This window comes from Lissotriton helveticus, chromosome 7 (assembly GCF_964261635.1).
Source record: "Lissotriton helveticus chromosome 7, aLisHel1.1, whole genome shotgun sequence".
In the NCBI taxonomy this organism is placed as follows: Eukaryota; Metazoa; Chordata; class Amphibia; order Caudata; family Salamandridae; genus Lissotriton; species Lissotriton helveticus.
In genome coordinates, this window is record NC_136068.1 from 287,569,065 (window position 1) to 287,713,243 (window position 144,179).

At 43.1% G+C, this 144,179-nt stretch overlaps 1 protein-coding gene across 1 annotated transcript; it reads left to right on the top strand.

The window, feature by feature from the left end:
• The first annotated feature begins 1,323 nt into the window (after window positions 1-1,323).
• Window positions 1,324-119,201, top strand: LOC144768431 (BPI fold-containing family B member 2-like). The gene is made up of 16 exons (XM_078652077.1): window positions 1,324-1,430; window positions 1,548-1,677; window positions 2,927-3,101; window positions 6,361-6,465; window positions 14,940-15,089; window positions 34,139-34,199; window positions 35,189-35,249; window positions 36,800-36,891; window positions 62,974-63,162; window positions 65,835-65,894; window positions 71,305-71,475; window positions 72,021-72,088; window positions 99,013-99,058; window positions 108,952-109,015; window positions 110,920-110,996; window positions 118,838-119,201. Exons 2-16 carry the CDS (start codon window positions 1,563-1,565, stop codon window positions 118,877-118,879), a joined length of 1,476 nt encoding a protein of 491 aa, XP_078508203.1. The 5' UTR covers window positions 1,324-1,430; window positions 1,548-1,562; the 3' UTR covers window positions 118,880-119,201.
• The last annotated feature ends 24,978 nt before the right edge of the window (window positions 119,202-144,179 follow it).

Consider the following 144,179-nt stretch of genomic DNA (forward strand, 5'->3'; position numbering starts at 1 on the left):
TCTACTAAAACAAATACTTACTTGTGCAGAGACTCCCGTCATCAGGGAGGTATCGGGACATATAAAGACAGGAGAGGTGGAGCAGAACCTCTGCAGGTGTGTTGGTGAGTAGCATTTTGTAGAACTTTAGTCAGGGTTTTAAGTGACATGAAAAAACTGGGGTCTCTGAAAGGGGCGAGGCCGATATAGTCATGGGTGTGGCTTAAAACGCCTAAGCTAAAAATATGCTCTTAGCATAGTGGCATTTTGCTGCTTCTGTGGTTGAATCCATATATATATATAATACAATAAGTAAGATTACTTACAGCTAAGCCTAGACTATTGGTTGTCAATGGTTGTTAATTACATAAGATAAATTAGCAACAACTATGGCTTTGTTGCATATAATATTGACAAAACGTCTGTTCTGAAATGATGAGACTATAAAAAACCTATAAGGAGTCTCTTTGAAGTTACCTCAAAGGCAGTGAGGGGTGGAACTACTGCAGAGTTAAGATTTATTTTTTCACCACAAGGGTGAGGGCAAGAATGGAGAGCCCGACAGAGACCCGTTTTAGCACCTATTTTTTAGAACTGCTGGTGCTGAGCACTGGCAAGACCCGGCCCACTTAAAGTCCTGACTTTAGTTGGGATGTTGTAGTACTACAAAACGTATTACAAAAGGCAGTTTGTGATTAGGCCCGAATATTCTATTTAAGTGCACTGGTGCATGTGTATCTGTTTGCGCGACTAGACTGGCCATATAGAAACCTCTGCATTTTCCCAGTGTGCTGCAAGCTTGGAGGCTGCTTTCAGAGGCGGGTGGACTTCTATAGGAAAACCAGTCGACACCCATGACCCTTTCTAGTTTCAGCCTCCTGCAGTGTGGGTCTGATTTTAACATTCTTGGCCACCGTTTCAAATCTGTGTTTGTTGATCTGTGTAAACTGGTGTCTGTAGACATGTTTTATGTGTGCACTTATGTCTGGGTGTATGTCCGTATTTCTGTGCTTCTGTGTGGACGGACCCGCAAGTAACAAAAAAGACTTTTAAAACAGCATCTTTTTTAGGGTTCAAAACAGCGATCCCCAGATTTATAGCCACGTCTGCCCCATGCCTCATGGCAAGGGGAGTGTACCGGTTTGACTAGCCGCACTGCACAAGACTGAGTGGAATTTGGCATTAAGTTTCTTGAAAAAATGTCCTGACGTGCAAGAATGTTATTTTGTCATGTGCCATTATTTACAAATGAAAGACTAAAACCACAGGTGAATTGGTCACCGCCCTGGGGATTATCTCTTCATCCTTTATCGACTCTGTTTGCTCTTCTCAGTCCAGGTAAACCCCAGTGATGGATATATAAAGCGCCCACCTCTGTTATTCGTTGCAGGTGGTTTCAAGGAGGAAGACACTGCCTAGCTAACCCTACCACTCACTCCAAGCAGACCCAGGTATGTACACATGGAATAACTCCCTAAAGGAGTCAGGTGCTAGCGGCTAAGACTGAACATACCCAGTGGAAGATGCGATTATAACATCTCCAGCCTAAAGAGGTCTTTTCTTTGCAGGGTGCTTCCGCAAAGATGGCAAAGCAGTGGTGCCTGGCCCTTTTCGTGGCTCTCGTCGTTGCCACAGAAGCTAAAGCCCCGTGCACGTGCGGGAGCGTGCTGCGCATCAAAAAGCATGCCATGGAATACGGTAAGTGGAGTGCTCACAGATAGTAGGAGTAAGTTATATTACACCTACCACACAAACTTTGAGCATCACATCATATTTCACGATCGCCTGGTGGCTTGGTTTTGAAAACAAAACCACAATGTGGTGCATGGTGTTATCTTTTGAGAGTATTCATTCAATCACTCAGAATACCGAGCTATTAACTGTGAAGTCTGAGGTAGCTTGGCCACCAGTATCAAGATGGTGGCTACCATAAGGCAAAATGATCACTTGAATGAAAGAGTTCGAGAAACCCTTCTGGGAAGCATTCTGCAGTATAGCATCACCATATTCAGGGTTGGGAGCTACTTCGAATGTGTACTCCTGTGGGCAAACTTAGGTGCATATTAACAGTGGCAGTGACAATTATCGCTGGCCGCGCTTAGCGAGAAAATAGTTATTGCAGAAAATTATCGCCATGCTAGCGCTGTATTAACAATGCATAGCGCAATGGCGATAATTTCCCAGCGATAGCGGTGTTTTCCATGGAACATCGCTGGTTTTCCAGTGATGTTCCGTGGAAAACGGCGATAACCTTGCTGATATGACTCTGATAAGTATAGTTAAGTCTGCATTTTAGCACACAAATATTTTTTGGCGAAAACAGCGGTTTTCTCCAAAAACTAACGCCTGATAAAATGCGTGGGCAGCCTTGTAAATATCGCGATGTGCACATCAGCAATATTTACAAGGTTGTACTGCCCAGTGACGCCCACTTTGCAACTCATTAGAGATGCAAGGGAGGCGTTGAGTAAAAGGGTGCTAACATGCGCTAATGCATGTTACTACCCTCTTGTAAATAGGGCGATATTTTTATCTCTACCAAGAAAGCGGAGATATGACCCTTGTAAATATGCCCCTAATTACTATCAAACCACTTACCTCTGGCCCCTCAATGTAATTTCCATTGAAGTCAATGGAAACTCCATGACGAGTTACCCTTGTCATTAGCACTGAAGGGGTTAAGGGCAATGTTGTCTATGATCGTTGGCAGGTCTTGTTGATGTGTATGCAGTAGGGATGCAGTTCCAGGCAGAGGCATCGAAGCCAGTTTGCTTAAAAAGAGGTAGAGATGTGCTTGCGGCTTCTGCCTCTGCCCTTCACAGTTTCTCTGATATGCAGTGCTTTAAATGGTCCGGTACTGAGTACCGGCACTTTTTTTATTTTGAGAGGGAGAGTACCTGAACTTCTCAAGAGTGAGGTCTGCTGATATTGCCTTATTTTCTACCAGCGGCCCAGACTCAGAGGCGCCCCCTTCAGGAGTCGCTGCAGCTGCTGAGCATCCCAGGCTTCAAACGAGAAACTCAAAGCGGAGGAGGTTTTCTCTCCGGACTAAAGCCATGGAACCCTCTGGGAATCATTGGTGGTGTGGAGAACATTGGGAACACGATCCTGAAAATCTTAGGGTAAGTAACTAATATGGCAGGAGGAGAAGAGGGATCATAAAATAAAGTAAAGACTTGTTAGTAGCCAGCGTGACTGCATCTTAGTACAGGAGTCTCACTATTTAGTTATTCTTCTCTCATCACATGGACAGACACAACAGTTTGGGGCTAGGAGAACGAGAGAGAAAAAAGAGTGGGAGAGAGAGAAAGCAAGAGAGCGAAAGAGTGAGGATGAAAAGAGAGGATGAGAGAAATAGAGAGGGAGGGAGAGATAGGCAAAACAAGGGAGAGAGTGAAAAAGAAAGGAAGAGAAAGAGGCAAAGCACAGGAGAACAAGAACAAAGAGTTCGAGAAAAGGAAAAGGGAAAAGAGAGAAAGAGAGAAACAGGAAATGAGAGAGAAAGAAAAGGGCAAGAGAGAAGAAGAGAGCGAGAGAAGGCAACTCGTGATACAGAGAGAGGGGGGCAAGAGAAAGACAGAGGGAGAGGGAGAGGAGAGAGAAACATGAAGAATTGGCTAGAAACTGAACATTACGAAAATAACAGGACATGTTATGAAAGGCTTTCAAGAGAGATGTAGAGGACAAAAGCTTGTGTTTACGTGCGAGAAGAGTTGGAGTGAGACAAACAGAAAAGGGCGATAAAGAGGCATAAAAGCAGAAACAGGCTAAATAGAAAGAATAATTGAAAGCGAAAGTTAGGGAGCCGGAGGTAGAATATGAGAAGTGGAAACATACATGGAATGACAGACACAAGACATATTTAAAAAGGAATAAAAAGAGCGAATACAATCTTGCAAAAGTCACAATTGGACTGGAAACAAAGTAGGGTAAGAAAAGGAGACATACCACAGAAAGGCAGAAAGGTGTGTATTTGTGAATAATAATTTCTTAAATGGACGAAGTATAATGGCAAACTCTTGGAATTGCTCCATTGCCTAATTTGCAAACTAGGCATCCGTTTGTATGGTGTGTCGAAGACTCTCTAAATACCGCACTTAGGGCCAGATGTAGGTAGCCAAATACCGGTCGGTAACGGCCGAATTCGGCCGTTACCAACCGGTATTTGGCTACCGAGATGTAGGAGGACAGAAACGGGGCAAATCGGTAATTTTACCGATTCTGTAAATATACTGGTCGGTAAATTTACCGACCGGTATTTTTACAGAATCGGTAAAATTGATATGTAGGTGAGACTCTTATGAGTCCCACAAGGCCTAAGAAATCGGTATTTTACCATCAAATTCAATTTGATGGTGAAATACCGATTGAGGTGTGCATGCACATGTGTGCATGCACACCTGTGCCATATGACAGGCAGACCTGCCCTTAGGGCAGGTATGCCTGCCACATGGCCCCCGTACCTTTTTTGGGGGTGCTAGAGGGTGTCAAAGTGACACCCCCTGCACCCTTGTCAAAATCGGTATTTACCGATTCGGTAAATACCGACCGGTAATGCCCCATTCATTCCTATGGGCTTCAAAGCCCATAGGAATGAATGGAGCATTACCGGTCGGTATTTACCGATTCGGTAAATACCGACTTTTAAAGATTCGGTAAATCCACATCTGGATTTACCTACATCTCGGTACTTCTATTTTACCGATTCATAAATACCGAATCAGTAAAATTCGGTATTTATGAGTCGGTAAAATAGAATTACCTACATCTGGCCCCTAAACTTCAGTTTGCACAATGGTGAAAAGAATATGTGGCAAAAAGGACCCTATTGTGATCATTTTCTCAGAGTAAACATAGTGCATAATACACCAGACCACAAAGTAAATGTTTGAGTGTTAAGAAGTTGTAAGAAGTATTTTTTCTCGGAACCTTCATGTGTTTCTTGGACAACCCATAAAAGTACAGGAGGGTAACAAACTTCCAGACTTGTTCGACTTTGGTACACAAATCAGCTCTTTTTGTCAATTTGGTGTTCAAGTATAAGTTGACGCACCTTCTCCTCTTGAGAAGTCAATCACCTGCAAGGAAAAGCTGAGCAAGTATACACGAGTGCAAATTGCTTTTCAGTTGCCAACACAATTCGGTTTCAAAGTGCTCACGTGAAACAGCAAGGCATGTGGTTGTGCACATATGTATCGCAAACTAATTGTGATAGTAAAATGATGCGTAGGCATTGCTGAAAGTCAATTTGGAAATTCCGCAAACTACATGAAATTCTATAATCAGGAACTAGGTGAAAATTAAACTTGCACAATAAGCAATTTTCACATCACAGTTAAACATTGCTCATCAAATAAAGTCCACCAGAGGCAAATCCTTAGGCTCACTAAATCTCTGGCGTGTTCAACCTGCTGGCACTCTTATAAGAAAGGAGAGAGGAGGAGACATTAGTAACTATGGGGCAAATTCACATAAGCTTTCATGAATACGTAAAAGCGTTATACAGTAGAGTAGTACACTTTTATATACTCTTACATTCCTTTTTGAATCAGTCCCTTGTAACATCCAACGTCATATTAGTATAAGTACACAAAGCGCACCATCATTTCTATTTTTATTACTTGTATATGAATAGTCCCATTTTTAGATTTTTCAGGAACAATTTTCATACTCACATAAAAGTAAGTAAAAGAGCTCTACAGGTGTATTCTTTTATGCTTTTGTGAATATGACTCTATAGTTAGCTGTAAGCAGGCCCTGATAATGCGCTGTAGATGCGTTTTGCAAATATTAACCCCAAGGAGATAATCAATACTCTAAGGGATTTCAGGAGACTGAAGAGAAAAAGTGATGAACAGCACATACACCTTACAGTATAAGAATAAGGAGCAGCATTGAAGAAATGGACACTTCAATATGTACAGAGTCCCATAGATAAAACATAACGAATATAAAAAGGTAGGAGGTTGGATGAGTTCAAACAGTGCAAAGTTCACCAGGGCGAGGGATTACTGTGTCAGGGTCAAAATATCTACCTACATAAATTAAACAGCATCCACTAAATTGACTACACTATATCGTCAAGGTTAGAACATGTGAAGTTATGAATAATAAATTGAGAATAGTAAATCGCAGATTACTTATATGTGGGTAGCATGTCTATATAGTGGTAATCGATATAATGGATGCGATTTAGTAACAAACGACAAGTCGCCAGGAGTTCAAAGGGATGGAGTCCTTCAGTTTCTCATTTCCACTTCTAACTGTGATGACTTATATTTTAGATGCCAGTAATGGTGAGATGATCTGCATGATTTGGATTGTTCTAAGCAGAGAGATACTTATTAACAAAAATTAACTTCCCTTTTCTCATTCATTCAGGATTGACATTAAAAAGGTCCAGCTACCCGAGATGAAAGTCACTCTCCGTCCTGGCGTTGGGGTTAAAGTGGACATCAACACCGCCATTGACGTCAAATTGAGAGCGTAAGTAAAGTGTACATTGCAAATTTTATAACAGTTTTTTGGGGACATAGAACTTTAACATGACCCCCTTTGGCATTTTACTACTTCAGAATGGCCTGATCCAAATTTGGCAAAAAGGAACACAATTGAATTTACTCGTATTGGGCAGCTCCTTTATTGGGAGTACATTATTATTTTTTAAGTGTTTTACAAATCAAGGATTCCAAGGGCTTGGATTAATGATGTGCTCATCATTTAAGCATGTAGAATTTGTACCAGTTGAACAGTGGACCACAATATGCAGTTGCATGTCAGATTTCTTTCTGCACTGGCAGTATGATTATCCTGGGGAGATATCACTGTTTCTAGATCCTCAGAGAATATGGAAACAGATGGCTCACCTTATTATCCACCCAGGACTGACATTATCTCCTGCCCTGATATTCTGTGCTATATGCACACAAATTTACATGTTTGAAGGTGGGTGCAATGTTTTTGCAGTGTCATAATTCCCTAAAAAATAGAGGCTCTGTAACCCACAATAGATTTGCAAATGTGGGAAATCCAGAATACTGAGAGAGTTTCTAAATCCACACTAGTACTGTGAGCTGTTAAAGAATTGTGCCTCTGTCCAGTAAATGCCAATGAGTTGCCTATTATACATAGTCCTGGACTAGGACACTACCTTTCATATCAGACCATTGTGTAGTCACAAATGCCGACATGTGTTTTGATTTCCCCAAAATGAATAACTTTTGAAAAATATTTAGACCAAACTTATGAAAAAAAACTCCTTTTAATTGGCACACACATAGGATCTGATAAATGGGTTGGATATCCCATCCATCGTATTACACCAACAATAACGTATCACCTGCAGTACATTATAAGAATATTGCAAGGCACAGAGAAGATCGATAATCGTATAGAAGAACTAGGCTGATGGTCGAGTTCCTTTATAAGGCTATGGACCTCCGAGGTGAATTGCAATATCCTTAGCATGTATGCCAGGGAAGTACTATATCTATATAAGACATGATCACACCATGACCTTTCCAACAAAATACTTAAAACCCTGATGTGTAGCTCTTTCATATGAAAGCACAAACATGTTTGCAAACATGAACAATAAGAATAAAGCCTCTAGTACAAAAACAAACATAAAAAATCTGTTACATATGTGTTGCAAACCAAGATTAGAAACAGTGCAACACAAGTCAGTTAAAAAAAAACTGCAGTAACTTGGAACATGCAGAAGCATTCTTGGGTTTCTCTAACTAAGGAGTGGTTGTCATCGTAAACTATTAAAATAGAGAAAAAAAAGAAAACATTTCATTTGTTGCTTTAAAAAGTTGTTTTACTTATGCTACGTGACCTGACCTGCCTTTAACCTTCACTTCTGGCAGCAGGCATTTTGATGTCAGAACTTGACTGCGATATCCTTTTAATAGTCAAGTTCTGACATCTTTTTCTTCATAATCAGCGACTTGGTGCTTCACCGATTATAAAGAATGTACGGCCAGATTCATCAAAGTAAAATCGTCTCGCAAAGGGCCAGATTCTGAGAATCTGGCCCTTTGCGAGCGCTATTTTTGCATTTGGGATTCATCATCCCAAATGCAAAAATCACATTTACAGAACTCTCTAAATTGCGAAGAATCGCATTTAAGGAATCTCAATTAGAGATTCCTTAAATGCTATTCATGAACCTTTTAAAAATTGCGAATTCGCAATATGGGGCCGCTATTTACCGTGAAGTGTAACTTCGTGGTAAATAGCGAAAACTTAGAAAAATGCATTGTAGTGCATTTTTCTGAGTTGTATGTTACACACACAGATGTCATTTGGACATGTGTGTGTGCAATGACTCCCCATTTATTCCTAAGGGCCTTGAGGCCCATAGGAATGAATGGGAAAGCCATTCCTTATTTGCGAATAGCAATTAGCTAATCGCAAATAAGGAAGCAGTAGAAATCGCAAAATTAATTGCGATTTCTACATGCATCCCGTTTTGCGAGTCTTTAATAGCGATTCCTTAATAATCGCTATTAGCGACTCGCAAAAGAGGACAATGATGAATCTGGGGGATAGTGACTGCCGTGTATACAGGGATTGCAGAATTCCCTATATTGTGGTTACATTATATCATATAACAGTTGAAAGAAGATGGACGGGATATCCGTCATGTTTGCGTCAAAGTTACTGTCTGTCATACTCTAATCAAGGCATCAATTTGGAACGAAGGGCTGATATACTCATTTTCCATTCACAAAAAGTAAATGCTAATTGCGTACCGACTCTTTGTGAATGGAAAGGAATTTTACAAACCGACCGATGTACTAATAGGTTGGTTCACAAAATTCAGAACTGCAGTTGGTCGCATTTAAACATACCTCATTAATAGGCATGAGGCAGGTCTCAAATTGCGCTGCACCCGATTGGCCACCAAGTTCTGTGATTGCTTTTAAATAAAGCAATTACATTTTATTTTTAAATTCAGCTCCGTTTGCTGAAAGGAAAATGGGACACATTAAAAATATAAGGAAAAGTTTAACAAACCATTTTGAGGGGTACGCAGTCTTCCAATGTATCACTGTGTACTCCTAAAGGTCCTTTTTGTCAGCACTCTCAAAGGGAAAGTGGTCCACTGACTACTCATTCCCATTTGCGAATGGCTTACCACCAATTTGGATTTGATGGTAAAAAAAAAATGCTTTGCGACCAGATTTTAGTTGCAAAACTTTATATAAATCTCTTAAGTAACGGTATGTGGAACGGATGCCATTAACATGAACCTTCCATTTAGTGATTCCTTAATATTCTCTTACCGATTTAAAGATTTGGAAAACCTTTTCTAAATGATTAAATGGGATTGGTAAATTTCAAAAATTGATTTAGCAGTCACAAACTCTCAGATTTACCGAATCTCAGGGTTTACGGCGGTGAAACCATTTTGTAAATCAGGCCCTTAGATCATTTTTTCCAATTTTTTAAAGTATAAGAAATCATATCCAATATTTGGAAAGACTGTAATATTATCCTTACAGGGGAATAGTGGATTACTTCATTCACTGTATGTCATTTGGAAAGTAAATCTATAGATTCTCTAAATACATTTCAAAATTTGAAAAAAAATGCTCTTACCCTCTTCCTAACTATTTGTTTAAAGTTGCTCAACATAATTAAGTACGAAAATCTCTTTCAATATACTTAACTTTGCCTAGGTGAAAAGTACTTCCTCATGCGTATTATTAGCTGACTATTCATTTTTGTGTTTTCTCTCAACCTCTATAAGTTCAGCGGTAGTACATTTGCCTCAGTGTATCTATTATGCAATATTTTCCTTATATTTATGATGTGAAGTCCTATCTGATTTTAGAAAGAATTGAATCTTGATAATAGGTAATGTATAATTGGCCAATTTAGACCATTCAGGGAAAAAAAACATAAAATGTGTTTCAAAAAGTTGGGAAGTATCTTTAATGGGGTATATTTTTTGATTGACAGATATGTCCAGTTGTATAGATTCAGGTTCTGCCTATTTAGACATTATTTCTAGAACATTAAAGTGACCAGGTGGTATGTCAGTGTTGGTAAGTGCGTTATTTGTAGTGATAAATATGCATATAACCCTGGCAATAAGGCACACTAGAGACCAGAATAGGTCCTAGAAAATTATTCCTATGCTCAAACCTTGATAGCTTGACTGCGAGCAGGCAGGCCTAACTTCAAAGACACGTGTAAAGCATTTAAAAACACAAATTCAGTGATTAATAAAGACACAATAAAAATCGAACACCAATGTATAACAATAGGAAATATTTTTATCTTTACAACGACACCAAAACAAATAAAATCCAATGTAGGGAACCGGATATATGAATATTTAATTATTTAGTAATATATGGTCGCGCTAGACTGGGACAAAGTAAAAGTTTCAGGCCAATTGCGATGGAGCTGTGCGCGGCTATCCCTCGCGGTAGGTCGCGAACAAAGTTTTTGCCCTCTGACTTGGAAACTTTTCTGGAGCTTTTCTTCCCTGAGTCCCTTGAAGTTCTCAGCCAGTCCGGATTCGTTGAGGGTTCGCCGGCTTGCCTTGCGATGAGCTCATGGTCAAACTTGTAGAAGTCAGACCTCTGGAACTTTCCAGTGGGACAATCTAGGGATCCAGGATTGTGGTTAAAGGTAGGCAACTTGACCTTTGCTGTTGGTCCTGTTCACCTCTCTTTCGTTCAGACTTACAAACTTTTACAGAGCTTTTCTACAGGGGTCCCTCACTGCTCTTCACCAGCCAATCTTCAGTGAGGGTTCCCTGCCTTGGGTTCCTAGTGAACTCCCAGTCAAACCCTGGAAGTCGGACCTCTGTAGATTTTCAGCAGGACGAACCTGGATGGCAGACCAGCTCACTGTTGAGGGTCACCAGCTTGGCTGGTCGTGTCGAGTCAGTCCACTCATGAAGCTTTTTTTCAGAGTTGCTCTAAAGTTCTCCACATTTCTGGAACTTCTTCCTGAAATTCCTTTGAGATTCCCAAAGCGTCCAAAAAATACTCCAATGGTCTGGAAGCTTTAAGACGGTCCTTGAAAGTTTGGGACTTCAGTTCCCACTATAAACTTGGACAAAACCCTTACAAATCCACTCTAGGATGGGGTGTCTTGGTGGTGATAGTTCAGTGAGCTCTGTTAAGCGGTAGAATGCAGGGAGCCCACTATTTAGTCATTTTGGAGCAAGTTAGGTCCTCAGGGCTATAGTTCCATATTGTGCAGCAGGCACAGTCTTCCCAGTGCAAGGCCTGGTTGATGCAGGTCAAACATCTCAGCATGGGCCCTTCTTTTTCCTTCTGTTTCAAGCAGCAGATCTGAGAGGCTCTACCCCTCTCAGATAATTATTCAAAGTTCTCTGGGTCAATCAGGAGGACATTCCTGTCAAATGAGTTGCAGGAAACACCCCAGAGTGTGACCATTTCCACCAAAGTGTGGCACTATAAACTCCCCAAAAACATATTGTCTCCAAAATTAAACATGTCTGATTTTCCAGCAGAGAGACAAGAGCTGGCTAAGCAGACCATCAGAATGGTTCATCCCCATATTGTCCTCCCCCTTACATCTGCTCATTCCATCCTTAATCCTGCCATCTGGCTGGGTTCAAAGAGTAGGGGTGCAAATGAAATTGGTCTCTCCGGCCTGTATACTCCTTCTAACGAAGGTTATTGTTTACAACCCATCACCCTACCCTGGCATTCATATGTAGCAGAACCCTACCTTCCCAGAATGGCTCTCTAACCCCAAGGACAATTTATCACCTCATCAAAACAAACCTGGGTAATCCACTTAACTCTTACCAATCAAGACTGATCACTGGGAGATAAAATGTTGATTTACCAACAAGAAAGTCTTATCATTTCTTGTTTGTACATTTTAGGATACATTCAACAATAGCATATTGTTGGAATTATCAATACCATTCTAAGAAGTCCTTGAATTATATTTTTATAACATCCTTAATGTTAGTTATTATTTAATAACGTATAGTCATGTTAGCCTATGCAGCTGGGAATTTGCAATGGGAACATTACTTGGCAATTTTTCCAACATCAGGGCATATAAAACATCTTTTATATAATGACCCTGCTTATGTTTACAGGACCACACAACCCTGGGATACCTAGGGAAGACTTTAGGGGTTGCAGATCCTCACTCCACAGTACTCCTAGCACAAATGTCGATTTTGGGAAGCACTTTGCTGCAATATGGGGGGTGAAATGTGCAATGTTACTAACCCCAGGGCATATAAGAACCATTTTATAAGGACCCTCCTTATAAATACCTGACCCCCCACCCCTGTGACACCTAGGAGATACACTGGGGGAAGTTTCAAATCGCCATTCTTGATTTTTTTGTGTGCAGGAAGGGACAGCTTCCTGCACATCAACAATCACTACCTCAACATAGGCACCCTTTTACTATGGTGCAAGGGTATCTGTGTTGGCGCTAGGCAGCTAATTTCAACACCAGCTCAGGGAGAAACGCAAGGGTGCACTGTATTGTTTTAAATGCAGTGCTTCCCTGTGTTTCTAAAGTGACGCAACATGGCGTTAGCTATTTTGAAGGTAACTCGTGTTCTGCCGCTTCATTGTAAATATGCCCCTAAGTTTCTTTGATTCCAAGTCGGACGGGGACCATTGACAAAAGCAGGTTCAGGCTATTTTGAAAAGATTGGCTAAGTACAAAAAAACTTTACTACCTCTGGTTATTGCTAACACCAAGACGGCTGCAAAGCGGTCGCACACAAGATGTGTGCATTTTTACTGTTTAGTTTCGACTGAACACATTTTTCTCTTTGCCCTGATGATGACCTCCTAAAAGACTTGAACATACCCCTACACTTCATGAGGTTGAAACTTGTTGACATTTTTTCATGGGAATTTGTTGGAAGTACCACATCAAGCATTCAATTATTGTTTAGGATTCCAACAAGAAGCTAGCTTCTCTAAAAAGCAGCATTACTTTTATTTGGACACTTCTGAGTGTGGTAGCACAGCACAGGCTATACAACCCCATGCTATACACAAGGGGTAAGATAATCATTGGAGTGAGTTACTTTGGATTTCTTGGCAACAACTCTGGTTTGTTCAGCAGATAATTTGTTTTTTAATCATTTTTATGTTCTGTACTATATTGTGTTGTGATTTGTCTTGATTATTGTCAATGTAGTTTGTTTAAATTAGTGTTTTGATTGCACCAGATGAATATGATTATCATAAAAATAACAAATACTAAAGTCCCTGGGCCTGGTTAAGCAGAGCCCAGGGACTGTCAGTAACACGATCAGTTAACACCAGTACCAGTCAGCATAATAAAATGGGGGTGTCAGGGCCCAAGGATGAATTTGCACCAGTCTTGTCGGGAAACATCCTTTACAACGCAACTTTTACCATGCAGTGCCTTTACGACGCAACTATTACAACGCATGTCATTACAACGCATAGCGCTGGGGGGCGCTCTAGGATAGGGAATAGATTTAATTTACTATCCAACACCTTCCCTACTATCCACGGGGACTGGAGTTGGAATAGTAAATTAAACTATTCACTATCCAGCACCCCTAAGCGCTATGTGTTTGAAAGGCATGCGCTGTAAAAACTGCGTTGTAAAGGCATGCGTGGTAAAAGCATGCGTTGTAATGTCATACATCCGTCTTGTCAGATGGAGTAAGGTAACTGACACAACTTCACATTATGAATCAGTATTTGCTTTCCATTAGATTAATTTAAACAACATTAGCTGTAGACCAATCGAGTTGCTACTTTTCACTGAAAACACATCCTGTGTCAAAATTAGATGCCACTAATGCTGTGTTACTGGTTCTGACTTTAACATTGTTATAACATTCATCTTTCTCATTTTAAAACAATACAATAAGACCTTTTTGATAGCCATATTCTGACGGTATTATTAACAGGTAAAGTTTCCCTCCTTATATAAAATAGTCTACCGTTGGACTTGAGTATTTAACAAATATTTAGTTTGCCACAGTACTGGAGCATTTCCATTTTATTTCCATAGGTCAACATAGCACATGGAAATTGCACGTCGCAATATTCATAAATGAAGAAGCAAAGCAATTGGTGTTCTATGACTATTTACAAAAGAATATTTATGCATGTCATTTTACGCATTTTATCATTAAAAGACTGGTGCAAGAGTGTTTGCCTCTTTATACAACTTTATTGAACAACCAAGCGCCATATGTCAAAATGCAACTCAATAAAAACATATATTAAAACATAAATAAGTGAATAATTAATCATAAGGAAAGTAATTTTGAATAAATAAATAGTATAAAAATAGGAGACTTATTTTCTTTATATGCATTTCTTCACCTTCCTGACAGTTTTGCCAAATCCGAATACATTAGTGATTTGACTGTGCCTTTGCATTGGATCTTTAGAGGGTGCAATGCCTTTCAGGTTTGTTCACTCTACGTAAATCCCACAAACCTTACATACTTTTTAAACTCATCTCTAAACGTCTGGCCTTCCTTGGCCGAATCAATGTAGCTTCTGAAAGAGGAGCAATCCTAGTTCGAATCGGTCTCAGTGCTTTACAGTGACCAAACTCCATGAACAAATACAGTTTTTATTTGACCTCTCAATCTCTCTAAAAGCATATCATCATCTCAGGCTTTTAGTACACATAACTTGTAGACCTTGCCCACTTTACATTCTTTTATCAAATATCCAGTTGGTATTTATGAATTGGTGCTGAGTGTGATATGGCTACCCCTAGATCCCCTCTTAATTTCCTGTTGTTCTCAATGTTCTTTGATTAGGGAATGAGTTCTTGAGAAGTCAGTTGTTTTTGGTTTTAATTGACAAATGAATGAACTAGAGGTTGAGTGGCTCATTATGCTTGTTGTGATATTGCATTGTTGTACTGTTGTAGATGGCCAACATATTTACCGATCCTCACTGTGTTTATCAATCTATCATTTCTAGCATCTTGATTGGTGGTGTTGAGATAAGAGTTGGAACTGGTGCTACTGCAGATCTTGTGATAACCAAGACTTCCAAGGGACATCCTATTCTGACCATCAAAGCCTGCAAATCGATAGAGGGTGATTTTAATGTGATTGTTGGAAAAACTGAGTAAGTGCCTTATCCATAACCATTTATATACTACATTATTCTTATTTAATTGCTTTTAAAAGTTGCAAGAATAATATTTGGCTGAAAAACTCAAGCTGTCAAACAAAGTGTAGGGCAGATAGGAACAAAATAGAAAAGATTAGGAAAGTACATTAAAATAGCCAGGATTTTTTATTTTGCGAAAAGTGGCCTATTCTTCTCCATCTTGCAAAATGGAGGAGACGACACTGGAAATCTTAAAACCGCACCTAAAGTTGCTTTTTTAGCTGGGAGTCCCTGCATAGTGGTGTTGGTGTTAGGAGACATCAACGGCCTCTTTACGATGTTGGTCAGAATTGCCTCCGACTGACATTGTTGCTGAATGGAAACCGACCGACCTCAGGTCAGGATGCGACCGCACATGATGTGTTCAGAAACATCCATTTTTCAATGGGAGATTGTGAGGCGGACAGAAACCGCCTGCAGTAAAAGCTCCCATTGAAAAATGGAAGCTTCTAAACATCCATGCACCATGTAGCAGGCACAGTGAGATACCCTCATTGGCGGTTCTACCGTGAGGTACTCTCTCTCTCCTCTCACATTTTTCATTGTATGGAAGGTGGGGAGTCTGGATGGTAGCAGTCATTGTTGTTTTTAGTGAGACACTGTGACAAACAAGAGTAGTTGGATTGTATACACTCGAGGGAATTGAGAAAAATATTGAAAACCCTGGATTTGTTTTTTATGGGAATAAGTGTCTTTTAGGTGAGGCCCTATGTTGCTTTTAATGTTGTGAGTGGGGGGCGGCCTTTCCTTTTTCCTTCCCCCTGGGCTCCGAGTAAATTGAACTGTGAGATACCTGCCAAACAGTGCAGGGATGTTGAGGGGGGCAAATGTGGAGGCCGCAGAGGGACAATGCCACTTTCTGACAGCTTTTCCATTTTGGAAAGGCCAACATTAAATGGCTTTCAGAAACTGATATCATAATCCCAACGGCGGAACGCTTTGGATTCTCCGGCCGATTTAAACTCTGACCGCTGTCATCCTAATACAGCGGTCAGACTTCAAACCTACCATGTCAGTCGAAAAGCCTCTGACCAGCAGTAGGAGGCTTTTTGACCGACATCGTAATGAGGCCCCAAGTCAGGTAAGCATTAAGAAAACATTTTATGCAGAGCTTTGTAAAAAAAAAAACAATATGTACTTTAGACTGTTACCTCTCTGTGATAGGTAGCTATTGAAAGATTCAACTAGCAGTGTTGGGGAAGTTGGAAAACATTCTTTCAGCTAATGTTTGAAGGGTGTGGGTACCTCAATAAGGGTATAACTGTGTTATTCAGTTTAGGCCTTACAACAATCTAGCTTGCACAAGAGCAAGCTTGATTGTAACCATGTTTTTGCTGATTTCAGTGTTTCAGCAATTGTGTATACTGGCCTGACCAATCTTCTCGCAAATCCTGACATATTTAGGCATTTTCTGCCTGTATGTGTGATAAAAGCTCATAAACTGGTAAGATGTAGAAGGAGCTTTATTGATACAACCATCAACAAGTAACTGCTATAGCAAACTGAATTCTCTGTAATTGGAATGTCATTATTCTATTAATGACGTAATCTACCAGGAGTTTCTTAAAGATACAGTAAACATAACACATCCCCTGTACTTAGTAAAAGAAAAAATAAGCTTTGAAAAGCAGTGTAGAGTACTAATTAAGGAAAAACGCAAGCAATAAAATAAATTAACACATTATATAATCATTGAACCTCCTAGGAAGCTGTAAAGACCTTCTGGGAGTAACTCTCTGGTAATTAGTAGAAGAATTAGCACTAGTAGAAGGAGCAGCATTGAGATTACTGGGGAATTTGGAACTACTATTGAAGTGGTGCTTGGTATCATTGCACTTGGTTAATTTGGACATATTCCAAGTGCAACCATTATCTAAAGTAACAACATTCTTCCTAATGGAAACAATGGTGAAAGGACCAGTGAAGTTCGAAACTCCTTTGTGACCAAATTTCGGTTTCTTCACTAGAACACTGTCACCTACATTCCATTTCTTAGATTTGACAAGCATCTTAGTATCATAACGTTGTTTATATTTCTGTTGATAATTTGTCAAAGCTTTTCTCCTTTCTACTATTTTCTCCCTACTGTCATTACAAACTTTCTCCGGAAGCCAAGTTGCATTGAGCTTGGAGCAAGCTAACCTCCCCCTTAAAGATTCAAAGGGAGATCTCTGCATGACAGCATTAGGAGTCGTGCGATGTGCCCACCATTTTTCTCTCAAGACACTGGTGAAAGAGACTTTGGACTCCAAAGCTCTCTGTGCACAACTCTTCACTACCCTATTCATCCTTTCTGTGAGACCATTCGCTTGAGGAGAGTAGAGAGCTGTTTTCTGATGAATGATCCCCAAACTACTCAAAAAACAACTCATTTCATTGGAGGTGAATTGTACTCCATTGTCAGTGAGCAAAACTTTAGGTACACCTTCAGACACAAACACTTCTTTCAAAAATTCAATCACAGTCCTGGAATTAACAACACTCATGCATTTGGAAACTACCCATTTAGAAGTGTAATCCACCAACAACACAACAAATCTCTCGTGAGAAGGCATAAGTTCAAACGGACCTGCAATATCCAACCCCAACTTGGTCCAGACAGGAGTAGGAACCTCAACGGGTGAAAGTGGAGCTTGACTAGTGGTGTGTGATTTGTCATTGACAGCACATAAATGGCAATCTTTGACCACGGATTCTACCATTCGATCCATAGCAGGCCACTAGAATCTTTCTCTTATGCTAGCTTTCGTGAGATTTCTACCCAAATGCCCTTCATGAGCAAGATTAACAACTCTTTCTCTTAGATCACTTGGAGGCACGATTCTGTCACCTCTCATTAAGTTATCCTCGAAAAAAGACAAATCATCTTTCACTGTCCAACAGGGCTTCAAATCACATTTAAGAGTATCATAATTTGACCACCCACTCTTGATGATATTCTTTAACAAATGAAAATTGACGTCATTTTCAACACATTGTAACCATTCCTCCTTGGATATACTAGGTTCTAATATCCAATTTATACATGCAGTGACATCATCAGCAACACAATTTCTTTGAATGGGAAGACGTGATAAACAATCAGCAGGCTTATTATTTTGTCCTGGAATATACTGCACCCTGAAGTTATACTCTTGCAAACCTTCACTCCATCTTTTTAATCTAGGTGTCATGTGATCACTCTGGTGACACGAGAAAATTTGAACCAAAGGACGATGATCTGATCTAACAGTGAACGGTATCCTCCACAAGTAAAATTTAAAGTGAAGTACAGACCAAAATACCGCTAACGCTTCTCTTTCAATATACGAATAGTTAGACTCAGCTTCTCTTAAGGCTCTTGAAGCGAAGGCCACAACAACTTCTTCTCCATTCACAACTTGGGAAAGTCCAGCACCCAGACCTTTAAGACTGGCATCAGTTGTCAAAATAGTCTTGAGTTTGGTGTCAAAATGACCCAGAGTAGGCATTTTACCAATTTCTCTTTTTACCAATTCGAAAGTTTTCTCACAATCAACAGACCACAAAAAATGTACACCTTTCTTTAAAAGAGATCTTATGGGCTCAACTAGACTAGCAAAACCCTTAACAAACTTGGAATAAAACTCCACCATTCCTAAGAATGATTTGACTTGATCTTTATCCATGGGTGTTGGTGCATTCACAATGCTCTCTGCCAATTCTAATTTGGGCTGAATCCCGCTCCCTGAAATAACATGTCCCAAATACGTGACTGACTCTAAGCCAATACAACATTTTTCTCTCTTGACTGTAAGTCCACTAACATTTAACTTATTTAAAACCGATCTCAATACTTTGTCATGCTCACACTCATCTACTCCATGAACCAAGATATCGTCTTGAAAAAACATCACGTTGGAAAGACTGCTAAGAACTATTTTCATTACTCTTTGAAAACACGCAGCAGCCGAAGCTAGACCAAATGGCATTCTAAGAAATTGATAAGCACCTAAAGGTGTGACAAAAGATGTCAGATGTCTAGAATCTTTATGTAACACGATTTGGTGGTAGGTTGAGGATAGATCAAGTACACTGAATATCTTTGCCCCTTTCAAAATACTGATGCTCTCCGCTATGTTGGGTAAAGGTTGTCGATCTACCCAGATCCACTCGTTCAAACCACACAAATCCACACACATTCTGATCGATTTCCCACCATCCTTGGGTGCTAAAACTACTGGACTTAACCATTCAGAGGACTCAATCTCTTCAATTACTTTCAGATTCAATAATTTTTCAATTTCATGCTTCAATGGCTCGAGCATCATATTAGGCACTTTCCTGACTTTGTGTACACATGGCTTGGCAGACTTCTTAAGAATAATCCTGTGTTCAAATCCCTTCAAGCACCCCAAGTTGTCAGAAAAAACTTTAGGATAATCATCAAAATATTTATCCAACCCACTTACAAAATTTAATTGGGAGGGAAGAAAACTAGAAAGAAAATCTTCCATCAGCATGATTTGGTTTTTGGGATCCTTAGCCCCAGAGTAAGAATAATACCTAAGTCATGCTGATGTCGCCAACCAAGAAGATTGTCACCTCTGACAGCAACATAAACCTTGCCATTGATACTCTTACCTCTGAAAGAGATGTTCGCTACAGTGTATCCCAAAATTTCTATTTTGGACTTGTTATAACTTAACGGAGAAATGTCCGAAGGTAAGAGTTGAACATTTTCTAAACCTACAACTTCATCCCAAATCTTATTACCAATTAAGGTAAAAGGAGACCCTGAATCTGACATGAGTTTAAATTCAAACTTGTCAATTCTTATCTCGCAGAATGGCATAAAAATATGTTCTGTGTCAATCAATTCATCTTTAACATTAGAAACTACCACTGTACGTACAATGTCAGAACTAGACTCAATGGTGTCTCTCTTCTTGCTAGACCTACACACACGTGCATAATGTCCTTTGATCCCACAGTTATTACAGATACTGTCTTTTGCAAAACAATTGGGAAAATTAGAGGTGTGGGAAAAGCTTCCACACCTAAAACAACGTATTTTCTGGCTGTTAAAAGGACGCTGTTGACGAAAATCACGTTCCTTAGACATAACAGACTCTTTAGAAGAAGAAGAACGATTATCATAGGAATTTTTTTGAGGTACGGAAGTCTTTTGAGACGGTTTGTTTTTGGAACTAACATTGATTTTGGCAATTTCTTCATGACATTCACCAGTGAATTCTTCTTCTTCTAACATGTGTACAGAGTCAGAAACTTTCTTTTTATTATCACTAACAGTATGACTCTCATCTTCCTTATTTTTTCTTATTTCTTTATCCCATGTAGAGGTGTTCTCCATACCCTCTACAATGTCCATAGCTTCCTTCAAAGTGGGATTCTTAGACAATAACTTCTCTTGCACTCTAGAATTGTTCGTGCATCGAACAAGTTGATTTCTGACAAGAGATTCAGCTAAGTCTCCAAAATCACAGGTACGAGAAAGTGTCTTCAAGGCATCAACATATGTTCCTATACGTTCACGAGAACCTTGGACACGAGTAAAGAATCTATGTCGTTCTAATACGACATTAATTCTTGGACCAAAATATTGTTCTAACATAGTCATTGACATTTCAAAAACATCTGCAGGTTCACCATCAGCTCCACCAACAGGTATACTGTCCATACTATCATAGGTGTGTCTGCCTTCAACTCCCAAATTGTGTAGCAAGATGGCTTGTTTTCTAAAAGCTGAAAACTTCTCTCCTCCATTTGCAACTAAATAAGAGTCAAACAAGTTTCTCCATCTCTTCCAAGGAAGTATGGGTTCACCTTCCTCTGAAAGAAAAGGTGGGGGTTGTGACATGCTAGATGTAGTGGCCATAATGAAACAAGGAGTAAGTAAACAGCGAAACAATATAGCAAAGATAATAGGTAAAATAATAAGTTGTATTAAATATTTAAAAATTTCTCAATTTTGTAAACTAAAGCGAGTATAATACATCAAATACGGATCACTGACATAATATAGAATGACAAAATATAGACTTACCAAAATATAGTCACCAAAATATAGAATGCCAAAATATCGAATTCCTATCTACAAACAGGTAAGTACAAAAATATCGAATCCAAAATATAGTCTGTAAAAAATATAGTCAGTCAAAATATCGAATTTTTTTAAATGTCTTAAAAGTAATTTACAATTAATGAAATAATAAATATAATTAACTAAAACATACTTAAAAATACTCAAATAACCTTAAAATTAAGATATAATTAATTTAAGTTATTATTAAAAAATGTACAATATTTTACCGTAGGATAGCAGGAGGGTAACATTTAATATTACCACTCCAATGAATGCACAGTAGGGAAAGCGTTGGATAGCGTAGGGGTAAAAAATACTATTCCCACTCCAGTGAGTGCAACAGTAGGGAAAGCGTTGGATAGCGTAGGGGTAAAAAATACTATTCCCACTCCAGAGAGTGCAACAGTAGGGAAAGCTTTGGATGGCGTAGGGGTAAAAACTACTATTCCCACTCCAGAGAGTGCAACAGTAGGGAAAGCGTTGGATTTCGTAGGGGTAAAAAATACTGTTCCCACTCCAGTGAGTGCAACAGTAGGGAAAGCATTGGATAGCGTAAGGGTAAAAATGACTATTCCCACTCCTGAAAGTGCAACAGTAGGGAAAGCGTTGGATAGCGGGAGGGTAAAAAATACTATTTCCACTCCAGTGAGTGCAACAGTAGGGAAAGCGCTGGATAACGTAGGGGTAAAAAATACTATTCCCACTCCAGAGAGTGCAACAGTAGGGAAAGCGTTGGTTAGCGTAGGGGTAAAAATTACTATTCCCACTCCAGAGAGGGGAACAGTAGGGAAAGTGTTGGATAGCGTAGGGGTAAAAAATACTATTCCCACTCCAGTGAGTGCAACAGTAGGGAAAGCATTGGATAGTGGGAGGGTAAAAATTACTATTCCAACTCCAGAGCGTGCAACAGTAGGGAAAGCGTTGGATAGCGTAGGGGTAAAAATTACTATTCCCACTCCAGAGAGTGCAACAGTAGGGAAAGCGTTGGATATTGGAAGGGTAAAAATGACTATTTCCACTCCAGAGAGTACAACAGTAGGGAAAGCATTGGATAGCGTAGGGGTAAAAATTACTATTCCCACTCCAGAGAGTGCAACAGTAGGGAAAGCGTTGGATAGCGTAGGGGTAAAAATATTTATTTATTTATTTATTTATTCAAAGTTTTATATAGCGCGAACAGGATCCTTACAGATATCAGAGCGCTTCACAAAGACAGGGAAGGGGCAATAGGAGTAAACAGAGATAATGGGAACAGTATAATAGTCAGTGACATGGTAATAACATGGATGATAAAAACAAACATAAAACCACTCCATATATGATCAGGTAAGTAACATGGTAACATGGTAATAACAAGGTAATAACTTGGTAATAACATGGTAAGTAACATGGTAATAACATGGATGAAAAAAAAAAAAAAACATAAAACCAATCCATATATGATCAGGTAAGGGAGTAGTATAGAGCAGCACAGGTCATTGATCCAACTACAATGGCGAACAGGTGGATCAGTAAACCAACGTGTATCATATCTTGGTCGGTAGTAATAGAGTAGCGTAATAGTGCCCCCAACAAGTCGAGTATAGTGTCAGGGGATAGGCAGAGCAGCGGTACAAGCAATGCAGAGTCTCTGACCCAACATCTGTAGCGATCAGGAGATCTTGGCCAGAAGCATTGTTTTCACCTCTTTCTTGAAAAGTGCAGTGGAGGTGATTAGCCTTGTTTCAGGAGGGAGCGCATTCCAGATCCTGGGTGCCATTCCTGAGAAGGAGCGTTTGTAAGTTTTCGCTTTCCGAAATCTACGAGGTTTCAGGAGTAGATTTTTAGTACTCCTATTGGATCTCGAACCTCCTGATATAGACAGCTTTTGAGCGAGGTAGTTGGGTGCCTTGTGGTGCACGGCCGCGTGTGTCATAGTTGCAATTTTTAGCTGTATTCTGGCTTCAAAAGGCAGCCATTTTAGAGACTTTAGGTCTGGGGATATGTGCGAGTGCTTTCTAGAGCCAGTAATGAGTCTCGCGGCAGCGTTCAGGGAGGCTCTTAAGGGTGCTGTTGTGGATAGCGGGAGACCGCTGAGGGTCGCAATTCCGTAGTCTATTCGAGGGATGACTAGAGCTTGTACAGCAGTTTGGAAGTCTTTGGCCGGGAGGAAGGGTTTAATTTTCCTCAGCGTGTTAATTTGGAAATTAGCTGCTTTTGTGGCTTTGCTGACGTGCTGCTGCATGTCGAGCTTGGCGTCGAGTGTGATGCCTAGGGATTTCGCCGAGTCCACGATGGTAGGTTGGACATTGAGTGCTGTTAGGTTGTTGAGCCAGGTTTGGGTGGTGGAGATTTTCGCCGGAGGTGAGATGAGTAGGAACTCAGTTTTTAGAGCATTTAGTTTGAGGTGATTGTCGGCCAGCCAGGATTGGGTGTTAATAAGCGTGGAATTCAGCTGTTTGATATCTTCCGGGGACTGTAACTTTAGGTAGAGTTGTGTGTCATCAGCGTACATATGGAATTGAACATTGGATGCTTGAAGCAAGGTGGCGAGGGGTTCCATAACGAGGTTGAACAGTGTAGGAGAGAGGGTGGATCCTTGTGGAACCCCAAGATCTGCAGGCACCGGTGTAGATAGTACATTGTCGATCTTGAACCTCTGAGACCGGTTGTGAAGGAAAGACGAAAACCATTTGAGAACAGTTCCCGATAGCCCCATCCTAGTACTTAGCAGCTCCAACAAGTTCTCATGTTTGACCGTGTCAAATGCTGACGAGAGATCAAGAAGGATGAGGAGGCAGGACTCATTACGATCCAGAATTTGGAGGGCGTCATCAATTATGTGTGTCATAGCTGTTTCCGTGCTATGTTTCGCTCTGAAACCTGATTGATGAGGGTTGAGGAGGTCAAATTTATCAATGTGTTTTGTTAGTTGGAGTTGGACACATTTCTCCAACAGTTTGGCCAGGGTGGGGATATTGGTGATGGGCCGATAATTGTTTAGGTCAGACGGATCAGCTGTAGGTTTCTTGAGTATAGGCGTGACTTGCCCCACCTTAAGGGAGTCTGGAATGTGTCCTTGTTGCAAAGAGCTGTTAATGATCTTGGTCCAGAGAGGGAGGAGCAAGGGGATAAAGTCTTTTACCGCATTAGCAGGTAGAGGGTCTGTGAGGTGATTAGAGGGCTTCAAAGTGCAGAGCAGTTTGTGTATAGCTTCTTCCGAGTAGGTGTCGAAGTACTGCCAGGATGCCTTGTTTTTAGGTTGAGTGTCAGCCATTCTGGTGAAGTTGGAGTATCGATTTACATCCATTATGAGGTCATTTCTTATGTTGTCAGTCTTATGTTTAAAGAAAGCAGAGAAGGCTTCACAGTGTGGAGTGTCATTTGTTGTGCTATTTGATTGTGTGGGTTGTGCCTTTGTTTGGGTCTTGATTAGCTCGAACAGTTTTCTTGGCCTATTCTTCGCTTGGTCCAACTGGCGGCTGAAGAAGTCCGACTTTGTGCGCTTTATTTTCCTAAAGTAGGCATTTCTCTTGTTCTTGAGCTTTTTGAGATGCAGTGCTGAAGGGTCCGATCTCCAGGTGCGCTCTGCCATTCGCATATTACGCCTTTCGTCATTGAGACTGTCATCATACCAGGGGTTAGAAATTTTGGTGGAGACTCTCTTCAGTTGCAGAGGGGCGACTTCATTGACTATTGTATTCATAGAGTCAAGGTAGTGGTCAGTCAGTGATTGAACATCTGAGGCACTTGAAGGGGGAAGGAGGAGGTTGCCGATGTGGGGAGGTAGGGTGGAGGGGTTAAGATTCTTCAAATCCCTTTTCCATGTTTTGGATTTGATTGGTTGAGTAGGGTTAGGTTTAACTTTTTCGTTGATAAAGAAGGTGATAATGTGGTGATCTGACCAATCGCAGGGTAGAATCGCTTCCAGTTGAATAGCGTTCTCTTTGGCAATGATGAGATCGAGTATCGCGCCTTTGTCATGTGTTGGTTTATCGCATAATTGGGTGAGGTCAAGCGCATTGAGGAAAGTTTTTAGACTATTCACTGCAGTGTCTTTCTGATCGTTCCAGTGGAGATTGAAGTCACCCAGGTAGACTTGAGTGGTCTGCCGACCGGCGTTGGAAGTGATCAGGTCCATGACTTGTTGGGTGAATATGAGATTGTCACCAGGCGGGTGATAAATGAGATGTAAAGTACATACTTGTTTGCCCTCACTGATGATGTCTAGGCAGAGGAGTTCACAGGAGGAAAGGGAGGGGGAGGTGACTTGAGTAACGGAGAGGTTGCTCTTAACAATGCATGCAATTCCCCCGCCCGTCTTGCCAGGAGACCTGTCCAGCCTAATGATGTGATAATTGGGGGGGACTAGTATGTCCATAATCGGGGTGGAGGCTTCAGTGAGCCACGTTTCCGTTAGAAAGGCTAGGTCTAGCTCCCTATTTGAGACAAGATCCGCGATGTCGGAGGAATGTCTCTGGGGCGATCTGCAGTTTAGTAGGATGCATTTGAGTTTGGGAGAGAGAAGGGTGGTCGAGCTTTCTAGTGTGAGGGGAACTTTCCTGAGGTTGTTAGGGACGGAGCCTCTGTTGTTGAGTGTTGGGAGCCTCAGAGCGTTTGTGGGAATTGTGGGTATGGGGATGTGCGAATTGGAAAAACCTTTTACCGGACCTGGGCCATAAGAGCGTAGGAGAGAGCAAAGGTCGAGGTCCGACAAGGGGCTGAGAACACGACGGGGGCGGTGGGAGTTATTGCGAACGGGGATAGTGGACCATTGCTGGAGTCGTCGGGGGCGAGTGTATGTAGGAAGGGTGCGTCGTTTGTAGGGTAATGGGATGGTGGGAGGTAGACTGGGCTGTGAGGAGAGAAGGTCTTTGATTGCGTGGATGTCTTTTTTGATTTGTAAAATTTCCTCCTTGACTTGTTGGAGTGTGGATAAGGTCAAGTCAGGAGGGTTGCTGAGGTGTTCCGCGGTGCTAATGGGTGGGATGGTATTCAAGGTGTGGACGTGTTTGTGGGCAAGGGGTGTGAGTGGTGAAGGTGAGGTAGGCGGTGGGTGGGAAGCATAGATAGTGACTTCAGTGGGAGACGGTACAGGTGAGTAGAAGAGTGAGTGAAGGTTGAAGACAGTGGGGGAGACAGGAGGGTAGTGAGGGCTAAGAATAGGAGGTGGGAGAGAGGGGGGTGCTCGGGTAAGGGAGGGGGTATGTTCTGTATCTTGTGTTGGGAGGGGGATGACGTTATGAGTGGGAGTGGGGAGGGAGCGGGGAAGGGAGAGGTGTCTGCCGTGGGGGGGATGGGGTGGTTGGGTGGATAAACTCCGAGTGATGGTGTGCGCAGATGTAGGAGTGTTGTGGGTGGGAGTTGTTGTGTCGGGTGTGAGAGACACGTGGGTGGGAGTGGAGAGAGAGATGGGGAGGGAGAGGTGTCTGTCGAGGGGGGGATGGGAGGGGGTGGATTAACTTTGGGCGGTGGCTTGTTCAAATGGTGGAGTGTTGTGGGTGGGGGATGATCTGTCCGAGGGGAGAGGGATGGAGGGGGTGTGGGTGGGGATAAGAAGTGTCATGTTGGAGGGGCTACTAGTATGTGCGGTGGGGATATTCGTGACTGTCCTTGGGGAGTGGCGTGCGTTAACAGCAGGTGGGCCATTTACTGGGGTGCTGGGGGTAGAGGTGTAGTAGGTGGTGGCTGCGAGGTCAGGGGGGATAGTGCTGGCGGACTTCTGGGTTCGGGTCCGCAGCTTGGAGAGGTGCTCTTTGAACTTGGGGAACAGGTTGTCTAGTAGTTCCAGGTTCTTGTCCGTGGCTTGGATCAGGACAATCCCGGTATTATAGATTGTAATGGTAGACCTGCCAGGGAAGAGGTGGGAAGGTGTGATGGTGAGAGTTGAGCCATGGGTTGTTTTCTTGGTGATGGAGACTGTGAGTAGAGATAGGAAAGTTTTTCTCCATTGGGCTCTGCGTGAGGTGTGGAAGATGAAATCAGTATTCAGGGCTCCATTGCCCGATGAGAAGTAGGTGTCAGCAAAGGGTGTTTCCGGGTGCGCCCTCAAGAAGTTGTGTTTGAAACGTTTAGTGGCATTTTTGGAGAGAGGGGTGGAGGGGTAGTTAATTCTAAAAGTGTGCTTGCCGTTGAGCTCCATTTTAGAGAGGCTGTGGTGTTAGGTGTCTGAACTAGGGCGATAGTACACGCTGTCAGCCGCTAGTTACAGGGCCAAGGAAGACACTAGTGAGTGAGCACAGATATAGGGGGTGGAAGTCAGTGTGATCCCCGAACAGCCGGTGCGTGGGAGCATCTTATCAGATGTATCCTATATACAAGGTAGCAGTCAGCTTACACCGTGTGACCAGCTATGCGAGGTAAGGCCTATTAGGTGGAGGCTTAGTTACATATCAGAATGTACAAGGTAGCAGCAATGTAGTCTAGGCTTAGAAAGTGGCTGGGCGCAGTTTGCCTGCCAGAGAGAGTTGGATGAGGTAGTAATAATCAGTGCAATATCGTGACGTAGCTTACAATGAAAACCCAATAAGAAAATAAATAAATGCGGAAGCGGACAGTGAATGATGGGGATAAAGGTGAGATATGTGCAGCTTGCCGCATATAAAATACAGGCTAGAATAGAGCTAAACTACTAATGAGTTACTAAATCCCATAAATGTGCATACATATTGCAGTAATAACAATATAGCACTACAATAAAAATACAATAAAATACAGGCTAGAATAGGGCTAAACTACTAATGAGTTACCAAGTCCCATAAATGTGCATATATATTGCAGCAATAACAATATAACACTAGAATATACGATGGCAGTGTGAAAGCAATGCATACAGTGTAGTAATCCAGTAATAAGACAATAAGATAAAATAATTAAAATAAAATTAGAGCCTGCGGTAAAAGGCAATGACTAGCCCGTGATGGCCGCTGAGTAGAGAGAGAGGTCAGTCTTAAATGGCCGCCATGTAGGGGGACTGGAGACGCTAGTCCTTTATTTGTTGTTATTGCTTGTGAGCAGAGTGGAGAGGTTCCAGGTTCCGTTTGAAGCAAGCCCAGTTCCAAGCTGGGTGTGAGGTAGCGTTCGTTGTGTCACAGGTGAAGGAAAGGAAGTTACGGGGACAGTGCCAAATACGATTAGAAATAGCCTGAGGAGACCAGATCTTAGTACATAAGGTGCAAAAGAATGATTAGCCACGATGGTGGTCCGAGGGGGGAGACTGTGTCAAAATGGCCACCACATATGGGGAGAAGAGACATTAGTCCACTATTTATTTCCATGCTTTGTGAGCAGTGAGATCAGACATTTAGTCCTCTTTTTATTTCCATGCTTGTGAGCAGTGAGATCAGTTTTGTTTCTCCCTCTGTGGGGGAGACTCATCCCGATGGACTCTCGTGGGCACAGTAGGTGATTTATGGCCTTAGGTTCTTGTTTTTCCGACCCCCGCCATTTTGTACAAGTACAACAAAGTTCAGAACCAAAGAAAATGTACATAAATACCTTCTCTTGTAGTTAAGGACTGTGTCTGCTGCGCGCTAATGTGCTCACCAGTGACTGCAAACTATTTCCATGCCGGCGTCCGCTGCTCCTCTCAGCCCTCCAGTCCGTTGGTGTTCCTTTACTGCGGGGCGGGTGGGAGAGATCCTTTACTGCGGGGAGGGGGGTGCTGTCCTCATCCCGGTGTGCAATCGGTGGCTTCTGGGTGGGTGGGAGGGGGGGGTCCGTTGCTTCGGCGGCTACGGCGGCTTCTGGGTGGGGGGGGGGTCCGTTGCAATCGGCGGCTTCTAGGTGGAGGGGGGGTCCGTAGTTTCAGCTCGTGCGTGGAGGCGGGGTCCAGTGTTCGTCCCGCGGTGCTCCCCTGCTGCGCCTGTTGTCCGTTGTACCCCTGTAGCGGCCAGCATCTGCCAATTTAGAGAAGGGGGGGGGATGGGTCCGGTGCTCGGTCCACCTTGGTCCCGGTGCAGCTGGGCTGGTCTCCGCTATTCCGCGAGGAGAGTGTGGTGTTTCTGGATTCCTCTGTTGTGGCGGTGCTGGCTCGGGACCCTCCGCCGAGCCGACTCAGCGGTTCCCCGGGGCTTCAGCTGCGCCGCGATGTGGTGTTTCTGAAGGCACGGGTCTGGTGGCCGGTTGCGATAGCTCCGCAGTCCGAGTGCCGGCTCAGCAGGTCTTGCCTCCTTCAGTGGGTGTTGTCCGTTGTTGGGGCGAGGGCTTGAATCCCAGCCCGTTCACGCAGTTTCAGGGCAATCCGGTTACTTCCCAATCCAGTTACGTGCTCCAGTTACTTTTCTGCTACAAGATCCGACGAGCTGGTATGTGCTAAGCAGGGATAAAGCCCAAGGGAATCCCCAGCACCAGGAGCTCTTCACGGGAGCTCCTGCCAAAAATGAGACAATATTAGAAAACATTACCCCCCCACCCTGAGAACGCCGGGTATGCGGTAGGGAGGGAAACGGCGTCAGGGTGAGGGGACAGCAGACATTATTCCCACTCCAGAGAGTGCAACAGTAGGGAAAGCGTTGGATAGCGGGAGTGTGAAAATTACTATTCCCACTCCAGATAGTGCAACAGTAGGGAAAGCTTTGGATAGCGTAGGGGTAAAAATGACTATTCCCACTCCAGAGAGTGCAACAGTAGGGAAAGCGTTGGATAGCGTAGGGGTAAAAAATACTATTCCCACTCCAGAGAGTGCAACAGTAGGGAAAGTAATGATGTAATATATTATTAAAAATAAATTAAATATCAATACCAATAAAACATTAATTGAAATTAATAACCAATTTAATATTATGTAATAATTAATTAGAAATACAACTACATATTAGTTGTTAAAAATTAATAACCTATTCATAATTATTTAACAACTAATTCATTTTTAATAACAAAAACTAATTAATAATAAAAATTAATACCAATTAAAAATTAACAGTAAATTTATTATCAAGACACAAAAAGTATTTTTAATATGTAATTAATTACAATTACATTACTTCCCACCCTATTCTCCTATAAACCCACATCCCACTACAGAAAATACATTAATACAATTATCATAATTATCAAATATTTAATTAATAAAAAATAATTACCATTTAATAAAAATTAATTGCCAATTAATAGAAATTAATTACCAATTAAAAATTAATTAACAATAAATTTAAAATCAATACCAATAAATGAAAACAATTATTTACTTAATTACAATTAAATTACTTCCCACCCTATTCCCCTATAAACCCACAACCCGCTACAGAACTAGAAAGCAAAATTTAATTAAAAATTAATAATTGCTAAAAATTTATATTTAATTTAATATAATTAAATTACTTCCCACCCTATTCCCCTATAAACCCACAACCCGCTACAGAATTAAATTACGCAAAAATTAAATAACATAAAATTCATTACATAAAATACATTAAACATACATTACAATAATTAATATACACTTTTCACACATATACTAACATACAAAACACTTTTAAAAAATTTATATTATTAAAAAATCGATATATTTAATGCCTATATTGTATACTTCGATATTTTGACTTCTGTATTTTGAAAATCGATATTACTTACCTTAAATTCGATATTTTTAACCACTATATTGTGTCCATTCGATATTTTGTCCATTCTATATTTTTACTTCAATATATTTTCAATTCTATATTTTGGAATCGATATTATGCCTGTTTACCATCAAATACTAATGTAGAATTAAGCAATGTGTAGTTGTGCACATCAGCGTATAATAAATAGTCCAAACCTTAAATTAACTTGATGTGCAGCTGTGTAAACAAAGATCTACTGATGTACAGCTGTATGTATTGGTATCTCAACGTGCTGTCGTGCACATCGACGTTGTAGAAATAATACACAGCTGTGTGTATCAGCGTTGATAATTCCGATTATTTTCCGTTGTAGTGCATAGTGATTTCGAAAGATACACTGCTGTGTGTGTCAGCGTTTAAGAGTTTAGTAAAATTCGCTGCCGTGCGCATCGGAGTAACTATGGTAACAAAGATGGCCACTGTTATGACGTAGAATGCGTGGCAACGTATTGACGTTGTATGCGAGGTCAAGGTTCCCGGACACTGTAGAGGAGCGAGGAGGAGAACGAACACTCAGGCGCTGCAACACTCGCGCATGATACGAGTGAAGGATCAATGCATGCGTGATGGTACACGCGATGCCTCTCCAGGGTTTCTAAACAAAACAAGGTGTAACGGTAAGCGCCGAGAAGGCGAAATTGATACCTGGTTTTGACAATTTTGTTCGTTCTTTTGTCGAGTGCGATGTCCAAAGGAGGCTTAGTGATACTTTCCTCTTGGGAACACAGATAGCACGTTTTCCAATGTAGTCCAAAATGACGATAGAGAGGAACAGTCAGCTAAAATTATATACACAGTGTTAGAAGACCAGCAAACCACAAATTCAATTCATTCCAAGGCAAAATAAAGACAAATCCAAGAGAATATCTGAAGAATGGCAATCCAAATTGAATGATACCAAGATTAAACTGATGGAGTGAAGGTTTGCAAGGGCGAACCCCCATGCCAGTCTGTCAAGGGAGGAGACTTCCATCCCCACTTCCTCCTTTGTCCACTGTCTGGAAGCAATACACATCTCACCAGAGGGGAGTGATAAAAGCTCATAAACTGGTAAGATGTAGAAGGAACTTTATTGATACAACCATCAACAAGTAACTGCTATAGCAAACGGAATTCTCTGTAATTGGAATGTCATCATTCTATTAATGATGTAATCTACCAGGAGTTTATTAAAGATACAGTAAACATAACAATGTGATTCCCCACTTCTACACCTGAAGGCCCCAGCATATTTACTTGCAGCTATTTGGACACATCCACTTTTGCTTCAGAGAATGTATCTTAGTCAAGCACAAATATTAAAACAAATAGGAGGGTCCACAATGGGTGCTTCCTTAGCTTGCATTACCCTTTTTCATGGATAGGTCATAGAACATCTGAATGCTTGTTCTGGCATATTAGCCACTGACTGACCATGGTGTAGGAGAATACATTTATCAAATTTGCCTGATGTTGCAAAAAAATGTATAAGTACCAGTTGAGGAAAAACCAACGGATGACAATGCTTCTAAAAAGTCTTTGCTAGATGAGAGGGCGAATCCCTGACTGTCGGTGCTTCAGAATGCAGTCTGTATCCAAAAAAGATTACAACGAATATGTTACCAAATCACTTCATTCTTTGCATGGCTGGTGTTTCTAGTGAGAAACAAGGAAAGGACAGAGTATGACCAATCACAATAATTCTCACTCTGATATGTTTCTGGCTGGTAAATGATCATTAAATGACAAAGACAATGTTCCACCATACAGTATTAAGCCCTGCTTATTCAAGTCACCAGCCATCCATGTCATGATACCACAATTCTTGATTCTGTACCATATGGAAACGTCTTGTATTCCCAGGGTTAATATACTCCTTCATGAAGACAAATATTTTCTCTAAGTAGTCTGACCTTGAAAGAACGCAGGGGATGCAAGGTCATTCCTTAGAAACTCAGGGGGAATTTTACTAAGATGTTGTGCTGTGTTTGCATCACAAAAGCAACACAAATCGGTGCAAAATCTTTTTTTCCTAATTTACTTTCCGCATTAAATTTGTTTAGAGCTGGAAATAACATAAAAGTAATGGGAATCAGTGCATAGTACTGCTTTGCATTACTTTGTGCCATGGGGGCATACCAAGGGTGGTGCATGGGAAAGCCCATGCACCACCCAAGGTTTCTTCTGATGAACCCAATTTACTAAATAAACTATATCCGTTTAGCATGAGAAAACTCAGCCTTTTAAAGTAGGTGCAAGGAAGGAGAATGATTTCATTTCTCCTTCCTTTTCTGACTGTGCCTGTGTGCCTCAATTTACAGCAAGCATACAAAGTGGGAAAATGAATAAAGTGAGCCTGTAAGTAGTATTTTGCACTGGAAGGGTTCCTTCTAGTACAAAACCCATGCTGACACTGATGCACTGTGGCACAAAGGTGTCTCGGTGGAGCACGGCAGCTGATTTCAGTGCCGGCGCTAGTGAGAGGGGAGGAGAGTGCCTCATTTTAGTAAATAGGCCACTCTCCTCCTCTCTCCCCCATGTGAAAAATAGTAAACCTGCATATAAAAGTATTACAGTGTAGGAGTGGCCAATCCAAAGATATTCATATGGAAAAAAGTATCTAATAAGCCCTGTTTTTTACTCGTGCCCACTGAAACTGAATTCAAAGGAGGGTTTCACATAGGGCGCTTCATGCAGCTTGTTAACAACATCTGGACATTGCTATAAAAATATCAGATTCTTGTTTATGCTACTGTTGTGACTTGTCAGCCTGAGACCCATGTCTAATTTTTTGGGCACATTCCATGCACGAAGACAACGGAACACAAGCTGAATTTTCAACATTTTAAATATGACACTTGAGTTTTTGGAGCTGACTTTAACTCCTTATCAATGAAATCTGTGGTGTATAATTTGTACCATTTTTAAACCCTGGATGGCTATCTATAAAAATATTTGATTTTCTTACTTAGGCTTTCAATTTGAGGGGGCTGAGAATAAAGCATTGGAATTGTGGCTACTGCAACAACAAATTCTGCGAGTAGCAGTAATTCTGGCATGCAAGAATACTGCAAAATTCTGAGAGGGGCACTGAATTGCTTCTTAGAAATGGAACTGGTGATATCGCACACTTTACATGTTTCAGTACCTCTTTTTGGCTATTTTGCCCAACGATTGTTATTCCCAGGTGTGCAACACTGACTCAGAGATATTGCTGCATGTCATGTACAAATTAGAACCTTACTGCAATACTACAGATGCGTCAACAAATGTGTGAGACAATAAAATGCTGATTTACATCATTGCATAAGTAAAATGAGACCATCATTTTAAAGTTACACAAATAGGAAGCTGTCTCTTTTTTTTTCTCTGGTCAGGTTGATCCCTGATGTTTTGAAGCTGATCCGGAACCACATTCATGCCTTTCTTGCTGAAAAGGTAGGTATGTATTGTTTGTGTGCTGTCTGAGGGAAAATGAAGAAACCCCGATGGCTGCCTCTGCGATATAGGCAAGCACACAGACTTTATAAGGCACACAATCATAGCATCACTTAGTTATTCCTTGTGTTTCCTGTGGGAATAGACACCGGAAATCTTACTTGTTTAATGCATGTGACCCAGTTGATTCCCAGAACTCACTTCACCTATCAGTAAACCATGTACAGCAGATCACTATAAACAAAAACTGCCTAAGACCGTCATTACAGTGTTGGGTGGAATCACTTCCTGCCAATACAGCATCGGTCATGGGGCAAACGGACACCCACTCGGCAGTCCCCAACGCTTCATTAGGATGCGACCGAACACTGTTCGTCGCATTCCTACATTTTAGTATAGGAGCATGCATTCCGGCAATAAAACGCCCGTAAGGCATGCTCCCACAGTAAAATGTGAGGTGCGGTTCATCCCTGAACCCCCCGTGGCAGGCTGCCACAAGGTGCAAGGATCAACAGGGGGGCACCATAGGTGCCCCCTCTGCCTACAACTGGAGGCCATGCATCAAATGGGGCCCTGTCGGGGTCCCCCAAAGACGCTTTGCCTCATGGTTTTCATGCCATACAGACCAGCATGGAAACCATGTCGGAAACCTTCATCGTAATCTCAAAGACGGAAAGACCCGCCCCTGAGATTACTTGCCACATTCCGACTGGCAGACGGGCTGAGCCGGAAGGACCGGTCGGATTCCTTTCCGACCACCTCCATCAAAATGAGGCAGTCGGAAAGGAATCCCACCAGCCCTTTACGATGCAGCTTGGAAGGCTCCGACCATTGGTCAGAGCCTACTGAGCTGCATCGTAATCGCCCCCTTATTTGTGATTGAGAGCAAGTCTGACAATAAATATGTGTTTGTGTATTTCTTTATTAGGCAACCTTCTAAAGCTAGGACTATTTCAGCACAATGATGTTTTTTTCTTTTTCTAATACAGATGTGCCTGATAGTGTCCAGCACATTCCTTAAGCTAAATGTACGCCTTGAAACATTTGGTGGTGAGTAGACTCAGTGGATGGCTTTCGATACAGCTGCTAATTCCATCTCACACCCAGAGGATTGTGATCGTTGTATTAGATTGTCCTTAATAGATGTATCAAGGAAGACTTTCTTTAACCTTTCCAGTCATTGTTTTCTTTTTTCAGTTTCACACTGAACTTCATTGATACACACCTGCTCACTGCTTGTATATAGCACCTGCTTCTCCCTGGTGCTCTCATGTATTCACCCCCGCTGCTCACATTCCTATTTCAAACATGATATCTACTCTCAACACTGTGGTATCCATTACCTGTGCCCAACTCTTTAAGACTTTCAGTTCATTTGCCTGTACTATTCATGTTATTATTATATAGACCCATTCATGTAGTGTAGTCATGTTCTTCTCTCCTTTCATTACTGTCTTCATTATATTGTCATTCCATATGTGTCACTATTCTCTCAATTTATGTTTTTTAAACACAAACTTGCACTGTGTCATTATGTTTATAGTATCAGTGACTGAATTTTCGGTGGTCCAATCATAATTGCCCCATTTTCTCAGTCCATACATTTGTTGCTACCGCTTTTATAACAGGTATCTCATTACCTCTGTTTACTTTCTTCTTACTTAATTTCTTTCTTGACCTTAGTTAAAAACAAATTGCCATGTTAATCTCAACTCTTACATCACAAAGCAATTTTTCCTTGTAAATTATTTCAAGATTTCATGATCTCTGCTCATACCTTTATTGACTCCATGTCCTCTATCCATTTGCTCGTCCTCAACAACACGTGATTATATCCACCCTCTCTCCAAAACTCTGTCTATTTTCTCCATGTTTTAAACCCACATCCTTTATTGCTTCCATTTTCGATGTTCAAGCTAGCATTGGAATTAGCAGTTCCATCAATGTCGCCATTGCGTCCATATCTCATCTACATATTAAATAGCCTCACCTACCTCTTCTCCTCCAGGTATTGTTGCCAATAATGTGGGCTATATCTTTGCTGCTGCCATTATCCCATTTCATACAGTCTGCCATTTGCCTATGGCAGCATTGCCTTCATAGCTCAAACCTCACTCGACTGCATGTGCTACATAGCATGACAACATTTTTATACATCGCTAATAATAGCTACATCAACTTAAACGCTACAATAAATAGTACGCATAGATAAAGTAGAATTAAGAATAGTAAACAAACGGTTAACATACCAATGTATTGGTAGATAATGTAGTGGATGTAATATATTTGTAGGTCAAATTATTGCCCTAATGACAGTGACATACAACCTCTTCATACTTTCCTTGGCTGTGCGGCTGTTTGATTGTCTGAGATCAAGGGTTAAAACCAGCATTATCCAATGAGACACAATAATGATGTTGTCTTCCCATTCTTTAAATTTCCATGCACGATGTGGGGTGTAAGCTCATTTTAATGTCCATGCAGAATACATGAGCACCTATAATCAGTCTTGAATGTTTAAAATGGTTCGAAAAGTCATCACCTTGATACCAGAATCAGCTAACATTTTTCTTCATTGTAGGATACTTTTTGTCTTACAGATTCGGTCCATACAGATGAGCAAGTTGGTCTCCAGTACACTATGCCAAGCCCGCCTGTGGTAACTGAGCAGTACATGGACATGGGTATGAGTGTAAGTATTCTCAACTTTCACAGATAGAGGTCATTGGGTGTCATATAATGCCATTAAGCTATCAAACCTAAGCAATCACTTTCTATAGTCTTGATCTCTTCTACCAGAAATTCTTAGATAGCCTTTGAGTGTGACTTTTTTTTAACTTTCACATAGAATATTGCTTTATAATGTGGTCCTTGGTCCATGTGTGTGAATAGACTGATAATAAACTTGTAGTCGGTTATCTGTTGATCCTTTGACTCTGTGGGCTAAAATAGCACTAGACAGTCTGTACTTATTTATTGTATCTAATGGGTTTGAATATGCTATACTAGTAATAGCCCCTTAGATGGGCCACACAGGCTGCAAAGTAGAATTGGGTGAAATTGTGTAATTTAGTAAAAGTTCATAGAAATATGGGGAAATAAAATGAAATCACTTTTTTAGAGCAAAGTGTGGTTTTTCAGTCTGTCACATGCCTTGTAAGCCTTTTTGTGCATAACATAGTCCCATGCAGGAGAAAAGTAGGCAGAAATGGAAAGGGGAAATTTTTAGCAATTTAATATGTTTTACGTAATCCTAGCCTTGGGAATTTCTGAATTTGCCCAGTGTCATTTATATTTTGCCTATGTCTACAAAAAAGATGGCAGTGGAATAAGATAATTGTATGGCTGCAATCCTTGATGTGAAGGGTCATGCTAGAAACATAGCTTATGTAGAGAGCCATGGTCATCTTCTGAAGAATCACTTGAAGGAACCATGAATTTACTACAGGATGAACACCTTGAATAGTTTTAATCGATGAGTGACATAGGGGAGGCGGCTCGGTGTGTTTTTACCTAAATTGATAGCAAGGATAGCATCTCATTAATGGCCATATTTAAGTGTGAATGTATACTAAATTGATTAAAGTTTGAGAGAGAAAGCTACAGTGAATAGTTTTTTTCTAAAAAACATATATGATATTGGTAAAGGACTCAAGATGTCTGTTTGCCTGATAACATTTTCATTTCAATACCATTCCTATGTGGTGCTGTGCACATGCACCAAACTTTTACAATATAGTGCATGATATTGACATTAATGTTTATTTAACTGTTTTTGTAACGCAGATAAGCATACACATCTGCTTTAATACTCAATTCTTCATTAAAGTAACACATTAGATACTTATAAGTTCAACCTGGGTATAAGGAAATAAACTGAAGCAACTTGCTGAAATTAAAGTCAGCACCTTCACTCAGAAACTCAAATCAATTACTTCACATGTACCATGACTTCATATATCTTTATTAATTTAAAAAAGACATATAAATAGTTAAATACAATAGAAAAGTGATACACTGACCAAAAATAATACAAAAACACAGATGTAAATTTGTTATGCATAGTTCCTACGAACAATGTAAAAAGTATGTTGCAAAAGAAAAACAATATCACAGAGGAACCATAGTAAAAAATCAGATGTATCACTTTGATAAGAATTAATCGAAAGAAAAATAAGAAAGGAAAGAAAGAAAGAACGAGGGAGAAAGAGAGAAAGAGGGAAAAGAAAAGAAGAAACCAAAAGAGAAGAAAGAAGAGTAAAAGTAAGAATAAGACTGGGGGCGGGAGGGGGTGGGGGGGTCTCCTGCAGCATGACAAAAAGAAAGTAAGAATGAAATTAAAGAGACGACGCAAAGGGATATTGTTCCACCAACCCCTCCGAGGCCAAATCCACATATTCATCCAAAAGCTCTCCATACCCCACTAGAAATAGAAGGGGAGAGATGAGCCTCTTCTACAGAGGTATGAGCCCCTCATAAAAAAGATACCCAAGCCCACCATGTATGATAAGATATGGAACCAAATGATTTCCATTCTGTAAGGACAATCTTCACCGCAATCGTCAACAACAGATCTAATAACTGCATGTCTAAAGAATCCAATGGTAATGGGAGAGGTGACGCCCATGGACCCAGCAAAATTATTGGAAAGGAGAGCTGAAATTGGATCTTAAATATTAACATGAGGTGTTTATTAACCAAATCCCAAAAAGGCTGGAGCAGGGACATTCAAAAAACATATGTGGATATGTACCCGCGGCTAAGCCACAACTCCAACAAAGATCATTGTCTTTAAGATTGAGAGAATGTAGGCATACCGGAGTCCAATGCAGTAAATTGAGAGACATGTTTTTAGACTGAATTAGAGAGGGGGCAATCTTATGACGAAGAGAGAGTCTACCAATCATCTGCCAAGTGTCTGAGGAGATATGTTTAAGAAGATCATGATCAAAATGATGTAACCATTTCTGTTGTGTAACGGTAGTCAACACTGGTGGATTGGAAGAGAAAATGTATATATCTTAGAAGCCACATGCCCCGACTTGAGCCACATCAACAGAAGAGAAATTGTGTGAGAGACTGGATCAAGACGAACCTTAGCAAGAGCAACTTTGATTTTCAAGAAGGTATAAAAATCCAAATTAGTAAGAGAAAACTGCTGAGCTAAGGAGGAAAAAGGTAATTTATCATGATTCGAATCATAAAGATGATGAACTAACGTAATCCCCTTACTAGCCCAATAGGCCATCAAGGTCGAATCAATATCAATTTTAATTTGGGAGTTGCGCCACAGAGAAGACCACCTAGACTTATGTATTGATTTAGTCACTATCTTATCAATAGCTTTTACCGCCGCAATGGTGTCTAAAATTATAGCCCGAGAAAAAGGAATAGACAATGTGGACATAGTTCAAAAAGAGGAGGAAAAGAAAGTTCTTGCCCAATCAACACCCATGACGGCGTATGACGAGGATCTGAAGAGAACCAAAGAGGCCCTTGTGAAGCTAGGAAAGCTACTTGATACTTATCCCAATCAGGGAAGTTACAACCCCCATATCATAGGGCTTCCTCAAAGATTTATAGGCCATTCTGGCTCTCTTATCTCTCCATAGGAACTTAGAGGTAAGGGAGTCAATGTCATGGAAAAAAGACGAAGATAACCTAATGGGAAGCATAGAGGACACAAAATTAATAATGGGCGTTATCATAACTTTGAACGTTTGAAGACATCCCCTCCATGAGATACACTTAGGAGACCACGTATCTAGAAGTTGACGAATCTTGAGTAAAGTTTGAGCTTCGTTAAACGCCACTGTGTCATATAGAGTACTGCGAAACCAAATTCCCAAGTACTTAATCTGTTTTGATTGCCATTTATAGCCAGCATTCCCCATATGTGCTCGTAAACAATATACATTGAGGTGAAACATCTCCATTTTATCTTTATTAAAAGTATAACAAGAAACACTAGAAAAGAGATTAACGGTATCAGAAATGGCAGGAATTGCTGTAGCTATATCATCAGAGAAAATGAGTACATTATCTGCATAAGCAGCTGTTTTGATACAATGTGAGACACATTGAAAACCCTTAATATCTTGATGAAGATTGAGTAACCGGGTCAATATATAATAAGAACAGAATAGGTGATAATGGACACCCTTGTCTAGTACCTTGACAAAGATTAAAAAAAGAAGAAAAAGCACCATTGACTCTAATATTTGCCCTAGTATGTGCATATAAAGACATAACCATCTTGACAAAGGAATCCCCAAAATTGTGCGCACGAAGCACTGCATGTAAAAAAGGTGAAGAAACCTTATCAAAAACCTTTTCGGCATCGAGGGCAATAGCAGCCGCCGGAAGGTTAGATAACTTTGTTTTTCCTATGATATGGCAAAAAGTTTGAATATTATCCCTAGCCATTCTACCGTTAACAAAACCAGTCTGTGATGGATGAATAAATAATGGAATATAGGATTCCAAACTTTTGGGCAAAATTTTGGCGAAAATTTTCGCTTCCATATTAAGGAGGGATATAGGGTGAAAGTTCTTAGGATCCAAATGATCTTTACCCTCCTTCGGGATTACTACAATAGTAGCTTCCGAAGCTGAACCAGAAACCGAACCCAATGAGCTAAAACTATCGAAGACATCTTTAAGGCGAGATACAACAGATGGAAGAAAGGTCTTATAAAACAGAATGGGAAAACCATCTGGACCCGAAGCCTTCCCAGAGCGAGTGGCTTTAATAGCATGAATAATCTCCTCTGATGTAATCGGACTACCCAATTTTACACCATCATCATCTAAAACAGTCTGAATAGGAATCGTCTTTAAAAATTGCTGGCAATGATCAAGCAAAGATTGATTATGAGGAGTGTACAATTTACTATAATACTCACGAAAGACCTCAAGAATTTCCTTACTTTGAAATTTCTAGTACCAGAGGTATCATTAATACAAGATATCTGAGATGATTTATTATTAGACTCTTGAAACTTTAACGTCGCCGCCAGGACCTTGCCCACCCGATTCTTTAGAAGTAGCCGTTTAGACTTCTGAGCTTGAACACCAATGTGAGCTCTCTTAGTGACAATAGAATTGTAAGAATATTTTAGATTCTTGATAATTTGTAATAACTTCTTTTCTATAGAATTTCTATAGAGAGTTTCTTGCTTCTTAATGTTATCTGCTGGATCAGTAAGTTCTTTCCTAATATCAGCCTTCCTTTTTACCATTTGTTTAATAATTTGTCCTCTAATCGTGCTTTTAAAAGCATCCCATAATACCACCAGGGAGCTAACTGAGGCCTCATTATCAGAGAAAAAATTATCAATATCCTCATTGAGTAACGCAACTTGACTTTGATCATACAGGATCTCCGAATTTAACCTCCAAGTGTGAGGTTCTCTTCTTTCAGCAATATTGAGGAGAGTAAAGGACACAGCAGCATGATCAGAGACAAGAATCGGATGAATAAGGGGGGACGACGAGTACTTTAAAAGAGCTGAGTGGACTAAAAGATAATCAATACGAGAAAAGATAGAATGGGGAGAAGAGAAAAAGTGAAGTCACTACCAGTGGGATTATGTAATCGCCACATATCAGTAAGATTAACAGAGGAACACATATTAGTCATCTGTTTATGAGCCCTAGGGGGACGGAGTTTAAAAGCAAAGTGTCTATCCAAAATAGGATCCATTGGAATAGTTCAGTTCTTTATTTGTTTCGAAGGTTAAAAACCATCATAAAAATACATATTAATACATATCCATATAAAAGCATACTGAACATAAAAAAATTTAAAAAAGGAAAATAACGATTTAAGAAGAATTTTTATAGTTAATATGTGCAAAAAGTGAGCAGCAAATTTCATTTCATTTCCTCCCCTTACGTCCACCATCAGCCCCTTGTCATTTCCTCCCCATTCTTCGACCATCAGCCCCTTGTATTTCTTAATTTAATCACAGTTTTTAGAAAAGTCATAATAGCACACAAGGTCCGCATTTCAGTTGCTCTTTGCAGAAATAATAAAGCAGATTTGGCATGGACAATTTTTGAGTCCTTTAAAATGTCCACCAGGAATCTCTGGCGTGGGATTTTATAATAGGGACAAAGTAATACAAAATAAAGGGTGTCCTGCGGAGACCTATTGTCGCAGCCACAGGCACCCTTCTGCTCAATTGTTTGCGTAAAACCAGGCGGATCAGCTAAAAGATTGTGCAACAAATTGAGCCTAAAACGAGTCATTAAAAACCTCTCATGTTGACTATACATTAAAAAGAGATAAGGTTCCATGCCCATTTCATTACACACAGGCGAATGAGCAACTACCGAGGATTTAATAGAGTCAAGTTCCATCCTCCTACAATCAAATTTTTCCAGTAGTTGCTTTTGTACAAAGTGTCTGCAATGGCTATCCACATTTGAGGGGTCCAAAAATAACCTTTGCTGGTCAATAGCCCCTAGTGTTTCTTTAATATATTTCAACCAGGGAATTTGGAGCCATCTATCTCTCCGTAAGCAATCCTGTATGATCTGTCTGGATAATTCCGCATTAGGGTTTAACCAAATTTTGAGCCAGGTCAGTATTGGTCTCAATATAATCAAGTCAGATATGTATGGGGTACCCAGCTCTTTGTGTGTTATTGCTGCTGGGTTGCCCGGGGGAAGCTTTAAGAGTTTTTTTAAGAATTTGTCTTCCTCACTTTGTATCTGTTGTGCATCCCTAAAACCCCACACCTCTGCTCCATAGATAGCCTTCGAAGTGCTGACCGATCTATACAATGTCATCACCTGCTCAGGGGACCAACGTCCCATTTGCCGGGCAAAGTTTAGTATGGCCCCATTTGCTGTGAGTAGTTTCCTGGACCTCTCCTCAATCAATGGGGCAAACTTAATCTTTTCATCAAATAGGAGACCCAAATACGGGAAAGTGGTCACAGTGTCCAGGACATGTTCCCCTAGTTTGAACACAAATCTCTTATGCGATTTCTTTCCTACTACCATGATGAAAGATTTTGTCAAATTGACGGAAAGGTCCAGATTCTTCATAAAATCAGCAAAACCTCTAATTAGGAGCTGGAGACTGACTGGAGTTCGCGCGAGGAGGACCGCGTCATCCGCGTACAAAAGTACCGGGATGTGAGGCGGACCTACCTTTGGGCAGTCAGTCCCCAGTGCTAGTAGGGCACTCTCCAGGCCGTTTATATAGAGAGAAAACAAAAAAGGTGCCAGGATACACCCCTGCCTCACCCCGCCAGAGCACGGGAAGGGATCGGTACTCACCCCCCCCCCGCGCTATAGCGGACCTTGGCAGTGGTGTTCGAGTGCAGTTCCCTAAGAACGTTAATAAGATCTGGGTCAATTCCCAAATTGTACATAAGTGACCATAGTTTGGCTCTATTAACGTTATCAAATGCCGCTGCTAAGTCCATAAATCCCGTGTACATCCATTGGAATAGTAAAGTCCCCACCCACTATCAAATTGCCATTATGAGGAACATCTGAACGTTTTTTAGAAATAGTTCGCCAAAAAGATGGATCATCACTAGTGGGTGCATAAATATTCTTAACATAGAGATCAAGAGAACCATTAGATAACAGAGTCAGCAACCACCTGCCTTCTGAATCATGCTCCACAGTAACCACAGTCAACACCGAATTTCTAGAAATCAACATCACCACCCCATTCTTCTTACGAAAGGCATCAGAGCACACAACATCAAGGACCCACTCCTTCCTCAATAGAAGGGTTTCCTTGTACAATATTTTTGTTTCTTGCAATATTACTAAATCGGTAGAAAGATTTTTACAATAATCCACAATTTTTGCCCTCTTCACCGGGTAATTCAAACCATGCACATTAAGTGATAAAACGTTCAAGCTTGGCATAAAAGCAGAAAGACAAAATACTCGCTATTACCTGATAACAGAAAAAATACTTCAAAAACATTATCCTCAATACAACAAAGACACAGCAAATCCGATGACACCACAAATACTGAACGCCAGCAGGAGACCCAAGAAAAGAAAAGGAAAGGAAGGAGTGGAAAAAGAAAAAAAGAAGAAAGAAAACAGGAGAAAAGAGACAGGAAAAAAAGGAAAAAGGATCCCACCAGGGAACGTCTATAATAGACAAAATTCATACGAGGGGGGAACATGGAGAGGCAAGCAAAGAGGCCAACAAGGGAAAGAGAAAAACCCATTACCCCATAGGCAAAAAATAATAAAGATTAAGAACTAGAGGTAATAGAGAGAGAAGGTATTCAGAATAAATATATAAATACAATATACTAGATATACTAATGAAAATAATTCGGTCAATTCAGGAACCATCAAACATTATAAAGATACTTAAGAATGGATGCATGAAAACATACATAAGCTGCCTCGCAAGGCAGAACATTAAAAATACTACTATAAGTTTTATATAGCGAATAAACATCAGTAAATAGAAATTCATCAGAACATCCTAAAACCATATATATATTAATTCATATCTCACAGATCTAAAATGCAATTACAAAGAGCAAATAATTCATATCACCATTAGACTAAACCAGAACAGCAAAAAAAGAACGATAATACATAGAACCAAATCTAAGAGTAGTGAAGGAGACATAATCAAAGTAAAAACATGAACTAATAGCTTGAATGAACTGTACAAAAATTAAGAAAGGGATCATATACTATATTCACATAGAGACAGACATATAAAGAATCTATTAATGTATAAGACACCAGAAACAAATACACCATCAAACAGGAACAATAGGACAAGAAAATTACTCAAAGAAACGAAGAAGACTTCAAGATACCATATAGAAATAAATTAGACATATATGAAAGAGAAAGAGAAATGGAGGTCTACATAGTGAACACCCAAAAATATCACGGAAACACCAACACAATATAGCAATACGGTCACAGCAACACCAAACACTAATAGGAAGAAAACATTACTAAAAAGGAATAGAAAAGGAAATGAAAAACAAGAAATAGGAAACACACTAACAAGACGGAAGAAAGAGTAAAGAGAGCCATCAACCATAAGAGTAAACAATACACATTCTTAAAGAAAGAGCAGAACCTGCAAGGAAAAAAGATTAGAACATGTCAAACATTGGAAACATCACATAACAGTTGTGTAACTATAAAGATAAAGACCGTAGCATTAGCATACACATGTAGCTATACAAGCCACGAGGGTTACAAAAAGCACTCAGATAACACTCAAGAACCAGAAGGGCCAGGAGAAAGTGAATATTCCATCTGAGACTCCATCTGATTATTCAGAAAGGTCGAAAGCTCCGAAGGCTCATAAAAAATCTGAGTGCGACCTCTAAAAGTTATGCGAAATTTCGAAGGACCAGCAAAAGAGAACGGAATGTTCATGTCAAGTAATCTTCGTAGATTGAGAAAACCTTTCTGTCTGATAACAGTGTCCCTAGCAAAATCTTGGGAAATGGCAATTCTGTGGCCCCTCCCAAACAATTGCCTTGATTTTCCTCATCTGGACTAAGATTTGTTTAGAATGCTGATGTCGCAAAGGTTTAAAGATCACCGGTCTAGGATGAGGTGAAGGCTTAGGCCGGAATGTAGGAACCCGATGAGCACGTTCTATTTCAAAGTCTTTCTGAAAAGAAATCTACAAAACAGAAGGAATGCAGTGAAACAAGAACTCTATCATTGATGACGCTGATTTCTCTGCATCTTTGGGCAGACCGAAGATACGCAGATTACTCCTGCGATTTCTATCTTCCTGCTCCGTAATATCTCTCCGCAAGGCAGACATGGAGCGTTCCAATTGTTGCATTGATTTAGAGTGTTGTTGTGCAGTATCTTCCACACCACTTATCCGTGCTTCAGCAGTAGAAACACAAAGTGATGAGGTCTCAAAGTCATTTCTGATTGCCGCAACCTCAACTTGAAGTAAGTCAGTATTAGTGATAGTCGATTGCGCAATATCATGGACAGCGTTTAAGCGAGATAAATAGTATCCAACGTAGTGCCAGCATCTTTCGGAACTAGTTCTGGAGTAGGAGAAGCTTGCTTAGATCTTTTAAGATTGCCTTTAGAATCCTTGTTTTTGGGAGAAAGGCCCATGTTATCAGCCATGAGAATATGCAAGAGAAATAATTCAAAAGCTCACAACGTGTATGAACTCCGCTTGAGAAACTCCAGACACCTCACTGTTCGAAATCAGCACCCTGGAAAACAGCAGCGTGCGTGGTGCAGGGCCAAACTCTCAGTGATTACACAGAAGAACTCAACATAGCATAGCCTCTTAGTAATATCAAAAAGAAACCAGCAGGCACCATTGTCAAAAAGCACCAACGACATTCCAGTCAAATTATATACGCCGCCATTTTGAGGGACAGGTCTGAGGAGACAGTCACCCAAAAAGAAAACTGTGCATAAAAAACGGCTCAGCGTTACATTCATAGGCAAATCATCAGCTTCGGACATCACTTTCAATGACCAGGCCACTAGTAAGTGAATATACAATAGAAATGCCGCAAAAAAGATACAAATTGCACCAAGGAGAGCTGAAAATGCACAGACTCACATTACAGAAATGTTGACTTCACTGTAACTCCAGTAGTTGTCAGGGAAAAAAGAAAATCTCCTTTAAATAAACATTGGCACCACAGTCATGAGTCAGAGTCAGAGTCAGAGTCAAAATCACTTTATTCGATTATTTTAAAATCATAAAAGTATGCTATACCTATACATGATGACTTTCAGAATTATATAGTATATAAAAACGATTTGATAAAAACAATACAGTACATGGAAATAAAAACGGCGGCCTATATACATGGTTCTAGGAATTTTTTTTAACAAAAGTATTCATTATCTAATAACAAATATTTTCTGAATTTGTAGCGTTATTAATTCATTATATACATGGGAGTTCATTTATGATAGCTGTGGCAATTAAACATTTTTCGGTTCCAATGATGTAATATCCCTTAGTCTATTCCGTCTAGCACGGATAGATGCTATCAAAAAGTTCGCAACCCCAAACATCACTACTGGGGACTCCATAAGTTGTAAATATAGTAGTGCAGGTTTTAACTGTATAAACCCCTTATCCCTTAGCAATGGTACAATATACTTTTTCCGTCCTTCCACAAAAAAAGGGCAAAAAAACAAAAAATGTATTAGATCTTGCTCAGAGAAACTATCGCATTTACATGGTTCATTCTCCATTGGTCTACACCACTTCACGTAATAGCCCAGCAAAAAATTTGCCTGATTAAAACGACATTTTGTTAAAAGCCACCGGTGGTAGGGTCTTGTGACAATGGTCAAGTAAGGTTGTATAGACATTGTCGTAATCAGGGAATAATGTACCCTTACTGCTGGCTTAACAATTTCTCGGGCTTCACGCTCTATTTCTCTGTTACCAACAAAGTGTTTCTTTACCCATAAATATCATCCTTGCTTAGGTTTTCAGGGTTAAGGTATAATTCAGGCCGACCCAGTTGCATTGCTGTGGCTTTGATAAATGACAGCCACTGGATATCCTTTGCTCTATCCCGTCCCATACAGTCCTTAATGATCTTGTGGTTTAGTGTAAGGTTTGGGTTCAACCATGTTTTGATCCAAAACAAGAGTGGTGCCATGTTAAGGGTATCCTCAATGTAACCCAGCCCCAGTTCCATATGTGCTGCAAAAGATGACGTGGAGTGGGGCAGCCCTAAGAGTGAACGCAGGAATTTATTTTCCTCTCTCTGTATTTGGGCAGAGTCTTTATAGCCCATTATCGCTGCTCCATACCTTGCTATGGCTATATTTTTAGCTCTATATATAGCCAGTATGGCCTCTGCTGGTTTCCCACCCAGTCTTTTTGCGAAGCCTAATATAGCAGCCGACGATCTTGTCACGGCAGCTACTTTATTAGAGACTTGGGGTGCCCAGGAGCCCATGTCATCAAACACCACTCCAAGGTAGGTGAAGACTTTAACTTTTGATAATACAACGCCATTACAGGAGAGTGTTTTAGTATTATTCTTCCCTTTCCCCAGGGACATAAGATGGGATTTCTCCATATTTACCACAAGGTCTATTTTGTGCATAAAAGCCCCAAAGGAGTTTAGAAGATGTTGTAAGCCGATGGAGGTCCTTGATATCAGGACCGTATCATCAGCATACAATAAAACAGGCAATGCCCCCCCCCCATGTATGGGACATCAACGGTAGCTGTAGCCAAGGTATTTCCTAGTGAGTTGATATAAATAGAAAATAACATTGGAGCCAAAATGCACCCCTGGCGCACACCTCTACCCGACTTAATGCCAGCAGTACACTTCCCCTCATGTGTCATGCGTATTGACACTTTCAGGTCTCTGTGGAGTTCTGCCAGGAAGTTCACAAGGGCCCGATCCAAACCCAGATCCAAGAGCATTGTCCACAGCTTTGACCTATTAACTAGGTCAAAAGCTGTGGACAAGTCCATGAAGGCAAGGTGAACTGACCCCTTAGACGCAACAGTATATTTATTGATTATAAGATTCAAATTTAGACACTGATCTTCTGTGCCTCTCCCAGTTCTGAACCCATACTGCGCATTACACAAGACATCGTTGTTATTAGCCCATGTGGAAGTTTTTGCCAGAATAACTTTCCCTAATATTTTTAAGGATCAATCAATTAAGGATATCGGCCTATAACACCTTGAATCCCCCCTTTGGCCCTTCTTAAAGACAGGGATTATAATGGACCGGGACCAAGCTGTAGGCAATCTAGTGTTATCTGTGCAGGCTACATTAAAGACATTTGTAAGGACGAGGGACCAAATATAGGGATTGGCTTTATACATATCTGTCGGCACCCCATCTGGGCCCGGCGCCTTATGTCCCGCCGTGTCATCTATAGCCTTCTGCACTTCCTTAACTGAAAAACTCAGAGGGGGCTCTGAGCGCTCAGGTATTTTGGGTGTATAAGGCTCTACAGCGATATTACTATCATAGATTTTCTCGAAGTGGTCCGACCATTGAAGTTCTGTGATATTAAGCTCTAAAATGTCATTTTCTTTACCATTAAAAAGAGGCGTATTAACAATCGACCAAACTTTAGCACTATCCCTCAAGGTTGATCTTTCAAAAAGGGACTCCCATGCATTAGTCTTTATTTCATTCTTACGGGTCTCTACCGTAGTTTTATATTTTTTCCTTAACATAGCCACTTCCTGGGTATCTCGAGGTACCCTTTTTAGTGCCTCCATTAGGTCTTTATGGGCTTTGGAACACTCCGTGTTAAACCACCCATGCGCTTTTTGTGCCTTATGGTTCGGCTTACACAATAGATCCAGAGCCACTTGTTGGCAAATTATTTCAAAGGCAATAGTGACATTCCCTCCATACTTTAACGGGTCTCGACAGGTATTTAATTCTTTACCCACTTTTTCAGAAAGTTCATCAAAAAGGTCATCTGGGATAATTTTGCTCCACTTTACCCGTCTTCCCTGGTCATGTACCCCTACCTTTAAGGGGTAATCTCTATTAACTTCTTCATTTAATAGGATTGGGTTATTGTTGATCAGTTCCATGATCACCGGGTTGTGGTCGCTGAATGTTGCATGTATGGCATTATAAAAAATAACATTACGTAACAAGCCTGGAGATACAAAAATGAAGTCTATTATAGTATTACTGCCCCTAGCACTATATGATGCCACTCTATGATTAATGTCAATAAACTCTGGCTCTGACAAATCTATGTCTGTTAATATTTCTTCCAGGGCAACCCCTTTTGCCGAGTGTTCAAAATGAGAGTGGGGCAGATAATCGGCATCTACATAGGCTCCATATTGAAAGTGCAAATTACATAGATGTGTATTAAATCTCCAAGAAGGATGAGATGAACAAAAGTGGTTTGACCCTCTTTATAATCAGTTAAAAATTTAGCAAGTAAGTCAATATTCTCATTACCATAGGTGCCGTGTGGGGCATTATAGAAGTTGACATACACAATGTTATGCTTGTTAGGCATAGTTACTTCCAAAGCCATATAGTTAGGGGAGGTGGTGTTTAATACCTTAATGACTCCCATATGTCTAACAGAAATTAGAAACATGAGCCCTCCTCTATCTCTCCCTGCGGTTGAAGCTTGGGCTGCTAGGAAGTAAGATACATAGCCATCTATCCAGAAATTACATTCAGTGTCCCAAGTCTCCTGTAAAGGTACAACATCACAGCCCTTGATCTTCTCGAGCCATATTCTATCTTCCCTTTTTGAACGAAGACCAGCAATGTTCCAGCTCATAAGTTTCACAACTTTCCTTCTTACCTCTATGTTAGTGGGGCTACTTTGTATCTGATTGTCCGAGCACGCAGAGCAGGTCAGTCAATCGTTTTCATCTAATTGTGATAAGGCTGTGAATCTGTTTGATAACTCCAAGTCAGGTCTAATTAGTGGTGCGATGTCTTTAATGGGTTTTGGAGTAAAATCTGGTGTTTGTGTCGCCCAAGATGATAGACAAGTGTTGTGTCTCGAGGTAGTATGATGTCCATTCCAGACATGAGGAAAATTATGATGCTTGGGCGATGGGTAGAAGAAACCCAAGGGCACAGCTCGGATTTCTCCTTTCTTTACCTCAGTGGCATCCCAGAATAATCGAGTACACACATGGGGTCTGTTGAAGTTTACTATAAGGCAATCCTCAGGTAAGTTTTTTTCCGTATGCCCCAACCAGTCAACTCTTCTCCCTGTACTTATGTTCGAGGATATGTTCCTTGGGCCTGTACAGTTTATATCGCACCAAGACTTAATGTTTTCCAGTAAAGTACCCTAGGATTCTACCTCCCCTGGTTTCAGAGTGGGAACATTTACCAGGACGGCAACAAAGGAGGTAGCCTCCGGAGGTAAGTTGACCCGGAGCTTTGTACGCTGTCTTTTTCCCCCATGTAGATCTCCTTCATTATGCCCGTTAGCCTTTGTGGAGGGGATACTGGGGTTGGATATACTCTGTCCAGGTATCTTTGGGCCCGTAGTGTTCAGAGCTGGCGTGGTTATTTAAGGCGGCTTTAGCATTGGGGCGGGGCAGGGAGGAGATGGGAAGCTATTGATGATACATTTCTTATCACCTCCATAGGTTGCGCCTGAAAATCCAGGGTCCCGGGTATCTGAGAGGGCAAGTGTTCAGGCATTTTTGTTGATAACAATGTATTAATCCTATCACATTTGCTCAATATCTCAGACACACATTCTTTTAGGGTGTCAATAATGTCTTTTGAGATCTGAACAAGGGTGGTTTCTATTTTATCCGTAAGCACCCTTTCAACCATGTCTCTTATCGAGCCTTCAAGATTACTTGGGATATAACGTAATTTTTTATGGTGTTGCAAAGTTTGCGTTTTCAGCCTTTTTCTCAACCTTGTAGCTCTTTTAGTGACCGGACTTGCCACCTCCCGTGGGCGGTCTTGCTCATTAGGTTTGTTAATTGGATTAGGCTTTTCAGGGCCAGATGTCCCTTGGGCTTGGGGTATAATATCCTTAGCTGTGATAATATGAATCTTAGGTTCCAAGGGGACATCTTGTCGTTTTTGTGGGAGGGACTCCAAAGTAGCTGGTGGTGTAGTTTCAAGCCCCGGTCCCGTTCTTTGTCAGCAATCTCTTGGTTTAATTTTCCCACAGCTGTAGTGAGGTATGTCATAATATTGGCAGATGTTGTAGGTTTACGTGGGATTTGTATTTTCCCAGTACCCCCAGTAATAGATGTTTGTAACTTTCGCTTACCCATGCTTGAGTATGAGGCCTAGGGGAGTGGCCAGTCCCGTCCCTCGCCGTCCCTAGACGGCCTCAGACGGCCTGCCCTCTGCCCGGGCTCAGCCCGGCGATGCCCGCGCGCGGTCCCGCGACGCGGAGGTGCAGGCTCACTTTTGAGCGCCGGCGGGCGCGGAAGCTCCGTGTGCGGCGTCCGGCCGCAGGGCGTTCTGGGTAGTGTAGTTTTCGCCGTCCGCCACCTTCCTGCAGGGTTATCTCCACACTTTCGGCCTGTCCACTTTTGTTTTCTGAACATATTTTTGGGGGATTTAAGGGCCCTGTCCTCTTTACCACTACTAAACTACTAAAGCGCCTGTACTCTCTCTTTTAAGTTTCTAGTAATGTGGTACTGCCTGCACCCAGGGCCTGTAAATGAAATGCTGCTAGTGAGCCTGCATCACTCATTGTACAACCAACTTAAGTAGCCTGTTAAACATGTCAAGGCCTTCCATTGCAGCCTGTGTGCAGTGTTAAACTGCCATTTCAACTTGGCAAGATAAGCCTTCAGCCAGGCCTAACCTTCCTTTTTAATACATATATATTTAGGGCCTATATAGCCCTTAGGGAAGAGTGCAGCATATTTAAAAAGTTGGAATTGTATTTTTAACTTTTACATGTCCATAGGATAACATTTGAATGCTTTATTACATTTAATAAGTGCTAAGGTTTGATTGTGAACATGTAAACATTTCATGCTTGCAGTCTGAGAAATTTTAATTAAAAATCCTTTCTAATGGTAAAGTCAGATTTTAAACTGCAATTTTGAAAGTCCCACTTTTTAGAAAGTTGGCATTTATCTGCCCTATTTGATGCCTGCAGCCTGTTTCTGGATGACATGACTTGGTGATGCTGGAATTTGGGCTTTGTTTATTCCTCCCAGACAGCCACAGAATATCGAAATTATGATGTTCCTGGATGGGCCATCAACTGCCAGGATGGAGGGGTGCTGGGAGCAGCCCCACTTACAACTAAATAGGCTGTGTCCTGACTTCACAAAGGACTTTTCAACACTGCATTGTTCATACAGTCAGGTAGGAGCCAGAGCAGGGTAGGGAGGAAACTTCAATACATTGAAAGGGATTTCTCTGGAAAGTCCTCCTACTTCAAAGAAGTCACCAGTACCCTCGGATGACCCTCTTTTGAGTACACTGCTGGAGCTGTGGATACTACAGAAGAATAACTGTTGTGCTGCTTTGCTGCCAGAAGGTCCGCCAATCTACTGCCATTATACTCTGCTGCTCTTTTGCTTGCTGCCCTGCTTGCTGAGAAGTAAGCTTGAGCAAGTATCTTTTTTCCCAGGTTGATGTGACACCATTGGTCAGCAGCCTAACCTCCTGTTTTGAGCTGCAGAGACATATTAAGCTCAAGAGGCTCCCTGGAACTGCTCACCTGACCTGCTCCCTGGACTTGCATCTGGGCCTGCAAATTGACTTGTCTGAGCCCTGCTGGCCTCTACTGGAGTGACTTCCTTTCTCCCAAGAGGTACCTGCTCAGGTCCTTGACTATTGGTGTGCCATGAGTTGAGTTCCTCTCCAAAAAAAAGGATAAGTCCTAATGTGTTGGGCTCTTCACAAATGCAAACGGGCTCTTTCATGCAAAGATCTTGTTACCTGCAGCTCCTGCAATTGCGTACTTCTGGCAAATACTAGTCTTCTCACCACAATGACTGCCATCAATGCCAGGCAGATTGAGATCTGTACTTTGTGTCACAGTATCCACAGCTCGTGTTGACCGAATCTCCAGCGATGATAGTCCTCAACACTCTACAGGACCTTTGTGCTACCTTCCTTGATGCCTGGCCTGCTCTTCGAGTTACATCGATGGCCATCTATGACGCTTTCCCAGCTCCTTTTGACACCATCCACAGTGAACGGAACTCTTTGCACTGGATTTTGTAGGTAACTCTTTCAGTGGGACTAACCTGGTCTCTGTATTCAGTCCACTCTCCATCGTGCTGAGGCTAAACTTGTGAATTTCACTTGGTTACGCACGACCAGATAATATGAGTGGCACTGTGCTATTAGGCGCTTTACTTACCTGAAATCATTAAAATTGCATATCTTCAGTTCTACTGATTGGATTTTTGACATTTTGGTGTCAAATAATTTATTAAATTTTCCAATGTTTTTCTGAATTGGTGTGGGATTTTTCTTGCCTTGTGTTTTCACTTTATTACTGTTTGAAATGCTATATAAATACTTTACACATTTCCTCTTGACTGCTTTTGTGCCAAGCTATCAGAGGGTCAAGCATAGGTTAATTTGGAGTTTGCTTGTGTTACACTCTGACAGAGATTGTGAGTGCTGCTTGAGTACTGTTTCACCCCCCCCCTCAACCAGTAACCCAATACCCAACAAGTAACATAACTACTGTGAGTTTTTCAGAGGCATACTAAGACTATAGGACCTCGGAAACTTTGTTGGTGTCGGTTAAATAAAAAGTCCAGGTAAAGACTGAGTTCATGAAATTTAGGTCTATGAAAAAATATATTTACAACATGTGACCCACCCACTATAGCGTCAGAGGAAGTGGGGGAGGGTTTTCCCCTTAGGGCGAGGGACCATCGTTCGTGCTCATCCTTCCAATACCGTATTCACCAGAGAAAGGAACAGGCCCTTCTGTTACTAAACCCACTTGTTGGGGCTTTTTTTTACTTTACAGTATAGGTGCTCCTTCGAGGAGGGATGGCTCTAGCTACTCAAAAGTTTTTGATCATCCCTCCACCGCCAAACAATAAAGTTTAAAATAGGAGACAGGTAGGCGGTAGGGATTTTTACTGAACCCCCCCTTTTTCTTTTCTTTTTTTCAACTCAGTTATTAATACTGGAACTACAGCCCTAACAAGGGCTTATTCGCTAGTAGAGGATTCTTTGGTGAATGTGGGATGGCCAATGATGAAGCCTGACACCTCTCATTTTTTTCGCACAATTGAGCTGGTCCATAATATTGGAACTTTGGAGTATCTAGAGTCATCCCTCCTCGAAGGAGCACCTGTATTGTATCAACAGGTGAGGTTAATAACAGAAGGAACAATTTGTTTCTTTGAAAAAATATAGACAGCTGATGTTTGACTTCGAATTTCCCTCTGACACATAAGGAACAGACTGCCCACACAAATGAACGAGATCCCAATATCAAGTGTGTTTTAGTGGCAAGACCTTTATGGTTAAGGCTGAAGGCCCTCACCCGCCCAGTGGGTGGCATGCTTCAGTATTGCGCCTCTCCTGTAATCTCTCCTAAGGAGTAGATGTAGGCTACCACACTTTAAGATATAGGGGAGCTGTAGGAGATAGTATGTAGTAAATGAGCAATACCAGTCCTCAAGTCAGGGTTGGTTTAATGGTGTGCAGTAGGGAGTGTCCTGTTTGTTGGTAAACATTCTGGTATCTGTCTCAGCAGTGTTCCTGCCCAAATGTATTTCATCTTTAAGCAGGAGGTAGTATAGCTCCGACCTGCTGTTTATCAAAAAAGTCCAGAAAATCTGTTCTATAGGTCTTCTATCATCACCATACTGATAAATTAGCATTACGGTCACGCACCAGATAGTGTTCTTAATGTATAAAGAATTTTTATCGACGGAATCAGTAGAGCCTCACACACTAATAAAAGCTATCCTAGCTGGGGTAAACAAACTATGATGGTCCCCGACATTAACAAAGAACAACGTCTGTTAATCCTATCCTTACATGGATGAACAGAACAAGTTCACACAAATGAAGCATTCAAAATCCCAATGCAAACACTGGCTTAAGACCCACAGTTTAATAATTCACACACTCTTGTCTTGGCAAAGGCGACCTCGTTTCTCCTAACCATCGAGAGAAAATGCGAGTCACCTGCTATAGACTATTAAAAATATGCCAGCTGCCTAGTAGGATGACATTAGCTGTATCTACGGGCAGATGGGAAATGAAGGGGCATATTAGCAAGGGCTGGCGATATAATTATCATCGCTTTAGCGTCCCTTCTTGGGCGAAAAGCGGCAATAATTGTATCGCAATATCATCAAGGACACACTAGCGCGTGTTTCCTTGATGTATAGCCCGTTTTATCACAGACTCGCCTTGCATCGCTAATGAGATGCAAAGAAGGCATGGCTGTGAAAATAACATGTTAATATCGTGAAGGCAGCGCCTGCTTTACATGCCCCAGGGCACTTTGGTATTACAGAAGGGGCCGCTGACCCTTGTGTGGCACCCTATGTAACACCAATAGCGCTGGTGGACCTAATGTGCCAGCGCTTTCTTCAAGGGGGCGTTCCCTCTTTAGCATGGTTGCGTGCCCCATGCAAATGAGGGAATCCCTTTGCCTCTGCGCCCGCGCTGTATTACCGACTTGGGCACAGAGGCAAAGAAGCTGTCTGGGGCACACTGGCAGTGCAGGGCAATCTCTATTGCCCTTTAAAAGTGCAGGCCGGTAGCCATCTGCACAGTGAAACACAGAGCGGCTGTAAAGCACCTGCCCCGTATTTCACATGAACTCGCTTCCCCAGGGCATGAGTTTTCAACTGTCCTGGGTGCTGTGTATTCCTCGTGATGTGGCACATTTTCCTTTCCTTCCGTTAAAAGGTGTGCCCGGCGCAATGAAGGAAAATGCGCACTATGTGTAATGTGGCCCTTGGTGTCTTCCATCTGAAACATTTGCAATACTTTTATAATGTTTTAAATACATGCTTTTCAGTTTTTCTGTGGCTCTGTGTAAGAAAATGACTTTTTTTTGGCATAGTCAACCCCATTTTTTGATTGATTATACTGTTGTTTTGATCTGTACATTGGGACCCTGCTAACCAGGCCCTAGGTCATGTGCCCTTAAAACAGGATGAATTTGGCTATACTCCAAACTGGCATATTTAACTTCCAGATATGTCCCTAGTATTTAATACCTTAAGTACCTAGGGCTATTAAATTACATGTCTTCAGTGAACTACAACACATATAGTGCCACCACTAAAGTGACAATACAGAACATGACTGCAGGCCTACCACCAGTAGCCTGTCTGTGCAGACTTAAACTGCAAACTTGACCTGTCAAAATAACTTTGTATGATAGAATTAAACATTCCCTTTAAATATTAATGTCTACCCTAAGTTATCCTTATGTGATCATTAGGTAGGGTCCATGGTCTGAGAGTAGGACATGTAAGCATTTAAATCAAAACATGTCCTCACATTGACAAAGCTATTTTCTCAGTGGCATGGGAAAGCATTCAGAGTTAATGTGAAAATGAAATATTGTTATGTCTACCTAGCAAATAGATAAAAAATTACTTCATGCTTTTTAAAATACTTTTTACAAGTGTAATTCATTGGTAAAGTTGGATTTGTAACACATATTTTACAAAAAGTGCATTTAAAAGTTTACCATTAGCCTGCTTAAAACATCTAAAATTAAATTTTCCCAAGCTTCCAACTTTCACCCAGGAGCTCAATGGCTCCGTGATTAGGTGTGAAGAGGTTCACAGGGCTGCAAAAAAAGACTTGGGGTTAAAGAATAGAATGAATATCTGGCCAGTGTTCAGGAACTTAATTTTCCCCAAAAGGGATGTCCTGTCTCAGGCAAATGTAGCTGACACTTGGGACTACCTTCTCCATTGTGCTTCTATCCAGCCATGTACCAAGTGGGCTAGTGCCAGACTGTGAGCAGGTCCCTAATGGCCAGACCAGATCCCACTTGCACCCAGAACAAAGAGATAAACTCAAAGGGTCAAAGAGGGGCCTCCTGTTAAGGTGACATTTGTAGGAGTGAGGCCTGCCCCCCACAAGCTGTTCTTTAGGGACTGGACCCCTTGGTTCATGGTGGAGTGTATTGCCCCTGCCCAAACTGCACAAGCTGGGATTTAGAAACTTTATGAAAACTTTCTGTCTGGAGAATTGACAGAGACCAGTGTTGCAATTGATGCCGTTCCATCAACGTTAAATCAGCAGTTGACCTCAACTTACAGGTTTGCCCATTAAGGAAATCCGACTTTTAGAGATGTTTTAAGTACAAATGTAGAGGGCTTTCTTTGTACTGATGAGAGCACCATCCAATGGATGTTGAGGATTTCTAGGCAGAAGCTTTAGATTTTATCTGCCCTGAGCTTTTTCGCTGGCAACTCGTCTACGACAATTGTTCTCCAAAGAAATTGCAAAGGAAGAAGGTAACTCTTGGACTGTGCTCTACATGGTCCTCATATCCAACCCACGCTCCATTGTAACTGGCCTTAAACCTTACCTTTTTTCTTGGTGTAGAGCAATCAGTTGCCACGGTTGGATGAGGGCTGAAAGCCCGAAACTGGTCCTAGGATGCTTGTTTCCAGTCCAGGGAGGACCTTGCTTGGCAGTTCGGGCTCAGCTGTTCCCATGGGCACAGGGTCAAGACTGATTTGCATATGGCTGGGTTCACACTGGAATGGCGAGCAAAAAAACTATGGAGTTAGGCCCAGATCTCTGTACTGGGGTGAATGTATGACGTTCTGCATTCTGTCCATCAACTGTTGTTTATGCATTTGTCACCCCGAGTGGTATGGGTATGCTCAGACGTGATTCCCGTCCAGTCCAGGGAGAACCTGGCTTTGGCAATTCGGGCTGGACTGTTCCCATGCGGCACTGGGTCAAGACTGATTTGCATATGGCTGGGTTCAAACTGGAATGCATGATGATCAACAAAACTAGGGATTTAAGCCCAAATCTCTGTACTGGGGTGAATGTATGACATTGTTCTGCATTCTGTCCATCAACCATTGATTTTGCATTTGTCACCCCGAGTCGGATGGGTATGCTCAGATGTGTGACCTGTGCTCTCCATGCCACTCGAATCAAGCAATCCTGGCTGATGATGGCTTGGTGCAGCGTGGCTCCAAAAATTCTTTGTAAAAACATCACCTTAACCCAGGGAACTACTTACTATTTTCTCACAACTGGGCCCGTCATTCCTATCTGCATTCATACACACATTTACTCTGCTCCAAGGATTCAGTAAGGATCCAAAAGAGGAATTGCGGTGCTATAGCGGAGTGCCTGAACTAAATTTTATACATTATTTACAACTGCAGTTTTATTTCTAATACCATGGTTTTCTGAAAGAAAGAATTTTAGATACACCCCACTATTCATTTATTCTTCAGATCTGCTAGTATAAGTTAACTAAAGGACAACAAGACCTGCATAATTCTCCATTTATTTAATGTTGGTTTAGAGATTTAATCTCCTAGCATGAGTTATATATTTGCTAAAATTAAAATATTCAGTTATGCAATAAATCCTGAAAGAAAAGTAAAATTTCAAAAACATTAATTTATTAGCATGATAGCTTGAAAAAATAAGTCAGAGTTATATTACCCAGATATAGAGGCGAAGACATCAGCAAAGAATGTAATAGTTCCAAACTAAAACCTCTCAGTCTCTCTCTCTCTCCCTCTCCATAGACTTTGCACCCATTCAAAAGTAAAGTCTAGGAAAATTTCAAAGTCTCTGCGCCATAGGAAAAATTGCGCAGACCGACAGCATTTCAGGGTGCAAAGATTAGGTCGAAAAGCGAGCTACCTTTCAATGTCCTCTTATATACCCTTTTTCACTAACTTATCTATCTAAATTCGAAACTCTTAAGTCCTAGAACGTCCGTGATTGGTCAATTTAGGATCGGATGATCATCACCTCATCATTTTACATTTCGATTTTGTGCAGAGTCATCCTCGTCTCACAGCAAACTGGGGTGTCATTGTCTTAATTTTGCTTCCTTCGAAGTGTCCTCCAAATTGTTATTTGCTGAACTTTTCCCACAAACCAAATGTGCTGACTTCACCAGTCTTGGCTTAGGCCCCATAAAATGGCCAGGCTGTCCTTGAGCCATACTGCTCAGTCACAAGCAGCTCGCATCTCCGATCTGGCGCCTGCGCACTTCTATCACCATCTCCGAATTTCAGTCAGCGTCCATCTTTATTGGTTCACATAGGCCTCAATTTAGGAACCATTACAGAAAGAAACACAAATAAATGTAAATGTACGAAGTAAAGCCCTTTCTGTTTACCTCCCCCTTTCTAATGATATCCGGTTAGTATTTACCTAGCTTTAAGCAACATATATGCGTGGTTTACCAATCTTCATGATTTATGCCACAAATAAACAGACAAAAGCACTTTCATGCAATCCTCAATTAGATTATAACAAATGCGTACTCTTTATGACACAATATACAACAAATTAGTAAATTATGCTTTGCAAATCCAGGCAAATTAGTGCCCCACATGTATTTGTGTGTGTGCATTCTATTCTATGTTGATTAATTTCAAAACCACACATTTAGTACTTATTACTGTTATGGAAAGTTAATCTCACAAGGGGTATACAAAAGATTTTTGTTTCCACCATGCACCATCAGGCTAAAAACCTGAAACAGGTCCTAGGATGCTTGTTTTCAGTCCAGGGAGGACCTGGCTTGGCAGTTCGGGCTGGACTGTTCCCATGGGGCACAGGGTCAAGACTGATTTGCATATGGCTAGTTTCAAACTGGAATGGCATGGTGAGCAAAAAACGATGGATTTAGGCCAAGATCTCTGTACTGGGGTAAATGTATGACATTGTTCTCCCATCAACTGTTTTTAAACAACGGTTGGTCTTTGCAGCACTATTTTTATTTATAATTGTAAAAATCATATCTACATTTCTCTTTATTGGTTTTTTGTCAATCTGAAGTTATTTTGTTCATTAAAACGTTTTCTATTGTTATAAATTGTAATGGTATTTGTGTTTTTACTTGCTTTTAAATGCTTTTGGTACTTCTAAATGCTTTACACATTTCTGAATGTTGAGCCTGTCAGCTATGTGTCATAGCTGCCAATCGTTGAGTTCAAGGTTCGATTTTGAAACCTTTACTGGACCTAACAAGAAAAGTGCCATTATTATATGTGGTGAACTGCCATCCACCCCAATTTATAATATACTTAATCTCACACTGGATTAATTCAGAATGTTGTAAGAGAACTTTACAGAATCAGTAAACATTAAGGGCCAGATGTAGGTAGCCAAATACCGGTCGGTAACGGCCGATTTCGGCCGTTACCGACCGGTATTTGGCTTTTGACATGTAGGTGGCTCGGATTTTACAGAATCGGTATATTTACCGATTCGGTAAATTTACCACTTCGGTATTTTTCCAAATCGGTAAATATACCAATTCTGTTAATCAATATGTAGGTGGCACAGTTTGCAGTGCCACAGGTCCTTAGGATTTCTTATTTTACCACCCAATCCTATTGGGTGGTAAAATACCGAATTCCAGTGTACATGCACATCTGTGCATGTACACCTATGCCATGTGACACACAGACATGCCCTTAGGGCATGTATGTGTGCCATATGGCACACAAACCTGCATTTGGGGTGCTACAGGGTGTCAAAGTGACACCCGTTCCCCCTGCCAGAATTCGGTATTTACCGATTCGGTAAATACCGAATCAGTATTTCCCATTGATTCCTATGGGCTTCAAGGCCCATAGGAATCAATGGGAAATACCGATTCGGTATTTACCGAATCGGTAAATACCCCGGTAATTGCAAAATAAAAATTACCTACATCTGCCTACTTCATATTTACCCAGGCCCCGATGTAGGTAAAATAGATTTACCGATTTTAAATTACCGAATCATACCGATTCGGTAATTAAAAATCGGTAAATCTAAGGGGTTGAGATGTAGGAACATCCAGATGTTCCTGCTACCGAATCGGTAAAAATCGGTATTTACCGATTCTGTAAATACCGACCGGTAATGTCCCATTCATTCCTATGGGCTTTGAAGCCCATAGGAATGAATGGGGCATTACCGGTCGGTATTTACAGAATCGGTAAATACCGATTTTGACAAGGGTGCAGGGGGTGTCACTTTGACACCCTCTAGCACCCCCAAAAAAGATTCGGGGGCCATGTGGCAGGCATACCTGCCCTAAGGGCAGGTCTGCCTGTCATATGGCACAGGTGTGCATGCACACATGTGCATGCACACCGGAATCGGTTTTTTACCATGAAGTTGGATTTCATGGTAAAATACCGAATCTGTAAGGCTTGTGGGACTCAGAAGAGTCCCACCTACATCTCATTGTTACCGAATCGGTAAAAAATACCGATTCGGTATTTTACAGATTCGGTAAATTTACCGATCGGTAAATTTTCCGAATCTGTAAAATACATGGACCTACATACCATTTTGTGAATCTCGGTCGGTAACGGCCGAAAATACCGATTTTCGGCCGTTACCGACCGACCTACATCCGGCCCCCAGTCTTAAATACCGATTCGGTATGATTCGGTATTTAAGAGTAGGTAAATCGGAATTACCTACATCTGGCCCTAGGTCACTTGAGTGGTACAACAATCACAAATGTTGAAGCTAGATCTTGGTGCAATTTTAATTATATCAGCAAAACTGCTTACACAAAAAATGTCTTCAATACAGTCTTCTTAATTTGTCTCATGCAGCATTATTTAATGGAAATTCCTTTCATTTGACTTTTATGACATTTTTCAAAATAAAGTGTGCAAAGTGATGAACTATTTTAGAGTTGGATGTGATCATGCGATTACATGATGCAATATTTGCTTTCAAAGCAGTTTGATGTTGACTATGTATCTGCGTCATCACACCAAAAAACATGAACCATTGACACCTTAAAGTCCAAGAACTGCAGAAGACACACATATTCTTCCCATAATGTGTAGTTACTGAAGGCTGTCAAATTTTCATCTGGTTTGGAATGAAAAAATAATCAATGTCATTTTTATATGTGTTCCTTAAGTAGTTATTTACTACTTGTAAGTCTATGTGATAATATTTTCCAGTTATTAGTATCAATTTCCCAGAAGATAAAGGACAGCTGGTCTATGAGACTGTCCAAACGTGTATAGAGGAGGAAACAAAATAGTTTAAGTGCAAGTATTTTTTGGAGAGTTTAATTTACATGTTTTGGACAAAATTGTTGATGCATCCAATTGTACTTTTCAACAATAACATTTATTTTTCAGGTGGGTTATCAAGTGAAAGAGGAGAATTATGAACACTTGACTATGATTTCAAAGACACTTGAATTGCCACCAGATGCAGGCTCCAGTGAAGCCATGGTCAACATGGGATTTTCCGTTGATTATTTCAGCAATTTCTTTGGGGCGCTGTATAGCACTGGGATGTTCAGCATGGAAGTTTCGAGTCAAACGGTGAGGCGCAGGTTAATAGTGGTTACATGCTGCAAGGATGTAATTTATTTGAAGGGCATCATTTAATTTAAATGTCCATGTTCTGAATGATCTAGGCAGAAATGTTGTTAACTAAAAGATAATCAGAGTCATTTAGACCTTGGCAAGTGGCTCTCCAGCCTGTCAGGTTAACATAGATCCTGGGCTCCCCTGCCCTGGTGGAGATCCTCTCACTGTATGTAGACATAGGTGCCTGCTCTGCCGGCCTCATTCTGATTTAAATACATCTTCTGGGAGAGCTAAATGGCATCTACTGGCAGTCTCAACCTGCAAAACCAGTGGCAGTTGCTCCACCCTTTACAGTGAGTGTCATGTGGCAGACAGATTTCAGCATCAAGGGTTTCTGCTGCTGGGAGAGGATTTATTTGTGTGAACCCAGTAGCTTCCTCAAATCAAAAGGATACAGAGGAAAAGAAAAGAGGTTGGCAGATATGTTAGTCAACCACATCTATCTATCTATCTATCTATCTATCTATCTATCTATCTATCTATCTATCTATCTATCTATCTATCTATCTATCTATCTATCTATCTATCTATCTATCTATCTATCTATCTATCTATCTATCTATCTATCTATCTATCTATCTATCTATCTATCTATCTATCTATCTATCTATCTATCTGTCCATTTATCTGTCTGTCTGTCTGTCTGTCTGTCTGTCTGTCTGTCTGTCTGTTTGTCTGTCTGTCTGTCTATCTATCTAGTGTATAGCTATAGAAAATTCATTTTTGATTTGTAGACCTACTGTCCCCGGGGGCATACTTGCATGAGGTATAGAAGATCGCTATCAAAGTCCACTAATCTCCAGCATGTGGTCAAAATATTAATATCCTCAGCTCAAGTTGCTTGTAAATATCAGTGGCAAAACTGCCTGGGGGACGTACCATTGCCGTACCTTGAAGTTTCCCCCTGCAATATTCACCTGTCACTTTGGAGTACTGCAAGTGGGTGTAAGGGATAGCCTGCAGTTTCACTTTTATTGTATGGGATTGTGGGGCATATTCACAAGCCCCTATCGCCACTGCAACGCCACTTTCACTTTGATGTTGTGATGGCGATACGGGCCTCGCCTTATTCACAAGGTAGTGTTAAGCCTCTTAACGTTGCTTAACGCTGTCTTGTGAATAGAGCACCCTTTCACGCTGTATTTAGCTTGAATGGTGCGTGCAGTGGGTGTTGCGGTGGGTGTTCCACCTCAACATCCATTGATTTTGACGCTGCCCCCTATTCACAAGGGCAGGGTAAATAGGAGGCAGTGCCAAAATTAAGGAAAATCCTGGTCTTAAACAGGCAAAACAAAGAGAAATGCTTTATTTCTCCTAGTTTTTGCTTTTTCCATGTGTGCTGCCAGTGAAATCGTGCATGGAAGATTTACTAAATTGTAGCGCAACAAAGCATGACTATCACAATTGCTGTGTTGCGCAAGGGGTAGAAAGCATTGTAGATCCTTATTTACGAAAGAAAGCCTGCGGCTTCTCTCTTCCACTGCCTGTTGCCATGGACACACCTTTGCACCATCGTACAATTTTGTGTATTTATGTTTTGCATAGAATTTGTACAAAAGTATACTTTTGCAGCAGGGACATCTTAAAGATTCTGGGTGCCCTGGGCCAAACGTATTTTGGGGGTCCCTGTTTGGAACAGCTTTGAGTTCATGATCTAATTTCAGCATTTTCATGTTGTCAGGTCACTGACAGTTCACAGGCACACTATCCCAAATTCTAAATGTCTTTCCATCTAATATTCAGGGATAGTGATGTGCGTTTTTAATATTTTAATATAGTGGCAGCGTGCTAATATTGTTGCAAATAATCTCTGTGAGCCACTGCCATTTCTGTGAGGTACTGTTTCGAACTTCAAAGAATTTGTTTTATGGATGAGGCATGGTGTTGAAAAACATAAAGACATTTCTCTAAATAATGTCTGTAAACGACTCCCACACATCACCTCTATTAAAATAAACTAAAAGAAGGTGGTATTTAAACAATCTATGTGTTAGAATCATTTAGGGTCATCAGGGCAAAACTGTGTAGCAAGGGGCCCACTTAAAAATTGGGGCCCTGGGTCTGAGCCCACTTTGCCCATGCCTCAAAACGTCTCTGCTTTGCAGTATAAAGGCTTAGGGCATTTTAAAAATATTCCACACATTGGAAGTGTGTTCTACACTGCAGCAAACAATTAATGTGTACAATGTTTGGAGGAATAAAAACATTTGTCCAACTTAATGTTTGCCACAGGGGGCGTTATTTTTTACACAATCCCAGTACTAAAAGTTTGGCAGATTAGTCTATGTGTCACAATCTTGGATGATTGTGCTGTAAAGTGCAAGTACGTTCGATGTAACACACCCTTGATGCACAGTGGCAAAAAGGACCATAAAGAGCTACACCCGGCAGGAAAATACACCTTTCTAACGAAAACTACTTTTTTTTGCTGGATAGTAAGTCCTCTTCACATATTTAGTGAGGCTTCGAACCATTTTCCATGACTGCAAAGTTTTAGTAAATCTGCCCTCTGCCGGCTAGTGCAAAGTTTCTATCAAATTCGGAAATGAAAATTTGACACAAACTATTATCAGGTGTTCAGTGTATAACAATTATCACACTCTATAAATACTTCTCACACACAGGTTTCTACTGCAGATGCTCGCTTTCTCTCCACAGACAACTTGGGGTTCATGATTCCTCAGGTAGGTCAGTGTGAACACTTGTTCCTTGTTTTCCCTAGACATTACAAATGTACCTTGTACTGTAGTTCACAACTAATAAACGTATAAAAATATTCAAGTCTTTGCATACAGTAAATCATTCCTAATCCCATATTGTTTAGTATTGATAAAAACGCCACATTTTTGCTTTTGTGTTCAAACTTGCAGGCCCAATCAGTGAAATACTCCCAATTTTGCACAATATTTTTATACTAAGAAAATGAATGTATGTGTAACAAAAAAGGTCTAACTAAGTTAAATAAAATCATAATTGAAAGTGGTCTGATTGACGACAGAAGCTAGAGGTTTTCTTTTTTTTACACAAACAAATCTGTTGGTGGCAAGAAAGGCATGCCTCTGTGAATAAAATACACTATGTTCAACTAGAAAATAAGAATCAGGTGGTAGAAAACCTCCCTACTAACAAACAACATGATTCAGTTTATCTTTTTTCTGAATGTACTTAGATGTGGCCCTGGTGAATAGACTGTTTCAATGAAAATAATAAAAATGATCCAGGCACTCTGCCTAGTAATGTTCCAACATTTTCTTGACAGGCTATTAAAAGTTGATTGCAAAATCTTTCGTGTATACATATTAACTGTTATCCATGAACCATATGTAATGTATTTATGATGTTTAATGCCGTTCATTTTATAAAGTAAATAAAAGATTTTCTTAAACGTGTCTGTAATGCGACTATGAGAGGTGGCCTAACAGCCAGAGCTGTCACCTTTGGAAGTGAGAGCCTTAATTCTAACCCTGGGCGTAGTTCACGTAGTAGCGCTATGCGTAGCTATGCAAAGTGCACTTGGCACTACGCGAGCTACACGTAGCTACGCGAACTGCGTAGTGCACTGTGCAAAATGCTGTTCGCACTGATTGCACAGTCCAAGCGGTCGTTTTCTGCTGCTCCAGTAGATTTCTACTCGAGCGGCAGCTTTCTCAATGCAGACTGGTAGCTTCTCATCGCGAGCGGTCGCGAGCATACGCGACCTCTTGCAATGAGAAACCTGACCTCCCCGCGTTGAGAATCTCACCAGGAGGTTTATTTTCCACGCTAGTGGGCGGCAACTTGATGTTGCTGATCGCGAACGAGGAAAAAGCAGCCGTGGCCGGCAGTGGGAGTAAATGCAGGGCGGTGACGTGGGGATTGGGAGGGGCAGGGTGGGGTAGTAATGTGTGGATTACGAAGTTTTACAGGTAAGTAAACATTAAAATAAATAAAACGAATTTCGTTGAGTACACTGCATCCCAAAATGTGATGCAGTGTGCTCAACAAAATTCATTTTATTTATTTAAATGTTTACTTACCTCTAAAAGTCCGTAATCCATACATTATTACCCCCCACCCAGCCCCTACCAATCCCCACGTCACCGCCCTGCATTTACTCCCACTACCGGCTGCGGCTGGGAAAAAGTCTCGCTGGGATGTCATTTTGCTCGCATAGGATTGAATGGGAAACTATTTTTTAATTGTGAATTGGAATTTGCAATTACTTTTTAAGCTTGGGTGGGGGCGCACAAATATAAAGTCCAAAACGAACAGAGTGTTTTTTCGAAACAGTCCTTTCTTTATTAGTACAAACATTATTAGGTGCAAAAGTTCATTGATTTCTTTCACAAAGAAATCAATGAACTTTTGCACCTAATAATGTTTGTACTAATAAAGAAAGGACTGTTTCTAAAAAACACTCTGTTCGTTTTGGACTTTATATTTGTGCGCCCCCACCCAAGTTTAAAAAGTACTGTTTGATCTGGATTCACAGTGACGCCACTCAGCAGCTGACGTCAGGGGTAGCGGCACATACACTGATACACTTGGAACTGGGATTAAGGCGCGGCAATCCTTTGGTCCGCTGCTGCTTTTCTCATTGCAATTTGCAGTTAGGTAATATCCAAGAATCACAATTTTTTAAAGCGATTCCTACATGCATAAGGACTTGCGATTCCTAAACACATTGCTATTAAGGAATCGCAATTCCTTATGTTTATGCATGTGCTCCATTGTTCTTAAGGACTGGAGGACTGATTCTGCCCAGAAGTTGTCCACGCTGAGGTTGCCTTTTCAGGAATCTTTGTTGTTTGGAGCGGAATTGGAGGAAAAGTTGCATAAGGTATTCTAGGAGTAGAAATATTCCTCCTCCCTCAAAGCGCAGCTAGTGAGAGACTGCCCTTTATGCCTAAATGTCCCTTTCTCTCCACTTCCAGGAAGCAGTTCCCCAGGTCTTAAGGCCAGTTCACTGCAGGATGGGGTTGGGTTCGGAAGGCAAAATCCCTCTGCCTATGCCTTGTTCCTGACTTTATAATGTAGCAGGAATTTGTGTTAGGCAGTCGCCTCCGGCACTTCCTCCAGGCTTTGGAGCAATCAACGTTTGACCCTTGGGTGTTTGACATTGTGAGGCACAGATACAGGATGAAGCTTTGGGGGTCCCTTCGGTATCTTGTATCCGTCTGACTCTTTGACCTTTCAGGAAGATGAAGCAAGTGGCCATGGTGCAGGGGATTCATTATCTGCTGCAGAAGGGAACCATTCAGGTGGTCCCCTTCTTGGAGGTGGGGGAGATTTATTTGATTATCTTTCTGGTGGTGAAGGCTACGGGGGTCTTCCAGCTGGTTTGGTATTTAAAGGATCTGAACCAGTTTGTGTTGCATCTCCTTTTCAAGATGACCCTGCAGTGGATTATCCCATTGTTGCTGAAGGACCATCTGATGTGCACCTTGCACTTGCAGGATTTTCATGTACCCATTTATCCCTCTTTCAAAGGTTTCTAAGGTTTCTGAGGTTCTGCATCGGGGAGAGGCATTGTGAGTTTCTGGTCCTTCCAATTGGGCTGTAATCAGCCCCCGGGTGTTTACCAAGGTGGTGGCTCCTCTTGTTGCATCACTTCATCTCCAGGGCATCCTCTTGTTTACTTATCAGGACAATTGGCTCCTCCATTGGCCCCTCGGAGGAGCTGATCCTGGGGCATCTGGTGATAGTGTTTGCCTCAATCAAGGCGCATGGGTTTCTCCTGGTGCTCTCTCAGGATATGGTGCATTTGGTTTGGGTGCAACTCTGGGGGACAGGTCCTTGCAGGCCTGCTGGTCTCTGAGAGAGGGGCAGAGGTCCTTTAATTATAGGGAGCTGATGGCTGTTTCCTGGGCTGTTGGGGGGTTTCAGGACTTGCTGGAGGGGTGCAACCTGGTGGTGTGTTCCGACAACCAGGTCACTGTGGCCTATTTGGACAACAATCGGGGGGTTTCGGTCCGAGGCCCTCAATGCAAAGGCTCAACCATTTTCCTCTGGGTGGAACAGCACATTCTGTCCCTGCTAGCTGTGTATGTTTGGGTGTTGGACAATGGGATGGGAAATGTCCTCATCCAGTTCTTCACTTCCTCTCATGAGCTGTGTCTTACCAGGGAGGTTTTTGGAAGGTGTGCAGGAGGTTTGGTGCACCCTTACTGGATCATTTTGCTACCCGGCACAATGCTCAGGTATCTAGGTTTTGTTGTTGGGCTCTTCAGGTGGGGGCTGGATAATCTGATGCTACCTTGGCCCTATCGCCTGTTGTAAGCCTTCCCACTGATTGGTCTGGTTCTCAAGTTTCTGGAGAGTCCTTGGTGATGTTTGTGGTGGTGTCTTTTTGTCCCTGTAGGTCATGGTTCCCCAGTCCCGGGCTGCATGCTGTTCAGTGTCCATGGATGGTGCCATGCTTTCTTCTCCTCTGGGGGCTGTCCCATCTCTGGCTCTTCTGCTGATCTGTCTTCCAGTCTGGAAGTTGAGGGGTGGGGTTGCAGCACCAGGGATTGCCTCGACAACTAGAGCTGGCTATTCAGCAGTCCTTTTGTCCTTCCACTCTGAAGTTCTTTGAGGGGCACTGTGGGACTTTTGGCCACTTGTGTGGTTCCCTCTATCTGTCTCCATTGTAGTGCTCCCTAATGGATGTATTACAATTTTTGGTGGAGGGCTTTGAGAGCCACTTGTGGTGTCTACCTTTCGAGCCTGGTGGTCTGCCATTAAGGCTCTTCGGGCTCCATGGGGTAATCTGGATAATGTGGATGATCTTGTTGTCAGGTTGCTTTGCAACCTTTTACTTGCCCATCCTTTGTTGAAGCAGCTTTTTCCCTTGTGGCATTTGCTCTTGGTGTTGAAGGCTCTGGTATTGTCTCCCTTCGAACTGTTGCAGTTGATCGATATTAAGTTTGTCACTTTCAAGGTGATTTCCTTAGTAGTGATCACTTCTGCTCGGTGGATTAGGGAACTGGGTTATCTCATGGCCAGGGAACGCTACTCGTCTTTTTCTGATGACGATGTGGTTTTGAGGTTGGTTGCCTCTTTTGTACCTAAGGTGGCGTCTCAATCCCATAAGTCCCAGGAGCTGCTTCTGCCAGCTTTGGTGGAGTTGTCTGTCTCTTCTGGGGACTTGGATTGGTCTCTGTTGGACGTGAAGCAGGTTTTCTTGATGTATCTGGATTGCACTTCGTATTTTCAGAAATCTGAGGCCTGGTTTGTTTCTTTCCGATTGGCTTCAAAGGAAGAGAAGGCCTCCTCACTATCCATCAGCCGGCAGTTGAAGTAGGTGATTGAGCTGGCTTATTCCCTGGTGAGTGCTCCTCCATGAAGAGAGTGGTGGCCTTGTGGGCTGAAGTGCTAGGGGTGTCCATTCCTGAGGTTTGTCAGGTGGCTACATGGGCTTCGTCCAATACTTTTCTTTACCATTATCATCTCCAGAATGTTTCAGGAGAGGATGTAAATTTTGGGGTAGGTGTGTTGCAGACAGTGTGCCCCTCACATTCTTTTTCTTTTTTGTACCTTGTTTGAATAAATTCACTTGGGTGCTGCTTTAAGTGTGGTGTCCTTGGTTTGTTTTGTTTGGGTACGGTTAACCGGGTGTCTGGTTTTGGTATTCTACATAAGTAATAAATAGGACAAGAACCTAGGGACCTTGGGATAATGTCCGAATAAGTACCGGTAATCTTCATTAATCTTGGTCCCATTGTCTTCGTCCCATTCATTACGCATCTCCCTCGCTCCCAAACAGCTGGCATTTCGTCGGAGGGCACCAAAATGAATGCTGCGAAAGTACGGTTTATGTACTTCCAGTGAGAGGGAGTGAGGAAGGGTGAACCAGCCTTCCTTGTGTTCTTTTTTCTGCTAATGGGATGATAGATCTTCATAAGTAATGAATGGGAAGAGGATCCACGGAACTGAGGATTACCGGTAAACAAAAGAAACTTAATTCTGCACTGGATGTAGTAGTGACCAACATTTTCCAGATTTTAAGCTGAAAGATTGCTAAGGTCTAATGTGTAATGGTTTTCTTTTATGTAAAGCAAGATTCTTTTTATACTGTTTATAAGTAATATATTTTTAGTCACTGAACTACATACATTTTGCTCCTATACACAGATCAAAAATATGTTTCCCAAGAACGAACCAATAAAAATGCTCATCACATTAAGCAGGGCTCCGGTGCTCTCACTTGAGCCTGGCAAGATTATTTTGCGTCTCACTCCTGCCATGGAAATCCTCACTGCAATTCCAGGCACTCAACCGAAGTCACTCCTTGTACTGAATTTGGTAAGTATAGCTGTGCATGATTTGATTTTCATGTTATCCAGCATTGTTCTACATAACAACACGATGTATGTCACAATGAGGTGTATTAATTTGGCACCAAATGATTGTGTTGGACCGATGACTGACGGTCATTACAATATCCTTTCATTAGTTTTCCTATAATCAGTGGACTGTGAAGAAAGCAAATAGTATCTATGAGAATGTGGAAGGTATAGATTCAGCATACAATGGAATGTTGGTGATGTGCTGCCAAATTACGTGTGGTTCCAGAAGATTTGTTGCTACCATGAGTTGCATTGTGGGATGGGGAGCACAATCCAATTGCGAACTAGCAGTCATGTTTATCTAATTGATTATATGAGGTGTCCAGTCAGTAAGCATTTACCTACCAGAAGGTCAGAGCTAAAAATTGAACTTCTATACAAAAGATGAGGTAGAGGTGTTTCGTTATGTGTGATCCAATCTCATCCAAATGTTCTGGACTGTGTGACATGGAATTGCAGGTATTGGTATCATCTCTGACAATGTTGTTACCTTAATTGCAGGACCTCCTTCTATCAGCCTCAATGGATATATCAGGAGGAAAACTAATGCTGTCTCTGGCAATGGAAAAGTAAGACATGTCTTATAGCACCTGCAGATTACTACTGGAGCTGCTTTTTATTTCTTTATTTTTATATTTCTGTGGGTAGAACATTTCAGAAATTCTGTATATAGTGACAGGTCTTGTGATACACACCTTAGTCATGAAGAGTTGGATGGATAATGCAAACAGCTTGGTGTTCTGAGTGGGGTAGTGAGCAGCAAAGCAAGGCCATGCAAGTATTACAGAAAATACAAACATAAATATAACTGATGAAATGCATAATATTTACCTTGGGACAGGGTTGACATAAGGAAAAACCTTAAAGGACTTGCCAAGTGAAAAAAAGTTTAAGAAGGTGTGATGAAGGATTAGTTTATCTATTGTTGTTCAACTCTGTACGTTTTAAAAACTATCATAAAAGTTGAGAGAGAGTAGATGAAGTGTAGGTCAAGTGCTGTACAGAAATGTGATACAAGCAGGTGAAATGACTGAAACTTTGAGATCATAAATGAAGTTCAGGTGAAGTTAGAAGATTTTGGTTTGCAGAACAACAATTGTCTGCAGTCCTGTGGATGGATGTCTATGTGACATTTAACAAGGAAGCAGAAAAAGCTTCCAATATATTTGTGCTCCGCAATCAATTGCGCTTCCAACAAGTCCCCCCTTTTCAAAACCACAATGGACTCCTGAAGGAGTAATTTCACTTAAACTTCAATAATAAGTAGTGGTAGGTATCAAACGAATCCAACCACTTGAAGTAAACAATTTAGGACAGTGAGAAATGTTACATATAAGGTGTATCAAGGTCAACTCTTTTTGAGATCACATTCATATAGAAAAACATTTATTCAGAAAAAAAAAATTTCAATACACTAAATCATGTATCTAATCATAGGGTCACAACAAAAACACACATGGTGGCATGTAATGTTATTTTCTTTACATATACAATCGTCATTTCTGTAGTGCCTTGCTTGTTTTTATGATTGAACCCTCTTGGCTCCTAATGGACTCCCTAGAGCTGCAACATAAATATTTGCGCGTAATGCAATGAAAGCCTGGTTTAAAATGTTGAGTTCACAGTTACATGCAGACAAATAAATACGTGTAGTACTAAGCTCATTGAGTGGTGTAGTCATTGTCAGGTACCCAGGCTGGGGAAGATGCTACAGCTGGCAACGAGACAGGATAATTAACCTAAAGATCAACAGTGCTCTCTGAGCGAAATTGCCAATGACCAAGCAAACAGCTCGTGCATGCCACGTGTGTTGTTGTGAAAGTATGGAATCGATTCTTAATGCACATGGAGTCAAAGCACAGCTCCAGCCACTGTGAAGAAGTTGAAGACAAAAAAAGCATTGCAAAGAATTTGCAAGTCTTTGGCAGAGAAACTACTGTTCAGGTCCTACAGCAAGGATCTACTCTGCCACGCAAGATTAAGTTACATGTTACACAGAGCAATAACCCTGAAGGCAGATACGAGCAGGTTTACAAAGCTCAATCATTGATAATCATAACTTGCAAAATAATGCTGTGAACAGAAGTAATGCAAGGCAGAAATCAACCAGTTGCCAGAAAGTGCAAACTGACATTTAGAAAAGAAGAGATAAATGGCTTACTGATTCCATTGAAGAGCCGTCCATACCTGAAACAGTTCGCTAACAAAGTTGCTGAGTGAGGCTCACAGCAACCTCATAGGTCTTCTTTAAAAAATAAAGGGCTGAAAGCGACATTTGAAATAGGGAAACTTTTCAGATGACTTCTGAGAAGGAAGCCACAGTTTCAAGTAATGTTAAAGACGACCATGAGGCCAACACTCCAAAAGGCCTCAGAGAAGATTTGCATAAACATGATCACCAAACGGCATCAGAAGTACACTACCTTCAATTCCAGTAAATGCCACACTGGTCTACGATGCTGCCGCATTCCTGAAACCACTTACCCATTTTCAACATCGCAAAAAACTAAATTCTGGAGATTGATGGACTGCTTGGATAAAGACATTTTCTTTAACTCAAAAATATTGCTGGTGATGGTGTGAAAGAAGTCATAAAGACAGTACCATAAACTGTCGAAGATGTCACACACTGTCAGAATAAAGAAACGTTGAATCTCAAATGTTATCCAGTAACAAATGTTGATTTTGAAAGATATATTTTAAGGCAAGAAAATCCCAGAAGTTGGTGAAACCATTGATGAATTTGTGGAGAAATTCAATACACTCATCAAACACTGTAAGTTCAATCAGTTTATTGATGAAGCAGTTATGCCTCTTAGAGTTATTGATGGAATCTTGTCAGATTAATTCAGATGACAAATGCTGAGAGGAACTCTTAGTCTGGAGCAAGTGTTAGTGGCTGCTAGAGCTGAAGACCATGTTGAAAGGCAAGCTGCTGACATGGGGCCGGAAGTGCCCAGAGTTAATCAGTTATAATGTTAAAAGTAAGCCAAAGCACAAGAATAATGGACACAAAGTGATGCCTTCACTTAAAAAGAAGTTGTATTTTAGATGTGGATTTTCATTTCCACACAAGGGAAGATGCCCCACATTGGACAGATATGCAAAGGCTGAGAGAAAGGGAACAATTTTCTAATGAATTGTGAAGCGATGGAAAAAGTAAATGCCTAGCGGAGTTAAGTCAAAATGTCAATCAGAGCATTTCAGAAGCAATGTTCAACGCAAGCCCACAAGCCCAAGTAGCGACATCAGTTGAGCAAATCGACACTGAACTAAGTCAGTTCAGTTCAAATAACTTTATTCGATTCTTGTGAATCATAAAAAATTGCATATATACCGAATATATAAAAAGTACAACTAAAAAATATTTATGAAGAATGAACATATTCCCCTCCGTAATTATTAATATACCATTACATTCAATCAATTTTAAAATTATCCCAACCTTCATCAGCACCATTTATGCATTTAATTGATTCTTAAAAACATCTTCTAAGTCAATCAGCATCAAACAGTTTACACGCCTCAATATTAACTGAAAGTGAGGAAGATGGTTGTGCCATGTCAGTGTTTACCTCAGAGAAACGTGTACATGTTGGACTGGCTGCATGTGCATAAAAATGTCAGTCAAAGAAAAGTCTACATCTCAAAGCACCAAAATCATACAAACTTTTTCCAAAGATTACAGTGAAAATAAATGGTTGTTCAATACCTTTCATTATTCACAGTAGTGCATAATGTCTGAAGAGAAATACAATGAACTATCTCTGTTACTGTGGCTTATGCCAAAGTGCACACATGGGCTGCATCAATGCCAATAAAAAGTTTAGGTTCATCTGTAGCAACAATGAAACACAAGAAAACAAAGGTGCCTTCGCTAGCATTGATTTAAATAATGGATATAATCAGCTAGAACTCAAAGAAAATTGCAGGTACATTACAAACTTTTCGGCACATGTTGGTCTGTTTTGATACAAAAAGACTCAGTTTTGGAGTGTCATTGGCTGCAGAACTTTCCCAAGACATCATTTGACATATCATACAGCCTGTCAAGAATACGTTCAATTATAGTGATGAAATATTAGTTTTTGAAGCTACACAAAAGGAGCACAATAAAGCTATCACACAAGTATGTTGTTTACTTACTGATGCATTTTTGACTTTCTTAATGCACACAAGTGAGAACTCCACAAAACAAAGCTCAAACTCTTTGACCATATTGTTTCTGATAGGGGTATGACACCTAATCCTGCTAACGTACATGCGCTGTCAAATGCGATCCCCCACAAGATGTTTCCAAGGTACATTAATTTCTTGGCAAGGCCAGGAACTGGTCGAGCAACGTCTAAGACGTTGCCATTGTAAGTGCTCCATTACGAGAATTGATGAAGAACAACAGTTCATTTCATTGGTCAAAAGAATGTGAAAATAGTTTTAAAGGATCAAACAAGCCAGTGAGAATGCTGCAGAAATGGTATATTTCAATCCAATAGCTTTGCACAGAGGTTGTTGTTGACAATAGCCCAGTCTGGTTAGGCACTCTCATTTATACCACTGTGCATCATCTAGGGAAGGATCAAAACCCTCCGGACTACCTTTCCAGAGTGCCTATACAAGGCCAAAGATGATTGAAGTCTACATTAACTTCAATGTGTGAGTCCCCAGACCTCGGTTTAAGGCGCGCACTCTCCCCTGCAGCTCCTCAATGCTCTGCTTAGCTTTGCAGCCAGTCCCTCTCTGTTGCATGGTTCGAGGCTACCCTGGTGTAGCTTTCCCCCAACAAGCGCATGGTGATTGTTTTTGGCTGTGATTTCGTATATACTGGTATACTTTTGATCTTATCATGCTAGTGTTACTTTTGTTGTAATTCTAGTGTTACTGTCTGGTAATTTGCATTTCTGTTCCCCTTACAGCCCTTGCTCTGGGCTACTGCTCCCCCTGCTCCCCTTCGTCTCCCTGCCGTTTTTGCCACTGCTGCTGACCCCTCCCCCTACCGCCCCACTCCCGCCTCCCAGCTCCTCATTCCTCCCCCCTCCCCTACAATATGACGGCAGCTGCGTGGTCGTGCAGCAGAGGCATGCAGCGGGTGCGTCGCTGGCACACCGATGGCACACCTAAGGCAAGCGTGTCTGCGCACATCTGTGCCAGTCCGCGCCCATCCGTGCCTTGCCCGCGCCCAACTCCAGACCCCTGGCCCCCACAAACACTGCTACGATGCCAACAGACTTCACGAACTCAACACCGGCTGTTCATCCACCTGCTTCAAGGCCATCCCGAAACTCACCCACAGACCTTTCTCCTGCTGAAACTGCTGCTTCACCATGCAGCAAACACCCGAGCGTCCCGCCCCCTCCCACCCAGGCAGGTCACAACCATCTCAGATCTATAATTTTCAACACCCGCTCCTTCCACAGGCATGCCATCGAACTCTGAAAACCAACTCGATTCATCCCTCCTCGGCGCCTGACATCGCCATAACCATCCCGGACGGCTACAAGATCACCCGCAGGGACCGCACCTATGGACCAGGAGGAGAAATCGCCATTGTACACAAGAACACCCTCAAAATCTCAACCTGCACTGAAGACAACCTCAGCGCAGCCAAACACCTGAACTTCCAGATCCACACTGATGCCAAAACCACCATCAGAGGAACCCTTGTCTACAGACCCTCCGGGCCCGAGACGCTGTTCAATGACGCCATCACTGATATCAGCACGCATGCCCTTGCATCCACAGACTACATCCCCCTCAGGGACCTGAACTTTCACCTCGAGAACACCAACTATAGCAACTCCGCCACCCTGCTCGACAACCTCACCAACCTCAGACTCAAACAGCTTATCATGACACCCATCCACTCTGCTGGGCACACACTCAACCCCATTTTTGCCGCCAGCATCCATGTCACCTTCAGCCACACCACCGAACTCCACTGGACCGACCACCACTGCATCCACTTCTCCTTCGAGAAACGCACCGCACACAAACACACGCTATGAATTCCTCACCGCAGCTCAAACAAGGTCACCGAAGATCAGCTGATCACCACCCTTGCCTGAGAGCCACCAACCGACCCTACCGACACCGCCACTGCCGCCCACGACTTCAAACTCTGGATCGACGACTGCGCCTTCACTCTTTCCCCGATCAAGAAACCCTCAAACAGACGACCCGACAAGCTGGCCATCTGGTTTACCACCGACCTCCAAGCATCCAAGCAGACCTGATGAAGACTCGAGAAGAATTGGCACCACTAACAGACATCAGACAACCACGCAGCCCTCAAGAACGCCAACTGCAAGCACTACCAACTCATTCGGACTGCCAAAAGGACCTCCTTTAAGGAAAGCATCAACAAAAACACGCACAACAGAAAAGAGCTCTTTAACATCTTGAAGGAAATTGTCAACCCCAGCTCCAGCTCCAACGACATCCCTCTGTCACAAGACCTCTGCGACTCCCTAACCACCCTCTTCCACCACAACATCGCAGACATCCATGACAGCTTCAACACCCAGATGCCCCTGACAGACACACTAACCGTCCCCAGCCACGTCTGCCTTCTGCTCTCCTGGAACCAAGTCAACGACGACAATACCTTAATAATCATGAAAACCATCCACTCTGGCTCACCATCCGACCCCTGCTCTCACCACATCTTCAATAAAGCGAGCTCGATCATCGCACCCCAACTCCAGAAGATCATCAACAGCTCCTTCGAAACCGCCACCTTCCCGGAGAGCTGGAACCACGCCGAGATCAACGCCCCACTCAAGAAACCCAAGGCGGATCCAAAAGACCTCAAGAACTTCCAACCCATCTCCCTGCTCCCGTTGCCGGCGAAAGTCATCGTGAAGATTGTCAACAGGCAAATGACCCGTTTCCTCGAAGACAACAGCACCCTGGATTCATCCCAATCTGGATTCCACAGCAACCACAGCACCGAAACTGCCCTCATCAACGCCACTGACGACATCAGACCCTACTGAACAATGGCGAAACCTTGGCCCTCATCTTCCTAGACCTCTTGGCCTCCTGCGACACCATCTACCACCGCACCCTACGCACACACCTACACGACGCAGGGGTCCACAGCAAAGCCCTGCATTGGATCACCTCCTTCCTCTCCAGCAGAACCAAGAGAGTCTGCCTCCCACCATTCCATTCCGAAGCCACCAAGATCACCTGCAGCGTTTCCCAAGGACCATCCCTCAGCCCGACCCTTTTTAACATCTACATGGCACAGCTCGCCAACATCGTCCGATCAAACGACCTCAACATCATCTCTTACGCCGACGACACCCAGTTGATCCTCTTCCTCATCAAAAACCCCACCACCGCCAAAAGCAACCTCCATGAAGGAATGAAGGCCGTCGCCGAATGGATGAAGAACAGTTGCCTGAAGCTGAACTCCGACAAGTCAGAGGTTCTCATCCTTGGCTCCACCCCCTCCACCTGGGACAACTCCTGGTGGCTTGCCACACTGGGAGATGCACCCACTTCCACCAACTACGCACGCAACCTAGGGTTCGTCCTGGACTCATCGCTGTCTATGACCCAGCAAGTCAACGCCATCTACTCCTCCAGCTTCAACACCCTCCACATGCTTCGCAAGATCTACAGATGGATCCCCACCGGAACCAGAATGATGGTCACCCATGCCCTCGTGAGCAGAAGGCTGGACTACGGCAATGCCCTCTACGCTGGAATCATGGCCAACCTCCTGAAAACACTCCAACTTATACAGAACGCCTCAGAGCGCCTCATCCTCGACATCCCCTGCCACAGCCACATAGCTGCTCACCTGAGAGACCTGCAATGGCTCCCCGTCAACAAGAGGGTCACCTACAAGCTCCTTACCCATGCTCACAAAGCACTCCACAAAGCCGGACCAACATACCTTAACAAACGACTCACCTTCTACACCCCAAACCACCTGTTTCGCTCCGTTGACCTCACCCTCGCCACCATTCCACTCATCCACCGAACGACCTCCGGTGGCAGATCATTCTCCCACCTCACAGCCAAGACATGGAACACGCTCCCCATCCACGTCTGACAGACCCAGGACCTGCTGACCTTCAGGAGACTTCTCAAGACCTGGCTGTTCGAGCAGTAGCAGCACCCTCCTCCTCAGCATCTTGAGACCCTCACGGGTGAGTAGTGAGCTTTACAAATTTTTTGATTGAATGTAAAGCCACATATAACAGCTGCCATTTCGGTTACCCAGATTCTCACTGCCACGAGCCATGACAGTGACATACTGAAGTTCAAAGACATAATTACCGATCAGTCATAGACCCGACACATTTAACCTCTCACCCATGATGGCGAATGTGAAAAATACAAAAATGGCAAAGATGAGCTGTCCATAACTCAGGAAAGACTGAGGGTCGAGAATCTTCACTCTGGAGAGTCTGTGACAGAAAGTAATTTAATTGGCTCATTGTGGTATTGTCGCCACAAAAAGAGCTCTCAGACACAGAGTCTGACTTCCATATTTAGATCACAGGGTTGAAAAAGAATGAAAGGCCTATCATCTATGCAACTGCCTTTCTATGAAAGTTACTAAACTTACTCTCTACATGTCAGAACTCTTTAAGCTATCCTGGGAGAAAATAGCCATCAACTTTTTCAGTCCACTCAATTATGGACATCGACAAACGGTGATTGTGGATGAGTATGATTGTTTTCCATTAGTTAAAGATCTATCACCCACAACTCTTCAGTGAGTCTCTAAAAGAGTAGATACCATCTTTGCAAAATGGAGCAGTCCAGCCATTTTAAATTCTGATAATGGCCTGCCTTTTAACAGTAAAGAATTCAAATAGTTCCAAAACATCTGAATATAAAGCATCAGAAGAGTACACCTTTGCCGCAGCATAATGGACTCAGTGAGCATTTTATGAGTATGCTAAAGAAAGCAGTCCAGTGTGTTACTCTTGAGAAACTCAATTTTAAAACTGTATTTAATTTATCACTACAAGCTTTTTGTTCTACACCTCACTCGACCACAGGTGAAAGTCCTGCAACATAGATGTTCAGGAGAAAAATGACAACTGTGTTCCCTCAGTGGGCCAACAAAAGAGAGAGAAAAGCGAGAATACAACTTATGTAAAGAACTTGGTTAACAAACAGAAAATGAAGGCCTATGCAGGCAAGAGGAGACTTGTAAAGAATATTACCTCTAAGAGAGGAGATCTAGTAATCATTTGACAGATAGGATGAAGAAAATCAGATGGCCCATACAATGCTGAAACTTTCCAAGTGTTTTCTACCAAGGGACACATGGTCACTGCCCAGCACCTTACGGCATTTAAGGCATCGGATCTCAAGTCTGGATGGTGAAGGAAAGACTGAACCAGAGACCTCAGTGACTGCTGTCATCTCTTTGTTGTCTTCTAAAAAAGAATTGATATTGGAGATGACAGCTCCCAGCTTCCAGTAACCAGATCAGGTTGAATAATTAAAACTCAAAGAAATTTTATTGAGCGGATGTAGTTGTACATGATTTTATTTATATCATCTACTGGCGGACACTAGTAGGTAGTTATAGGTAAAATTAGGACCAAAGTTTTCATAGTAATTTTTTTTTTTTTTAGCAAATGTCTTTAGCAGCGCTTGCCTAACCTTCAATATTTTCTTTTTAAAAACTTCCCCTTATTGGTGCAGCTGCTGCGTTGAAAGGTTTGGGGTAATTTGTCAAGCAAGGGCTGAGAAAAATGGGGGGTCCCAAACACGTTTTCCCCATGTTATGTCTATGGGGATTTTTCATTTTTTTAACACAAGTACAGCTTGAACTGCTGAATGGAATTACGCTAAATTTGCAGATGTTGGTTCAGAAAGCATGCCTTTTTGTGATTTGGTGTAAATCTATTCAGTAGTTTTAAAGATATTTAAGTTCAACAAATATCGATACAAATATCGATATATGGGAGCCGAACAGCCTACTGAGTATCTACTGAAATTTGCTTGGCTGCCAACACTTCATCCAGGAAGTGTTGGCAGCCATCTTGTGACTCAGCGTGAAGCTGAGTCTCACAAAAAAAGTAAAAAAGAAAAGTAAAGGGGGCATGGTAGGAATACCCTGACCCCCCAGATATGGTGGTGGGTCACTAGAGGGACCCCAACATGGGATAAAATAAAACATTTTTAAATTGCTGCGATCGCAGGTTGGTATGTGGATTCATGGCTACCGCTCATCTTTTGAAAGATGCCCCAGGGTGGGCCAAATCCTGGGAGCATGTTCATAACAATATGTGGAGGTGCTCATGCAGTGCCCCCTAGGGCCTCTCACCTCCTTGGGTCTATGTCATAAATCAGTGCGGGAGAGGCCCATATGGCCTCCCCCACAGCCCCATGGAGCACCACCTCCCCTGGGTTTTATGTATTATTGAATGCGGGGGCTGCACGGACCCCCCGCTGCCGGAAGGACCACCACCTCCCAGGACATTCATTACAACATATGTTGTTTGGCACCGCCCCAGTGCTAAATGCAAAATGAATGGGAAAATAAGAAATTAATGTAGGGGGTATAGGGCCCCGTGGCTCCAGGGACCACCACCTTGCTGGGGCAATCAGTAATAGAAATGCGGGGGGACCCGCTAGGCCCCCCGCATTCCAGGGACTGCCGCCTCCAGAGGCTCAAACAATATGTATGCAGGGGTCCGTTGGGGACCCCCAGCCTCTGGATCACTGACTCCCTGGGCAAATTTGCACTAGATGGCCATGGGGTCCGCCACCCCCCATTTCCGGCTCTAGCAATGTTATGGGATGCCTACCCCTGGAACAATGCAGTTTGCTATGGCTTCGCAGGAGCACCGCTCCCACCAAGCCATAGCAAACTCTGCTCCTCTTCATGCAAGCAGGAGCAGAAAATGCTCTTGCTTGCATGAAGCGGAGCAAAATTGCTTTTGGACAGAGGGAGTTGCATGTTCGCAGCTCCCTCTGTCCAAAAGCAATGCCGCCTCCCACAGGATGCAGGGAGCCGGCAGGGACCGTGGGGGCCTTCAGTTTTTAAGTGGCTGTGTGATTGTTTGAGTGGATATGTCAGTGGCTGTCAGAGCTGGACTGGCCAAAGTAGGCAAAGGACATTTCCCCAGTGGGCCGGAAGGGTGGGGGCTGGTTTTGTGGCTGGAAGGGCTACTTTTCTTACAGAGGCCGGGTTTGGAGCAGTGCTGCAATGTCGGCCTCCTGTAAGAAAAGTGGGAGCAATGCTTCATGTCTAACCCCGCATATCCCCCCCCCCTCTGCTCACAGGGCCTGTCGAACAGCATCTTCCCAGTCCGTCCCTGGTAGCTGTATTAGGCAGTGAGTAGGTGTATGAGTGGCTGTATGGGTGAGTGAGTGGATATGTGTCTAGATCCATGAATCAGTGAATGGGTGTGCTAGTCCTGGTATGGGTCTGTAAATGGGTTTGTGAATGGTTGTGTGGGAGTGGGTTCTGGCATGATTGGTTACTTCATCCAGCTTCATTAAGGGTTATGTTTTCTGACTTTTGCAAAATGTGGGTTAAGTTGTCAACGTCACCCACCCCTATTCCAAGGGTCGTGGACCTTGTATGTTTTGGAAAATACGACATTTATAAATTCACAAATATGAATAATTTGTGTGGAGATCGGCAGTGGGCGGAGCCCACATGATCCGCAGCTGATCGCGCTTCGAGGGGTCTCCTCCTGTTAGGCCAGGATTCCTTCACTTGGCTTGCATTCATGCAGGGAATGCTGAGGATGCAAGAACATCATGAATGCTGCAGATTTCACAGACGTTGTATCCGATGTATACAATGACGGAGATTCAAAGGCAATCCATGTGTTAATTTTGTAATGCTTCCGTGAGGCACTGCCAGGTGTTTCATAATATTTTGGCTGGCAATTGAGAACTGGCACTCTCTCAACATTTGGAATCGAGCTGATGGCGTCTCTCCTGCTGCTCCTAGTTCACTGCGCACAACTTGAGGCAGGAGTAATTTACACCCCTGCTTCTACTCCGGATGCTAAGGACTGCTACCCGACAGGCGACAACTGAGAAAAAGACCTACCAGGTTTTCCACTGCAGTGCGTGCAGGGCTCTGCAGCTGGGGGCCGTTGTGAAACCTGATTTATTACCCGGTTCAGGGTTGCTAGAAGGGTTCCTATTAACTCCTTCAAATTATATATGCGCTTTACAGCCAAAAGGATGAACCTGCAACCCTGCATTCGTGTTACACTTTTTATAGCTGATTATGCGGCAGTTACACGATTTAGGGGACATTATTAAAACTACTGGAGTAACACCTCTGTCCCTTAAGTCCAATCATCATGCTAGCTCATCACGTCTCACGGGGCCAGGCAAGGAGAAAGTCTCAGCCTTCCGTGGCCATGTCCTGGGGCCCAGCCTGCTTAAATCTGTGCCTCCAGCCCCAGTGAGATCCTTAAAACAGATGGAAGGGTCTAGCGAGGAATCTCGAAACTCTACCCCGGAGTTGGAATCTAGTCACAAAGGGACCTTGCTACTTTACCAGGGTGATATCATGTTAGCACCATGGCCACTACATTTAATACCAGTTCAATGGGCGAGGCAGCCAGTGCAGGTGAGGGAAATTTATCTCTTCCTATCCTTTTTTTAATGAATTTCTTTATTGTATTGAACTCAGTGCATATTTCAGCATACAGAATTGACAGCATAAATCATTGCAACATTACAGTCACGCAACCAGGCAACAGTGCATGAGGTGACTAGATAGGCACCAAAAGGGACTGCGGGCATGTTCTCGCCTAAAATCACCCTGTGTGAACCAGCAAATAACATGGCAAAAGTGACACATGTGACCACCCGGGGTCTTGTCTGTTAAGGGGTCGCACCAGGGGGGCTCCTATATGCGTTGGGGTCGTCTGGACAATGGAGAAATGCCACTAGGTGTGCTCAGATGTCATGCAGCTGACTAGCAAGGGGCATGAGGTTCCAGTATTCAGTCAAGTGTGTTTGGCAGTGTGCTGCATCAATAAGCCACACCTTAACTGAAGGTGCTGGTTTCCGGCCCTAGTGTATTGCCAATCGTCTCCTAGCCAATACCAGTAGCATCGCCACGAATCGGCGAATGGCATCTGGGATTGCCTTGACATGCCTGAGCAAACATGTGAGTGGGTCGGGAGTGGCGCGGTCTAGGGTAGTGACCTCACAAACCGCTCTCCAGAAGTCAGACAATTTTGGGCAAGTCCAGGCCAGATGTATGAATGTGGCGCCAGGCTCAGTGCACCTCACGCAGTTTGCATCAGCAGTCAAACCCATTTTGTGTAGGCCAGGGGAGTGCAGTATAGTCTATGTCAAAAATTGAGGTATACCTGTCTCAGTCTATAGTTAGGGGAGGGTCTTTCGGTCTGCCTGCAGCAATATTGCCACTGGTCCTCAGTCAAACCAGTGGGCAAGTCTGCCACCCAAGCATCCCCGGCAAATTCTGTGTTAAGTGGCGAGGCTGACAATGTGAGTGAGTAAAGCCTAGTATTGAGTTGGCGAGGTGCCATGGTCACATGAATGGACTCAGGAGCCTTGTGGACTGGAGGGGCATAAGTGAAGTCTTTGTTAGTGTTCCTGCAGGTTTCCTGCATTTGATAGTAAAGCAAGGTGTCCAGTGGGGATGGCGTAGTTTCAGCCGAGCGTGCAGGAGGGGGGAGAAACTGGCCATCCGGGTAGAGGTCTGAGTTGGAGCGGATTCCCAGTGATGCTGTGCAGTGAGCCATCCCTTTGTTGTGCAATGGAGGTAAGGAGGGGTTTTCTGATAGTTTCATTGATGGCACATATAGTGTGTCAGTGCCAGTCTGTTTTACAGCGACCCTCCCATGCCTAGCGGATGCACTCTACAGTATTAGTTTCGGATAGGGGTACCTTATATCCTTGAATAATGCTGTGTGAAGCGGCGGCCATGGGGGGGGGGGGGGCGGTATTGGTCGGTTTCTGTCGCCCAAGTGCGGGTGGAAGGGAGGAGGATCTAGCCAAAAATGTAAAAAGCTGGCCTGGGCACAGTAAGCATAGAGTTTAAGATCAGGAGCCCCCAGTCCGGTGCGTGCACAAGGAAGCATCAGAGTTTCATAGGCAACCCAAGGCTGCCCGCCAGCCCACACCAGCATAAGTATGTTAGACCACAGCCACTTAAAGAATAGCAACATGAGAGGGAGCGGGATGTTCAGAAACGATATAAAAATGTCGGTAATAACACCATTTTAACTATTGCGATGCGACCTGCCAAGGAGAGGGGGGATATTCCATGTTGGGATTTAAGCCTTGAGCCACTCCATCGCCCGGCCATTGTTTGCTTTTCGGAGTTCATTGGGTTCTCTGCCCAGCCACACCCCAAGGTACCTGGTCGGTTCTGTGGCCCACGTGTGCACAGAAATTCAGTTGGTGAGGTAGTGTTGCGTCAGTGAGGGGAAACAGAATAGATTTGCTCCAGTTTATTTGCACCCTCAGTGCCCGCCAAATCAAATCACTTCCGTTGTCATGGGGGCAAGATTTTTGAGTGGGTCACGAATATATAATGTGATGTCATACGTGTACATAGAGGTAACTAGACTCCGGGTGGAGAACCCAATACCATGTTCTGTGTGGTTTTGGTGTAGGCGAGCAGCCAGGGTCTCCATCGCGATCGCCAATAGGATCAGGGAAAGTGGGCCTCCCTGCCGTATGCCCCTAGTGATCGCGACGGAGTCGGTTATCTGTCCGTTAACTTTAATGCATGACGAGGGTAGCATATATAATAAGCATATTTTCTGGATGAAATGAGAACTAAATCCCAGGCGGCTAAGGAGTGAAAAGAGAAATGGCCATTCCAGAGTGACAAATGCCTTGGCGGTGTCTAAAAGAGCCGCCTCCAAGGCAGTGGGGGAATACTAAGGTGAAAGACAGAGAAGATCGTGCACAAGTTATGTGATGTTGCACGTCCCAGATTGAAGGCAGATTGATCGGGACATATGATTAGGGGCATGAGTGGCAGAAGACGACTCGCTAATAACTTAGCAAATATTTTCGTGTCAGTGTTAATTAAGGAGAGAGTGGAATCGCAGCGCTCAGGCAGTTTGTCTGGTTTTAGTATGAGTGTGATCAGTGCCTCCAGGAGAGTGGGAGAGGGGCAACCTATCATGACCGATTCTCTATGCATTTCAGCAAGGTAGGGAATCAGAATAGATACATAGGGGCAGATTTATGAAGGCCTTGCGCCGCAGGTGCGTCATTTTTACCATGGGAAAAAGTGACGCACCTGCGGCGCAAGGCCTTCGTAAATCTGCCCCATACTCTTTATAAAACGCAGGAGTCAGTCCGACTGATCCTGGCGCCTTGTCACCCGGCAAGGCAGCAATGACATGAGCAATTTCCTCCGCCGTAAAGGGGGCATCCAGGTATTCTATATGTCCCAGGGTGAGATGGAGCAGTTCAATGGAATCGAAATATTGCAGTAAAATATCCTGAGGGCAAGTTGTACTGGCTGTGTATAGTTGAGAGTAGAAAGAGGTGATAGTATCTGCTATGGTGGCCACTATTGTCAAGCAACTCAGTCACATATGTGGCGGCTTGGGGAGCTCGCAACAGGTTTGCCAGTGTTTAACAAGGGCAATCGCCTACCCCTTATTGTTGGGCATGTGCCGCCCTTCCAAGGTGTTTCACCTCACGCTCTGCCTCAGTTTGATATTCAGATAGCTTTACTCTGATATTAGCCAGTGTGGCAGGGGAGGGTTAGCGTTGTACAATTGGTCCACTATCTTCATTTCCAGTTCTAGCTTTTCCAAAGAGCCACGATGGCCCGCAGTACCCCAGACTGCTTGACGATGCAAACATTGCGAATAACTACTTTAAACGACTCCAAGAGAGTGGATGGGAAATCAGCCGACCCCTTGTTTAAGTAGAAAAAACTTCAACATGGAGCTGCTCAGTTCATCTTTAAAAATGGTGTCTTTCAGGGCTAAGGGATGTAACCTCCATGAGAGCATGGGCAGCAGAGTTTACAGGAGCTTGAGGGATAGGCGGACGGGAGAATGATCTGATAGCGTGCGCACCATATGATCAGCAGAAGAGATCCAGTCAGCAACGTCCCCAGTCACCAACCATGGGTCTATATGGGACCACCAGTTGTGCGTGGTAGATATGCAGGTGCCCTCCTGTCTGCTGGGATGTATATGATGCCAGGCATCTGTAAGCATATTGTCTAGCATCAGTGAGTGAAGTGCAGCAGTAGCTTGGGGTTGTTGCAGGCTAGTGCCTGAGCGATTCATAGTGTTCTGTGGGTCGATATTCAAGTCCCCACCCCACACAACGGGGCACAGCCCATGTGAAGAGATTATCTGCCAGAGATGGAGGAAGAAGTGTGGGTCATCCAGGTTAGGTCCATATATGGCTGCCATACCTAATGGTTGTGAGTATAACATGCCTGCCAAGATGACATATCTCCTGTAGTGTCCACATGTGAGTGTGTGGTATGTCATGGGAGGCCCTTTTGAAGTAGACTGGCAATGCCCCTCATGTAGTTGGAATATACTGGCGAGTGAGAGGGGCTCCACGAGCGGGCCCGTAATCATGCTGTGTTGGATGTGGAGAGGTGTGTCTCCTTCAAAAAGAATATGTACACACTGTGTCGGGCGAGATAGTCTAGATTTCCGATGGTCATTAATGCCCCTTATATTCCATGTTAGTAACATCACGTCAATCAGTAGTTAGGTCTAGTTGGCATTCACCGTCTTGAGCCCTCGTGGTGTCGTTTAGGGGAAGAGAACTCGTAGCTTCGCATGCAGTAGTTGGATCACATAACATAAAAGGTAACTGGTACAAACTATTAAGGAAACAGAGAAGTGTCAATACTGACAATAACAGTCCTGGCACCCGGTACCCCAAACAGCCTACCCAAGCCCACCCCCCTCCCACTACAATCCCCAAATCAGGTTGAGATGCAGTTCCCTCCCTACCCAGAAACCCCCAACTTGGAGAATGGAGAAAGTACATGGGACTCAACCCGTTGAAGCACGTGGACTCCGCTGGAATGTCCCCGGCCAGAGGCAGGAGGGCCAAGCCGAGAGGTACATCGGAGGAGTTGCTTAAAAAGTTAGTGAGCTTTCCTGGAGGGAAAATTAATGTGGCTCCACCAAGGAGCCGAGCCCATGGATGCGGCCACAGGGTGTACCATTCAAACAAGCAGGACACTGTGGGGTACACTAGTCATTGTCGCTGGTGGATCCGCCAGCATCAGGCACTGGAGATCTTCGTGCATGAGTTTTTTGCAGCTGTTTAAAAGAGGTAATGGCTGCCTTGGGACCAGTGAAGTGGCGTGGTTTGTCGTCAGTGTCAATGTCCAATTTGGCAGGATACATGAGAGCGTATTTGATGTTCAATTGTTTAAGCTGTCGCTTGATGGGTAGAAAGTCTTGTCTGGCAGCCTGCACAGCTAGGGTGAAGTTGGGGTAAAAAGAAAGGGTGTTACCCTGATGCCTAACCTCACCCCTCTTACTGGCCCATCGCAAAATTACATTGTGATCATGGCAGTTCAAAATGCGAGCAATTATTGGTTGCGAGGGCCCCAGGGGGGTCTTTGGCACAGGGAACTATGCGCCTATTCAACTATAAAAACATTGGATAGGACTGCACCGAACTGTTCTCTTGACAGTGATTCTACATAGTCCTCCATTTTGATAATGGAAGTGGACTCAGGGACTCCATTGATCCGAAGGTTATTTCAGCGGGAGCGGGATTCAAGATCTTCATTTTGGGCCCTGATGATCTCGAGAATTTTGTCCATTTTGAGCAGGCACTGGAGGTTTTTAGTACTAGTATCGTCAGCGTCCGATACTCTAGTTTCCAATTGGGTGATCCGGCTGTCATGGGAATCCACACGATGATTAAATTGGTCTAGGCGAACAATCTTAGAGTCTACAGTCATTAAGCTGGATTTGACCTCAAGTGTGGCAACCTTCAAATGTTATCTTGTGCTGTTTAGCATCAGGTTTCCCGATTGCCACTGCAGCTGTACGTAGGGAGTAAGAATGGCGATCGCCAACCGCAACTTGGATAAGCTGTGGGTCCCTGGAGACCCCATCAGGGCCTACCACGGACCCCCAATGCAAGCTCGAGGCGCAAGCAGCGGGGGCACAAGTACGAGACAGGCAAGTCTAACCATGCACAGTCAGGCCCAATCAGGCGAGCATCGCAGACCACACATCCGGCGGAGGCAGCAGGGATTCCCCAACCAGCTGCCCCCCGGGACCCGCAGCAACAAAGGCCCTCGAAGGTGAGTCCAGATGGGTGTGGCGCCTCCAGGATTCTGTCGGATTTAGTGCTCGGCTGGCAGAGCATACTCAAAGAGCAGTCATCTTGGTGCCGGTGAAACCACGCCCCCCATCTCTTCCTATCCTTGATGTGGATACTGTATCAAAAATTCATAAGGGGCTAAAAGAATACCCGCTGTTTTCAAGGCACATGAAAGTTGGAGGAGAATTTCCAACGACCACTAAGACTTTTCCAGGGGTGCCAAACGGGGCAATAAGACATCTTGGAGATGAAAGTAGTGACACCCAAGATCATTTGCTGATCTTTTCTACGATCCAAAATCCTTTAAGTTGCCCCAATCCTCTGTTAGATTAGCCTCAGAAAGCATTTTTGATCAACGCGCAAAGCAGCAACGTATTACCAGGAGCATCAGCAGAAGTGTAGGGGCAGAATCCGATACAGCTTAATGCAAATACATCTCCCCAAAATTTGGTCCTGAAAAGCCTGCTCCGTCAATTCAGCCATTTCTAGTGAAACCTATTTTAAGGACTATGTTGCCAGAAATTCGAGAGCTTAAGCTTGCTTGCTCAAGCTCAGGAAGTAACCCCGTTTCCCTAGGGGTTGAGTAAAATCGAGGAGATAATACTGCAAATACCTGCACAACTGTAAGAATGGAGCCGAGACCATTCCCTGATTTGGGATGAAGATATAAACCCAATTCAAAAAAAGATGGCTGATAGAAAAAATAAAATTAATGAAATTGAAAATTTTGCAAGGAGATCTAATCTACACTTTATTGGAATACCTGAAGGCACTGAGAGGTCGGGGGTTATCAGACCACTACTCAGTTCATGGAATCCCTGATTAAATCCCATATTCATATGGATGCCCTATCCAATCTTTCCATTATGCGGGCCCACCGGATTAATGCTCCGTGCCCACCAAACTTTAAATATCCCTGTACCATTATTATCAATTTTGCAGACTATTGTTTAAAAGAATGTATCTTGTCATTGGCTATTCAAAGGATTTATGTTGGCATATCCCCATCTTTTCAGATATTTCTGAGACAGCTGCACTCAGGTGGATAGATTTTGTAGGACCTCTGGGTCAATTTAAAGCTTCAGGGATGCAGACTTCAATAGTACAGCAGTGGAAACATAAGGTTCTGCTCAAAAGATTTTTTCACATCTTTACATATTTAAAGGAAGTGCAAGGCCTTCTGAAAGATGTTGAAAATTCGGCAATTTGAAGGGATACCCATTTTTGTGTTTCCGAGTACTTTAGGGTCTTTCTTCTTTGTTTTGTTGAGGGGTGAGCTAGTGTAGGTCCCATTCCTTTGAGTGTAGACATGTGCAAACAGTCAAAGAGGCGTAAGCTCTGCAGAAGGACTCACAAAATACCCAAAGTTGAGTGGATACCCCCTTTTTGTGTTTGTTACATGGCCTTTTTCGTTTTTGGGATTGGGGATCCATCTGAATGTCTTTCGAAACAGGTGAAGCCTGTTGAAGTAAGATGAGGATACTGCGTTGATCTGGCAGGTCATAGTGAGTGAGGATTCCAGTATGATGCCGAGGTTACGTGAATGCTCCATGAGTTTAGGGGGATCCCACTGCAGCGGGTCACCAGGAGTCAGTTCAGTAAGCGCTACAGGGGATTGGGGTTATGACAGATTGCACCTATCTTAAGTCCTATATCTATACAAAGATTTCTTGGTGCTACGGACCAGAGATTCAAAATCCCCTAAATCTCCAAAGACATGAAAATGTCCTTACATATAAGCACAACAAGAAATGATCCAGCACACTTAAGCAAAACAGTGACAAAACTGCATGTACATAGGTTAATCATTCAAAAGGCTGAATCAGTGATCTTGTGGAAGTTCCTTCTTTGTGAAGTTTATTATCAACATGAAAGCAGGCCAATACCAAAACATTTGTGACAAGACAACGCCAAGGAGGATATAAAATACTTGTTGAGACGTATGCTTTAAGATTGTTCCTCAAAAAAAGAAAAACACTGGAATTGATGCAAAATGACTTCTATATAACAAGATTTATTCCACCCTGAAGAAGTCCGTGAACGACGAAACGCGTTGGCAATGGCTACAGCATTTTTAATGAAGAATCAATAAAGAATGAACTTCCACAAGATAACTGATTCAGCCTTTTGAATGATTAACCTATGTACATGCAGTTTTATCACTATCTTGCTTAAGTGTGCTGGACCATTTCTTGTTGGGCCACCAGGAGTCATCCCAGGCTGAGGGGGTGGGACCCAGGATGAGTACTTTGGTCTTGTTCTACTTGAGCTTGAGGCAACTATCTTTTATCCAGGAGGCAAAGGTCTTCCTCTAGCTGTGGAGGTTGATTCTGACAGCTGTGGGTTTGTTGGTGAGGGAGAGGATCAGCTGGGTGTCATCAGCATAGGGCTCATGACAATGGAGGCGAGGGGACCATGTGGATGTTGAACAGGGCAGGGCTCAGGGAGGAGCCCTGGCGCACTCCGCAGCTGATCTTTGTAGGTTCTGAGAGGAATGGAATGGAGGCGGTCAGTACAGGGCCTTGTCACAGATGCCGGCATCGTAGAGTCTTGTGATTAGGGCGCTGTAGGAGACAGTATTGAAGGTAGCCAGGAGGTCCAGTAGGATGAGGAAAGTGGATTTGCCTTAGTCAAGGAAGGAGCGGATGTCATCAGTGGCGGCGCTGTGGTTGCTTTGGAAGCTTGATTAGGAGATGTCCAGAAAGTGGTTCCCTCTGATGAAGTCGGAAAGTTGGGGGTTGATAGCCTCAATGACTTTAGCTCGGAAGGGGAGCAGGTAGATGGGTCTGATGTTCTTGAATTTTGTCGGGTTGGCAGATGGCTTCTTTAGCAGGGGGCTGATCTTGGCATGTTTCCAGTCATTGGGGAAGGTGGCGGTCTTGATGGAGTAGTTGATGGTGTGGTGAAGCTCGGGGTGATGGCGGTGTCTGCTCTATGGTAGAAGTGATACTGGCATCCAGAGTGGATGCTCCTCATGGTCTTCAGTGTGTCGTCTTTGGTGAGCAGGATCCTGTTAAGGAGTATCTGTTGGGGTGCAGCGTGGTTGCGTTCGGTGGTGTTGGGCATAGTGGGATGGCCTTGGGTGTCAAAGCTGTCATAGAACTGGTGATTTTGTGGTGGAATAAGGTTCTGAGTTTGTTTCAGAGGTCTTGAGAGGGTGGGGCGTCTGTGGTATCGTTGTTGGGCCTAGTGAACTCCTTGACAATGTCGGATAGTCGATCAATCCTGAAATGATCGTTTTGCAAGAGACACACCCTAAGAATATTAACCCTAAGATTCTGATTCCAAAGCAATAATCTCAAGTATATTTTGCCTCTGCCGGATGTGATATGCGTGGAGTCGCAATATATCTGGCTAGATCCAAAGATTGGGCAATCAGGAGTTATTAGGGATAAGCAGGGGAGATGGAGCTGGCTAACAGGCGGGTTCAAGGTGTTCCGTTCAATTTAGCTAACTTTAATGGTCCAATTTCCAATGAAACTTGTACTTGAAAAAATCTTTATAATCTAGCTATGTGGCTGAAGAGCCTCTGATTGTTGGAGATGATTTTAACTTTATTTAAGATCTAAGATTTTGATACTTCCAACAAGGCCAAAAAGCAACCCAGCCTTAAACTGCCTCGGTCTTTGCCACAATTAGGCAGAATTATAATTTGTTCAAACCGGGGCATGTTGACCACCCACACGAGATGCAATATACATCGTTTTACCTCCAATTCAATTCTGCATCTCAGCACATTGTTTCCTAGCAAGGCAGTACGGAGAATCTCCGTACTGGTTTCTAGGAAAGTTTGTTTGGCTACAGGACTTTGAAGCTTTAGGCTTAGATACTTTCGAGCTCTTGAGGTTAATAATAGCCAAATCCTTCTCAGCTCGCTCTATTGTATGCATCCATTTTGAGTCAGCAGCATTTAATCCCATCAGGCTAAAATGGCAATTCGATAGAACTCTTTTATCCAATCAGGCCTGGCTGTCTGAGACCCAGATGTTTATAACAAAATTAATTTAATTAAATCCCCAATCATCTTCAGTGTTTGTGGTGTGGTGAGCCCTTTAAGGCTATGCTTCAAAGCTGTTTAATTATGTATAAGTATCAAAAGGAGCGCAAAGTCCACATATGGGAAGTACAGCATGCTGTTGAAACAGCACAATCCGCCTTAGACAAGGCAAGTCCAAAGGAAAGGGATAGGATAAAAAACAAATCATGTTGGCCAAACGAAATATGAGGCACTTTTTTACACTGGAGGACCTTTCAGCAGAAATAATATGAGGAAAGTCAGATGTCGGCATATTTTTCTCTTGGTATACACAAGTTAAACAAGACTAACGACGTATCCCTATGATCTTAAAACCTGTTTAAAATTTAGGCCTGTCTGAGGATAGAGATAGTGAGGAAATATTTTAATAGCAGCAGACACTCACATTCTGATTCAGACTATTGATTTTTTTCTCATCTTCAAGGTACTGCGGCTATTATAATGTTCAACACTGAAAAAGGTTCGATTTAGGGAACTGGGACACCTTGTTTTTCACCTTGGGCAGATTCGGGTTTCCAGACAGCGTGGCCAACATGATCTGTAACCTGTATCAGGTCGCGGGCACATGAGTCATAATTAACATCAAGGATGTTGGGGTAATTCAGGTGAAAGAAGGCACCTACCAGGGGTGCCCTATGTCACCTATATATTTTGCTCTTTTTATTGAACCTTTGGCAGCAAGAATCCATAGCGCTGCCTCCATTAAATCTCCAATCAAAGAGTTGTTCAAGATCAAGCTTTTTGCTGACGATATGGTTCTTTATTTAAAAGTAGACATGGTCAATACTGAGTGTGCAATTGAGTGAATACTGATATATAAAAAAGGAGATACAAGATCAACCCTGGAAAAATAGAGGGCCACATGTACGTAGCATTTTCTCAATCGCAAACCGCCTGATTCCCAGAAAAGGGTCATTAGCAACTGGTAAAAAGCTGTTTTATATGTATCAAACCCTATTTTGTGATTTGGTAACCTATTACAGAATCGTAAAATAAAATAGAGATTAAATATTATGAAGGGGCAGGTGTCCCTTTGCAATAGCAACTTGCAGTGGTGTCTATGAATGTTTTGCAACTCAAAAGTGGTCGCAAAACATTCCCTTTTTTACCACCAAATTCAATTTGTTGGTAACCTATCCGCAAACGGGAAGGGGACTCCAAGGGACTTCTTCCCTGTTGTAAATGTATGCAAACATATTTTTTAAGAGCTTGCAGTGGTACCACTGACCACTGCCTACTCTTGAAAAATTAAAAGAAAACTTTGCATTTTTTTAAACGCATGGTCGTCTGCTTTCCCCATCAGGCCACAGTTCCTGTGTTTTTAACGAATCCCAAGGGGTTGCAAATGGCGATCTATCTCATGAATTTTAATGAGGTAGGTCAATTGTGACCCACTTGGAATCGAAACAGAGTAAAGCACACTGTTGTGCATACCTATTTGTTTTTTCCTAATAGCGAATCACAAAAATTCACTAATAGGAAATTGCCAACAGAAATGTTTGTACATGTGGCCCAGAGTCTCTTTTATTTAACACCTCATTAATAGTGTTGCGTTTGAATCTACAGGAACAATTTAATAGATATCACCCGGTCCTCTATTTTGGGGTTCATGTGTGAAACCAGCAATCAAATCTGTTTCTTCTCAACTATAAAGCCATGTCAGACAGAGTTGAAACCCTGCTGTCAAGATGGGTGATTCTCCCTCTGATATAAATTTGGAGAGTGTCATTAATTTACCATATCTATTTTACTTCGATTTCTCTTCCTTTTCTCAAATATCCCTATAAAAATTAATCTAAGTTTTTTAAGGGGTTATATTCCCTTATTATTGGATTTGTGTGGAATAGCAGGCCCTCACGAGTAACATATTCCATCTTGGAATTAGATAATGGCCAGGTAGGACAGGGCCTTCCGGACCTTTAGGTCTCGTATAGGCAGTGCTTGCGCTGTCTCTTCTAAACTGCTGTATTCAGGCAAGGAATTGACACTATACCTACTTTACGCCCTTCCTTTTAATTGGCTCCTGTCACTGTCCTTTGTAAACTGTGGCTTATCATTGGTCAATAGGCTTAGTAGTCTCTCCTTAATACCGCCTTGTCTCATCATGTAACCACATAGGAGTATAACCCTGTTACATGTGTTGTTACTCAGTAGGCTTTAATTACAGCCTCCAAGCACTATTTGATTAGGTTAAATGGTTTTCTTCTGCCTGCTGTTGGAGAAAGGACTGGCTCTCTCGCAACACTTTCTTTTTTTGTTTTTTTTAGCACAGCACGCCGCCAGAGATATAATGGTTCCAGTGACTTTGGTTTGTTGTTTGCGGCGCCGAATGCGGTTGCATGTTTTTTTCTACCTACATGTTAAATTTTTGGTCTTAAAGGGCCCCATTCCACACTTTCCTTTTAATGGCAGCTGTGCCCCTTTCTTTAGACACGGCTTGTCTAAATACATGTGCATGGCCCGATTAAAGCAAAAGCGAAGAATGGGGCGCATTTGTAAAAAAAGCATTTCTGTTTGTCAACTTGAGAAACAAATGCTTTTTTTTTGTAAAAGCGACGCATGCCGCGCTTTCACTTTGATGGCGGCTGCACACCTTTCTTTTGACGCGGCTCATCCAATGAAAGGGGCGCGGCTGCCATTAAGTGAAAACGTGGCATGGGGTGCTTTTACAAACACGCATTTGCAAAGCCATCGGACTCTCATTTGCAAGAGTTTAAGCAATTGACATTGTAAATGACAATGCCTTTAATTTATCTGTTTTGAAAATCAACACATAAAGAAAAGCCATTGTCATTTTCAATGGCAATAGCTCAAACTCACGCAAATGCAAGACCTATTCCATTGCAAATGCTTGTTACTCCTACTATCAGGCGGCGTAGTTAGATGCTATAATTAGTAGAAAGGAGGTCTACCGTGGGCTAGATAATTTTCTACTATTTAGGATGGCCCAAGATTCAGAAACGGATCTTCCTCTATTCCTTAAAATGGCTAGGTTGCCGAAACGGACAAGCTATAAGATGTTATTTGACACGAATGCTATATTGAAATGGTTTTTTTCGAGAAAGAAAAGTGCCGCCTTGTCATAAGTTTGTTCGGCTACGGGATTGTGAAGCTTTAGGCTTAGATACTTTCGAGTTCTTGTGGTTATGTGGCATTAAAATCAAAGGTGGAATGGACACTTGTAACCGCGTTGTATCTTTTTCTCTGCCCCACACTCGAGTGTGGGGCGTAGAAAAAGATACACTGCTTTATACGACTCTTTCACCGCGTTCATGAGGGTTTTTTAAGGAACCAAGGTAACGTGGTTACAAGTGTCCATTCCACCTTTGATTTTGTTCAACTAACCAGGAGAACTGAATGGACAGTTATTCCTCCTCCCTATCTTCTGATTAACCTAGTTATGTAGCATTAGGCAACTTTCTTATCAGAAACCAGCTCTTCATCTGGACAGAAATGCAGCAACGTCTGGAAGAAGAATGCAATAGTTTTTGGAATAGCTTCATGCAGACCTTGGAATTCCCCACTAGTAATTGCCAAGAGATGAATGAATCCACTCAGGGCCTTTTTCAGTTGCTAGTTCGAACTGAATTGCTGGAGATTGGTAATTGGTACAGGTTTCTAAGGAAAACCTCTGATTCACCCTTGATAAGAGATAATCTAAATAAACTCACAGAGGTAGCTGGGTAGCAAGTGTCTAATGGTGAATGGGAGCATATTTGTATAGTTGGGTATAAATACTTTACAGCTGCAAATTTCAAAAGCATGGGATTCACCTCAAGATGGATGGTCTATTACATCCCACCTTCCAAAAAATGTATCCAAATATCTCGAACCAGCGTTTTTTAGATGTTTGCAGCAGGATAAAGGGGATAGGCTCCACACTTTTATTTCTGTGTTCCAAACTGGGCTGGTTCTGGCAGGATGTGTTTCTAAGTCTTAGTGACTGGTTTTGACAGTGTTATTTGGTGTATCTCCTGCTACCCGGAAACATATTATGTATGCTAAATATTTCCTATTTGCCGCTCTATCTGCCGCGTGATCCCTGATAGTCAAGTACTGGCGGTCCCAGCCATGGCCCGTGGAGGGAGTTTCGGTGGGGCGGAGTAGCGGGGCGGGGGAGGGGCAGGGTGGGGGGTGCTAAAAACTGGAGTATGGATAATTGAAGGTAAGTACACAATTTAATTAATAAAACGAATTTCGTAGCGCGCCCTGCATCGCATTTTGAGATTCAGGGATGCGCTCCCACCAACCACATCATAATGCGGTGATAAGCGCTATCCTGGCTGTCGGGCAAACCATCAGTGGCGATCCAACTCACATCCTAATCAGGCACTTACTCTCAGCTTAAATCTCAGGTTAATATATTTCTTGTATAGAAATGAAATATATATATATATATGTAATGTCACTTTTGCAATGAGAAAAATCTGTGTTGGTATATTAGGACTGTCTTTGATTATTTTGATGTCACTGCCCAGTGAATGAATACACTTCTTTTTTTTTTTTTAAAGAGATAGGACACAGACTTTCACATGTTCTTTGAATTTCGGGTATCAAATTTTGTAACTTCAGGAAGCATATCCATATTTGCAATCGCCACTTAGTTAACAACGTTCAAGTGGTGATACATTCAGTTGGTTTTGCTGGTGACAAAACTTCCAAAATCCTAACTCAAAAAACTTTCTGCAGGAGGTGTTTGAGAAGCTTTGCAATTTAAGCAGCCACGGTCGGTAGTGGGAGTATCTGCCGGACGGGGACGTTGGGAGGGGGAGGGGCAGGGTGGGGGATAGTAAACTATGGATTACAGAGGTTTACAGGTAAGTAAACATATAAATAAATAAAAGGAATTTCGTTGCTCGCACCGCATCGCATTTGGGGATGCAGTACATGCAACGAAATTCATTTTATTTATGATATTTTAACTTAGCTGTAAACCTCCGTAATCCATAGTTTAATACCCCTCACTCTTCCCCTCCCCCTCCCCACGTCACCGCCCGGCAGGTACTCCCACTGCCGACCGCGGCTGAATTTAAGTTGTGCTACCTACATATTTTTTGCTGAGAGAGGTATCCTCTAGTTTCATTATACAAGTTATGTCACAATGTTGTACTTTATGCGTATTCAAAACTCAAGAGATTACACAGTGATGAAAGATGCCTTTTTCTAACTCGTGACTAATTCTTTCTTCAGGGACATCCAACTAACGGTGGCCACTAGCAATGTTGGACCATGTCAGGTATGATTCCCCTTACTGTGTTTTGCAAATGTTCCCATTTGTCAACAATGAAAGTGAAGAACTGCACATACAACTATGGGAAAGTAATCACGTTTAGGTACTAATCTGCATCAGAGATGTACGAATGACATGGGGCAATAATTTCTGTAAGGCTAATCCCAGGAAACACAGGAACTTCGAAAAGAAGGGAGTAGTGGGTCTTTTTTCAAGTGGAAAAAGATGTGACTCTTGCCAACTGGTTTGAAAATGCTGTGAAATATCACCTGCTTGGTGTCTTCCAGTGACTCTTCACTGTTTACCACACCAGTCTCTCTGGGGCATATTACCAACGTTCAGCGATATTTATCGCTAACGATGCTTAGCAACGAATTTTTTAACGCTAAGCATCGTCAGAAATTATCGCAGATAAACCTTGCTATTATCAAGGTTTATCGCAAAAGCGATAAAAATCGGCCGCAATGCATGAATATCTCTGAAAAGTCCGCGATATTCATGCATTACCGAGCTAATGCTCCTAGCCATGTTATCCACCTACCATTGGATAACATGGCTAAGAACTGCTCAGGGGCAGGTGTTAGCTTTTGGAGATATTCGCGCTTAGCGCGAATATGTCCAAAAGTTGGTAATAGGAGATAGCGATGTTAGCGACTGTTTTCAGTCGCTAACATCTTGGCACGCCCACTTTCCATGTCATTAGTGATAAATTTCACTGACATGCAAAGTGGGGCCCAAGATGGTCACTATCTCCTACTAGCTGTCGCTAACTGGTGTTAGCGACAGCTAGGTAATAGGGAGATAATTTTATCTCAGCTTTCTTGGCTTTTGAAGCCAAAAAAGCGGAGATAAACCTCCTTGATAATATGCCCCTCTGTTCGGTTAAATAGCAGAGCCTCACTCTTTTGATCAGCATTTCCTGAATGAAGTTTAATGTCTCATTTAGACATGCAACAAATACAAATTAAATAGGCATTGGCAAACCCAATAGGCCTTGCTTTTTGTAGTTGAATGGTTTCTTTTTGTGATGGCTGGTAGTTGGGTGTGTGGAAAAACACATCACACACCGGGACAGCAGTTGATGCAATAACTGAGGTAACTCAGATTGGACAGTAGACTATCTCCGCGGCACACAGACCAACATGCATACGCTGCCCCTCATGTGATAATCTAAAATGATTGTTGTCTGAGACCTCAGAAAACCAAAAAATATTTAGTTTGTACAGATCTAGTGCCAGTCAACTGTAACATAGCATAGTTACTTTACAGGCTTTTTAAACCTTACAAGTTAAGGCTGCACACACCACAGCCAACCACCAAGCATGATAGAAAGCACCGGCTCAACCTCAGGTAAATGGTGATTGTTTTGCCTGTGGGTGGCTGACATGCTGTGGGAGTTAAAATGATGTGGATCGTGGCTGATTTGGTGAATTTGTAGCTTTGCAAGTGCGGCGATCTATTGAGGTTTGACATTGGTGTTGACAGTGGGGGTATACACAAGGCTGATGATGAGTGAATAGTGTGAGCAGCTATTTTTATTATCAGTTAGTTATGATGTGGGGATATGGGTGGGTAGCACTACTGAATAGTGTATACAGATATGGAAAGTGCAGCCCATAGTGATCGATCAGTGGTACATACTGAGTTCATACATATGCAGGATCACTGATGCAATATCGATTTAAACAGTATTGTTTGACACAAATATATCAAAAACATTGTTTACCAAAATATCGTGTCCCCATACTTATAATGGTAAGTACAAAAATATCGGGAAAAAACAAAAGATTAACACTAATACCATACACTAAAATACAAGAATGTCGATTTTTTAAAATGCAAATAGAGTTTAAAGTAGTAAAGGTCAAATATTTGATATATTCATTTACTATAATGGAAATTAAATGTATTCCACTAATATTTAATACTATCTATAAATATATAATTATACAAAAACACAAACACATATGTATCCACATATATGTGTTTGTGTTTATAGCAATACATAAATATATATATATATATATATATATATATATATATATATATATATATATATATATATATATATATATATATATATATATATATATGTGCATGTGTGTGTGTGTGTGTGTGTGTATGTATATATAGGGTAACATATTTATTAAAATCACGTGTTTAACATTTGATATATTGATGTCTGTGGAAATAAAACACACACACACATTTATATATACAATTCAATAATGAAGGCATTTTAATTAATTTAGACACTAAATCAAATAATAAAAATTGAAAACTCCATAAAACACATTCACTAAAAATACTATCAAAAGTAGGGAAATAATTGGATGTTGGAGGGATTACATTTTTTATTCCCATTCCCATCTGTGGAAAAGTAGGGAAAATATTTACTTTAAACAGATAACATATTGGAATAAACCTAATCATTTATAAAACAATATACACCTCTTACACAACTCTTAGTTTACATACACATATATATAAACATTATACAATTTACATAAATAATAGACAATTTTATAAATAATAATCAATTAGAAAAGAATACTTATTAATTAATTAACTGCAGACCCTATACCCTACAAGCCAGCACCTAAGACATAACTAAAACAAAAAAGTATAACATAAATTCCATAATTAATAATCAATTAAATAATTAATTCAACATTTACTGTTAACTATTGATTACTTAATAAACGTTCCACCATATACCCCTACACCCAAATAATTATTACCTTTTTTACATAATTATTAATCAATAAACATATTAATAAAAACTTATGAGAAAGTCATCCTTGTTGCCCTGTTCACCTCCATTTTTGAATGATACTGGTGGTAACTGGCTCTGACTGTGCCCAGTGAGAAAAACTGCCAGTTTCATTTGTGCCCACTGCAGATTATTAGCTCCATAGTATAACACACTGAAATATTTTATTTAAGTATAAATATTACTAGGAAGGACTAAAAAATGTCACTCAAGACTTAATATTTGTAATGATAGATCCAACAACTTACCACAGTTGACTTTATCATACCTAGTACAGGAAAGAAGTTATAGGACTTTCTTTTCTGTGAGCTAAAATCTCTCCTGAGTGGCCAGCCTTAACAGGCTTAGCCAAGCTGCTTGGATGAGGTGATAAGTAGCCTAAATAGAGCAGAAGTTATCTGGTGGCTGGAGGCTCTGCAGCTGCAGAGAGCAGGCCAGCATGGGGGCTGGGTAAATCAAACTGGGTTTCAAAGAGAGCAGGGCAGAAAGAAATTCCACCCAGACCTACCCGCTCTTCCTGTACCGCCAAGCATGATGCCAGCCTCAGGAATGAAATTTGCAGGGGATCTGGAAGGGGAGTGGAAATGGAAATGAGCCACACCTGTAGCCTGGTCTTACTTCAAAGAAGAAGAAGACTCCATCTTGAATTTTACAGTATAGTGCTTTGTGGAACAAGAAAATGACACACTTTGGAGGAAGCTGGTATGCTTTTGAGTGCCACCCTGCGCCTCATTGAACAGGGGTGCCCTCATGCTTGTCGCCCCAGATTATTGAATACATATGATACAGCTGAAAACAACTCAGATCTGCTTCTCGAAACTACAAGAAGAAGGACTGCCCAGCTGGAACCCTAGTTAGCAGCCCAAAGGTTTGCAATGTGAAGGACTGCTTCTGCTGCACACTGGAAACTACAACACTGAGGACTTTGCCTTGGATAAAAAATGATTAAAGAGAGGACTTCCTGAAAGCAACAGGTTAACGGAGCTCACCTGCACCATCTTTCCAAATAAGTCCGCAGACTGGAGTACGTCCAGAGGACTTTTTAGGATTTGGCCAAGTGCATTGCAGGAATTGTGGTTCCAAACTTCAAGGGACCTTCTCAGATGTTCTTAACCCTAGGATATGTGTTTTGGACACTTTGAACCCTCAAGAGGAACTTCAGGAAGAAGTTTCAGAAGTTTAGAGAAGTTTGGAGCAACTTTTGGAAAAAGCTCCATAAGACCTGCCCATCGACGAGAGTCAGGCCGCCAACATCATACCACGACTCCACATGAGTTTCAGATATGTCTCGCTGAAAGCTCTGGAGGTCAAGACTTACAGGATTTCACTGAGGCCTCACACTGAGCCAAGCCGCTGTCGTTGACTCAAAACCCAGCCTAAGAGGAGCCTCCAGAAAGTTTCTAAGAATGAGGGCAAAACATTTTCCCCAAACTTGGACTTTTCCCCGGTTAAGTGCGACCAGATGTCCCAAGTTGGTGTTAAATGTTTTATGCACTGGCAAGTGTTTATTCTTTAAAAATTCATATCTCTGGTTCCCTAGATTGCATTTTAGTTGTTTTACAGCCATTTTCAAAATTAAAATATGTCCTATTTTTATGAATTCGTGTGAGATTTGTATTGTGTGTTTTGTCTTACTTATTCAATGTACTGGTGTTTTTGAATTCTTTACACACCTGTCTCCTAAGTTAAGACTGCCTACTCACAGCTAGCTACCAAGGGTTGAGACAGGGGCTAATGTGTTGAGACCTTGACTGACCTTTATATTGCATTGGTGGCCTTATTGCTAGTGGTAGGTGCATAGTAACCCTTACCAATAATCAGTATAAAGTTCAAAAGTAATATTAATCGCATACTTACTTATAAATTATTAATTAATGAATAATTAAATATTACTTAACTCACTTCCCACCCTATCACTCTACAAACCTAGCAACCCACTGTAACACTATAAATTGCTATTAGTAATTAAATAAAAAATTCTAAATCACTCGAAATTGCAAGCTATATTTAAAAACATTAAAAACTATTATACAAACAATAATGTCATAAAATAAAATATGCACTAAAATACATTAAAATATTAAAACAATTAGATTTTAAATAACTATATTATTGATATCGATAGTAAAAACAACAATATTCCTAACAATGATATTACTTACCTATTTCTGCATCACTCTAAATTTGTATTACTATATTTTCCCCGTATATTTCTATCTCCCGATATTAAAAACTCAAACTGTTGTCCAAATACCCATAAGCTACAAACACAAAATAGAAAAGGATACTTTTCAGATTTGTATTTCTGTCTTGGTTCTTGAAAAGGTACAGCTGCTTTTGCTTGCATAACTTTCTGCTCAATTCTCACCCAACCCTTGGTTCGCACCTTAGTAACGGCCTATCTTGGGACTTTTTAAGCTTAATTTACATCAGAATAAGTCTGTTTTAGTAATTTAATGGGCAATTCTCACGTTGATGTAGACTCACAATTCCCTATGTAAATTGCACACTGGGGACACTGACCATTCACACTATATCAGGGACTTAGGAGATGCACCAATGCTGTACTGACTTTATCAAGACAACTTCCACATGAGTATTGTTTGTTAAAGTACTACAACTGAATCATGCTGGATTATGCCAATTTGAATTTAGAGCATCATAACGAATGGAACGCTCACTCTTTGACTAAACTTTATGGAACTGGTGCTATAGAAAGACCTAAAGCGGAAGATCATAGAAAAAACAGAGGCATGCCTACCGACACCAAGGCCAGGCTCAGACTGAATCCAAACTTAATTAATGTGAATCTGCTCTTGCAATGGGCCCATGGGCTGGCAAGTACCCCCTGGTCAGCAAGATTTTTCTTGCATGGGCCGTCCTAAAGTGCGGCAGGGAGCATGCTGATGGTCAGCTTTCAGAACATAAATGGGCCCCTGTGGGGAGGAGATCTTTGCCTAGGAAGCCGATGTGGCTGGAGTGCATGGACTGTGGCAGGGTGGAGTTGGGTTAGTGCAGGCTCAGGTAGATGACTAGATGCTCCAGGAAACTGAAGAACATCTAGGTAGCTGAGGGATCTGTTGCTCAGAGGAGTTAATCTGTGTCATCCTCATTTATAGTTGAAAAACCTCCGGCAAACATCAGCAAAACAATCTCTTACACACTGTTCTCACCGCCTTAGAACTTCTACACACGTCTCACAAATTCGGTTTTCCTTTTGCGCAGGGGGTTAGATGGTGTCTCTGGCAGTGAATCGCTCCCAAATGTACTACACATCTAACGAATACTGACTCCCTCCATACAGAGCTGACTCCTGAAAGTGCAGGACCGGCGGCCCTGAGGGAAAAGAGAGAGGAGTTATTGAGGGTGCCCAACAGAATCCCCCACTGCCCCCAAAGTCAATGGTAAATCAATGACTGAGGATGCCCTGGTTGCTATGTTAACATAACGTTTGTACACTTGTCAAGCCCCCCAGACAGAGCATAGAAGGATACAAGATTTTTACCAATTGCAGTTTTGGGATCTTACATTGTCCTTCTGATGCTCTCTGAATTCAGGAGGGGTCAGCCATGTCTCTCACCCTGCATACTGAGAGGGAACAGAGGATCAGCATGCTTTACCCATCCACACATCATACCAAGCAAATGCAGCATTACTAATAAATAACTATTATGTGGACCATAATGACCCAGATCCAAAATAAAAATTGTAAAGGCCATTTTCATAAAAATAATATCAAAATGCCATTCATTGCAGTTCATGGGTGCTTCAATCTCCATCCATTGTAAAATAATCCTTATGCGGACTGTTTCCACAACAGACAGCAACCAATGCAGAGGGGAGCTGGTCATTAATACCTTTCGTGTTTTTGTATGTAGATAGATTACCTCTAGGAAAGAGAGAGCGAGATAGCTGAAGCTCTCTGTAGGATTTGCAGATATTAAGTGAAAACTCATGTTTACCGCACCATTTAAAATACAGGTAGCCAGACAAATCTTAATAATAAACGTGCATTCACTAATTTACATATTCCTAATTATCCCAATAGCATGGTCTATCTAACTCGAGTAATCCCAACTTTGAATGGCATTACACAGATGTAACCTGGTGCCCTCACTGTATTTAAATGCTATGGTAAAACTCCATGGCTTATACTATTAATGCAAAATGTAATATGCTGTGCTAATCATGGGCCACTCACCACACTCAAAGGTAGTCTAAAATATATCGCACTTTAAGCTTCTGTATATAAACTATATATTGATATTCCTATTTAGTCTGTAATGCAGAAAATCTAATTTAATCAGGCAGTGAAAGAGGGACAGTTGCACTTCTAATCCATCGGTTTCCTTTACTAAGAGGAGCATGGGCTACACTTGAAATATAACGGATTTGCATGGAAGAAGTGCAAAGAAGATACATTTTAATATTATAGAAGACTGCTGTTGTACAACATTTTATATAGTGAATTCCATGATAGATAGGCAAGGCAGGTGTACTCTAACTAATGACGAGCCTCTTCGGACTATAAGGTCATTTAAGTAAAGCTATAAATGAAGCAGAGATCATAGAGAGTAGTGAAACAGACATGATGTAAATCGGGAGTAAGAGGTATTGTACCAGGTAAATGAAGTTCTAGCTGTAGTAATATGGCACCTACTTGTGTGACCTCAGTACAGGAACAATTAGGGCTGACTAATGACTCTACTTATGTCCATGCCATTTCTGCCTGCTTGCAATAAATAATAAATAAGGGGCTTTCCCTTCATAATAGAGAGCCCAAAGCCATGTATGAATGGTTTGCGACCGCTATTGCGGTTGCAAAACACTCGCAAATTGCCACCCTCTTCAAGAGGGTGGTAATGCACTCTCAAAAGTGAGGGGGTCCCCAGGGGATCCCTTCCCATTTGCAAATGCAGGGAAAAAATATTTTTAAGAGTCAGGCAGTGGACCACTGCCTGCCCTTAAAAAATGAAACGAAAATGTTTCATAAAAAAAAAAAGAAAACAATGCATCCCATTTTCCTTTAAGGAAAACAGGCTGCATTAAAAAAAAAAAAAACTTGCTTTATTGAAAAGCAATCCCAGACATGGTGGTCTGCTGAGTCCAGCAGGCCACCATCCCTGGGAGGGCCAACCATTCCTACTGGGGTCGCAAATTGCGAGCGGCTCTTTAATATTCGTGAGCCTTGCATTTTGCTACCCCGACCTCTCCTTATCCATGAAAGACCAGGTGGCGGTCGTTTCAGGCACATGCTTTTTCATGCTGAAGCTCCTTCGTAGAGTGTTCTATCTTCTACCTTTATCTGTCCGTAAGATCCTGCTCCAAGATTTAGTAGTCAGTCGTCTGGACTACTGTAATGCACTCTTGGGTGCAGCAAATGAGATGCTGCTAAATGGGTAGCAAGTAGTCAAGAATACAGCAGCACAGTTGGCTCTGAATCTGCCTTCCAGGGCATCCTTCATGCTGTTACTGAAAGGTCTTCATTGGCTCCCTATCCGTGACAGAATCAAGTTTAAAATCTGCTGTCTGGTCCATAAAACTATCAATGACAGCGGGCTAAGGTATCTGGTGGAAAAACGTGTCCCTTATTGACCTAGCAGAGCCCTGCGTTCTGGTGGGAAGGCTCTGTTAGTCGTCCATCGGTTAACAAACTACGAACTGGGGGCAAATCTTTTACCTATGTTGCCCCACGTCTCTGGAACTCTCTTCCCATCACCTTACGTATGTGCCCTAATTTGCTTAAATTCAGGAAACTGCTGAAACTGAACTCTTCAAAGATTGAGCGCTTTGACTCCCCCCTAGCTGCTTAGCCGTGGTCAGTACTGGGATACCCCTACCAGGGTGATTCAAGTGCTTTATATATGTTGCATTCATTCATTTAATCAGTGTCTCTGATACTAGTACATTGTAAATTGTGCCTCGCAAGTTGCGACTCACAATCAAGTGCAAATTGCGATCCACAATTTACAAGGGTCGTACATCTGGCCCGGTATGACTATTAATCAATTGTGTCTCAATGCAAGTCAAACTGAGATTTTGCTCTTTGGTGCCACCCAATCATCCCTCATCTTCAGACAATGCTGATCCTCTATTGACAGTGCAGTCTGTAAGGAATCTCTAGCTTATATTTATCACTCGCTTTTGACTATAGGGTAGCTACTGCAACCAAAGCACAGCAGCTCACGACAATCTGTACAATCACCCTGGTTATAAACTGTGGTTCAGTGTCTCATATCTCAATTTATTGATTCATGTAGTGTTTTTCCTTAAATCACTATGTTGTTTCGCAAAATATCTGCATGTGCCCCAAAGCAACTTGGACAAGTTACAAGTAAAACAAAATAGAGCTGTTCATACTGTGTTGGTTTTAAAAAAGTTTGTTCTCCTGTTCAAGGGGCCCTTGGTATGGCTCACTTTCAGTCGAGGATCTTTAAAAGTTCAACACAATGGTCTGATCCTACCTATCTGAAGGGATGCTTCCCATTTCAAAAACATAGTAGAGATATGCACTCTACCAGGAACTTCACATTTTTTGGGCCCAAAAGGCAGCAAAGTATTGCAGTCAATGTTTTGACCTGCAGCATCTTCAGTATTGATTATCACTATATCATGAAGGTGAAGTAGATCTGCATTTAAGATTAAGAACTATAAACTGCCCTATATACTGACCTTGACAATATATTGATAGCCAATATTGTGGAGTCACTTTGGTTGCAGTTTGAGATTGCTGACCTTGATATTGTGACATACACCTTTCTCAGATGAAAGTAGGTCACTTAGAGTGACCAAAGATAAGATCTTGAATGTGCAGCCCTCATACCATGTCAATGTTTTTAATTGTCTAAAGTTCAAGCTGAAACAATGTGTATGATGTATGTCTCTCTGAATTATTGCATCTAGTTACATGCTTTACCTGCTTAATCGTCAGTGCCTAACCTGTAATGTTTACAGTGTTTGAGGAACCGCTTGAAGTTTGATCTGTTTTGGCATTGTATACTCTACAACAACATAGTTATGAGTATCTCAGGAGCACCTATGAAGCAGGCATGGTACAAATGTAGTGAAAAAAGTGAGGCTTGTGAACTAGGATACGCTGAATTAACTCCTTTCCTTTGTTTTCTAGGCCTCTAACCTCCAAGGATACATTTCCTCATACTTTGATCATGTGTTCATGGCTAATGTCAATTGTAAGTCTCATTCTTATATTGGTGCCTACAGGGCGGTGGCTGAATATCTAGTTAATGACAAAATATGTGTTTTAATTGAAGGTTAATTAGAGCTTGATTTAGAGTTTGGTGGATGAATTACACCAGCACAAACATGACAGACATCTCGCCTTCCTTATTACAAGTGGATTATAATATAATATACTTATAAAAAGTTGGAAAACTATCCGTCACAGTTGTGATGGATTATCCATTTTCAAAAGTCAAAATAATACCAATAATTTGCATAGTGTCCTAAATAGAAGTGGCAATTCTTTTCTGTCCAGAGAATGCAGAAGGGATTCTCCAAGTGAGTTCCTCATTTGCAGTACTAGTTATATCACAAGTGGACAGGATCATGACAGGTACTCACAGTGGACCCTTTTTGCTGCAAGATTGCCATTCCTCCCATCCAATCTTGGAAAGTCCATGACAGGCTGGGCAGGTCACTATAGCTTCATTCTGAATGTGCCAGCACTGTATAGACCAGTTTAACCAGGCACTGTACTCTGTGGTTAGATTGTATATGCATGCTGATCAAATAATTTCAGAATAGTCATGGGCAGCTGGGTTGATATAGGCTGCCAAATATGCGTGGTTTCCCTGTGTTTGACCACAGAATAACCTGATTTTTCTAGTCCGCCTCTCCGGTGGATATTTGCAGTTTGTCTCATCACAATTTACTCCCTAATGAATTAAGAAAAAGAGGTAGGTTTAATCACATTCACATCCTATTTTAAATGTTTACATGCCCTTATTCTTAAAGTGTTAATTTCTGCAATAATTGTTCTTCACCGTGAGGTTCTATCTAACAGTAAAATAAGTTAGAGGGGCAGATTTTTTAATATTTGATGCAACGGAACATAGCAGGAGAACTTGCTATCTTTCATGAAAGGGGTGGAGCAGAAGTGCACGCTATCTTTTAACATGTGCTGTACTTCTACTGACTAGCACAGGTGCACTGTATGCTGACTAGCACTGATGCAGGCATCTTTGCGCCATGTTCCAATGGTGCCTGTCTTACAGACAGAATTGTTTTTGTGCAGGAAGGGATACCTGTAATTGTACATTACATGGAGGACACTTGGTTTCCATTTTGGGATGCCCAGGCCCGCTTGCTGAAGACAGAGTGAACAGAACATGTTCATTCTTACCGATCACAACACAGTATGTTGCCATCACAGTGCTCATGCTGATTAACTCCTGGTGAAGGAAGTATATTTCCACTACTTTGAGGGTCGTGCTTTGGGCACCCCAACTGGTTTAGCAAGATTACAATCCATTAGACAGGCCTATGTCTTGCACGTATGATTGATCCATGTTTTCCTATGTCATCAAAAATTAGGATTGGCGATTAAGACAACAGTACAGTTGGGCACTCAGGGCATGGGTACACGTCCTTTACTATAAAATAACTTTTCTGTCCAACAATATGTCTCCCACATTCTAAAAAAAACTAACAGGCTTACTTAGGGGATAGTGTAGTCTCATGGGGCAGGAGCAATTTTGAATGTCTCACGATGCTATCACTATGCTATCCCTTCTGCATTCATCAGTCCTGTTCAAATATTAAATATCAAGGGGGTTTAGAGCCAGATGTTCTTTGCTATGTCAAAATGTGGTTGACTGGTAAAAAATGAAGTCTACTTTGCCCATGTGGATATGTTTTCTAACTTGGGACTTTACATGTGAAAATATGATATTTAAAAAAAAAAACATTTTGTGAGATCTTCCATAACAATTTTATACCTTTCAAAAAATGAAACAATAATTCCTTTGATATATTAGTATTATATGGAAGTATCATTTACATCTCATGCTAACTGCAATAGTCACTTCAGCTACATCAGCTTTACTGATTTAGTGCTGCCTTGCTAACCTTTCAGTGCAACTGAAAAAGGGAATGGATCTGCCTTCACTTCCCAATGTGGATCTCATTAACCCAGTGGCAGAGATACAGAAGGTAAGAAATGATGGATATTACAGTGTTTTACATTAAACAATGTTTTTGAAAGAACAACATGCTCAGAAAGAGAGTACTCTTCCACATAAGTGCACATACTATCACAGATCACTTTCAGGCAAAACCACACTCCACCACTCCAAATCCAAATCTTTATCTTGCTTTGTCTTTCTTTACCAGATTTGTTCAAATAATTCTCATTTTCTGCAAATAGCTTAGGTTTGTAAGCATCAGCAGAAGAGCTTTGCGTCATGGATGTATCAAGTGATGACCATAACTAATGCATTAATGGATTGTTTCATTCTTTGGGCTCTTCATCGGTTGACTTGCATGCAAGAATTCCAATTAAATAATATTCCTTGTTATACCATGCATTGCATTAGCACAATTTTATTTGCTTTGCTAAATTTATAAACAATAAAATGTTTAGTGTCTCTCTCGCTACTCCCTCTCCAATTGCGATAGAGCCTTAGCTGTAAAACTTGCACATAATGGACAGGGAAGCCTCCTCAATTGTGGCCCCTGCAGTATATCTGGAAGTCCCTGGGGAAGTGTCCATGCACAATTCTGCTACTCCTTTTAAAGTCCTGAGGTCATATTACGTGCAGTGTCCCAAAGACTAAGGGGCAGATTTACAAGCCACTTGCACCACTTTTGCATCTCTTTTAATATGGGAAAAGTGGTGCAAAAGTGGGGAAAGGGGCTTGTAAATCTGCGACTAAATGCGCCTGTGCACCCTTTTTTGTGTCCATTACTGTAGTATCACAGAAGGGGCCACAAACGCTGGTGCCATCCCTCCCGTAATACAGATCATTATAAGAGGCTATCAGCAGGCACACTTTGGGGCATATTATCAAGGGGGGCGATAGGCAAATATCGCCACCTTAGCGTCCGTTTTTGGCCGCTAAGCGGTGATAATTCTATAGCCCTATTAGCAAGCTGTCGCTAACAGCAGTTAGTGACAGCTTGTAGGCGATAGCGAGCGGTTTGGGGCCTGCTTTGCATGTCAGCGATATTTATCGCTAATGACATGCAAGGTGGGCGTACCCAATCTGTTAGCGTCTGAAAGCAGTCGCTAACATTGCTATCGCCTATTACCAACACAGGCGTAGTGATGGAAATATTCGCGCTAAGCGCGAATATCTCCAAAAACGCCTGCTCAGACCAGTTCTTAGCCATTATATCGAAGGAGAGTTGGATATAATGGCTAAGACCCTGTTAGCGATAATGCAAGAATATCGCTGTATTCTCAGCGATATTCACGGATTTCGCCGCTATCGCCGGAAATGTTATCGCTTTTGAGATAAACGTTGCTAATAGCACGTTATCTCAGCGATAAAATCCGGTGATGCGGTGCGATAAAAAAATTGCCGGTAATCCTACTTAGTGATAAATATCGCTATTTGTTGATAATATATTCCATGAAAAGGTGGTTCTCAGTCAGTGCACCTCCTGAGGGTGGTCCTCTGTAGGGGGAAAGTGGATAACCTGGACTCCCCCAGACAGACCCCAGGAGGTGGGTGCTGTCACTCACTGCACCCACGTGCACGGAGCGCTCAGTTCCCTCTTTTTAATGGAGGCAGGAGCTGACTGCACAGTGAAAGATGGACTAGCTGCTTCAAACTTCATCATTCACTAATGCAGTTGAGAATGTATGACTGCCTTGCGGGCAACAAATAATCAGTAATAGGAGACATTATCCCTGTTTTCACTGGGGCACCAATTTGAAGGTGACGGTACACCTTATATGTAATAAGGCCCCTAGTGTATATTTTTGACCCAGGACTTTGATTGCTTTTTTATTAAAATTTCTCCTTTACAAGTCTTTCATGAACACTGTTTAAAAAACAGAAAACTAATGTAAAGCAAGCACCGGCAAAACCAATAGTTCTGGCTTTAACATGTCAACACAAGTAGACACACACGTTAAAAATGTTGTTTAAATGCATTGCATGTACAGATACTGGATCAGATTAAAGCCTGCCATATTGTTTTTGATTTTGTTGAGGAACAAGTAGCAAAAAGGTATTGCTTTCTGTATAGAATTCATATACGTGATAAATTGTTGACTGTGGCATACTGTATGATGATTAACATTACTTTTCAGATACCAAATAACAGCATGTGGTGAGTGAGTAATACTCCTCTGGGTGGAGCCAAAGACTACTTTATGTATAATTAACATTGGGGCATATTATCAAGGACAGGCAATACATTATCGCCGCTTTTATCGGCAGGAACCTGCCGATAAGGCGGCGATAATGGCCTTGATAATATGCTCTATGAATTCCAATCGAAGCCCATGTTAGATGTGTCCACATCTAACATGGGCTTCGATTGTAATTGTAACGCTGTTCTTGATATTATGCCCCCAATGAGAGTTTGAAATTAAAGATAATGGGTGAACGTATTAAACAAAAATTTGTGGCAGAAGCATTAATGCACTGCACAGAAACAAGGATTTTTTAGTCATGTCATGTATACAGCTCCTTCTTCAAAATGGCAACAATTGTATGTGAATCTAGAGAAAGCAGACATAATGGTGACGGTTCCTCCCACCAGAGTATTACTTATCGAATGGGGCTAGAAAAAGGCACTCAAACATTTGAAAGAGAATGTGATTAGTTAAGTGATCTAGCACATGGAGGCGGCTGTGGGCCATCTTGCAGAGATGTATGATCCAATTGGTAAATGAAGGTAAAAGCAGCAATAACACAAACAACTTTGAATAATATTTGTGCCCCGATGTACTATATATTTGTGCAAGCACTTCGCCAATACTAGGTGTAGCTTCGCAGCAAAAGCCTCCCAATTTAACGCAAATGGCAACTGTTGGGCACAAAGACCATTTTGTGATACAAGTTGACATGAGCACAGCACCAAAAATTGCTTTTCTTCACATAGCACCAACTTAATCTTAACTATTAAATCGGGAAGTTACAGGAAAATTGTGATCTGCCTTTGCATCAAATTCTTATGCCTAATTTAACCAGTTGCAAACAAGGGACAAGCATGTGATTGTGATATGCCTGCACGAAAAGTGTTGAATTTATGAGAAATTACACATAATTCTGGGACCATTAACCTTGCATTAAGAAATTGACTGGAGGTTGTACCTTAAGTACAAATCTCATGGAAAAACAGTTTGGTGCAAATCACAGGCCGTGTCATTATTGGTATCAACTCTTACTAAATGTGGCACAATCAATTTATTTACCATTTGCGAAACTAATCACGGCTGGTTTTCACTTCAGTCCTGCACTGTACGAAGTTCAGTGACTCTTCGCCTCAATTCCTAACCATGAAAAACAAGCAGTGGCAAAGCTTATTGGTCTAGCATTGGTCGCTAGCCTTTTAGTTTGCCATGATTTTGTATTTTGTCATGGTTTTTGCAAAACACTATTGATGGACCCTCATCCATCTAACAAATAAAGAAAACTGAAAGCAAAAAAAAAAAAAGGTTGCAAAAGCACATGGCCACAGTAATTCCTAGCTCTTAATAGAAGGACTTTGGGGCATATTATCAAGGGGGTTTATCTCCGCTTTTTTGGCTTTAAAAGCCAAGAAAGCGGAGATAAAATTATCTCCCTATTATCTAGCTGTCGCTAACACCAGTTAGCGACAGCTAGTAGGAGATAGCGACCATCTTGGGCCCCACTTTGCATGTCAGAGAAATTTATCACTAATGACATGCAAAGTGGGCGTGCCAAGATGTTAGCGACTGGAAACATTCCCTAACATCGCTATCTCCTATTACCAAATTTTGGAGATATTCGCGCTAAGCACGAATATCTCCAAAAGCTAACACCTGCCCTGAGCAGTTCTTAGCCATGTTATTCAATGGGAGGTGGATAACATGGCTAAGAGCATTAGCTCGGTAATGCATGAATATCGCTGACTTTTCAGCGATATTCAGGCATTGCGGCCGATTTTTATCGCATTTGCGATAAACCTTGGTAATACCAAGGTTTATCTGCGATAAAAATCGCAGCAGGTCGGCGATAAATTTTTGTCTCTAACCAAGCAATAGCGATAATTATCGCTATTGCTTGGTAATATGCCCCTTTGTGTGTGGTTGTGTTCGTTGTGAGACACTCACAGTGAATTTAGCCAGTCTCTGAGTGCACTAACTCACTTCCTAATGCAGTATGCAGTAGTGGATGGGAGGAAAATGTGAATGATACAATAAGTACAATCGTGGAGTGGTGTGGCTCACTGGTTAGAGGCGGCAGACCCGGAAGCAGAGGACGGCCCGGGACCAGGGTTCAATTCCCGGCGCGGCAGGGTCGTGGACCAGGGTCAGCGGACTCGATAATTCTCGCTTCGGTGCCTACTCTAACCAGGGATCACACTCGGCAACTCTGGGCATTAGCTTGCCTCATCTCCACAACGGCCCCCCACATACACCGGGGATGCCTGGTTTCACCTTGGAGATACCCAGCAGGGATCATCTCACAGGGAAAGCCAGGACGGGTTCCCCAGTGGTCTACAGCGCTGGGACGCCCCATTGCTGGGGTAGCCATGCGCTTTACAAAACAACATAACATAACACACCAATGGGTAAAGAGGGCAGTTAGAGAGCCCCTCTAAGTAAGTAAGTATATTATACATATCATTTTAGTAAAATCAAAAGATTTTGGCTAGTGAAAAACTTAAAAATACACAAACCCACTACATATTCAGGTCCATGAAGGAAACAATTCAGCTTTTGGAACCTTGGCACACCAATAAAGTTAAGCAAACTGCAAATGAATGAATCAGAGAAGGAACGCAGAGCCTGATGTTCAAACCTTTTTTCTGCTCGCAAATGGTCCAATTCACATAATAGGTCCATTGGTGACCAGAAAAATGCATTTTCTGATGTACCAAACTCTATTAGCAATTCGGTAACCATTACCAAATCGCAAATTGGGTTTGGCTATTAGGAAGGGGCGTATTAAGGGTGTCCCTTCCTAATAGCAAGTCGCACACGTATGTAGGAATGTTTTGTAAAACATTGGCAGTTACCACCAATTCCAAGTTGGTGGCAACCCATTTGCAAATGAGTAGTGGTCCACAAGGATAGCCTTCCCCTTTGTTAATGTGGGCACCAACATGTCCCACAGACCACTACCAACTCTTACAAAATGAAAAGGTAACGTTTCATGTTTATTTTTGAAACGCATCCCATTTTCTATTTTGCATTACAAAAAAGAAATTTCTTTTTTTTAAAAAGCTATCGCAGACATGTTGGTCTGTTGACCCCAGCAGGTCACCATCCCTGTCAGTGCATGCCATTACCAACGGTTGCCAAAAGAGACCTACCTCATGAATATTAATGAGGTAGGTCTATTTGCGACCCACTGGGAATTGCAAAATGTGTCTAAGATACATTTGTATATAGGTGTTTGCGCTTTCCTAATTGCAGATCGCAAAAAATCTCAATTAAGAATTTGCAAACTGACTTTTATGTACATCTGACCTGCAATAACCAAGAAAGGCAAAAACATGCAAATGCAGCATGTACTTGCAGATAATTCATTGATATTAAAGCAAATAATTAATCTGAAAGTTCCATGTTCAATCATTATGCCATTATGACTGGCCAACTCCAGGATTACGTCTAACAATTAGTTTATATTTCAGTTTACACTGTATCAACCCGTGCTATCAAGGTGCAGGGTTTTCTGTACGTTGACACCATTAAGGGATTGTCCATCATGCTCAAACAATCAACTTTCAAATAAGAATGCTGCATGAGACAAGCTTTCTCTGATTGTGCAACATGGCTTTGGATTTCTCTTTCATCAGCCCTTTGCACAATCGTCTGTTCACATTTAGGAGGAAATTCAACATCAAGAGCGGCTTGTGTCAGGGAAAAGAGGCGGGGCATGATGGGTGTGACAAAGAAAAAAAAAATAACTAACTTGCCGCCCTCTAGCGCTGTGCTTTTCTGGCTCCACTGCAGGCAGGCACAGGCTCCCAGACTGCCCTGCTGCAAATCCTGAATCTGCTCTAATGCATGAGAGCAGCTTCAGGATCGGCCTGAGTGCTGCAAATGTGTACTCCCAAACAGACTGGGAGCCTGTGCCTGCTCTCTCCAGCCAGCAATGCATCTAGGGTTGGAGAGAGAGCTTGACTGTGCATGACAGTTTGGCCGGCTTGAGACGGCAGCCAAATCATCATGCGCAGTGAAGGCAGTGCACATACCACTCCCCCTCAGAGCCTGTCACCCCCCAGGCCCCGCCCCCAAGACTTTGCACACTGAAGAGAAATAAACTATAATAAAACGGGTTTTATTATTATCTGTAGTAAGCGACTCAGTAGCCGCAGCAAGTTCTGGAGATCAAGTTTAATTCAAGCAGGCTACACAGCAGACAGGAGCGCTAGGGAGAGGACATCCAACTCCAACAGCTCCGCAACAGTTTGAATCATGGAACAATATGACAGGGCTACTACGCAACAGGCCAACATTCTATAGGAGAATACTCGATAGAGGAAAGGTAAGGAAGTACAGGAGGTTCAAGATACAACATTATTGTTTTATTTTTCATGTTTTTGAAGGTGCTGGCAGGGGGGGACGCTCCTCCGCCATAGTGGAGGAGCCGCCTATTTGAGAGGGTGCCTGGTTACAGTGGGGATAGGTGCTTGCATCTCCTATGTTGGCTTAACCTGTTGTTCCTGTCACAAAATGTTTGTTCTTTCTCCTCTAGTGGTAAACTACTGTAGATTTACTATGAAGGTTAGCTAACTACTAGCGTATCCTGTCACGTACCAACTGGTATAACTGTTTGGGCCAGATGTACAAAGCTTTTTTCAGCATGCAAACATCCTGATTTGCAGTATCTAGCCGTCAGCGACCTGAAAAAAGCATTTTTAAATGTACAAAGCCTTATTATGCAATGCGGTAAGCTATTACCAAACCGGACATTGGGTTTGTGAATCGCTATTAGGAAGGGGTGTGCCAAGGGCGTCCCTGCCTTATGATGAGTCGCAGGGGCATGTATACATGTTTTGCAACTGTTATGCGGTCACAAAACATTCATGTTTTACTGACTATGTGAAGGACGGGGTAGCCCATTCACAGACTGCAAGTGGGTCCCTAAGGGACCTCTTCCCTGTTGTGAATGTGGGCTCTAAACATTTTTTAAGAGCAGGCATTGATCACTAACTGCTCTTAAAAAATTGAAAGGAAGCTTTTCATTTTTCTTTTTCAAATGCATCCCATTTTCTTTTAAGGAAAACGGGCTGAATTTCAAAATAAAAAACTGCTCTATTTAAAAAGTTGTTGTTTTTGCTATTTAAAAAGGCAGTCAGAGACATGGTGGTCTGCTGATCACAGCAGGCACCCTCCCTGTGAGTGTTGGCCATTCCCAACGGATCCCTAATTGCGACCTGCCTCATGAATATATATTGATGAGGTAGGTCTCTTGCGACCCATTGGGCATCGGAAACAGTGTAAAACACACTGTTGTGCATAGCTGTTTGCAATTTCCTAATAGTGACTCGCAAAACCTCACTATTAGGAAATCACAAATGGTTTCTAAGTACCTATCTGGCCCTTTGTTCATTGTTTTCCTGGTGCTAATAGGTTGTTTTATGATGCTTGTTAACCAGAACTCACTTACTTCCTGGTCTCTTTTAAAGCTCTCTCATGTCTTTGGTCCAAGCGTGCACAACAGAAAAATTCATAAATATATAAATATGAATTGCTTTCCAAATGTGTCACATTTTCTGTGTAGCTGTAGGAAAGCGTACTTTTCCTTAAGTGTAAAATAAAATGTTAACTGGGTATGCACTGCCACCCTGTGGGCTAACGCGAGTGCTCATGTAATCAGCGTTGTTGTTTCTCCTTCCTGCAGGAGTATGCAGTCGTGTCCTGTGATCTGCAGTACCATGAATAAACTGGGCGAAGACCTTCCCACAGGTCAAGAAATATGAACTTCGTGGCAATGCTTCAGTCATGATTTACCCGAAAGCGAGATTTGAGATCGCAGTTGTGACATATGAAGGAATTTACAGCTGCTTTTAATTCATACAATTTACATATCGTATTGGACATGCCGCAATGAATGCCGCAATGATTCTTTGGAGCCAGGGAATGGAGCATGGAAGGACTGATTCTGAATGTCTCTTTAAGTGACTGGTATCGAATTTCTGTGAATCACCCGCTTAGAATGTAAAGCAGTTACAATCTGTTATTAAATGACCCTGCTTGTATTCAGACCACGTCTTGGTATGTTTATGATCTTTTAATGTTGATTATTTCGGACTCTTCATGCTCAGTGAAGTGGGCACATGTCTGCTTTGTTTGACTTTGCACTGTACTTTACCAATGTAACCCATTTGTTAACTTCTATGACAATAATAGTGTAGCAAGTACATCGACCTAACCACTAACTACGTCACAAGGTAGGAAGAAGTAAGCAGCTGCAGTGTCACTTTTTTGACGCTCCGGTGGCGCAATGTGCCACAGGCCATGCAAAGCTACTTTGCATTGCTCTTTATGGCCTTGTAAATATGTCCCTCCTTTCAGGGAGAGCACTGCGTAAAAAGAGAGTTCCATGGGTGTTGCTGTGTGTGTTCCCACGCAACACCTGTGGAATGTGAAGCATTCCCAGATTTATGAGGAATCGTAAACCTGGGCATGCATCAGATTCTATCGCCACCCCAGGGGTGGTGTTAGGGAGGCGCAATGAGGAGAAATGTCATTATTTCTCCTCGTTTTTTACTCTTTCTATGTGTGCTGCAATCTGAAAGAGGAAAGCATCTCTCGTAATAGTTTATGTGCAAAAATGTGTCCTTTACTACACAAAAACAATCACCCCTACAATGTTTTTGTGCAGGAAGGTGTCCTTTACTGATCAAAAACAATCACACCAACAACAAGGATGCAAGGGTGCCTGCGTTGGTTTATGGCAGCCCATTGTGTGTCAGAACAGGAGCAAAGGACAGGAATGCACCGTAGCTCATAGATACGGCGCATCCCTGCCCTTTTCTTTTAATGCAGGGCAGAAAGATTCCTTGCGGTGCTGCCCTACGCCAAAACCTCAAAAATTAGGCCCTAGGGGGCCTTATTTATATGCCCCTTGTGCCGCTGGTAGGTCACTTTTTCCCACATTAAAAGTGGCGCATCAGCAGTGCAAGGGGATTGTAAATAAGCTTCTAGATTGTCAGTTTGTTAGAATATTTCAACCCTGTTTTCTGACAGAAGAGATTAGCAGGGAAATGGACTTAAGCTCAGCAGAGTGTTTTAGTTATAAGGATCCTGTCACGTTATGCCTAAGTACTCTTTTCCCATTTTGAAAGGCAAATTCATGAAACCTTTGAAGCTGTTTCTAGAAAATTGTCAAATTAACAAAAGCTTACGGGGCAGATTTATGAGGCCCTTGCGCCTCTTTGCGCCACAATTGCGTCACTTTATTTGACGCAACGGCGGCGCAAACAATGCGCCCTATTTACAACGTGACGCATCTAGGAGATGCGTCACGTTGTAAAGCCCTGCGCCATAAGGAGGCATTCCTGCGCAGGGGGGGGCGTTCCTGCGCAGGAACGCCTCCTGAAAGTGGCTGAGTGAAATCTATAAGATTTCACTCAGTCACTTTCAGGCCAATGCTGCATCAAAACCCTGCGCCTGCTTGAAGCAGGCGTAGGTCTTGACGTAGCATTGTGAAGATGGGGCACCCCCGAGCCTTGCTGGAGCTGCGTCGCGCTTGCGACGCAACTCAAGCAATGCGCCACCTTTACGGCACAGATGCGTCACGCATCTGTGCCGTTTTTGCCCCATGGTGCGCCGCATTATAAATGCGGCGCACCATGGGTGGCGGAGCTGTGGCGCACTGTGGCGCACATTAACTGGCGCATCCCTGGGGATGCGCCAGTTAACATAAATCTGCCCCTACAAGTTTAAATGTGACACAAAAACATGTTTAATTTTTAAATTCGAAGGGGCCATCTAGTGATGTCCCAATATATTTCAAAACCTAAACTGACATCAGAAAACAATTTAAATTCTAAAATGATTGTTGGTAATTATTGGAGAAGAAAGGCTGGTTCAAGAGAACTATTCTTTCACTCAATAGTCCTTCAAAGCCAGGCCATCATGTATAAGTGGCATGGTTTCAACTCACTGACAATATATAGAATTAGATAAATGCACCAGTGAATACTGATGATGTTTTTACCTAGGGTTCTGAGAGACATCAAATAAACACGGCACTCAAAACTCAGAGGTGAAAAACATCCACGTAATTCACTTTTTACCCATCTGTAATTGTATGCTATGTTTGGACCCCAAATTCAGCTGCCCTAGCTTTCAGCGTCTACGCAGGGGCAGAGGAGCCATGGCTGAGTCATAAATAAATGGCTTCTCTTTGGTATCCAAAATGTAAAAAAACAAATGGCTGCCCTTCTGTCCTCGTGAACCTATGCTCTGCTATGTTTCCTGTGCTGGTTTGACAGGCTGTTGGAGAGCCCAGCCAAGGACACCTAGAATTCCTTTATGACATAGCAACAGTGAATACCACATGTTGCTACGTCATAGTTAGTCTGTACATAACAGAAATATAGATGTGTAACACTGAATTACAGGGATGTTTTTCACCTTGGGTTCTGAGTGACAACAAAGGGGAACAGCGTTTACAACCTTTACCAGACAACTTTTACAACGCAAGTCGTTACAACGACTTGCGCAGGTGGGCGCTCTAGGATAGGGAATAGTTAATTTACTATCCAAAACCTTCCCTACTATCCACGGGGAATGGAGTTGGAATAGTAAATTAAACTATTCACTATCCAGCACCCCCCAACGCAAGTCGTTGTAACGACTGGTGTTGTGAAAGTTGCGTGGTAAAGGCATGCGTTGTAAAAGCATGCGTGGTAATGTCATTCACAACTAAGAGGTGAAAAAATCCCTGTAATCCACTTTTTACCCATCTATATTGTTATGTTATGCATGAACCCAAAAATAATTGGCCCCTGCTTTCAAGTGCTACGCAGTGGTAGAGGAGTAATGGGGGAGCCACACATAACATAGCCCTTGTTATGCACTGTGTCCTAAAGGTTAAAAAAGAAAAAATGCACCTACCACCCTTAACCAACTTTCCAACACCTTCCTCACCTTCCTTCCCCCTCATGCAGCTGTGATTTCTACTTTCAGTCAGATCAGACAAGCAGAGCTGCTCTGACAGACTCTCGGGGAGGCCTCTAACCTGGCCTGGAAGGCCCTTATGACTAGCTACAGTGGGTAACCAGTTTTATCACCTGATGTGATATCATAGCAGTGGGTTATGAGATTCAGAAACTGAAATAAACAATAGAGGGTCTTCATGAGCGCCACACATAACAAAGCGATGAATATGTGACGTTAAAATGCGATGATTGACATTGCGGTACGTTACATTGCAGTTATTACATCGCAAGTTGTTACAATGACTTGCGCTGAAGGGCGCTGGACTTAGGATTAGTATGATTTGCTATTACAACTCCAGCGTAACAGTAGGGAAGGTGTTGGAAGAGTAAACCATACTATACCTTAGTGGATAGCACCGTCCAATGCAAGTCGTTGTAACGACTTGCGTTGTAATGACCGCGAAGTAAACGTACCACGGTGTAACGACCATGTTGTAAAGGTTGTTCTCCCAAAGCGATTATTCACTTTCTATCTATTTTTCGAGGGACCACAAATACCAAGCAAATTGGCACTGCTGCTCATAAAGCAAACAAACACAACACCTTCTAGGTAGTGTTGAACTGATGGGCAAAAGACTCATTGATTTAGCAGTATGAACACTTTTGCAAGAAAGGCAGTGTCACAAAGGTCAATACATGTTACAATGGATGTAAATACAATTAATTTGATTTGGAAATTTTCATCAACATCCATGCACTAACTGTACAACAGATAAACCTCGTAAAATTATATTCAAAGGAAAAACATAAAAGTGTCTTCCACTCTCTAGTTATTAGAATGTCAACAAATGTGAAGGGTAAATGTGATTTAGGCTTATAATCATCATAACTAGAACTTGATAAGATACAACAATCCTGCAAATCAACGTGCAAAGTGCATATTTACAATGAGGGATGCGGTGCAGTCCTGCACTTAGATTGTACCTCCCTTCAGGGCTTACCAAGTAAATTCTTAAGTTCTGGCCCGTTGGGTAGAAAAGTGGACTTTGGAGCTGGCTATTGATTACTCCAATCCCACCAAGAGCAACCCACGAGATCCTGGTTGTATCACACACAAATTTGGTTTATGGTGAAGGGGATATTGTGTATGATTCTAAAAATATTCACCGATTTTGCTGGATCACTTCCATGCGTGAAGAACTCTGAAGCTTGATTGCAGAGGATTCATCACGTTCCATATGAATAGAGAGATGGACTTAGATACATGGCATTCACGAGCTAAAGAGAAGAATGGGATTTGACAAATTGTGCAATAGCTGGAGACAGAGGTGGCAGCAGCAGAAGTGTATCTTTAGCACCAGAAGAACTACTGGCTGCTGATTTGAAACATTAAATGTAAGTTCCCATTACAAGAGACTGATCAAGGGGAGAGGGCAGACAAGATAACCCAGCAGGTAAGTCCAAAGGTTAACAGTTGTGGAGCGGATTTGCTCAGATGTGCCATATGATACGTTTGCCACTTTGAAGACAACAATGAATTCTTTTGGAGAAGAAAGTGGGAAGGCAGAGAATTGGGCAGGCAGGAAGTGAGATGACATTGGAGAGTAAGAGAAGGGAAGGTCAGCTTCAAAGATTGAATCACAGATAGTTCATAAATAAGTGGTCTTAGATGAAGTGTAGAAAACAAAGTGAAGAGATGTGACTGGATGAATGATGACAGCTCAGTTCTAAGGCTAAAGTATGGTGTTAATCTGTCCGGCAAGGTGTTGCAAAAAAGGAAGCAATGCAGTGATAAAGTCTTCAATATAGGGTATTTGTATTGCCCAGTGTCGTGGTGAGGACATGTATGCAGGATTGAGAGTTTCAGAGAAACAACATTGGTGTTAATTAGTGATGAGTGTTTTCATTTTAACTTTCAATAAATGAGTAGACAGAGGAATTTAGGACTTTGTATGGGGCAATGGACCTGTAGGGGAGCTGGTGGCCCAGAGAGCATTATTGGGCCCGCCTGCCTATAACATGCCCATGTCTGAGAGGAGCAGCACATAGGAAAATAGCCTGCAGCTACTGGTTGGGATATAGACTACCAGCTTGTGTGCCAGCACTTTAAGTTGTGTGTCGAGCCAGCTGAATTGTGAGGCTTGGACTCACAAGAAGCCCTTGGGTTGATACATTCTTGAGTGCTCCAAAGGAGGAGCATCCAGAATCAGATGTTAAGGTTTGCCCTATAAGACTGCAAGGCAGGCCAAACATTTGCATTTGATAGTTGGTGGTGCGCTTTGAAGGTAGGGACACCACTAGGAAAGTGATGAATGACTCAAGGAGGCTGCCAGGAGTTTGGTGGCTGCCACAAGAACCTTATGTATCCATTTTAAGTTACCACCCTACGTCTCCCAGGCAAACAATATGAATTAATGACCTTGGGAGACAATATAGTGATTTCTAAACATTTTTGACACTGTAATTTTTCATCTTCTGGCAATGTGTAGAAGGATACAGGGAAAGTTGTTTCTCAGTTTCAAGGTTGGTTGCTGTGCATTAAGTCTAAAAGTAGAAGAATATCTCATACAGGTCATTGTTTTGAATATTGAGTTGTTTATTGATGGCTAAGGTCTTAACCGATAATCTCCACACATAGGCAATTTATTACAATGTTGGTCGGACGCAACCATTGCAGAAAAGGGGGGTCAAAGATTCCACAATCCCAATCCGACAGCCTTTCCATGTCGGAAAGGCCGACATCGAAAGGCTGTCAGAAACCGACATCATAATCGTGACTGCAGAAACGCTGTCCTTAAGGGATTATGCTGCCTTCCTGAATGATTAGAGCCCATCGGAACTATGTCAGATCTGTCTTTGGTTTAAACTCTGACCACCATCATCCTAATACAGTAATCGGACTTTAAACCTTCCATGTCTGGTGGAAAGAATCAAGCCAACGGTTGTGTAGCACCGCGGGGCCACGTTGAGTACAGGCAGCAGCAGTGCTCGAAGAATGTACGCCACACCACTTTTACTTGAAGAGACTTTTACTTTCTTGTCCGGAAGACCCCGAGCTGCCTTCAGCCGTTTATTTATCTCCACGGGTCGAGCCCGCCCCGAGGGGTGTATGGATGTGTTTAGTTAGATACATTGTAGTGAAGAGCCCAAGTGGTTCTCTACATTCCTCTTTTCTTTCAGTACCTGACCATCAGGTCCTTCAGATTCACAGAGAGGTGCATACAAAGTCTTTCAGTCTTTGACTTGGTGCAGGGTTCGGCCGGAGACCATTATTCTGGCTCCGGGAGCTGGAACTGGCTACTTCCCCGGATGGAGTATTCGGAGGGGACTCAGTTGCCTCCTTGGGATAGGTTGACCCAACCAGGGGGACAACCTTTTCGCTCACCCTTCGGGAGCCCATCGACGACGGGCTCAGTGTTCCTGGCGAGACTGGTGTGGAGTGACTTGGGTTGGTTTCTGTATAGTCTGACACTTTGTGGCCAGAGTCGTTCTCGCAAATCTTTTTGAAGCTGGACACATTTCTTGTAACAGACTGCTGTCCCCGCTGGGCAGTGACCATGGTCCCTTGAATGCCAATGACAGTCCATTCCTCTGGCTCGTAGGGTGTCCTGAACTTCCAGCCAGGGTGCTTTTCCTTGATCACTACACGATCTCACACTCTTAGCTGGGGTTCTTGTGCCCGGCGGGCCTTGATGGTCTTGCGGTTACTCATTGTCCTTCTTGTCTGAACCTCTTCATTGTCTCATTCCGGGGGCTCCCATATCGGGTCTGATGGGATTCTGTCTTGCGGGGGCCTCTTGAATAGTTGGTGTGACGGAGGGCACTTGGTGGTGCTGTGGGGCGTCTGTGGATAGGCGCCAAGGAATTGGTCCAGTGCCACCTCTGCATCTTCTCCTTGTTCTACGGCAATGCACAGTGCTCAGTTAAGTGTTTGCATCAGATGTTCCACCTCCCCGTTGGCTTGAGGCCACAATGGGTTTATCTACCGGGGATGAATTGCTTTATTTTCTAGGTATTCTTGGAATTCCTGGAACTGGGGTACATTGTCTGACCTGATTTCCTCAGGCAGACCCACCATTGCGAATGTCTTGTCCAAAACCCTTTTTACATGTGTGAACGTCGTCGATGCCACCACCTCCACAACGGGGGACTTTGAGAAAGAGACGACCATTACTAGCATGTGGCGTCCATCGGGGAAGCTCCCCAAGTCAAGGCTGACTTTGGCCCAGGGGGTCTCACTGGGTTCCTTGGTGATCACTGGCACCGGATCTTCCCCTGTGATTGTGTAGGCATGGCACTGTCTCACCATTTCCTCCACCATGGAGTCCATTGCCGGGAACCAGACTTTGTTTCGCAGCCTGGCCTTTGTCTTAGCCATCCCCTGGTGTCCAACATGCACCAGCATGAGTGTCTGTCCCTGCAGCCTTTCTGGAATTACAATCAGATGTCCTCTCAAGATGACCCCCTGCTCACCCACACTGAGTATGTTGCGCACTTGCCAGAGTTGTTGCCGAGCGTGGCTGACTTCTGTCTTGAGAGTACGGGCACCATCCATTAAATGTGCCCAGCGTGGTTTTCACCCAGGATAGTGTCTCATCTTCGGTAGTGGCACAGCCGATCTCCTCAAGTGTCATGTCCGTGGGGCACGCTCTTTGCAACACCAACTTCCCAAATGACTCTGAGTGGCATGCATCCACTGAAGATCCTGGAGGCAACATGGACTCAGGGTGACGTGATAGGTAGTCGGCCAGGTTGTGGGACTCGGCCCAAAATTTACCTTGAAATTGTAGGACTGCAGCTGCCCCGCCCATCGCTCTATCCTCGGGGGTGCCAGCCTGGAAGATCCTGCGAAGAGCGGGAGTAGGGGCTTGTGGTCGGTCAACACGTGGAATTCTTGGCTGCACAGATATCAGTGAAAATGTTGACACTCCCATTTTATTGCCAAGGCCTCCCTCTAGGTTTGGGCATACCTTGTTTCAGTGTTTGTGAGGGCCTTGCTGGCGTAGGCTACTGGCCTCCAGACCTCTGGGCTGTGCTCCTAAAGATGGACCGCTCCAAGGACAACTGGACTGGCGTCAATGATCAGCTCAGTGCACCGCTCCGGATGGAAGTAAGTCACTACCGTTTTGTCCAGCAGCGCTGCCTTGATGTCATTGAATGCCGTATTGGCGGCCACAGTCCACTCCCACTTGTGGTCACTGCGAGTGGGAGCACGGAGCGGTTCTGACATGGCAGCAAGGTTTGGAATGAATCTTCCTCAGTGTGTGGCCATGCAGAGAAAGCTACTCACTTCTGTGGGGTTCTTCGGGATGCTGGCTGCTCGGATGGCTGCGGCCTTCTTGGTGTCCTCAAAGAGTCCTTCTCTGGTGAAAGTATACCCGCAGAAATCAACAGATTCCTGGTAGAATGAGCACTTTGACTTGTGAAGGGTTAGCCCGCAGTCTTCCAGTCTTTTCTGGGCTGCACGGAGGTGAGTGTGGTGGTCTTCCAAGGTGTCTGAGAACACCAGGATGACATCACTGACGTTAATCCTGTCCTGCCAACCTGACAATGCTTCCCTGATGGCGTTTAGGAAGACTTCGGCTGCCGACGACACCCCAAAGCTGAGTCTCTTATACCTCAGGAGGCCAACGTGCGTCGAGAATGTGGTGATGTACCTACTCTTGGGTTCAAGTTCCAGCTGATGGTATCCCGCGTTTAAATCTAGTTTTGAGAATCACTTTGCTCTGTTCAGGTCTGCCACTATGTTGTCCATGGTGGGTGTAATGTGGCGTTCTCTCTTGACTGCCGTTTTGGGTAGCCTCATATCAACGCAGAGTCAGATGGCTCCTGCCGGTTGGGTTTGGGAGCCACGACCAGCGGGGACACCCACGGGGTGGGGCCAGAGACCTCCTCAATCACGTTGAGGTCCTCAAGCTTCTTCAGCTCTTCCTCCACCTGCAGGCAGAGAAGGAATGGCACTCTCCGGTGCCTTAGGGAAGACTGATCTCACTGTGGGGTAGATATGGAGTTTGAACTTCTTCCCCTAGAGTTTCCCTAGTCCAGTGAATAATGCTGGAAACTCCTTCAGAATGGCTTTGGCGTAGAAGTCATGGATCTGGTTGGCAAAGAAGACGAGCCCCAGGTCTTCAGCTGTATGGCAGCTGAGCAGTGTCCCCTTCCTTCTTTCTGCGATGTGGAACCTGATCTCCAAGGTGTACTTTCCGCTGGCGACTTTGGCCTGGATGACCCCTCGGAGAGTAAGCAGATCAGTCCCTCGATATGTATAAATCCGGGCCCTAGAGGGCTTGAGCGGGGGCCTTGGTGACAGGCGGTCATATTCCTCTGAGTCCATCACATTGACAGAGGCACCAGTGTCAAAGAGGGCCTGAACCGCCATCCCTTCCACTGAGACGAGCACATCGGTGGTGGCCTTCGGCGATGGTCAGTCCTGCTGACATACAACACAACAAACACTTTGTCGTTATCATCCTCAAGAGCAAGGCAGTGTTCCTGCTGCTGGACCTCCCTTGTCGATGGCGAGTCATCGATGGAGACCTGGCGAAGGCATTGAGACAAGCCTTGCGGCTTTGAAGGAGTCTGCCTCAACCAGCTGCTGTGGCACACCTTGGCGAAGTGGTTGATCTTGCCACAGCTCGGTGCTTGGCAAGCTGTGTTGGACGTATGTGATGCTACTATGGGCGTGTGTAGGGCAGCCTCCATTTCGTCAGCCCGAACATCCGACGGCTCGTGGGAGCGGGCCAAGACAAGGATCTCATCCAGCGAGATGCCAGGTTGATGAAGGATCAGCTTCCGCCTGAGTTTGGAACGGCAACCTAGGATTATTTGGCCTCATATCTTTTCTCTATTATCCAGGAAGGTGCACGTGCTGGCCAGCCAGCGCAGCCGTGCATAAAACATGTCGACAGACTCCGTGTCCAACTGGGATGCCCGTCTGAACTTGAACCTCTCAAAGTCGGGGTTAAATTGGGGGTCAAAGTGCCTGTTGAGCGCGGCGACCGTTGCATCGTAGTCATCGACGTTACCTGTGTTGAGGAGCATTTCAAAGATGTCATAGATTTCTGAGCCTCCATAGTAGATGAGTAGCGACCTTTTCACAGTGCCATCGGTCTCCCTGGTGCCTTTGAAGTAATGGTTGAGCCGCCGACCCACGCTTTCCATCGTGGCACAGCCGTGGCAGGGTCTGAGGTTTTGCTGAAAGGTGGCAGTGGTGCGACGGCCGTGAGGCTGTGCCCTGGGGGTAGTGCATTGGTACCCCTTTCTGGATTGCTTCCGGCATGCTGGCTGGCCACGACAGTTAGAGCTGGGTTGCTCATGGCATCCGTGTATATGTGTGGAGGAGTAGCTTTCGGTGCTAAGAGTCTGTGGGTGAGCATGCGCGCTGGCTCGTTGCCACACGCGGTTGACTGATCTGGTGCCTTGATGGCGCAGAAGAGGTGGCTTTGCTCCCTGGCGCCAAAAACCTTGTTAGTGCTGGTGAGCCTTGATGTGGTCTGAGTGTGCCTTCCCTTTATTTGTGGACAAGCTCTCTCTTCAATCACTCCCCCTTTTCTTCCTCAGCCCCTCAGGCAGGTGTAGACAGCAGGTTGGGCAGCAGCGAGAATTGGGGCTTTGCAACAGGCCTAGGTGCTGGCAGACGGAGGTGGGGGGCGAAGGCAGGTGCGAGACGTCCTAGATCGAGCCAGCTGACATGGCAAGCAGGAGGAGCGCCCGTACTACCGTGGGTCACCACAGCAGAAAAGGCTCTCTCGAGGCGGGAACTCACCGCAGACGATTCCGGCCACAGCATGCGCCGCCAGCTGAATGCACTCCCGCTGTACTGGAAGACACGTGGGCGGATGCAGGGCACAGCAGCGGAGGGCCTGGCACCGGTTCCTGTGTCCGTAGCACTGGCAGCCATGGCATGGGCAGGTGACGCAGGCCGCAGTCGCCGACAGCGACACATGGAGTCTCCGGGTAGATCATTTTTTGCGGGCAAGAGCGTAGCAACGCGGGAGGGCTCCGCAAGCTCCCAGCTCATCGCCAAGCAGGAGTTGATGCACACGTGAGGCGCAACAGGCCTCGTCATCAATGTAGCGCAGCGGGGAAATGTGGAGTAGAGGCCGCAGCAACGTTCGAAGAATGTAAGCCATACCACTATTACTTTCTTGGCCGGAAGACCCCAAGAGGCCTCCAGCCATCTGTTTATCCCCTTGGGTCGAGCCTGCCCTGAGGAGTGTATGGATGTTTGTAGTCAGATACATTGTAGGGAAGAGCCCTGGTGGCTCTCTACAGGTTGGAGGTAAGCATGGGCGGATTTTGCGGATTCGCAATCCGCGAATTTGCGGATTTGCGTATTCGCGGATTGCGAAAATACGCGAAATCCGCGAATTCTCGCGGATTAGCGGATTTTTTGGGGGTGTGTATGTTCGCACGGGTTTCTGCAAGTTCGCGAGGGTTTTGTACTATTTCGCAAATTGCGAACTTACTTGTCGGGTCGCCAGTTTAGCGAACTTGTTGTTTCTACGTGCCCAGCCTGTTTGCTAAGCTTTCTTCATCACTGCCACCCTCTGTCACCACTGGCACTCTCTTTGGTCACCCATGCCACCCTCTGGCTCACCCATGTCACCCTCTGTGTCATCACATCACCCTCTAGTTCACCAGTGTACATTATTGGGGCAAAGCAAAGCACTGCCATCCTCTGTCAACACTGGCACTCTGGTTCACCCATGCCACCCTCTGGCTGGCACACCCATGCCACCCTCAGTGTCATCACAACACCCTCTGATTGACCACTGAGTGAACAAACACCTGCTAAGTGCCTTAAGTTTTGCAAACAACAACACCTGCCCTGCCCCAACTGACATTAATGAAGGCTGGCACCTGCTTGTCTGCTCCCTTTCCTTTTTGTTGCAAATGCAAAGTAAATAATTTTTTTTAACAGGATGCAATGGCATACTTGTAACTATTCTGTGACTGTCAGAGCAGGGTCACACAATAGTTGCAAGTAGGCAACCGGATTCTGGAGGGCCCCTTCAGGAAGCACTACAGGTAAATGGTTACAAATGATGAGCTCGAACTTTTGCACCTGCTCGTTCGTTTTGCTTTTGCAAAACTCGTTTTTCGGTAATTTCGCCCTATTCGCGGGGCGCGTCGTAGTGCGAACTGGCCCGTGGAGGCCGCGAACTCGTGCGAGTTACCTCAAGGTTGAGTATGGGCGCCGCCATTTTGTTTGCGTGACGTATTTCCGTTTCCGCCCGCTAAGTGTAATCTCGCCCGACTCGCGCCTTGCGAATACAAGTTCGCACGAGTTCGCGAGAGAAATCGCGTGCGAACTTACTTACGCGCACGTGATCGGGCCGCCATCTTGTTTTTCATTCATTCCTATGTGTCTGGGTATGGTGTTTCTATCCTCTCTATATCTCTGCCATCCTTTGCTTGTTTTACTATTTTTTTGATCTATTTAACTTATTTTCTATCCCTGTATTTTTCTAGATCTATATTTTTGTGTTTTAGGCTATTTTTGTTTACTTTTGAACTACTTTTTTAAACTTTTACTTTCCTTCTTCTCTACTCTTATTCTTTTTCATTTTATCTCCTTACCTGCCCAGAACATGGTGAAGACAGCAGTCAAGCTGCCCAAGACGGGCACCGCAGCCCGTGCCCGGCTCCCGTGTGGTCGATTGAGGGCGGAAATGGTGGTGCCCCGGGAGATTTTCAGCCCTGAGGAGGTGGGCGCACTTGTTTTTTACGTGCAGCGCCGTCTCCCCAGGACCATCGCGGCAGGCGGCAGGATTGCTGCTGGTTACACCAACAGCCAGGAGCGACGGAAGCGGTGGGGGCAGGTGTGCCGGGCCCTTTTTAAGATCACGGGGGTCCAGCGCACCTACAATCAGGTCACCCACCGCTGGACCGACATCCTTGACCGAGAGCGTGACCTGCTAGACGTGCTGGGAGTGGAGGTCCCCGGTCTTGGTGAGTAGTAGTAGCAATTTTTTCATTAATATTTCAAAATCTTCTGTGCATTTCAGGTGCACTGTTCTCCTTCTCTGTGCCGGTGCCACTGCTTATTTGTTATCTATTTTGTGTTCATTTAATTGGGCTGAGTATGAGTGTATTTTACAGAACTGCGTAATGCTAGACACAAAGGGGCAGATTTACAAGCCCCTTGTTCCACGTTTACACTGCCTTACCTGACGCACAGCGACGTAAACGTGGCGCATCCCTGCGAGTCATGTACAACGTGATGCATCTAAGGAGATGCGCCACGTGAATGCCTGGGCCTGCGCCTCAATGGGTGCGTTCCCACGCAGGGGGGGAGTGGTGGGTGGGTGGTGCCGGTCAGGCAGATGTGTGCCTCGCAAAAGTGCCTGCGTAAAATCTACAAGATTTAGCGCAGGCACTTCCGCGACGCTGCTATGTCAATTCTTTATGCCTGCTTGCTTGAAGCAGGCGTAAGGACTGATGCGGTATGTAGAGTATTGGGCAGCCCTGAGCACTGCTATAGTTGCATTGCGCCCACGAAGCGACTCTAGAGATGCGCCCCTATTTCGTCACGAGATGCGTTACGCATCTGCCTACCCTTGCGCCAGGGTTTGCCGCATTGTAATAGCGGCGCATCTGCCGTGACGCAAGGTTAGTTTTGCGTTACGTATTTGTTCTGGTGCACATCTGGAGGTGTCCAGCTCAGAACTCGTAAGTATGCCCGTAAGTGTCAGATTAGCAATTACCTGCGCATCCCTGCAAAGTGTGTGGCACGGCAGCACCACCCATGGTGCGCCGTATTTACAATGCGGCACACCATGGTCCCAAAACGTCACCGAAGCGTTACGCATCGGTGCCGTAAAGGCGGCTCTTTGATGGAGTTGCGTTGCAACGATGGCGCAGCTCCAGCAATGCTGCGTCAAGCCGTAAGTCTGCTTCATGCAGGCGCAGGGTTTCAGTGACGCATCATTGTCCTAAATGACTGATTGAAATTTTATATATTCCCCATAGCCACTTTTAGCATGCGTTCCTGCGCAGGAACGCCATCCCTTGCGATGGAATGCTCCCTAATGGCGCAGGGTTTTAGAATGGGATGCATCTCCCATATGCGTCACGTTGTTAATATACGCCAGACCATGGCGCCTCTCTTGTGGCGCTGCGTCACAAAATTGACGCAAGAATGGAGCAGAAGAGCTGCAAGGGGCTTGTAAATCTGCCCCTAGAGTAGAGGCTCAGGTGCAGTCCTTCCATTGTAGCCCTCTTTTTGGCTGAAATAGTAGGTTCTTGTTCTTTCTAAATGTTTGATTTGGTTGACAAGGACATCGGCAAGCAGCAATCATCAATGTTTTCTGTTATTTCTTTCATGTTGTACGTCAGGTCCGCCCAGGGGCAAGCGGGCGGAAAAGGAGGATGCAGCAGTAGCTCCAAAGGAGGAGGATGCAGGCCAGGGCGGCGAGTGCTCCTTTGCTGGCCCCAGTAAGTTTTCATTTAAATATAGAGGACCTATTGTTGTCCAAGCATTCCTAATTTAATTATTTCGTAATAGTGTTTAGATAGGAGCAAAATCCATAATACTACTGTTGCAGGGACACTTCTCCACAAACCGAACTATGGACACCAAAGACCAGAGTAATAATATTTCAGAGTGGTGTGTTTGGCACACTGTATAAATAAACCTGGTAGTGTCAGCAGCACAGATTCCTCCTTCCAAAAATTGCAAAACTTTTCGCTCAGTCACTCTAGTCTGGACTCTCTGGAGGAAAAACTACAGAGTCAATTCAAGTTTAAAAGCTTTATTAAAAGTTTAAGTAAACACATATATTAAAATAAAGTTAGTTGGAAATGGAAAAGTGCTTGGTGCAGAGTTGATGAGTACTGGATTGGTAGAAATTTCTTGTGGTCGAGCCGAGCTTTCACCTGGTTTCAAGTTGATGTTCCTCTTGTCCTTAGAAGTCCAGTTTCTGTCTGTTCAGAGAAAAATAATGTGTGTTAAAATTAAGCAAGCATTCAACAATTGTGACAAAAAAATTAAGCAAGACAACAGCTTTCCCTGGAAGGACGGACATTTACTTTAGACTAGAGTAGACAGTCAATTACTTTTTCAGTTGTTTTCACATTTTTTCATTCATAGACCAAATACTAGTGGAGTGGTGTAATCTAACATTCTTAAATCTACTTTGTAGGTGGAACATCTGGTGGCGGGGCCAGCTCGGATGTGGTCATCATTGACTCGGAGTCCGAGGGTCAATCTGGGGAGGAGGCGGCGCTAGAGGAGTCGGACCAAGAAGAAGTACAGACTGTGAGGAAGGAGACAGTGGCGGTGGCGAGTACAGGTAAGCTGGATCATGGTACTATCTGACTCTTAGATAGGATATGATGTGTATCCAGTGGTGGCCCAGTGACAAATTACAATATGGTAATTACAGCAGGCTGGGACCGAAAGACAGATAGAGGCAGAGACAGAGAGAGAGGAAGACAGAAGGAGAGAGAGAGAGAGAGGGAGGGAGCCAGAGGGAGGGTGAGGGAGGGAGACAGAGAGAGAGAGACAGCGAGGTAGAGGGAGACAAAGGGAGACAGAAAGAGGGAGACAGAGAGAGAGAGAGAGAGAGAGAGAGAGAGAGAGGGAGGGAAACAGACATATCGCCTGGGCCTGGTGCAGATGATACGGTTGCTGGTGTGGTTAACGGCTCAGAGGAAAAATCACTCACTTCTGCCACATCTCTTTCATATGAAAGAGCACCAAACCAAGGATACAAGAGAGTTGTGGGAAGGGAAATGGTGATTCAAGCGCCCCTCCCTGCGGACGCCCATGATACTGGCCTGAATAGTTTTGTACTGCCCTGGCTAGTTGCTAGTTGTACTGTGACACAACTTCCTGCTGAATCATTTTGTGTTAATCATATTCCTAAAGAGCATTGCTTACAGATTATGTCTTTCTTTCTTCATATAGTTGGCAATACTAAAACCTCCAAACCAACGAGGAGTATGCTGGCTGTACTGGCCCGGCAACGGAGGCTGGAAGCAACTGTTGCGGAATATCGGCGACTGGTGGAACTCGAGGGGGATGACACGCACTCCAGTGCATCCAACTTAACATCGTCTACATCCTCCTCTGTTACCCCACGTTCTGCCGGTAAGCACAGTGCTCCAGCGAACCGGAGCCGTGCCGGAAGACGCCACCGCCGAGCAGCAAAAGCTGCACCTCGCAGCACTGTTAAAGGTCGCTTGCGCCGTGCACTCCGCAGAGTGTCAGACCTAGAGGCGGAGGTCCAGAAATGGCACAAATTTCAAAATGTGGTGGAGGGCCTCCGCCTAGAGCAAGCCATCCTCCAAGAAAAATATGATGCCCTGGCCCTAAAGCATGATGCCCTGGAGGCCAAACTTACCAGCTTGCATCCTTAGAGTGTCCCTTGCCCCTTTTTTTGAGACTTTTGGGGGGTGGGAATTGGGAGTTGGGTTTTTTGGGGATTTTTGAGGACTATTTGTTGGGGTTAGGGAGGGTCTTGCGGGAGATTATTTTGTTAGGGATATAAATATACTTTTTCAAACTTTATCTGAGCATACCTGTTTTTTTACTACTTTTGAGCTGGGTGGGTGGTGGTTTTGCAGTAATTTCATTTAACTGAACACTGTCATCGTGTTGGTTCACGTGCAATAGGCCAAATGTTTTCCTAAGTAAATGCCTGTCACAGAGTTTGTTAATTCAAGAGCCCTAGGACTTTGCTGCTAGTACCACTGTCACTCTCTCGCCTCTCCGAATACTCCATTATACTACCTCCCATCCAAAAGCTTATCTTACCTGTAATTTGTGTTTGAGGGCTGGCTCCACCTGGAATTCACAGAGTCCTAACGCGTTCTGCAGCAGGGCCACAACTGGAGTTTCCCGGCGTGGATTTTCTGCAAAACAAAAACAATCAACATTAGAAATGTGGTAGCGTTGCTGACACAACCCTAAAACCTAGAAGCCCCAGAGACAGCACCCCTGAGACAGGCAAGCGAGCAATATAACGCCTACACGTTCACGTGCAATAGGCCAAATGTTTTCCTAAGTAAATGCCTGTCACAGACTTTGTTAATTCAAGAGCCCTAGGACTTTGCTGCTAGTACCACTGTCACTCTCTCACCTCTCCGAATACTCCATTATACTACCTCCCATCCAAAAGCTTATCTTACCTGTAATTTGTGTTTGAGGGCTGGCTCCTTCATTTCTTCATTGTGCAGAATCCAGGCATCAGCATTATGGGTAATGGATAGGGTGAGTCTGGAGGAGGAGGACTCAGGATAGACGACCAGGACTGAGTTCTTGTCAACTAACTGTTGTGAACCTGAGGAATGCTGCGGCATCAAAATCAAGATAGTTCTGTTGATGGGCTTGTTGTTTTATTGGTTGATTACAGTTTTGGTCTTCTCCTTCTCGGACAGCTCCTTCTCGGACAGCTCCTTCTCGGACAGCTCCTTCTCGGACAGCTCCTTCTCGGACAGCTCCTTGCGCATGTACTTCTGCTTGTACTAGTAGCCCATGCAGTTGTTGTTGCGGCTTTGGTTGTTGAATAGTACTTGTGAGATGAGTTAAAACCTGTGTTGATGGCGTGCTGCTACTTTCTTGCGATGATCCAACATCACTGGTCGTTGGTGATTCAACAACTAAACAGGCTACCTGTGCAGCACTCATGGTGGGCCTTTGTTTTTTTGGTTGTTGTTGCCCAAAAAATGTCTTGGTTGAGCAACCAGTCGCCTTGGTAAGTGGTGCCACTTGCTTCTTCTTCTCCTTAGTAGAGACATCTTTCTTGGAAGAGGACCTACGGGCACCTCTTTTTGGAGCCATCTTCTTCAGATGTCGGAACAACAGGCCGCAGCAGCACTTCTTCCTGGCACTGATGCTCAACGATGATGATGCGTAGTTTTGTGCACCTAAACGCAAACGAAGACAGAGGAACATCAGTAAATATAAATGTTGCATATGTAGCGCTTGAATAAACAGTTAGCAAGTAGGCATTTATGAATACACACGTGCACACCACACAATATGGAATTTTCAAAATTAGGATTTGCTAAATTTTTGGGAAACAGGAATTTAACATTGATCCAAGAGAGCACACACACAGAGGGTTGTGCTTTCATGTACCCCTGACTCCGCCTGGGCACAATGGGTGAAAGCAAGGCACACCTATGTCTCAAAGCTCACTGCCTGCCTTCAAAATGGCCGCTTGACCCCCCCATCCACATGGCCAGGACCATGCCTCAAAATGGCCACCACCAACATAGCCAGCACCCAACCCCTACTCCAAAAAGTGAAAACACACAACACAAATCAAATCACCACAATCCAATGCCATCCATCCATTTTCAGAAGGCTTATGCTGCCTGCTGGTGGTTTTCCGGTGCAAAATTGCATTTTTTACAATTTCGCGAGTGCGAGATTGTTGCTTCACGGCGCGAACGTGGCAAAAACCCACAAAATCCGCGAACAGACCGATTCTGGGCCCCCCTGGGCATAATGGATGACATCAGAGCACAGTGGGTGCAGGCCTATGGCACAAAGCACACAACTTACAAATGGCCCCTAGACCCCCACCCACACGGGACCAGACAATAAAATGGCCCCCACCCCCATAGCAAGCCCCCAACACCACCCCAAAAAGTCCTAAAACACACAAAAATCAGCACAATCCAATGTCATCCATGCCCTGGCCAGAATCATGTTAACAAAAATAATTTCAACAAAACAGTTGTATCATCCATGCACCCATAAATAAGCCTGGTGGTTTTCAATTCATGTGCAGCAGAATTGTAATTTTTACAATTTTGCGAGTGCGAGATTGTTGCTGCGCAGGACACGAGCAGTGCGAACACAAGCAAAAACACATCCTCAGCTCGCGAACTTGCAGATTTTCCCCCCCAAAAAGTCGAAAAAAAACAACACACACAAAAATCACCACAAACAAACAACATCAACTTACTTCTTTGTGAAATCAAAATTCGAATCCAAAAGTAATCCAAAAGGCCTCAAATCCAAATATCCAGCAGCAACCACAAAAAGTAATCCTTCCCAGTCAAGATCGAAATCAAAGTGGCCAGGAAATGGAGGAGCTTGCTGTACAGGAACAGGAAGTTGGAGACTGGGGCACTTCCTTCACCCCACCCCTATGGGAGGAGCTTGCTGGACAGGAAAAGGAAGTTGGAGACTGGGCCACTTCCTTTACTAAGTAATTTTTGTACTTTCGCTAGTGCGAGATTGTTCCTGCCCGCGCCGCGGACCGCGAGCAGCGCGAGCAGTGCGAACACAAACAAAAAATCCGCTTCGCGCGGATTTTGCGTATTCTCGCCGCATCCGCGAGAGTTCGCGGATTGCGGATTCTCCGAAAATACGAAAAATCCGCGAGCGTAACGGATTTTACGCCCATGCTTAGTTGGAGGCGTTTGCCTCACATCGTAATCTGGCCCATGGTGTTATTTTTTAAGTTTGGTTGCAATGTGTTTTTTAATCTTATTGTCCTTTGCTTTAATTTCTGGGGTGACACACTGACAGGCTTGACATAAGTTACCCACAATGTTTGGTTGAACACATGTGGAGGCATTGTGGTATTAGGATTCAGGGCTTGCTGGTGCACAGACAATTCATTAGAGTTGCCCACAGAGCATGAGCAAAGTGTATATTTAATGGCTTACCTGATCTATCAGACTTGTCTTTCTGTGTTTGCCTGCTATTGGCGGTGTGGCCACTGTGTGGAGGCTAGCATCATAGGAATGTCACCTTCTATTCTATACATATTTGTAAATGTATGTGTATTATTTAGCAGTGTGTGTTTTAAAGTACATTTCCTTTTTTAATGGAAAAGAGCACGTACTCATCTGCAATGTATTTAACTCAGTTTCTTGAATTTCTGAGGGCTGTCTCTAGCCCACTGAACTCCCATGAGGAAACCTTGGACTACTCTGCTTCACTATCCTGATAGTCAAATGCTAACAAGCATTTACAATGCAATGGTCTCGGCATCATTAAAGGTAGAGCTATTGGCATTGCTCATGACATTTCTTTTTTTTTCTTTACATCATAAATAAATGGCATTGTCATTTACATTGCCAATACACAGCACTCTGCACTCAACAGCTCACACCACTCTGCACTCAACAGCACACACCACTCTGCACTCACCACTCTGCACTCACCACTCTGCACTCACCACTCTGCACTCACCACTCTGCACTCCCTACTCTGCACTCCCTACTCTGCACTCCCTACTCTGCACTCCCTATTCTGCACTCCCTACTCACTACTCTGCACTCACTACTCTGCACTCACTACTCACTACTCTGCACTCACTACTCACTACTCTGCACTCACTACTCACTACTCTGCACTCACTACTCTGCACTCACTACTCTGCACTACTCTACACTCACTACTCTGCACTCACTACTCTGCACTCACTACTCTGCACTCACTACTCACTACTCTGCACTCACTACTCACTACTCTGCACTCACTGCTCTGCACTCACTGCTCTGCACTCACTGCTCTGCACTCACTGCTCTGCACTCAGTACTCACTACTCACTACTCTGCACTCACTACTCACTACTCTGCACTCACTACTCACTACTCTGCACTCACTACTCTGCACTCACTACTCACTACTCTGCACTCACTACTCTGCACTCACTACTCACTACTCTGCACTCACTACTCACTACTCTGCACTCACTACTCTGCACTCACTACTCACTACTCTGCACTCACTACTCACTACTCTGCACTCACTACTCTGCACTCACTACGCACTACTCTGCACTCTGCACTCACTACTCTGCACTCACTACTCTGCACTCACTACTCTGTACTCACTACTCACTACTCTGCACTCACTACTCTGCACTCACTACTCACTACTCTGCACTCACTACTCACTACTCTGCACTCACTACTCTGCACTCACTACTCACTACTCTGCACTTACTACTCTGCACTCTGCACTCAGTACTCTGCACTCACTACTCTGCACTCACTACTCTGCACTCACTACTCACTACTCTGCACTCACTACTCTGCACTCACTACTCACTACTCTGCACTCACTACTCACTACTCTGCACTTACTGCTCTGCACTCACTACTCTGCACTCGCTACTAACTACTCTGCACTCACTACTCACTACTCTGCACTCACTACTCTGCACTCACTACTCTGCACTCACTACTCTGCACTCACTACTCACTACTCTGCACTCACTACTCACTACTCTGCACTCACTACTCACTACTCTGCACTCACTACTCATTACTCTGTACTCACTACTCTGCACTCACTACCCTGCACTCACTACTCACTACTCTACACTCACTACTCACTACTCTGCACTCACTACTCACTACTCTGCACTCACTACTCACTACTCTGCACTCACTACTCACTGCTCTGCACCCACTACTCACTACTCACTACTCTGCACTCACTACTCTGCACTCACTACTCACTACTCTGCACTCAGTACTCTGCACTCACTACTCTGCACTCACTACTCTGCACCCACTACTCACTACTCTGCACTAACTACTCACTACTCTGCACTCACTACTCTGCACTCACTACTCACTACTCTGCACTCACTACTCACTACTCTGCACTCACTACTCTGCACTCACTACTCACTACTCTGCACTCACTACTCTGCACTCACTACTCTGCACTCACTACTCACTACTCTGCACTCACTACTCTGCACTCACTACTCTGCACTCACTACTCATTACTCTGCACTCACTACTCTGCACTCACTACTCACTACTCTGCACTCACTACTCACTACCCTGCACTCACTACTCACTACTCTGCACTCACTACTCACTGCTCTGCACCCACTACTCACTATTCACTACTCTGCACTCACTACTCTGCACTCACTACTCACTACTCTGCACTCACTACTCACTACTCTGCACTCACTACTCACTACTCTGCACTCACTACTCTGCACTCACTACTCTGCACTCACTACTCTGCACTCACTACTCACTACTCTGCACTCACTACTCACTACTCTGCACTCACTACTCACTACTCTGCACTCACTACTCTGCACTCACTACTCTGCACTCACTACTCACTACTCTGCACTCACTACTCTGCACTCACTACTCACTACTCTGCACTCACTACTCACTACTCTGCACTCACTACTCACTACTCTGCACTCACTACTCTGCACTCACTACTCTGCACTCACTACTCACTACTCTGCACTCACTACTCACTACTCTGCACTCACTACTCACTACTCTGCACTCACTACTCTGCACTCACTACTCTGCACTCACTACTCACTACTCTGCACTCACTACTCTGCACTCACTACTCTGCACTCACTACACACTACTCTGCACTCACTACTCACTACTCTGCACTCACTACTCTGCACTCACTACTCTGCACTCACTACTCTGCACTCACTACTCACTACTCTGCACTCACTACTCTGCACTCACTACTCACTACTCTGCACTCACTACTCTGCACTCACTACTCTGCACTCACTACTCTGCACTCACTACTCTGCTCTCACTACTCTGCACTCACTACTCACTACTCTGCACTCACTACTCACTACTCACTACTCTGCACCCACTACTCACTACTCTGCACTCACTACTCCGCACTCACTACTCTGCACTCACTACTCACTACTCTGCACTCACTACTCTGCACTCACTACTCTGCACTCACTACTCACTACTTTGCAATCACTACTCTGCACTCACTACTCTGCACTCACTACTCACTACTCTGCACTCACTACTCTGCACTCACTACTCTGCACTCACTACTCTGCACTCACTACTCACTACTCTGCACTCACTCACTACTCTGCACTCACTACTCACTACTCTGCACTCACTACTCTGCACTCACAACTCTGCACTCAATACTCACTATTCACTACTCTGCACTCACTACTCACTACTCTGCACTCACTACTCTGCACTCACTACTCACTACTCACTACTCTGCACTCACTACTCTGCACTCACTACTCTGCACTCACTACTCTGCACTCACTACTCACTACTCTGCACTCACTACTCTGCACTCACTACTCTGCACTCACTACTCACTACTCTGCACTCACTACTCACTACTCTGCACTCACTACTCTGCACTCACTACTCACTACTCTGCACTCACTACTCTGCACTCACTACTCTGCACTCACTACTCTGCACTCACTACTCACTACTCTGCACTCACTACTCACTACTCTGTACTCACTACTCACTACTCTGCACTCACTACTCATTACTCTGCACTCACTACTCTGCACTCACAACCCTGCACTCACTACTCACTACTCTGCACTCACTACTCACTACTCTGCACTCACTACTCTGCACTCACTACTCTGCACTCACTACTCTGCACTCACTACTCTGCACTCACTACTCACTACTCTGCACTCACTACTCATTACTCTGCACTCACTACTCTGCACTCACTACTCACTACTCTGCACTCACTACTCACTACTCTGCACTCACTACTCACTACTCTGCACTCACTACTCACTGCTCTGCACCCACCACTCACTACTCACTACTCTGCACTCACTACTCTGCACTCACTACTCACTACTCTGCACTCACTACTCACTACTCTGCACTCACTACTCACTACTCTGCACTCACTACTCTGCACTCACTACTCACTACTCTGCACTCACTACTCTGCACTCACTACTCACTACTCTGCACTCACTACTCACTACTCTGCTCTCACTACTCACTACTCTGCACTCACTACTCTGCACTCACTACTCACTACTCTGCACTCACTACTCACTACTCTGCACTCACTACTCACTACTCTGCACTCACTACTCTGCACTCACTACTCTGCACTCACTACTCACTACTCTGCACTCACTACTCTGCACTCACTACTCTGCACTCACTACTCACTACTCTGCACTCACTACTCACTACTCTACACTCACTACTCTGCACTCACTACTCTGCACTCACTACTCACTACTCTGCACTCACTACTCTGCACTCACTACTCTGCACTCACTACTCACTACTCTGCACTCACTACTCACTACTCTGCACTCACTACTCACTACTCTGCACTCACTACTCTGCACTCACTACTCTGCACTCACTACTCTGCGCTCACTACTCTGCACTCACTACTCACTACTCTGCACTCACTACTCACTACTCACTACTCTGCACTCACTACTCACTACTCTGCACTCACTACTCTGCACTCACTACTCTGCACTCACTACTCACTACTCTGCACTCACTACTCTGCACTCACTACTCACTACTCTGCACTCACTACTCACTACTCTGCACTCACTACTCACTACTCTGCAATCACTACTCTGCACTCACTACTCTGCACTCACTACTCACTACTCTGCACTCACTACTCTGCACTCACTACTCTGCACTCACTACTCTGCACTCACTACTCACTACTCTGCACTCACTCACTACTCTGCACTCACTACTCACTACTCTGCACTCACTACTCACTACTCTGCACTCACTACTCTGCACTCACTACTCTGCACTCAATACTCACTACTCACTACTCTGCACTCACTACTCACTACTCTGCACTCACTACTCTGCACTCACTACTCTGCACTCACTACTCACTACTCACTACTCTGCACTCACTACTCTGCACTCACTACTCTGCACTCACTACTCTGCACTCACTACTCAGCACTCACTACTCTGCACTCACTACTCTGCACTCACTACTCTGCACTCACTACTCTGCACTCACTACTCACTACTCTGCACTCACTACTCTGCACTCACTACTCACTACTCTGCACTCACTACTCACTACTCTGCACTCACTACTCACTACTCTGCACTCACTCACTACTCTGCACTCACTACCCACTACTCTGCACTCACTACACACTACTCTGCACTTACTACTCACTACTCTGCACTCACTACTCACTACTCTGCACTCACTACTCTGCACTCACTACTCACTACTCTGCAATCACTACTCTGCACTCACTACTCACTACTCTACACTCACTACTCACTACTCTGCACTCACTACTCTGCACTCACTACTCTGCACTC

Bases quoted from the DNA above. Each gene is read 5' to 3' on its own strand.
- LOC144768431 (XM_078652077.1), top strand. From the start codon at position 1,563: ATGGCAAAGCAGTGGTGCCTGGCCCTTTTCGTGGCTCTCGTCGTTGCC. The intron at 71,476-72,020 runs GTAAGTATAGCT...CCTTAATTGCAG, and splicing joins CACTCCTTGTACTGAATTTG to GACCTCCTTCTATCAGCCTC. The intron at 99,059-108,951 runs GTATGATTCCCC...TTTGTTTTCTAG, and splicing joins GCAATGTTGGACCATGTCAG to GCCTCTAACCTCCAAGGATA.